General features: G+C 45.2%; 7 protein-coding genes across 7 annotated transcripts in view; 4 read left to right on the forward strand and 3 right to left on the reverse strand.

The window, feature by feature from the left end:
• Positions 1-39497: 39497 nt before the first annotated feature.
• On the forward strand, positions 39498-86965 carry notch3 (notch receptor 3; the record flags this gene model as incomplete). Its single annotated transcript, XM_080724886.1, has 33 exons — positions 39498-39558; positions 41002-41077; positions 60358-60500; positions 60677-61012; positions 62006-62128; positions 62218-62451; positions 62557-62712; positions 63289-63474; positions 65504-65617; positions 67796-67909; positions 69912-70145; positions 70437-70547; positions 70663-70855; positions 71231-71376; positions 71974-72207; positions 72913-73065; positions 73793-74021; positions 74558-74759; positions 75401-75557; positions 75710-75894; positions 76006-76138; positions 76803-77060; positions 77197-77309; positions 77428-77960; positions 78088-78420; positions 79887-80035; positions 80613-80838; positions 81322-81412; positions 81538-81706; positions 82232-82536; positions 83086-83233; positions 83348-83445; positions 83571-86965. 33 exons carry the CDS (start codon positions 39498-39500, stop codon positions 85044-85046), a joined length of 7419 nt encoding a protein of 2472 aa, XP_080581012.1. The 3' UTR covers positions 85047-86965.
• A 6679-nt stretch (positions 86966-93644) lies between these two features.
• LOC308282933 (sodium-dependent lysophosphatidylcholine symporter 1-B-like) lies at positions 93645-95285 on the reverse strand (the record flags this gene model as incomplete). Its single annotated transcript, XM_080723322.1, has 1 exon — positions 93645-95285. The coding sequence occupies one exon, from the start codon at positions 95283-95285 to the stop codon at positions 93645-93647; it is 1641 nt and encodes a 546-aa protein (XP_080579448.1).
• A 2205-nt stretch (positions 95286-97490) lies between these two features.
• LOC308282934 (long-chain-fatty-acid--CoA ligase ACSBG2-like) lies at positions 97491-99449 on the forward strand (the record flags this gene model as incomplete). Its single annotated transcript, XM_080723323.1, has 1 exon — positions 97491-99449. One exon carries the CDS (start codon positions 97491-97493, stop codon positions 99447-99449), a length of 1959 nt encoding a protein of 652 aa, XP_080579449.1.
• Positions 99450-114739: 15290 nt separating this feature from the next.
• Positions 114740-116281, reverse strand: LOC308282935 (retinol dehydrogenase 8-like; the record flags this gene model as incomplete). Its single annotated transcript, XM_080723324.1, has 6 exons — positions 114740-114943; positions 115057-115240; positions 115437-115530; positions 115657-115836; positions 115936-116097; positions 116185-116281. The coding sequence occupies 6 exons, from the start codon at positions 116279-116281 to the stop codon at positions 114740-114742; spliced, it is 921 nt and encodes a 306-aa protein (XP_080579450.1).
• Positions 116282-119388: 3107 nt separating this feature from the next.
• Positions 119389-121359, forward strand: LOC308282936 (long-chain-fatty-acid--CoA ligase ACSBG2-like; the record flags this gene model as incomplete). The annotated part of the gene is made up of 1 exon (XM_080723325.1): positions 119389-121359. One exon carries the CDS (start codon positions 119389-119391, stop codon positions 121357-121359), a length of 1971 nt encoding a protein of 656 aa, XP_080579451.1.
• Positions 121360-138082: 16723 nt separating this feature from the next.
• On the reverse strand, positions 138083-139626 carry LOC308282937 (retinol dehydrogenase 8-like; the record flags this gene model as incomplete). Its single annotated transcript, XM_080723326.1, has 6 exons — positions 138083-138286; positions 138400-138583; positions 138780-138873; positions 139000-139179; positions 139279-139440; positions 139530-139626. 6 exons carry the CDS (start codon positions 139624-139626, stop codon positions 138083-138085), a joined length of 921 nt encoding a protein of 306 aa, XP_080579452.1.
• Positions 139627-142679: 3053 nt separating this feature from the next.
• The window catches only part of LOC308282939 (long-chain-fatty-acid--CoA ligase ACSBG2-like), a gene marked incomplete at both ends in the record, with an annotated part of 1971 nt that continues 471 nt past the window's right edge, over positions 142680-144179 (forward strand). Inside the window, one exon of the mRNA XM_080723328.1 lies at positions 142680-144179. This exon is cut by the window's right edge and continues 471 nt beyond it. Within this exon, the coding sequence (XP_080579454.1) occupies positions 142680-144179 (1500 nt within the window).

A 144179-nucleotide genomic window follows, 5' to 3' on the forward strand; every position in this document is an offset into this window, starting at 1 on the left:
ACACACACAAACGCGCGCACACACACACACACACACACACACACACACACACACACACACACACACACACACACACACACACACACACACACACACACACACACACACCACACAAGACACGAAACAAGTGAACCTAGGAGTCCTCTACAGTGAAAAGGTGGTCTTTTAAGCATGTTTTTAAAAGGCCCTAAGGTGGGGGGCAGCTTTCATCCTCAAAGGCAACGTTGGTGGCAGGAGGACGGGCGACCGTGCCTTTGCCGTGTAACTGACTGTCAGATCTGAGTGACCTGGAAGATTGGTCTAAATGTCCCACAATATAGGGAGGTGCAAGACCGTTTCGGGCAGTGTATGTTATCGCAGCACTGCGTGTAGGCTAAGACTTTAGACGGAGACAGATGAATGGGTCACTATGGGCCATTCGGACTATGAGTTATGAGCCGTGACAGACTATATTAAATATTTCTGTTTGAGTAAGACCCTTAAAGCGCAGTGCGTTTCTTTAACAGTCAGCCAGGTGAAACGGGAGGGCTTTCAGCGGCAGTGGTGTGTGACGGGCGGGCACGGACGTCAGTGACAGCTTCACTGCAGCGACGTAAGCTCTGGCTTCATACATTCAACAGGACTGCAGTCCTGTGTAATGACTGTCTTGCTCTAGCACAAATGTATAGACAATGCTTAATGGAGTAGAGGCCCTATTAGAGGCCCAACAGTGTGGTTTGTATCAGCACATTTTAGGTGCTTGATTTTGTTTGAGGTTAGTTTAAGATAATAGAGCCACATGTTTCAGAAAGGGTGTTTGGTAAACAGTACTAAACACTCTGGGGATCTAAACGGGTTTCAGGTAAGGTGAGGGGATCATAATAGTGTTGTTGTGCAAAAAACTCTCAGACTCCCAGTTAGGGATGGGATGGGACGATATGAAAATGTCATATCACAATTATTGTGAGAAAAAAATCACGATTTACGATATTATCGCGATAATCAAAATCCATTATCCTGGGCGGAACATTTAAAAAAAAATTGCAGATCTACAAGCTCACAACGCGTCGCACCACGACGCGTTGTGAGCTTGTAGATCGGCTATTTTTTGGCAAAGACATTTGATAAAGAGTGAAAAAAAGACTGTATCGAGTATGTATATTATAAGTACCTTTTACCAATTCTAGAGGGTTTAAGTGGTACCGGAATATGCAGCTCGGCAAATAAAATATCCCAGTGCATGATGGAGGACGATATCACGATAAATTAAATCTCCACGATACGATTATTGGTGAGTGTTTTTTATCACGATACACGATAATATTACCAGTAAGGCTCCCTAATCGGGAGATAAGCGACCGTAGGTCACTTATCTCCACAAATAGGGCAAAAATGTGTTTTGCCAAAATCTTCCTGATCCATGTTGATGACATGAGTGTAGACATACTGTGTAGTGATTTTCGTGATTTTAGGGCAAAATCTGTAGGAGCAGTGTCCAAAAATGTGTTTTTAAAAATCGGCCTGGAGGTGGCGCTATATGGGACAGATTCATGTTGATGGGATGAGTGTAGACATACTGTGTACCGATTTGCGTGATTTTAGGGCGAAAATTGTAGGAGCAGTGTCCAAAAATGTGTTTTGCAAGAATCGGCCTCATGGTGGCGCTAGAAGAGGGCCATGTGAGAAATGAGGGGTGGGGTCTCCGCGCCGGCAAGGCGGACGAATAGGTACCGGCCCCGGCTGTCCCGGTCGCTCCTAGCCGGAGTTACGGCATTTTATGTGAGCTGCAGTGTAGGGGGTCCTCCACTGGGGGCGCCACCACTTTTGCATCCGTTCTGGAGCACCAGGAGTCGGTGGTCCCCGGGAATTCCCCGTGAGCAGCCCCGTTGGGGTGGTCATTTGGTCATGTTTGCGCATTTGGTCATTTTTTACATCTGGGGGTCCCCCAGGGACCTGGGGGTCCCTGGAGCTCGGGGGGTCCTTGGAGGTTGTAGTTTGGCAGCCAAGGAACGTGTGTGCAAAATTTGGCATGGATCGGGGCAACGGTTGCGGAGATATAAGCAGGGAAAAAGTGTGACGTGTGAGGTGTGACAGACAGACTGACAGACAGACGGAGGGACGGACGGACGGACGGACGGAGTTACTTACACTTTGTGGTGGTTTTGATAGTAAATCACGTATCGTCCCATCCCTACTCCCAGTCAACAACAAGTCAGCCAGCTGTACTGTCCTATAGCAGCAAAGCGGTCCTTTAAACCCTCCCCTGGCCTGCTCTGTGGTGTCTACAGGGAATACGCAGCCTGCTTCCTGGCCTGGAGCAGGCTTGGCCCGCTCTCCTCTCCGCCTGCACATGAAAGCTGCCCTCAGCCCCATCACACACTCTCCCTCAGCCCTTGATGTGGGTCTTCTGCATGGAAGCAGAGATAGGAGTGCGGTCTCAGCGCATTGCCTTACTGATCTCAACTTTTATCGGATGGGGCCCCGTTGAATGGGCCCGGCATATCTTTTCGAGGAGTGCAACAATAACACATCCATCACGCCTCATTCCCCCTCTCTCTCTCTCTCTCTCTGCAAGGATGAGTGTGAAGGAGAAACTGTCAGAATATCTCACAGAGATCAGGTTGCCTACACAAACCATCACATGGGGGAGAAAACCTGGAAAGAGCTACTCCGCGGGCAAGATAGGGCCTGCACTGTGGATCCGTGTATAAACAGTAACAAAAGTAAAACTGTAATATACTGTACATGACAAGCACTTGAGCGTGACTGCTCCCCCACCAAAACCTTCACATGGGGAGGTCGCATACTCTGCCAAGCAGCATACCTATAAAACAGTTTTAAATCTGTATTCCAAGACCAATGCATCGATCCCCAGTTCTGTCTCTCCCCTGCTGGGGTACGCCGTGGCTGCCCAAGTTCTCACTACCTTTGAAAGCCGTGGCAGGAAGTGATTTCACCAAGGCAGGAAGTGATTTCATACTTTAGCTATTGAAAAGTAGCAGATATACAAGCTCACAGCGCGGCACCGAGTGCCGCGCTGCGAGCTTGTAGATCTGCTATTTTTTAAAAGTCGTGACAATGTGTGCAAATTGTTGAATATATGTATTTTTTTAAGCGAATATTTGTAACTCAAATGTTGCTTCTGGGGGGTCCCTGGAACTAAATATTTTTGAGATGGGGGTCCGTGACCAAACACATATCACTTGAGCGTGACTGCTCCCCCACCGAAGCTTTCACAGGGAGGTCGCATACTCTGCCAAGCAGCATACCTATAAAAAAGTTTTAAATCTGTATTCCAAGACCAATGCATCGATCCCCAGTTCTATCTCTCCCCCGCTGGGGTACACCGTGGCTGCCCAAGTTCTCACCACCTTTGAAAGCCGTGGCAGGAAATGATTTCACCAAGAGGATCCATTTCATTCTGTGGCCGAGTGGAGCTCACACATCCTCAGGGAACAGGCCTCTAACCCCTTGGTGTTGTCAGCCTGGACTGGAGGCTGCTTCTCCGTGTCCCCTTTCTCTTTCCCTGTCTCTCTTTGCTTCTCTCTCTGTCTCTGTTTCTTTCTCTGCCTCCTTCCCCTTTCCATGTAGCCAAAATATTTGTTTTCTTAGACCCACGGAGCAACATTGCTGGGTACTCTAAGCATGACTTCATCGATGTCCGAGGTAATGATAGATGAAATGTAGAAAAGTAATAGTAGGTTGTAGCATTTAGGACCCCTATTAGGCGACTAAGGCGAATGAGTGTTGTGAGCGGTGTGTGTGTGTATGTGTGTGGGAGGGGAAGAGAGAGACAACTTCTGGTTGCAATTTGAAGATGCTTTTTTTAGTCACTCTTAAATGTGGGAAGTCAAAGTCGTTGAGCCCGGGGCGTCTTGTGGGAAGGCGAGCGGGGGATCTGGGAGCGAGGCGAGTTTAAGATCTCCCCTGGTGGAATTCTCTCACTTTCCGCCAAGTGTGTGGGGGCGGGGGGGAGAAGTTGATTTGAAGGGGCCACAGGTTTGTTGAAAGTCGGGAACGCTTATTTACATTAGATTGATTCATTCTGTCAGAGCAAAGAGGGAGGCGCACACAGGGTTAATCTCCAGGAAGCGGAACAAGGCAGCCCACACCACATGCAGCGCCCTGTAATGTGGGAATCCAGAACCGCATGACGCTCCGAGAGCTGGAGCGAGGCCTAGAACAGAACCACAGATTATAGTTTAACCAGGGGGTAAAGTTAAAAAAAAATTAAAAAAACGGTGAGAGATTCGGTGTGATTCCGACTTTGCATACTGTGTGTGTGTGCGTGCTGGGGTGTCGCACCAAATTCTGGGCCCTGGGCACTTTAACTATTGAAAAATGGCAGATATACAAGCTCACTGCGATGTGAGCTTGTAGATCTGCTATTTTTGAAAAATCATGAAAATTTGTCTTTGAATATTTCAAAGGTTTTGAAAAACGTATGTTTCTATTCTATGTCCTTGGTGCTCAAACATTTTCATGTGAAGGACCCCCAAAATGATATGCATTTGGCCACGGGCCTTTGCTTAAAAAATACATATATTCAAAGATTTGCACAAATGTTCACGACTTTTCAAAAATAGCAGATCTACAAGCTCGCAGCGCGGCACTCGGTGCCGCGCCGTGAGCTTGTATATCTGCTATTTTTCAATAGCTAAAGTATAAAATAATTCCAGACCCCTCCACCTTGGGCGGGCCCTGGTAACTCAGTCCTACTTTTCCCCCCCTTGTGACGCCCCTGTGTGCGTGTGTGCGTGCATGCGTGTGTGGAAGAACATGTGTGGGAGCGCCGGGGGAGGAGGTGGGGGCGATAGAGAGAGCACATGCGAGTGTGCGGCGTGCAACAGGCGGAGGTTTGCGATGGTGTAGTAAAGAGCATCTTAGAGCCTTATTCCTCCGTGGTTCCCAGAGTCTGGGCCAGCTGGATGGTAACTGTGGATGGAGACTTTGCTGCACAGCTGCTCTCCGAACTGATTAGAGAAGCCTGGCAAGCTTCACCAGCAGGCAGCCATTGCCCCAATCTATCTATCCCGCATGAAGAAATGTAAAAACACAGTAAAATATCGTCGTTGTCGGGTGAAAACCTTGTATGTCCAAAACTGTTCGTTTTGCATTATCATTTAAAAAATGACTTAAACTAGTGAAAACAGCCGATCTACAAGCACACAACGCCTCGCACCGCGAGGCGTTGTGTGCTTGTAGATCGGCTGTTTTCACTACTTTTGTGCGACGGCCTTGAATGATGAAGCAGGGCTTTACTTTGGGAAAGAACGTACAAATTTGAAACTTGGAGATACGAGGTTTCTGCCCGACAGTGACGATATACTGTACTGTATACTCTCTATCGCAGTGTTTCTCAACCTGTGTGCCGAGGACCTTTGGTGTGCCCTTTGAGATGCCTTGGTGTGCCCTTTGAAATTTGACTGTGAAGTCACAATTTAAGGACTTTTAAAACGTTTTTAATACCCCAAGAAAGAAAAGAAATAAAGACCATAACTGCATCAAAAGAAATCAACAAACTATATAAAAACTGGTAAAACATTGGCCAAATTGTAAAATAATATAAGAAAGAGGCAAACTTTTTGAAAATAGCCTCACACCGTATATCTACGGTGTGTCCTGGGATCTTTTGGCTATGAAAATGAAAAGTGTGCCGTGGCAGAGAAAAGGTTGGGAAACACTGCTCTATCGTACTCACGTTCCACCAGACAAGCAGCCCTTGACATATAAGAGCGAAGGCCATCGACATAATTCGGTACAGTTTAAAAAAACTAATTATACAGAGATTAAGTTTAGATCCTAACACATTCTTAAGAGCCAACTTCAAGCGGATATTGTTGGCAGATGCGACAGATGACCAATGACATTGATGAAACATATACCACAAGCGCATGGCTTTTTACCAAAAAAAAGGAAAAGTGACTGAAATGCAATCTGCCATCTGTACAGGGTCCATCAGGGTCGTCACAAGGAGGGGGGGGGGGGGGGGAGTGGGACTGAGTTACTATAGGGCCCAAGGTGGAGGGCCTTAATTATTTCATACTTTAGCTATTGAAAAGTAGCAGATATACAAGCTCACAGCGCGGCACCGAGTGCCGCGCTGCGAGCTTGTAGATCTGCTATTTTTGAAAATGTGTGCAAATTGTTGAATATATGTATTTTTTTAAAGAGAATATTTGTTACTCAAATTTTGCTTCTGGTGGGTCCCTGGAACTAAATATTTTGAGATGGGGGTCCGTGGCCAAATACATATCATTTTGGGTGTCCGACTCCTTCACATGGAAAAGTTTGAGCACCACTGACATAGAAACATAGGTTTTTCAAAAAACCTTAGAAGGATTTGAAATATTCAAAGACTTGTTCGCGATTTTTCAGAAATAGCAGATCTACAAGCTCGCAGCGCGGCACTCGGTGCCGTGCTGTGAGCTTGTATATCTGCTATTTTTTAATAGTTAAAGCACAAAATAATGTGTTCCCAGTCTGGGTTCCCAGTGTTCCCAGTCTGGGTTAAACCCTCTCCCCCTGTGAAGAACATTCATGGGGGGCCCGCAGGGAATCCTTGTACCCATGCAGGGCCCAGCATTTGGTGTGACACCCCTGGTGTCCATATAGCAGATTGCGCTTGCCGGCCACGATGCAGCCAGATGAAAAAGAGCATGGAATCGGCGTGCTAATTCACAGTAAATCCTCTTAAAGGACTCCGTTCCTTCCTGTCACTCACACACACACAGGGGTCGTGACCTCTGAAGTCCCTCCTACAGAAGTCCTAAAAAACCAGAACGAAAACGTCACAGTCCAGTCTCAAGTGTCAAGCTGCCACAGTGTATGTATGGGGTGGCCGCGGAATGGAACGACATATGGGAGAAAAAACACCAGAGAATGTTCCTATGCATCATGGGGATGCATAGTAAAATCCTCCAAATTTTACTCTGTAGAGTGTAAAAATGAACCCAAATCAGGGACGTGCTGGCCATTGGGAAAAGCGGGACAACTCCCGAACGGCCGGCTCATTCCCGGCCGGTCCAGGCTGGCCATTAGGAAAAAAAATTAAATTAAATGTCGGCCTTCGTTCCATTTTGGGGGCTGGGCGGCCAGCAAAGTAAATTGTCACTGTCGGGCAGAAACCTTATATCTCCAAGTTTCAAATTTGTAAATTTTTTCGCAAAGCAAAGCCCTGCTGTTTTCACTAGTTTAAATCATTTTCATTTTCATCATTTGTCACTTGATCTGAAATGGCAAATCTTTGAGTAGCATCACTCACTATAGCGCGCAATGAGGGCCTTTACAACTCTTTTTCCCGGGCTGAATCAGGTGCCCAGCATGTCCCTGACCCAAATGGACGCATCATGTTGAGTCATGTGCATGAGTCAGGCCGACGTGGAGGCCGAGCAGGCTTTGTTTTAGTGAGTGAACCTGCTATCATCGATCTTCACAACTGCGCCGCGGTGGCAGGTGGCTGGCAGCTTGGGTTACCTGTGGCATCAAGTGGGAGTGATTTCAAAGTGCACTTGGGCGAAACCGTCACTCGATCTCTGCCAAGCAACGATCGGGGATTTAATTAGGTGGGAAGTTCACATAGTGTGAACTTCCCACCTAATTAATTAATACATTATGCATTAACAACAGAGCTAATAGTGCCGCCTCAGCCTCACCCAAACATATCTTATCTAATCTCAATCCTTACCATAGTGTGATAAGTAAACGTCATGGTGTGGCAAGTTCAACCCTGACTCATTTGCTATGGTGAGAACCTTTCCGAGGTTCAAGTCGGCTGAGTCTGTCCAGCATCGCCGCCGCTATCAGCAGCACGCCTGGTTGATCCTGAGAGGCCTAATCAGATTCTAGCGGTGGTCAGGTTGGGTTATAGCAGTCTCTGGCATGGTTCAGCAGCCCTGCCCGTTCTGTGAATCCGTTAGTGGGAGTGGAGTTTTTCCATGCAGTCATGAGCCATGGGGAGCGGCCTCCCGCAGCACTGTGGGAAAGTGCAGGACCCGCTTCCTCGGCTTATTTGGACCAATCTGGATATAAATGGCCGTTCACAGGCAGGCTGGCCCTGCGAGGCCGCAGCCCAGGGCCCTGCAGTCACATCAGACTCTGTATCTCAAGAGGCCAGAGCACCAAGGGAGAGGTGCTGGGGGGGGCATGCATTTTTCCATTCAAGACAGGGGGGGGGGGGGGGGAGGGGGGGAGCAGGCATGTTTAGAGTGGATGTTTAACCCAGACGTTTACAATAGTAAATTAGACTGAGAGTTTTGTCTGAAACGTTTAGTTCCCCCGAGACCCTGTTTGACTTCTGTGTTTTTTTTTTGTGTTTTCTGCTATTCCACACAACACTCCCCGCCCCTCTCTGTTTCTCCATTCTCACTCCGTTTATGAGCATATGAGAGATTTATGGAGGACGAGAAAGAAAGATCATGCGATAAGGTGAAAGTGAACACAGCAATGAAACAATAAGCGTACAGCAAGAGAGCGTAGCAACACATGCACACAACACCACCCAGTCTCAAAGTTCACTTCCACCGACGCGTAGAGAAAACCGAAGAAACTGTGGGTTTCTTGCCCAAGCCGCATTCTTGGATCCACTACATCACCGTATCCATATTCCATATCATTAGATTACAAGCCGAGCTGAACTCGGAGCACCCAGAACGGCGCTTCCATTGTGCTGCTGCTGTGTCTGATCAGAGTCCAGTGGTGGAGAGCGCCGCAGGCCCTGGGCCTGCGTTGCTGGCAGGGGTTCAGACCGGACCCACAGCTGCACAGGCAGGGTACCACAGAACCCCAGGCCTGGGCTGAGCCCTGACAGGTGCTGCATTAAAAATGCCCTCAAAACCCTCTCCGAAGCTTAGCGCTGATCCCCTCATGCAGGCGCCTGCAGAACGGCACATTCCCCCCTCCTACCCTGCTGCTAACCGAAGGCCAATCTGTGGCCAAAGCCCGGGATATCACAACATCCAGAGAGTCGCGTAGCGGAGAGAGGAGAGGGACATTCCATCCAACATAAGTACAATTACAGGAAAAGAGAAAGAGATTGAAATTGACTCCGGAAAAACATTGACCTTGGCTTTGATCAAGAGTTATCTTTACTTTACCCCCCTGCATCCCGACGGTCCCAAAGACGTAAAAAAGTGCCTGTTCTCTCTCTCCCCTGCTCTCTTCTCTTGTCAAACATCTCCCGTGCGTGTTCCATGCTTCATCTGCTACAACTCTGACTTCAAACAGCGAAGGACCCAATAAATCCCAGGCATTTAAAAATGATGAAAGTACAATCCCCTATTCTTCCTTTGTGTGTGTTCCATGAATCCCTCCATTTGACACAGTATCGGCAGCTGTCACTGTCTCTGAGTGCCTCCAGTCTGGCCGTGAACAGCATTAAGCATTGCACTGTTAATGAGTGATTAGTGTCAGATATCGGGCCATTGCCACCCGGGCAGGGACATGCTGGGCCCCTGATTCAGCCCGGGGAAAAGAGTTGGAGAGGCCCTGATTTATTACTTTTTTTAGTTATATTTCGTCGTTGTCGGGTGGAAACCTTGTATGTCCAAAACCGTTTGTTTTGTATTTGTCATTTTAAAAAATGATTTAAACTAGAGAAAACAGCCGATCTACAAGCACACAACGCCTCGCACCGCGAGGCGTTGTGTGCTTGTAGATTTGCTGTTTTCACTACTTTTGTGCAACGGCCTTGTATGATGAAGCAGGTCTTTGCTTTGTGAAAAAATGTATACATTTGAAACTTGGAGATACGAGGTTTCTGCCCGACAGTGACGATTTACTTGGCCGCCCAGCCCCCAAAATGGAACGAAGGCCGACATTTTATTTTAATTTTTTTCCTTAATGGCCGGCCGGGAATGAACCGGCCATTCAGGAGTTGTCCCCCTTTTCCCAATGGCCAGCACGTCCCTGCACCCGGGCTCCCAACTGTGGGAAATAGAAAGTTGGTTTCACCTGATCCAGGGCTCAGTTTAGAGTTTCCTCCAGCCTGAACAGCCTAAACCTAGACTCGGAAAGAAAGGCTCAACAAGATGGCATTTCATTGTCTCCACCAGCCGAAGGCTGAGGGGAGAGTATGTTTTCCCCTCCGTCCGTCCGTGCGTCCGTGCGTCCGTCCGTGCGTGCGTCCGTCCGTGTGTCCTCGCAGTTTGTGTGCAGCTAATCTCAGTCGCCGTTGGCCCGGTCGCTGCCAAAGTGAGCACACACATTCCCTGGATGCCAATCTAGAACCTCTGCCCTAAATTTTTCAAATGGGCTTTTTCTAGCGCCACCTAGTGGCCGATGTGTGTCCGTCCGTGTGTCCTCGCAGTTTGTGTGCAGCTAATCTCAGTCGCCGTTGGCCCGGTCGCTGCCAAAGTGAGCACACACATTCCCTGGATGCCAATCTAGAACCTCTGCCCTAAATTTTTCAAATGGGCCTTTTCTAGCGCCACCTAGTGGCCGATGTTTGCAAAACACATTTCTGTGCACTATTCTTACAGGTTTTGTCCAAAAATCCTACAAATCGGTAGGCAGTATCTCGACAGTCATGTGATCGACACGGATCTGTCCGATTTTGCATATTCCATCCTGATTGGCTAAGATTGGCTTCCAAAGTTTGTAGGATTGCGTGCGTCCTCGCAGTTTGTGAGCAGCTAATCTCAGTCGCCGTTGGCCCGGTCGCTGCCAAAGTGAGCACACACATTCCCTGGATGCCAAACTAGAACCTCTGCCCTAAATTTTTTAAATGGGCCTTTTCTAGCGCCACCTAGTGGCCGATGTTTGCAAAACACATTTCTGTGCACTATTCTTACAGATTTTGTCCAAAAATCCTACAAATCGGTAGGCAGTATCTCGACAGTCATGTGATCGACACGGATCTTTCCGATTTGGCATATTCCATCCTGATTGGCTAAGATTGGCTTCCAAAGTTTGTAGGATTGAGCCGTTTTGAACAAAATGCCTCAAATCACAAACGCAAAGTGCAATTATCATGAAATCGCGCACACACGTTCCCACTAGGCCGAGGAAGAAATGCCACGTATTCTTTTTTAAATCAGCCTCATGGTGGCGCTATAACAGGCTGATTTGTGGTTTTACCTATAACTCCACCGATCAGTTCACAAGGACGCACGGTCTGGTGGAGACCTGTGCTCGGAAGAGCACTGCTTCTAGTTAAGATAAGCGACCGTTCATTGCCACTCGGCTGGAATCATCGGCATTGCGGGCCTTGGCAGAGCCTCTGGAGGCCCCTCCACCCTCCTACCTCACTCCAAATCTACTCTGGTCCAAAATGTCCATATCTGTTATAATCAGTATGACAGTTGGGTTGGACCTCAGTGTGAGACTGAGAGCCGTGCTGGCGTGCATTGTATGCGCGAGGGTCAGGTGAGGTCTTGGATGAACGTTGAATGAGCCAGGTTTTCTCTGGGCCAGATTCTGTTCTTTGGTCCTGTTGTTTTATTAATTTACTGCACATTCTCATGTATTGCAAAGGTTGTTGGAGCCCAACATCAGTTCCGTCGGAATACAGAGTTCTTTGTTTTTATGGGATGCCTTCAAACAATCATCACATCTTCTTTTGCCAAACGCCCAGTCTTGTCAGGCGTCGACGCATTGACCGGCACAATCTTCCACAAATTATTGTCCTTCAAAAGATTAAAAACCGTTCCAGATACAACTGCGGGATGATGCTGTAGGGAAACACGCTTCAAAGTTAAGAAGAGCTCATTGTCTACAGGCACAATGGCAGCGATAATCTGGTTCCACTTATCTACAATATCAAATGCACTGGATTTGGCTTCCCCTCTTTGCATATTTTAGGAGGATTTGTGAAGCGAATCTCCCAGTCTCTCCCCAGCAGTTGGCCCAGTCAGCCAGGGAATGATGAGGACCATGTGGGTGGACTCTTGACGGAGCCATCTTTAACCAATCACCTGCAGGGCCAATAATAGTGGACAGCTTCATTGTGAAAAAGAAGAGTGGAGACAAACAGAAAGCTTGTAAACACGAAGGTGTGGAGTGAACCTATGTATAAAAGAAAGACGTTACTCAGTAAAACCCTTAGTGTTTATTTATCAATAGATAAATGAACAGTTCTACAAACTCAATAGAGAGTGAAATGTAACCATGGATGGATGGGTGGTTACATTTGAATGCTTTCTGTGTTAAATTAAGTTACAGTATGTGGTTCTTCATCTCTCTCTCTCTTTCTATCTCACTCACACTCTCTTCCTCCATGTCTCTCTTCCTCCATCTCTCTCTCTCCCTCTCTCTCTCTCTCTCTCTCTCTCTCTCTCTCTCTCTCTCTCTCTCTCTCTCTCTGTGTCTCATCATCAGCCTGTCTACTGGCACCGCGGTGTGTGAGTGATGGCCCGCGCAGCAGCTAAGAGCAGTGGGTAGACATCCGTCTGTGCGACGGCCACGGAGCCCTCTCTAAGACAAAAGAGCAACTTGGCAGGCTGTTGGGGCTGCGGCTGGATCAAACGCAGGCCTTGTTTATTGCTCCCTCTCTGTGTCCCACTCTCATCGCAGGCTCTCTCTCTCTCTCTCTCTCTCACTCTCTTTCTGTGTGTGTGTGTGTGTGTGTGTGTGTGTGTGTGTGTGTGTGTGTGTGTGTGTGTGTGTGTGTGTGTGTGTGTGTGTGTGTGTGTGTGTGTGTGTGTGTGTGTGTGTGTGTGTGTGTGTGTGTGTGTGTGTGTGTGTGTGTGTGTGTGTGTGTGTGTGTGTGTGACTGCCGTCTGAAGTGTCTGCGAGATCTGCCCACGCCTCCGAGAAGGAGGACGACTCAGACCACACAAGGGGTGCCTCGACGCCATAATAGGAGGACCGCAGTACAGGGCTATAGGCGCACAGGCAGCACATATGTTCCCATTACACGTTGTCTGCCTGTGCCTGCCTTAACGGCTTTCTCGGCTCGTTTCTCTGTGTTACCGTAAAACGATGTTAGCTGGGAATGTTCTTATTTTCTTGCTCATAGCCGTTTCTTTATTTATTTTTCTTTCTTTTTTCTGTCTTTGTCGTACTCATTTCTCTCCCACTCCCCCCCCCCCTGCCAGCCCTTTCTCTCCGTTTCTCTCTCTTTGCACACTCTGAGAACAATGTCCATCTCACTCAGATGTCTGTTTTTCTTCCCATGGTGCCAGCCCAGGAATGCAGTCTTGTTAAAGGTGATATATATTTGCTATCGGACACAGAGAGAGAGGAAAAAGAGAGAGAAAGAGAGACAGAGGGAGAGAGAGAGAGAGACGGCCTTCATTACAGCCAGATAGCCAGGCAGAGACTCAGAGAAAAGCAGAGGTTGAACCTTTCGTTCCCAGAGGCATTATTCAAGTGTGTTCACTCCGGTCCCAGAGGGACATCTGAGATGCTTGCAATCTTTACTCTCTTACAGCGGTAAATCTTGGCAACAACAGGCAGGGGCGTCACACCAAATTCTGGGCCCTGGGTACAAGGATTCACTGTGGGCCCCCCATGAATGTTAACTATTGAAAAATAGCAGATATACAAGCTTGCGAGCTTGTAGATCTGCTATTTTTGAAAAATCGTGAAAATGTGTGCAAGAAACCTATGTCAAGGACCCCCAAGATGATATGTATTTGGCCACGGACCCCGATCTCAAAATATTTAGTTCAGGGACCCCCAGAAGCAAAATTTGAGTTTAAAAAATACATATATTCAAAGATTTTCACACATTTTCACAACTTTTCAACAATAGCAGATCTACAAGCTCGCAGCGCGGCACTCGGTGCCGCGCTGTGATATCTGTGTATATCTGCTATTTTTCAATAGCTAAAGTTACTAGGGCCCCTCCACCTTGGGCCCTGTAGCGGGGCAGTTAAGGAGAACAATACTTCAGTTCTGGAAAGAAGCACCAAAATTTTACAGAGTGTACCTCTTGGGTCATTCTTTAGAAAAATCACATTAGACACTTAATTTTCAAAATGGCCGCCAGTTTTAAAGATGGCCGCCTTTTCGGATATGTTTTACAGGACGCCAGCCAGTTAATATAGAATTTTCATAATATTAAAGTTGTTTTGTAGGTTTTAAAACATCCTGAGTTCATTTATTACACTTTTAAAGCAGCCAGAATAACCTTTCTGACTTTTGGTTGGGGTCTTTCCTCACCTGGGACCCCCCAGACAGACCCCTGAGCCTATTTCAGTAATCGCTCTGCTCTTGCTCCAGAACAATGTTAAATTAGATCTGAAATATGCTCTGAAATTAAAAAAAATGACTAGTAGCAAATAACAGAGGTCTTCCACGGGGGGTCCGGGACCCTGGGGGGATCCTCAGAGCTACTACAGGGGGCCTGCCAAATCTCTTTTTTCTTTTTTTTTTTTTTACTTCGTATGTTTTTATGTATCCTGGTTTTATGTATTGTACTTTGATGGTTTATTAGTATTCACAGTGTTATTTATAATGTTTTTTTGTGTTAAACAGTTATGGTTGACAGCTGTTACTGCAGGGATTGCAATAATGAAGGTATTGCAACTTTTCACTTTAGGCGCAGAACAACATTTCCATTTATTGCACTGCACTCACACTGACCACACACGCGCGCGCGCGCGCAGACAGACACACACACACACACACACACACACACACACACACACACACACACACACACACACACACACACACACACACACACACACACACACACACACACCTCTTTGTTATTGTCACCCCAAAACCCTCACCTTATTAGAGCCCATAGTCAATTACGCCCAAAGAGATTCACTACAATACAGTAATTTCAGACATGCAGGATATATTCGTCTTCATCATCATCATCATCTTCAATGTCCAACCTAATAGTGTTGACACAGTCTCCACCATAGCATAGAGTGAAAGGCAGGTTATTTGAGCAGCTGCACCGTCCCTTACAACCTGCTTTGCAGACACATTTGATGAGCTCAAGTACTGCCTTTGGAGCCCTGCCCTGCATTGTGACAGAGTTGGCGCGGAGGTAATGTGGTAGCAGTGCAGCACGAGTTGGAGGTAGCATCTCACCCTCCAAGTTCTTCGACAGAAATAGTTCCCATCTGAGTAATCCCAGGGTTGTTGGACCTTTTGAACTGTAAACATGGCATGCAAAATGTTCCGACTACAATGTTGATGGAAGCTCACCATTTATAAGCTCAGGAGGAATGGCCAATGACCTTGCCAAGGTCCTTGAAGCGGTTAATGGCTTGGTCATCATCATCATCATCATCATCAAGTAGTCATTGACCCATGTCTTTTTGGTGATTCCAACAAATGTTCTTCCCCAGTCAGCACCTGAAAAACTATGTACGCAAAGGAACCCTTGACATTTGTAACATCCAATAACTTAAACTCACTCGAATATATAAATTTCCTTTTTTTGTACCGGAGGCAAGGACTTGATAAGGAATCGGGGTATCAGCCTCTTCATGTGTTTGCACTTCCTCAAAATCATGTCCCTTGATGAAGGTATCCTATTATGATGCCTACTTTGTCATACCTGACAAATTGCCGTTAGCTTCCATCAATTGAAAAAAATAGATGGAATTCAGAGAGTGGAGGGTATGTCCAGTCAGGTTTCTTGCCCTCCCTGCTGCAAAGGCAGTACTTGAGCTCATCAAATGTGGCTGCAAAGCAGGTTACAAGGGACGGTGCAGCTGCTCAAACAATAACCTGCCTTGCACTCTCCTCCCTGCAAATGCTATAGTGGAAACTGTCAACACTATTAGGGAGGACATGTATAGTAGTGAATTTCTTTGGGTACAATTGACTGTGAGCTCTTTAAGAGGATAGGGTGCGGGTTTTGGGGTGACGATAACAAAGAGGTGTGTGTGTGTTGTGTTGTCAGTGTGAGTGCAGCGCAATAAATGGACATGTTAGACTGCGCGCCCAAAGTGAGAAGTTGCAATACCTTAATTCTTGCAATCCCTGCAGTAACACCTGTGAACCTGTCTGTCTGACACAAAAATGTAATAAATAATACTGAGAATACTAATAACAACAGTTAAAAAAAAGAAAAGAACTTCCCCATCAAGATTCGGCAGGCCCCCTGTAGTAACTCTGAGGACCCCCTAGGGGTCCCGGACCCCCTGTGGAAGACCCCTGGGTATTTGCTACTACTCATTTTTGCTTTCAGAGCCCAGTTACAACAACTTTAATGCTTCAGTTATGATCTAATTTAACATTGCTCTGGAGCAGGAGCAATGCGATTACTGAGATAGGCTCAGGGGTCTGTTTGGGGGGTCCCAGGTGAGGAAAGACCCCAACCAAAAGTCAGAAAGGTTATTCTGGCTGCTTTAAAAGTGTAATAAATGAACTCAGGATGTTTTAAAACCTACAAAACAACTCTAATATTATGAAAATCGGACATTTACTGGCTGGCGTACTGTTCAGAGGCAGCCATCTTGGAAACATGGCAGCCATTTTGATTTTTCAGTGTCTAATGTGTTTTATCATAGGAACAACCCCTAAGGAGTACTTATGAAAAGTTTTAGGTTTCTTTCCACTTCTGAAGTATTTTAGTGCAAAAATGCATTTATCTGCCCCGCTACTGGTAACTCAGTCCCACTTTCCTACCCCTTGTGACGCCCCTGACAACAGGACAGCAGCAGGCAGTTTGTAGCGTGTGTGTGTGTGTGCGTGTGTGTGTGTGCGTGTGCGTGTGTGTGTGTGTGTGTGTGTGTGTGTGTGTGTGTGTGTGTGTGTGTGTGTGTGTGTGTGTGTGTGTGTGCGTGTGCGCGTGCATGTGTGTGAGAGAGAGAGTAAGTAAGTAAGAAAGAAAGCGTGTTTAGAAAGTGAGAGTGAGATGTGGGAAAGATTACGATGGAGCTGATAGGTGTGCAGGATGGAAGGCTGTGGATCAGGTAGAGACAGGTTCGCTAGTCTTATCCTTCCATCTACTGTCGGTTCCCAGAGGCCTGGTATAGCTCTCAAGGCAGATACCTGTACAGTAGAGAGTACGGGAAGGTTTACGACCATAGGGGGTAAGGTTGGAGGTGTGGGCTGTCTGTCTCCCCCATTAGAGCCCCTTAACTTTTAAATGTTATGTGTACATGGCTGACAGAAAACTCGGATTCTCCCACAATCCTCCTATCTCTGCCCTTGGTTCCCACGCTAAAGCACCCGGGGGCCCATCATGGGAAAGTTCCAGAACACAGGGACTCTCTAATGTTCCCGAATTTTTTCCGCGGCGCATACAAAAACTTCTCTTCTATCACAGAGTTTTAAAAAAAGAAAGAGAGAGAGAGAGAGAGAAAGAGATAGTGTGCCATTCTCAGGGTGACCTTGCTGATGTTCATGTAATGCAAGCATCAGGCACACGCACACATAGACATCAAAGGGGGCTTGAGCCCCTGCCCTTTTATCCGTCTGTGAAAAGTGCCCTCTCCAGACCATGAATGCAGTTTTTACTGTGGTGAAAGAAATGGAAATACACTCTTTCCATTCCATATCATACCTGAAGGCAGCATTCAAGATTCTTCTCCAAACTCTCCTGAACCCTCTCTCTGTAGAAATCCATGGCGTTACGCTACATCTCCAGTAATGACTTGATTATGCTTAGTTCAGTGTGGTATCAAGCACCGAAAATAGCCGGTCTGCTATTTTCGATGTTTCCACCAAAAGGCCCTTTTAGAAATTTCAGTCCCTACCTCTCTAACATTCTCTGCACGTCCCTGGCAGGCATTACAACGTGGGGAGGAGGGTTTTCGCCCCCCAGAAAATGTCTATTATGCACGCCCCAACCAAGGCCACTCAGTGGTCTTATCTGCCCCTCATCGATCCCCGCTGTGGAGCACAGCGTTTCCCACACAGCCTCCCCACACTCAGCAGCATAAACAAACATGTAGGATTTGCCATCTGCATCTTGATGGGACACAGAGCTTTAGTTACTGAAAACCTCTGGGCTCCTGGAACTTCCACATCAGCGGTTTAGTGGCCTGTGTGTTTATCGGCTCTGATATTTGAGTGCCGAGATGTGTGGCAATAAGGAAGTAGACGGTTCATGAGGGCACTGGTTCTCAATCTTTTCAGGCCGCGACCCCCAAAATAATCATATTTTAAGTGGGGACTCCCCACCCTGACGAGCATTACATTTTGTATAACACGGTTCTATTGTGAAAATAGCCGATCTACCGAAGATGTAGATCGGCTATTTTCACATTTTCTGCCTCTAATATTTGACAATTTGGCCAGTCTTTAATTTGTCATTTCAGAAGTATTAAAAAGTCCTTCAATGGTCACGTAGGATATGTGCAGATACCCTCTATACACTTAAACTTTATGTTGGTTTGTTTACTGTTGAGTGAGAAAACAATGTTGCACATTAAGTTAATCATCTGGAGACCCCCCAAAATAATTTGGAGACCCCCCCCCTGGGGGTCCCAACCCACAGGTTGAGAACCACTGCATGAAGGTACCGTTGGTACTGACGATGGTTTCGGCGGAATTATGGGATGGGGATTGGGGAAGATGGCACCAGTAGCCCGGCTGAGGTAGTGAGGAGTCAAATAAAGACTGTCCTGGGTGCACACAGAGCATGTGTTTCCATCATCAAGGATATCATATACCCTGGCTGCCTGTTTGGACCGAAGTGGCCGGTCATTTTTAAGAGCTGCTGCTGCTTTTACACAAGCCAACCCTCAACAACCACCACGGCAAAGATGTGAGGAAGGTTTTGCTCTTGTTAAAGCGCCACATGTCTCCATAGAAGACCAAACATCCCAATGACTGAGAGAACCGTTTCCCTCACCTGTTCCAAAGTCTCACTCATGAAGGTCACACATTTCTCTATGAAGCCCATATCTTGAAATGTGTCTGACATTCCTCTAGCCCATTCCCCCTTCAACGTATTGATAAGGGGTTTTAATTCTAGTTCAGCAAAGAGTTTCCTAACCAGTATAATGAAATGTATATTTTACATTTAATCTGTGCTTGGCGTAATGTGTGGAGCATGTGCAGAGGTCCAAAGCGTGTTAGATGTGGTGCCATGATCATGATGCCATCGCTTTCCATCAACCTCTGAATCCAGCACTCCTTCATGCTACACATGATCTGACGGAAAATGGATTTCAAGGGTACTGTGCTGTGCTCAGCGCGATGTAAGGGAGACCCCAGCATTCCTCATTACTGTGTAAAGGGGACTTTCTGACTTCAAGTGAATGGGAAGATTATTTTAGACTTAGCTCTGTGATTTGCTTTACCTTTCATGTCCTTCCTTCCCAATCAGTCAGTGTCTGATCACAATGGACAGACTGCCTCACATCCATTTGCTTATAGCCTTGATTTTCAGCGACCGCTGGGTTGCCAGTGCATACTTGTGGTGTGTGAAATGTGGTTTCTGTTCTGAGGGAACCATAAAGGATCTGGTTATCCAGCGCCGTGATGCTACGCTCTCTCCTTTCTTCCTGCTGTGTGTGTGTGTGAGCAGTCTAGGCAGTCTCTGCTTTCTCCGCGCCACTCTTGAACAACTTTGGCTGGATCCATTCTACAGAGAGAGAGATGCTTTAAAGTTGATGGCAGTGGAACAAGCACGCTCTGAGGAACAGGATCCTAAACAGGGCCTCAGGTTTCAGCGGGACTTCAAACAGTCTCAGACTGGAATCTAGTTTGCGTAAAAAACCACCAAACCAATGGACCCCATGTGAAGAGGCGAAACTCTCCAATAATACGAGCGCGTCGGCAGCCCACTTCCGTTATCTGCCTTTCGACCCCCTCACTCCCATGCCCCGAGCCCCGCTGTGATTGCATTGACCCTCTTCCTGCTTATGCCCCCGAGGCCGCTCTTGTTGTAGGGTAGTGGGGCTTCGGTGCTTCCTCCCCTGTTTGTCCGACGGGAGCTGGGAGAGAGTGAGCAATTGGAACAAGCTGTTGAAACAGCACTTCCATGGGAGCGCGAGTCCGGGAGAACCCCAGGATCCTATGGCCTTTCTCATACTCGCGTTAGGAAATCCAGCTCTGCAGCCTGATGCGAGGCAGGAAGTCTCCCTAACTTCTTTGCCCTCAAGCCGCAAAGGCCACTCAGGCTATATATTATTGATGTGACCATTGTAAAAGTACCGTGTAAAGCAGTGGTTCCCAAACTTTTTATCTCAAGACCCAAAAGAGAATTTAGATGTTTGCCCAGGACCCAAACTATTTGGAACTATTGGAAATTATTGGATTTTTAGAGTTTATTTATGAAATACTTTAGAGTTTATTTATGAAATACTTTATTTTTTTAAGTGCCGCTGACCACCCTCTCTGTGAATTTTAGCGATTCTGCCATTTCAACAAATAAACAGACATATTCTCATGAACAATGGGAATGTAACAACCAGATTTGTGTAGAAAATAAATATAATTTTTATCTGCACAGATTTATATACATTTTCGTGTCGTTAGCTTTAGCTTTAGTGCTAGCCCAGTAGCCTTGTGCGAGCAGAGGAAGTTGCTTTCTGTGGGCTGCTAGTGTGATGGGAAGATAATGTACATTCTAGGTACAGTACATTATAACTCTATGGTACAGTACGGGCGCGCTGTGATGGCATCAAAAATGTTAGCCAAAAATTGCCAAAGATTTACTTTTTTTGTGACACGCCCACTTTAATGTAGGAAACAAAATATTACTTTTTGTTTCCTACAATCCCATAAATATGACCCATAGAAATTGGTCCACGACCCAAGCAGTGGTATAAAGGAGTCGATCGTGTGATCATTATGGCAAGTAGATTTCAGTCAGTTATTGCATGGCATTCAGAAGTGTTTGACAAGTATGAATCTAGATAGTAGGGACTCGGGAGTTGTATAGTAGTAGTAGTAGTAGTAGTAGTAGTAGTAGTAGTAGAAGTATCAGCAGCAGCAGAAGTGTGAGTGTACGATGGAGATTATGCATGTGTAAAGGAAGGTTGAGAGAAAGGAGATAAATCTCCAGAATCACAGCGCCATTCCCAGTAATTATGTCCCATAACGGAGCCAATAGTGTAATTAGGGGTTAGTTCAGAGCAAGAGCACGGACCACATCTGGGATCCTTCAGGGTCTCCTTGTCTCAACATGCTCACCAAGAGTGTGAGAAACTTCCATAAATACACCTAGACACAGGGGCACTAACAGCTGTATAGCATCCTATACCAAACAGTTGTCTATCTACGAAATGTCTGGCTTCAATGCATGGCTCTAGCTTTTCACCCAGGAGTTCATCAACAAGCGTTTCGTTAAAGCAACAGACAGGCATTTTCAGTCTTCTCGCCAGGAAGAAACCACAGACGCCCCTGGGATCTCATGACACGCTCTGCTGTCATCTCTCTCACTGCTTTGTTTGGGGCGATGGTGGTACAGTGCATGAATGGTATATGAATAAAGCAACAGGTGACGGTCGGTCTGTTTTCCTCCTCAAAGTGGCAGGTGCCTTCCCCTGTCCGTGTCCGGGCAGGGGCCCGCAGTTTCTACAGTGAAAACCACAATGAGATGGTGAATATCGTCACTGTCGGGCAGAAACCTCGTATCTCCAAGTTTCAAAATAGTATATTCTTTCGTAAATTAAAGCCCTAGCTGCTTCATCATACAAGAGTGTTGCACAAAAGTAGGGAAAATAGCCGATCTACAAGCACACAACACCTCGCACCGTGAGGCGTTGTATGCTTGTAGATCAGCCATTTCACTAGTTTAAATCATGTTTAAAATGATAAATACAAAACGAACAGTTTTGGACATACAAGGTTTCCACCCGACAGCGATGATATGGACTCATTATACCTACTACACACACACACATATCCTTATTCCTACATTCCATTTTTAGGAAATGTAGGAATAAGGAATATGCTCATAGAGAGAGAGAAAGAGAGAGAGACACTTCTACCATAAAGGACCATAAGCAGAATAAGGTTTCTTGGTTATAGTGCTGTGTTGTCCAGTGGCTATGTCCTGTCCTATCCTGTCATCTAACATCCCTCCTACCTGACACAGGTGTTCTAGTATGAGGATGGCTGACCAGAATCTAGAGGAATGCTGCATATAGACTGTGTATGTGTCCAACCCTTTCCCCCTCTCCCTCCTAGCCTGGCTTTGATGGTTGAGGGTTTGCAAGACGCGACAGCTGCTGTGAAATTAGAGAGTACAAGAGGACATGACAGAGCCCTGGAATGCCTGGATTGTCTTTCTCTTCCGCAAGGCTCTGGGAAGGCGACTGCGGCTGAGGAGAAGGGGTCGTCAGGATGCCAGATAATCACGTCGTCATCATATTAATATGTTGTAGGTTGCTGACCTTATATCCTAAACATTCCTTGAGAAATACCAGCAGGCACGCATGGGGCATGGGTGGGGGTTTGGGGGCTTACTGTGCAATCCAATTAAACGATACAAAGAGTTCCAGATACAAATGCTACCGGTAACGCAACGTTCAATATAGCTGTTATATTGTTGTCACTGTCGGGCAGAAACCTCGTATCTCCAAGTTTCAAATTTGTATGTTTTTTCGCAAAGTAAAGCCCTGCTTCATCACTAGAGACTGTTGCACAAAACTAGTGAAAATAGCAGATCTACAAGCACACAACGCCTCGCACCCGCGAGGCGTTGTGTGCTTGTAGATCGGCTATTTTCACTAGTTTAAATCATCAAGTGATAAATACAAAATGAACGGTTTTGGACACACAAAGTTTCCACCCAACAACGACGATATTTACAGTGTGGCTGTGCAAGAGGCTAGCTGTCTTTGAGAGAGTCTGTGTGTGGCTGTCCAGAGCTAATCTCGCAAATCACTGGAACAGTCAGTGCTGAACTATGTATGTTCACTGCCAGTAGGCCACCATGTGCATACAAAAACTCTCATGTATATGTCCTATATGTAGATGTAGATGCGGCCCTCACACCTATGTTGCACCGCCGATCGGACAAATATGCCCATATCTAGCACATATATAGTATCTCTCAGTCCATCCCACTAAACAATTTGAACTAGAAGTCTAAGTTTATACGTATAAAAAATGGTCTACCAGAGGTATAGATATGCAAGTTTTTTAGACGTCTAAACTTAGACTAGACGTCTAATAGACGTCTAAGTTTATACCTGGGTCTAAATTTAGACGTCTAATAGACGTCTATATTTAGACCTTAACGGCCGGACGTCTATTAGAAGTCTAAATTTAGACCCAGGTATAAACTTAGACGTCTATTAGACGTATATTAGACGTCTAGTCTAAGTTTAGACGTCTAAAAAACTTGCATATCTATACCTCTGGTAGACCATTTTTATACGTATAAACGTAGACGTCTAGTATAAGTTTAGACGTATATTAGACGTCTAATATACCTCAAAATGTTTGCTGGGATGTCCCTTTTATATCCATACCGGTATATGGAAATCCCTGATGTCATCAGTAAATGCCCATACTTGGGCATTACCCCATTTGTGCCCATATATGGAGCTGACTTATTTGTTTGTGCCTGATCCCACGAGGACACATTGAGGTTAGACAACACGCTCCATATTTGGGTGTAGCTGCATTGTGAAGTGACGGCTGAGTCGTAGTGACATGAGCGTGATGATGTGGTCCTATTAGCCATTCGCCAATTTTAATATCAAGTTAATGGGGCTGTTATTGCATTGAGACCTTGCCCAGATGTGTAGTCATACGTCATAGATACAGTACATCGTGATGATTGATGTCATAGATGACTTGACATACTGTAGAGATGTCACAGGCTGGTCGCGTGACGTCAGAGATCCACACTGGAGCCACGCATGCGGTTTCAAGTGGATCCACACACAATCCAATAACTTCCTAGTCTATGTTGTGGCAGGCTAATGGTATCTTGGAAAAGGTTGGGGCATCTGCCCCGGCTCAGCGGCCGCGGGCCATCCCGAGGTGAGACCTCCGCCGTCCTGCATTATCACACTTCCTTCATTAGTTGCTGGGGAGACAGTGACCTGGTCACCGGGGTCAAAGGGGCCCGAGGCATGGTTGTAAAATCAGCCTGACAATGAAGGCAGCCTCAATAACAGTGTAGCGGCTATTCAGCGGCAGATTAGCACGACACAGCCTCCGGGGATCCACCCAGAGGAACACACAACCTTTTACCTAAAGGCCACAGGACGCCGCCGCGCAAACAACACAGCCCAAGGCTACAGCGGGGGAGGGAGGCGCAATCAAAGCCTTCCGTAGACCCGGAATCTGTCTGTGTGATGAAGCATAGCGAGGGGCACACATGAGGAGAGCGCGGGTGCACCTGTGTGAGGCCGTGTGAGAGGAAGCTAAGTATGTACCGTCGGGCTTGATAAGGAAGAGGTGAGCGAGCAGGGATTGGTGGAGCGGAGGAAGACAGATATCGTCGTTGTCGTGTGGAAACCTTGTATCTCCAAGTTTCAAATGTGTACGTTCTTTCGCGAAGTAAAGCCCTGCTTCATCATACAAGGCCGTTGCCCAAAAGTAGTGAAAACAGCAGATCTACAAGCACACAACGCCTCGCGGTGCGAGGCGTTGTGTGCTTGTAGATCGGCTGTTTTCAATAGTTTGAATCATTTTTTAAATGATAATGCAAAACGAACGGTTTTGTACATACAAGGTTTTCACCCGACAACGACGATGTGAAGGACTGGGGCTGATGGCCGGACAGCTGCCGTGATGGAGGGGAGGTGGAGGGCAAGGGAGGAAAGAAAGGAAGGAAGGATAGGAGAGGAGAGGAGAGGAGGGTGCTGAGAGAAGAGGATGAAAGGTTCATGGCCAGCAGACACACACAAGCTTCCAGATAGAAGAGGGGGGATGGGGGGGTTGGTAAAGCCTTCATGCTGATTTTCTCCTCCTCCTGCCACAGTGCTGGTTGTTGTTTTTCTTCAATATATTTTAATAAAAGTGGTATTACCGCAGCATACACACCCCCCACCCCTCTCCCTCTCCCCCGTGGCCTTGGGTGGTGCAGAGTGGAATGTCTGCTGTCAGCCACCCCCCAACTTCGACCCCCTCCATTCCACTACCAAGCTCCGATAGTACACTTGAACCATGTGACCCAGTTAATGTGGAGTGAAATAATTCATCACAATTAGCGGGACTTAAACAATTCCCACGCCCCCTGTTCCGTGAGTTGCACGCTGGTGTGCAAAGACAACAGATCCGTAAGCTCACAACAATGTCGCAGTGCGACGTGTTGTGAGCTTGCAGATTGGTTATTTTCGTTGGGCGACACGATGCACAGCCAAGTATAAATCAGGTTTTTAACATTTGAACTGAGAAAGAGAAGGAATAGTAGTAGGAGTAACCCTAAAAGCACCAACATGGATCAAGTCACAAAAAAGCTGAAGCTTGCTGTCCATGAAACAGTTAACGCAGACAAACCAACAGAGCACAGAAGAATTGATTGATTGAAGACTTTTTTAGAAGTTTGCATAGGAAAAGGTACAGTTTCATGACAGTACAGTTCGCTGGTACAAGGTCAACTAAAAGGAGATCCTAGTAAGCTTTTCGGCTTATTTACACAGGAAACCTTTATGTATCTCATATAACATTGAATGACAGACGGATAGAACACAGTACAGTTCATACAAATACCACAAACTCGACAGAAGATAGGTAAAAAGATAAGATGGAAGTTAACACAAACGTTGGCTTTCCCATCTCTGATGATGCAGGTCCATCCACAGCAAACCTTATGCCTGGGTCTACAGAAATTGTTTGTTTGGTTTTTCACTCTAAGAATATTAAACTATATAAATTAAATGATTATTAAACCCTAGGGAATGAATTACCTATACTAGGACTACCCAGGGCCATGCATGTCGTGAACGATGAAGATGATAACGAAGATACCTTCCTTTTCCTCCATCCCAACATCGCTGCCAATCTTCTTCCTAATACCCATCGCGGCACAAGTATTATGTGAAGACCGGCCAATCAGTTAAGCCGACGGGTCTGGTTGGCCAATCAGGGATTAATATTAGCTTAGCAGCTCAAACGTGACGTGACTCTGCCAATTTGGGAGAGGAGCCAAGTGTGTCTTATATGAGACCAAAGGGTCGGACACTTTCTGAGTTAAGCCTGGGACAGAGTGACACATACGCTCGTGCGCGCGGGCGCACACACACACACACACACACACACACACACACACACACACACAGATTCTGTGTGAATTATATAGTATAGATAGAATATCCCATTACCTCCCAATGATAGTGTCATTCTGGGTCAGCCATAATCTGCAGCAGGATGCAGATTATGGCACATACAGTATTACATGCACATACAACATACCGGTACCAAAATTGCAGATTCACTAGCTCTCATGTTCAATGGAGAAGCATTGTGAACTTATAATTGAATTGGGGCTTAAGAAATGGTTAAAACTTGTACTCCCCCAATTCACCTCTTTTTTTTACGTTCATGTTTGAAGCCAGCCATGGCCCTTGTCATCGTCGGTTCTGTAATAAAGTGCAACAGCTGCTGTGCTGCGATGGTGGTGGTGCATGATTGCATCTTAAAGTTTGGCCCTGCTCCCGCCTCCGGAGCCCATCCTGATGATGAAGAGGAGGAAGAGAGGGTGGTAATAACTGCAGATGTAATCTGACCTTGCTTCAGTGGGCTCGGACAAAAGGAACAGGGGCCTCTGCGACGGATTTTGTGATCAGAGAGAGCTTGGCCGACAGAAAAAAAAGCAGGCCTGTTGATTTTGGCCAAGCGACAGCCTCAGCCCTCGGATCAGGCACAGCCTTGGTGAGATCCATACAGAGCTGCCCATCTACAGTAGAATGCTATAAGACCATAAAAGCACACATAAACATGACTAAAAGTGTGGACCTGTCATAAACTTGATATAGCGCGGCCCAATAAACGCACAAACCAGGGATCAAAGTCAATATCAAGATGAATAGCTGGAGTCTGGACTTCATAGCTTCTGTATGTGTGCGTGCATTCTTGCAATTGTGCACGAGTACGTGTGCGTGTGCGTGTGTGTGTGTGTGTGTGTGTGCGTGTGCGTGTGCGTGCCTGCCTGCCTGCCTGCCTGCCTGCGTGAGTTTGTGCGCATGCATGTGTGCATATGTGTGGAAGGCAGGTACGGGTAATTATCCCATTCTTGGTTGTGCTAGTTGTAATTATACCTTAGTGGTGCACAGGCATTGTTACTCACTGGGCTGTTGTTTTGATTGCACCCCAGCCAGATTTAGGGTATTTTTTTCCTTGTTCTTTTCTTAAGGAAGATCCTGGCTCAGGAGGGCTCTGCTGGGACAGGCAGAGGCACAGGTGGGGCTGTGGGTGCAGTCTCTCTCACCTCAGCGTGGAGGTGTGGGAACCAGTCAGCCGCCACTAGTGCACGAGTAACAAGACCCACGAGGCAGTGTGGCGTAATCTCTTCCAACACTCCAATTTTCTCCCTCACTCGGCACGGAACACACACGTTCATTCAGACAAACTAGGTGTGCTCATTAACACACTTTGCCTCAATCAGCATACATTTACAAACAGCAATCTTACAATGGAAGCGTTCTCTCTCAACCCACGCAGACCGATTGTATTGTAAATACAAAGCAGAATGGCAGTCCTAAGCTCAATAAACTGATATTTATGGACAGGTACGGTAAGTGATACCTTGGAGGGCCAGTTGTACCCAATCTTCATTCACCAAAACAGCTGGTATAACGAGTCACATCATTGGTGTTTACCATCTGGACAAACTAATACGGTTGGTTGGAATTTGAATACAGTTAGGATTCATTGTTCCAAATTATTGCGACCATAGGTCGCAGTTTACCGTCAGAACCGGCACAGCTTGTCCGTATCCGCCCGTACAGGTAACGCCTGACACTGTGGTTCCCCTGACATCACAGGTGACATCACAGTGATGTCAGATACTAAGAGCAGGGATAACGCCTGACACTGTGGTTCCCCTGACACATCACTGTGACATCACAGTGATGTCAGATACTCAAAGCAGGGATCTCCATATGGGCATAATCAGGTTACATCACAGTGATGTGGCTGGTTCAGACAGGGATCTCCTTGTATGGGCATAAAAGGGATTGTATGTGGTGATGTCATGGGAACCACTCTATGCCCATATATGGAGATCCCTGATGTCATCGATATTAAGCCCATATCTAACACCAGTAAGACTCCCTAATCGGTAGATAAGCGACCGTAGGTCACTTATCTCCACAAATAGGGCAAAAATGTGTTTTTCCAAAATCTTCCTGATCCATGTTGATGACATGTGTGTAGACATACTGTGTAGTGATTTTCGTGATTTTAGGGCAAAATCTGTAGGAGCAGTGTCCAAAAATGTGTTTTTAAAAAGTCGGCCTGAAGGTGGCGCTATATGGGACAGATTCATGTTGATGGGATGAGTGTAGACATACTGTGTAGCGATTTGCGTGATTTTAGGGCAAAAACTGTAGGAGCAGTGGCCAAAAATGTGTTTAAAAAATCGGCCTGAAGGTGGCGCTAGAAGAGGGCCATGTGAGAAATGAGGGGTGGGGTCTCCGCGTTGCCTTGGCGGACGAATAGGTACCGGCCCCGGCTCTCCCGGACGCTCCTAGCCCGAGTTACGGCATTTTATGTGAGCTGCAGTGGAGGGGGTCCTCCACTGGGGGCGCCACCACTTTTGCATCCATTCTGGAGCACCAGGAGTGGGTGGTCCCCAGGAATTCCCTGTGAGCAGCCCCGTTAGGGTGGTCATTTGGTCATTTTTGCACATTTGGTCATTTTTTACACCTGGGGGTCCCCCAGGGACCTGGGGGTCCCTGGAGCTCCGGGGGTCCTTGGAGGTTGTAGTTTGGCAGGTAAGGAGTGTGTGTGCAAAATTTGGCATGGATGGGGGCAAGGGTTGAGGAGATATGAGCAGGGCAAAAGTGTGACGTGTGACGTGTGACAGACGGACAGACGGACAGACGGACAGACGGACAGCCGGTGGAGGTTTTGATAGTAAATGCGACCTACGGTCGCAATAACTTCATATGGGAATGCCCATATATGGAGGAAGACAGCCCATCTGTGTGGCTGGTACAAACGGGGATCTCCATGTATGGGCATAAAAGGGATTGTATCTATGATGTCAGATGTGATAGACATCATAGGATTTTCACATAACGAATAACATGTTTGGGGATCTCCAGACATGGCGCGACCTCGTCACTTGTCGCCCTGAGGCGTCTTACTAGTTTATTTGGTTTAAATGCAATTGTCCTTGCTTTAAAAAAAAGCAAGGACACGTAAGGACACGTAACGTAAAGATTACTTCTGAACTGAAACTATTGAAACAAGTTTAATTTGACTCCAGAAATTTAACTGATTTCAAGTAAAAAAGGAGCCTATACATTTAACTACCGGTACTCTCTAGGTCCCCCCCTGTTTTCACTATACACTAAATATCTTAATATCAGCCAAAAATAGCATATCTACAAGCGTTGCAACATGCATGTTGTGAGCTTTTAGGTCTGCTATTTTTGTGGAATGTAATCCCCAGAATAGGGATGAGGGGTTCCTTGGAGAATAGTTAATATACTATATAGTAATATAGTAATTACATCAGAAGATCACATTTTCAACAGAAATCGAGTGTGAGACAAAATTAGTTATTGATCTCTATTACACTTCCCAACTCTTTCTCCTAAGTATAGCAAGGCCTTTTCGGGGTTGGGAGAATAAGTCTGAATAAGAATATTCCAGTCTATTTAAGTCAAAGAGGTCATTAAGCCTTGTTTTGATGCTATCCGATTACACAGTCAACTTCAACTGTGGGAAGGAATCCTGAAATATGGCATCAAAACAAAACTCAACCACCCACTGTGGGCAGAATTGCATAATTGCTAGTCGAGTGTCACGGCAAAAATGTAACGCTTCCCTAAATGAATAACATTTACAAAACCAAGTACCAACAAATTGCATGTACACAGATTTTCACACATATTCACCCAGCACATACTCTGCAGTCCACAAATGGCTAGAATTGTGTGCGCGATATATAATTCACATTTATGTGAAGGAATGCAAGGAAGCAACAATAGATGGCCGCTCTAATACAGATTTTATAGTGCTGTGTGTGTTGGTGGGGCCAGGGGCGTCACACCAAATTCTGGGCCCTGGGTACAAGGATTCACTGTGGGCCCCCCATGAATGTTAACTATTGAAAAATAGCAGATATACAAGCTCACAGCGCGGCACCGAGTGCCGCGCTGCGAGCTTGTAGATCTGCTATTTTTGAAAAATCGTGAAAATGTGTGCAAGAAACCTATGTCAAGGACAAGATGATATGTATTTGGCCACGGACCCCGATCTCAAAATATTTAGTTCCAGGGACCCCCAGAAGCAAAATTTGAGTTAAAAAATAGCAGATCTACAAGCTCGCAGCGCGGCACTCGGTGCCGCGCTGTGAGCTTGTATATCTGCTATTTTTCAATAGCTAAAGTTACTAGGGCCCCTCCACCTTGGGCCCTGGTAACTCAGTCCCACTTTCCTACCCCTTGTGACGCCCCTGGGTGGGGCTGCTGGGGGCAGTGGGGCTGGCAGCTGTTGCTGCTGTGCAGCCAGGGGCCCTCAGGTCCCGGCCTACCCCTAATGGCCAGACCAGCTGTCGGAGTTCTGTCTGTGGGGGCGCGGGGCTGCGGGAGGCGGGGAGGGCATGAGAACTTCCACCCCCCTGTCCTGGGGGGGCGGGTCCCCGCCTTGTCTGCCCTCCTCTGAAAGGGAGTGATTGATGGCGCAGGGTTGACACCATGCTTCCACTACAATTGACTCAGGAGGGACAGAGGATGAACAGAGAGAGCTCGGGGACCCCTCCACGTCTTTCTCCCCTTGGTTTTCAGAGGCAAACGTGGGATCAATTGGAGTTGTAAACTCAGTCATTTTTCTCAATATGTATTTTTTTTTCCTTTGAACATATGCCACCCAAAACACTTTCCAAAACCCCCCACTCAAAGTGACTCCAAATAGTTCACACACATCATGTTACTTATGTTATTGTTTGTGAGACTACTTGGATTTGGACATGATTTTGACGAGATGGCTTAAATGACCCCCCCGACATTCCTTCAGATAAGCCCCCTTGTTGCGGCATGCCTTCGGTGCCCTTTCCCCTCACAACAGTGCCAGTAATCCGGACAGCGTAGCAGAGAGGTGTCGGACGGTCGTTCATGATGCTGTGGAGGCCGGACAGCGCGTGTGTGCCGGGTCATCGGCGAGCATCAGCCCAGAGCGGCGGCACTGCGGCCGGCTCACACCACGCTGACCTCTTGCACTAAACACCCCAGGATCCCGCCCACGGTCCCTTTCAGCAAGTAGCCAGCACCTCCGTGCTCCGCCAGAATTTACAGCCCCTGGGCTGGGAGGGAGGAGGTGGGAAGGAGAAGAGTGGGGAAGGGGAGGGGTGGGTGGGCACTGTCCGGCAGCTGTTCACAGTGGTCTTAAGGAGCCATTTCACACGGAAACAGAGCCATGGCACTCTGAATTCCTCCAGCTGGCTTGTCTCCGGCTGCATCTGACAAACATTCCTGCACATGACTGTCCAATGCACTCGCTGCCCTCCCTTCTCGTTGCGCCGCTGATGCGAATGGTGGCATGGCAGCATCTGGGTGTCCAGCATCCAGCACCACCACCACCCTCATCCCAAGAGATTTACTGTAAATCATAGCAGAATGGACAATGATTCTTCCAGTTCCATGCATTACATGATACCTCTCCCACAGCTTGCTGCTTATTCCCACTAGTCCTACATAATTCATGGATTCACGCATATACTGCCTGCTCACCCACTATGGTGCCCGTGTCCATGGTCTACTGGTGTACACAATTATCGGAGGCCTGCTTAAGCCTGCATGCTGCTAATGCTTTTCACCACGATACACGATGTCCTCGCTCCCTTCGATGTAGGTTGACTGTACATATCGCTGATTCACTCCACCTTTTAATTATCTGTGCATTATATTCCTACCATTTGCACATATTGGTAGACGCTTTTACTGTGATAGATTGCACATTATTTGTGTCCAGTTAGGCTTAGTGCAGGCGGCCAGATCAGTCCTTAGGTCCTCAAGTCGATTTGGCTTTTTTGGTCTTCAAAGATTACAAATATTGCCTTTTCCTGTGTATGGGCCCATTCACAATGCACAATTGACGAGTCTGGGCGCAGAAGGCTATTTCGGATATTAAGTAATCTTTAAACTCTTTTAAATTATCTAGTTAGCCTTTGATACTCTCTGTACTTGTTCACTACTCTTACCTGTATCTTTGTCTCATCCTTTCTGCGGTGTGGCTTTGAGGACTGAATTTCCCTTGGGATTAGCATAAAGGTCTCTACTATGCTTTGTATGTCCCATGTACTGCTATTATCTCCCGGCCCCATGATTTAGTATGTGGGAGGGAACAGGAAGTTATCCAAAAGTAAATGATTCCCAAAGGTAAAGATTCAATTTCTCTTTTTTCTTTCTATCTCTGTCGGACTCAAACGTGCGAGTGCGCGGCTGCATGGCTGCACACGCACGCACACGCACACAGGCACGGCTGGCATGCACGCGCGCGCACACACACACACACACACACACACACACACACACACACGCACACACACAGGGTTTAACAGCCGTTTAGAGAGCTTGTGTGAAAGTCAAACACATTTTCCCACAATTTGAAGAAAGATCCATCATTCCATATGTTTACCTTTGGCAACAGGCCCTTAGTCTCCACACTGCTTGTCCACTGTGTGTGTGTGTGTGTGTGTGTGTGTGTGTGTGTGTGTGTGTGTGTGTGTGTGTGTGTGTGTGTGTGTGTGTGTGTGTGTGTGTGTGTGTGTGTGTGTGTGTGTGTGTGTGTGCGTACGTACGTGCATGCGCATAAGAGAGAGAGTGTGGTTGGGGAAATGCAGGGTGAAAAAGGCATGGTTGACATGGAAAAAAAGAAGTGAGTACAGAGGATTATAATGTCAACAATACAGACTGGGGGGAAAAAACACTCTCTTCATTTCAGCATACAGGAAAATAAATAAACTCCTTAGATCACTTGACTTTTATGAAAACAGCCTCATACACCATGATAAAGGCGCAACAAGAAAGAGAATGACCCTATATAAACATTATTGTGCGAATGCTAAAAACACGTCATCATAATAAAAAGGTGACAAGTAACAGATAAAAGAAATGGAATTAGCATATCTACAGTACATTCAGAATAATAATGATGAAATATAAATCAAATGAGGGCCTGTGAATCCCCAATACTCCCTGATGATCATCAATGTTGTACAGTTAAAAAGTGCAGTCATACGTATATATTTTGTAGTTTCTTTTTCCCTGATGATGCCTGAAGTATCTCCTCGGTGACCGAATCGTTGCTTCTCTGCCGTGCAGTTTTGCAGGCGTATTCTTTTATTATTGAGAGCTTGCTTTTCCCTAAAACGGTGAAACAGAATCACGCAGGATCTGAACGACCCACAGAGTGAAGAATCCTGGGAAGAGCAGAGGTACTGTAGGAAGACGACCCCTTATTCCCAGAACAGAACAGGAATACAACTGATGTGTTATCGTCCAGGGACACACGGTGCAGTGTGAGTGTGTTTGCATTAGGGCATTCACCAAATATTCGAATATTCGAACATTCGAATATCAAAGTCACTATTCGACGTTGTTCACCGAAGTAGAATATTTGCTTATTTTATGTTATTGTTTTCTCTTTGAAAAATCTATAGTTTATAAAGGCTAGATAGGAAGTCATAAGAATGAGTTGCCAATGTCCCTGGTAGATGAATTTGTTAATGCTCTATACCAGGGGTTCTCAAACCTTTTTAGGCTGTGACCCCCAAAATAAACATATTTGAACTGGGGACCCCCACCCTGACAAGCACTTGGAATTGTAGGTATTACATTTAATGTGACTCGGTTCCGCAGATAAATATTGTGAAAATAGCAGATCTACATGCTCACAACGCCTCTGACAGTTTGGCCAGTCCTGTCAAATATTCGACTATTCGAATACTTAGAGGTCGAATACTTCGAATACTAAAAATCCCTATTCGTGAATGCCCTAGTTTGCATTTGTGTGTGCATCTACGATCGCGCACGCGTGTGTGTGCGTATGTGCGCGCGCGCGTGTGTGTGTGTGTGTGTGTGTGTGTGTGTGTGAGTGTGAGAGAGAGCGAGAGCGAGAGAGAGAGAGAGAAAGCATGTGAGTCACTGGCGGAGATAAAATCAAAGAGTATGTGTCTGCTATCTCTTCACAGCTCAGTGGCCCTTGGTGCTTAACATTACCCAGAAACCCCCAATGATAAAGAGATCATACGACTAAGTATGAAAGCACTGATAAAGCAGGTATACAAAGACTGTACAAGCTCAACACTGTGCTCTGATTGGCCTCGACGTCCGTCTGTAGGGGGCCTCAGTTGCTGATTGGCCGTGACGGGTTTTGTAGACGGGGCTCTAATCCTCTCCACACTCTCCACGGGCGCTCTCTGGGCTTTTCCCACATAAATCAGTCTGGCCTGGGTGGTAAACTCATCACGTCCACAGTGTCCACACACACACACACACACACACACACACACACACACACACACACACACACACACACACACACACACACACACACACACACACACACACTCACACTGTCCGTTTTGCACCTCATCACAGGCTCGCTCTCAAGGAAGGCCACCGTGAATGAATGGAGAGCACTGGCTGACCACACTGCACTGTGTCATGGATGCATTGTACCTCCGTCCTATTGTTTGGAGGATGCTCCAAAGTAACACAGGTCAAATGTGAGCGATGGACCCGGCCACGTCACGCCACCTCAGGAGAGTGTAGCGGGCACCGATAGTCTCCAGCGAATCTTCAACAGACTCGGCTCATTAGAGATATCTTCAGCAGAAGCTCTGTTATGTTGACCCATGTGACCTCTGCAGTGTCTTAACACATCCCTGTAGTGTGTGAGTACGCAGAGGGGGGGTGGGGTTAAAAAAAGAACTGAGAGATAGTGCGTGTGTGTGTCGTTTTGCTTCTTCACCATGGGTGGTCTTCGCTAAGTGGGTTTAACTACCAGCTTTCACTCTTGAGTCTTGACTCTGCAAACATACAGGATCTTGCACATGTAGTGTGGATGATGGATACAAGCAAACCTGTTTCAGTAGCCATGTTATTTCACAATAGTACATGTTAGCGCAGGTTGTACTGAACGGAAAGGAGCAGAATAGTTAGTGCAGCCGGGCATACAATGGCAGGGAGTCGGCAAAATGAATGTGCACTCTAATGCACTAATGCATAACATGCACAACTGTAATTTAGTCATATCTACATGAAATAACTATGACGCTCTACCCTTTGACATAGAAGTTCAAAGGGGAATCTGAGGGAATGTTTTTTTTAAAGATTTGTTTTTGGGGCTTTTATGCCTTTATTGATAGGACAGTTAGACTGACAGGAAATGGGGAGATACACGCCGTAAATCTGGTCAGGATCGGGAGTCGAACCAGCGACAGGCTGTCAGGCTACACAGAGCATATGTGGTATGCGCCTGGACCGGTAGGCCAGTGGGCGCCCCAATCTGGGGGAGTGTTGCTCTCTTTCCAACAGTGAGCTGTGTTATAAATCCTGACTGCAGTCACCTTTTTTGTTTGTCTGATTTCAGTTTCCCCCTGAGTCCTGCGCGAGAACTCTGTCAGGAGGCCTTCCTCCCTCACACAGTCTTCTAAACATAAACAAAACATGGTCTGTGAGAGACAGACGACCCAGAGATCGAGAGACAGAGGCAGAGAAAAACAGAGTGAGACTACAAGAGAGAATCCATAACATTTAATGAACAGACATCTCTCACTGCCAAACCGAACAAACCAGTGTCTGTTGCAGACAATCACACACACAAAAGACAATGGTGTTCTCTTTCAGGTCTGAAACAATCAGAAGAGGTAATGTTTCCATAGGGAAGCCTTGGCTTTGCATTTCCACTAATGAGAAGAAATCGGAGAGAGAGAAAGGCTGAACTGGAATTTTCTGATTGTCTCTCAATTTCCTGGAACTAAACCCCTGATTTATACTTGGTTATGCACCAGTGTTGCACACCGAAAATAGCTGATCTACAAGCACACGTGTTGTACTGTGATGCATTGGGAGCTTGAGATCGGTTATTTTGGGTGAGAGACCCCGGTGCTCAACTAAATAAAAATCACCTTTTACATGCCTTTGCTCTCACTGTCTCAGTAAGTGCACCTCAGATGTAAAGAAAACAGGTCACCATGGTGATCTTTCACAATCACTCTTTCAAATGTTGCTGCGGCTAACTCTAGTTACTCAGAGGGATTCAAGATTTCAGAAACCGCAGGGTGTAGCATTGTTGCAATACTTATAATTCCTCACAAGGAAAAAAGAAGTGTAGAACTTCAAGAAGTAAAAAATGCAGGATACATTGAGTCTATACTCCCGTTTTTTGTAATTACAGGAATTGTTTTGCAATCACACTTTGGCCTGTGGTCATAAAAGAATTTTAAATTCTAATCAACCTAAGTATAGGCTACAGTACAATCCTTATAATAAAGACACAATGATATCATTAATAATACCCCTGCTGGGAAATGATTGGCAGGCATAAGCAAAAGGTACCAAAACGAAGCAGCCGCAACACAAGGAAAAGACATAAACATATCTCACAGTCATGTAACAAAAGGAACATTGCTTAGATTTGAATTTCCCCCTTGGGATAATAAAGGTATCTATCTATCTATCTATCTATCTATCTAACATATGCTAAGCCAGTAGATGTGATGCTTTCTTTAATATTCTTCCAGACTGGATGAGAGATGAGGTGTCATTTGTAGCTTCTATTAGCCAACTAAAGTTTGTTAGTTAGTATATTAATGTCATATGACATATTATGACCTCAGCAATAAACACTGCTGTGAGACCTCTTTGCCAGACAAGAGCAACAGCTACTGTAGAATGTTATGAAGCCGTGAAGAGACACAACTCTAGTTGCAAAACAATGTGAGATATCCTTCTCTGGGACTACCTCCAACTGGAAGACTCAGAACACCTCCAATACCTGCCAGAAATCAGCTTAGAGTAGAGGGATCTACCAACCACAACCTCTTGAGTTACTTAAGACCAGATGAAAACACAGCTTTTTATGTCTACTTGTTTCACACGAAACATATAGCATATGTTTTTCACATGCTGATGGACTATAAACACTGATATATAGGGTTGGATAATGGATGAAGTTCTGAATCACATTTACAGCTGAGACTTAAAGGAGGATCTTCCATCTGTTGCTTGTTATATCCAAGTGCGGAACTAGAAAACCATATTATGCCACTATATACACACAAGTTTTGGAAAACAGCCAATGAAACTGTTGCAGAACTTTTATTTCAGGGTGCCAAATTAGGCAGGTGTCTGGTGGGCCTAACAAGCTCTTTTCACCGGCCCCTATAGATGACGTCACAGGCCCTAACGAACTTCGCTCCCAACCAGCTTGCTACATTAATGGCCTTACCCATGCTTGTAATTTATTCAAGGCCAGGACCAAAAATTGTGGGGTGAAGGAGTTTGGGGGGGGTGGGAGTTTTGGGAAGGGGGGGTGTCCTTGAATATTAGAACGCTGCCCCCTCGATCTCTATTCCCTGCAGAGAGAAACTGTGTCATAATGCCGGTCTCCTTTTATTATTCAAATCAAGGCTATTGTCTCTTGTAAGCGACTGGCTCCGCTTGCTGCTGCAGAACAACCAAAGCTCTATATGCAGGCTGCAGAAAACCAGTCCACCGCCATAGGCTAAAAGGAAAAGAAAGACAGTGTGAGCAATGTGCGGTGCCAATAGCAGAATGTCGCACTCATTTCCATTATGCAAACAGCGTTCAGTCTCTTATCAGTGATGCATCAAATGTAAACACACAAACAAACACGTTTTGTTTGCACAGACACACTCCGGTCTAAATATATGGGTGACTCTGACTACCATAGCACAGAGGCTTGTTCCACCTATGTGTTAACATGAATTACTTTTTTTCTTTTTAAAAGTAACTTTTTAAGTGGATAATAAGAAAATCACCTATTCAAAACCAATATGGTGGTTTTATATTCAGATATATTTTGGTATATATCAGGGGTCTTCAACAGGGGGTCCGGGACCCCTAGGGGATCCTCAGAGTTACTACAGGGAGGGGGTCCTCCAAATCTTTGTGTGATAGGAACTTCTAAAATACACATTAAGCCAACAACCTAGACTGATGATAGTTCTGTCAAACAAGTCTAACCTGTCTAAGAAATCTATGAACATTTTTAATCTGCAACACAATTTTATATACGTAGTGGGGGTCCCTGCTTCATCTCTCTCTCAGCAAAGGGGTCCTTGGCCTGAAAATATTGAAGACCCCTGGTATATATAATGCAAAATCCAAATGTTTGATATTCATAATATAAGTTGGGACCTTGAGAGTTATATATATTTATTTATATTTTGTTTTCCATGAGAATGTTTGGTTTTGGGGACATTTCTTGCTTTTGTTGTTTCCCTCACACTAAGACAGCTAGTAGCCTGTATGCTATCTTTAATCATACAAAGCTGGCTGGCCTCTAAGATAGCATATATGCCGTAAATATCATACAATTTTACAAATATCTGACATTGCATCCTCATTTATTTTATGTAGAAAATAATCTATTAGAAATTTGGGGAACACTGTATATTTACACCTGCTATATTATTTGTCTGAATCTCAGCACTGTATACCTGTATATGCCTACTCTATTGATACATATAATACTTGAATGCACACGTTCTTAACACTTTTATTCTTATTCAACAATGTAACTGCTGTCATGGGGAGCTTGCACTAAATCATAACCACCCGATTCACCCACTCCCTTTGGTGTAAACATGCGACATGTCAATGAAGCTGAGTTTCAGTTTGAAATAATGATTTAATAACAGTGAGGCAGGTCTTGAATTGTGGCATCAGCAAGTTTCCCACCCTGTATTCAATTCCATTTGTTATTGAAATGACTCTTAATTCACACAATTAATGGGTGAATTGGAAATGAACCATACACATAAACTCAAGATGACAAAATGAAGAATTGTAACTTTAACAGGTCATGTTTTGTCATAGCCAGCTGTCATATCACTTGACTTAAAAAAAATATCGAGCTTCTATTTGTACTGCATTTTAGTTTGTCAGACCTACTATATCTGGTGTCAAATATGCGGACATTTATTTATTTTTCATAAACTAGCTTGAATTGACTGAGGACTATGTCTTGCGCGGAATGGGCCTAATAGCTGTCCCCTCAGAAGGGGTGGTGAGAATGGGAAAGGAGGCGGAGTAATACCACCTCGGAGCAGAGTGAGTGTGAGTGAAAGAAAGTTTTTCAAAAGTTTGAGGAGGTTTACCAAGACGCACAGCAGCCGTGCCCGTGCTGCGGACTGGATATATCACTACGGGACTTGGACATACACTTTCGGGGAGTTTTAATTTTTTTGCGCTTGGTTTTTTCGCTACAAAACAAACTTAATGAAGATTCCCTGTCCATCTCGGAACCTTCCTATCTTTTTGTGAACTTCCCAAAGGATGTATTACTGCTAATATCGCCACAGAAGCGCTGGAAACTTTTCCACCGAAATGGAAGGGAATATTCCATGGATAATCTTTGTATTTTTATTGTTTATTCATGATGGTGAAGGTAAGCCGCTACAACCTTTTTAAAGCTTCCTCTGTGTTTACAAGTGGCGTGTTTTTCCCACTTTAGCTAGACATGTCTGGACAGACAAGCGGAGCCCCATTGTCCGGTGATAACACTGTCCTTTTAATGATCGCCGCCGGTGCGCACTACTCCTCCAGCATGGCTCTCCACTGCCTTTCGCCAGCTTTACAGTTCAGATTGAGTTTATTTAAACAGCCTAACAGGCAATAATAAAGTGGTGATTCTGACGGGCAAAGTTCAAGTGGTTTGAGGTTCTGATTTCAAGAGATAACAGCATACGGCTAAGAAATTGGGATTTCGCCCCCCGTCAAGTTGCATTGTGGGGGCAGTTTCCCTTCTTCAACTCGGGAGACAGCCAACAAGTGTGATGATGGCCATGGGAGAAGAGTTTTAGTTTGCATGCATTCACATGTCAACTCCTCTCATGAACGCTAAATAAGAGTTTGTGACATGGTGAGGTTGAGTAGGAAATAGGTTTTGCCTTACAGATTGCATCTCTGACCATCTGCCAGTGTTTCTGGGGTTCTGCTGCCTGTGCCTCTGGCTTCTCTCACAGAGGCTGAGGATCACTGCACCGTGGGAGCGAACAAACACCAGCGCACTTCAGTTGAGCTGCACTGCAACAGCAGCGGCAATCACAGCTCCCCCATCCCCACGTTGGCCTATTCTAAACAAACCTCTGAAATGAGATGTAGTCTATATATATATATTTTTTTTTTATTCCCCCTCCCGTTTTTGGTTTATTTTAAATGTGTATGTTGCTTAGACTTAGCACTTTCAGGCCTAATAATTTGTTCGTGTCCTGAATGATTTGTGGGGGCAGGGTGAGAATTTGTTAATGAAGGGGCGATGAGCCAGAACTTACCCCCCTCCCTTTCTTTTTTTTTCCCAACAAAGAGCTCTAAACAATTTAAAAAAGTATCTTGTAATGACAGCCAGAACAAGATAGCCTACTAACTGCACTAAATACCACAAACACCAGTACTGTGCTGTTTGTAACAAATATATTGGATTGACTTTTAAAGTTCCATTAGAAAGGCATTTTAGTTAACTGACTCGACTGTAATAATGACACAGAAAAATAAAATACCATATTATAAATTGTGTTGGCAAATGGAGAAAAGTGTTTGTTGAGAAAGTAGTCAAGAAACAATAGTATCGTTTTGTGTCTACAAAATAGGCTAGATAAGACACATTCTACCAAACGCATTATAGATTAAAACAAATCTACAGGGGTTAACTATTAGGCACCAGAAGATTAAAAACAACTGTACACGTCTGTCTAGGCCCACCACACTCTTCTTAGGCCAGCTCTGAATGATCTATCTATGTAATCCATGTTGGATGACCTCAAGTAATTTGGCATCAACCTGTGGAGCGCCAGTCAATGTCCCCTTTAATTAATGTCTTGTGTCTCCACAGGGTTTCACTGCTTGGATACACACAGGCCCTGTGAAAATGGAGGGACATGCATAGACTCATCATCTCCTCGGTGCATGTAAGTGTAACACTTGGATATCGTCTGTAAGCTTGACCTCTGACGTTTCTTTTCAGGAATAGCCACTGCATTGAAAAATATGGCTTGATTCATTCAACATGAACCCAATATGTTGGGGCAGTGGTTCTCAAAGTGGATTCCAGGGACTCTGTGGGTTCCTTTAGGGGTGTCTAAATTGACCCTTACAAGTCTGTAACTCTGACAGTGTACAAATGGAACCAAATGAACCCTAACGGGTCCATTTGGTTCCATTTGTACACGGTCAGAGTTAAGGGGAGACCTTGGAATTTGAATGTTTGAGAAACTCTGTGTTGGGGCACCTCAAAGTCCCTAAAGTTATCGAAGTGTGTTCACTGTTTGTCTGACAACACTCAAACCCAGCCCATAGATTGTGTCAATTGGTTGGTATCGGTGATGATGAATCAGATCTTGTTAAACGTGATGTAAGATGGGTCTCTCTAATTGACTAGCTCTACTTGGCACATGTGAGTTTTAAGGCAGGTTGCACCAACCAGCCTCAACATGTCTGGCTGACACATTCATTTCTCTTGCACCTGTTGAAGAGCTTTGTTAAACATAAATTACGGTATTAAGCTATACTCACACAGCATGGCTACATTTTTTGTTCCTGGTACCATGAGCCATTTCCCTGACTTAGACATTACGTTGTTCAGGCAGGTTTAAGTTTAATGGCCAGTAGAATTAGCAGTTGTTTTCTTTTAGTTTCCCTCCATTTTTTGACATTTTGAGCTCCCATCATTTCACAGGGATGAGGTTCTTTGTTTTTGGGGGGTATGTCTGGGAGACTATTTCAATAGCTGAGCTGAATAGCCTACAGTTGCTTGCCTGGGGGTCATTTGAGCATTTAGCCAAGGAAATATTCATGAGTCCTTTAGAAGGGTAGACTGTAGCACTGTACTATTGGTGAAACAATAACCACTTGGCTGTCAGCTGCTTCCCTCCAGTACAGTAAATGTGTGTTTTTATTGGCTTGTCGACTCTCCAACCTTGACCCTACTACCTAGGTCAAAAGTAGACGTTGATGCAAAGCATCTTAATAAATGTATCACATGAAGGACCCATGTCTTATTATAACATTTCAATAGCTACAGCGGTGTGTGGATAGCCAATGAGTAACTCAAATACATTTAGAACTGGTGGCTACCGCCCACAAGTTTCTATTTTTCAATCATTAGCTAAAGCCAAGTGTGCTGAAGTAAATATATAATCATAGCTTATAAGCGGTGATTATGCTTTTATAAATACAGATGTTACAAGTCTCTGTTCATACAAATTTTGCTGAACAAATCATTTTATTTTCGTACCAGTGGCAGTGTACCCCCCAATTCTTATCGTTACTCTGGTGAAATACTACAGCAACTTCGATTAGGTGTATACATTGATCTCAAGACTTGATTTGATCATGGTATCTACCAAATACTCTGTACTGAGTTCATGCATTGCATTTTCTCATGTGCGTGTTGTGTACATGGATGCGTGCATATATGAGGGGTGTGGGAGCCTTTCATGTGTAATTACTGTGGCTGGCTCGGTGCCAACGACAAGAAGCACTAAAGTGCGAGGAAGGGATTTCCAATGGAAAGGGGACACCAAATGTCATACCACACAGCGTGGTGAGAGTACCATGGCAGGGCAGGGCAGTGGAGCGGAGCGGAGCGGAGCATGGGCCACAGGGGCGTCACAAGGGGTGGGACTGGGTTACTAGGGCCCAAGGTGGTGTGGAGGGGCCTTAATTATTTTATACTTTAGCTATTGAAAAATAGCAGATATACAAGCTCACAGCGCGGCACCGAGTGCCACGCTGCGAGCTTGTAGATCTGCTATTTTTTGAAAAGTCGTGAAAATGTGTGCAAATCTTTGAATATATGTATTTTTTAAGCGAACATTTGGAACTAAAATGTTGCTTCTGGGGGGGTCCCTGGAACTAAATATTTTGAGATGGAGGTCCGTGGCCAAAAACATATCATTTTTGGGGTCCTTCACATTTTGATCGTTTGAGCGCCACTGACATCGAAACATAGATTTAAAAAAAGAAAAAAACCTTAAAAGGATTTGAAATATTCAAAGATTTTCACGACTTTTCAAAAAAATAGCAGATCTACAAGCTCGCAGCGTGGCACTCGGTGCCGCGCTGTGAGCTTGTATATCTGCTATTTTTCAACAGTTAAAGCACAGGGGCCCCCACACAGTGGATCCTTGTACCCGGGGCCCCCGAATTTGGTGCGACACCCCTGATGGGCCACAAACATGAGAGCGGCCAGACCAGTCCTAGAGAGGTGAGTGGTGGAGCCACCCCACCCCTTCCCATGGGAGCCTGGCGTAACAGGAGATCCAAAAGCAGCAGAAAAGATCCTTTCTTCCACCAGATACCTGGATGTAACCTGGCACCATCCAGAGACGGGGGAGAGAAGAATGGCCACGGCAAAGTGAGGCAGATATAGAGCAGAAACAAAGCAAGAAAATGCAGATATAGATACCTTGGTAACTGGCATACGATTTGGAATTTTGGAGAGCCGGTGGTGGAATACTTGAGATGTGCTTTAAATTCGCGGGTGATTTTAGTTCAGTATAAAGATATTATAGAGGTGCTCTGAAGTTGCGCAACCAAGGGTGTTATTTTCTTTGACTCGCGGCAAGTAAATTCTCATGTGACGCTAATATTTAGTGTGTATGGCAAATGTCATTGTCCCTGCCCCAGATACCAATGTATCTTCTGTCATGTTGGCAAACAAGAAATTAATACTACACTTTGCCCGTAGCGTAGGAAAACCTCACAAACCTGTCTTTGTCTGAATCTTATTTTTCCCGACCAAGTCACTTGGTGTTTTGTTTTCCTGTCTGTGCTAGCGGTAGCAGCACACTCCTCACATAACTGAGTAAAGGTCTCTGGCCAGAGTTACTGATAGGAGATTACAGAGTAATCCTCTGTAAAGTAAGGGTTGTAGTGAACAAACAGTGTGATGATGTCGCCTCCATCCATGCAAGGTGAACAAGCAGGTGCATTTCATTGCATAGATGTGGTATCTGTATCTGTTATTCTCAATGTAGCTGTCAAAGCTATTGTCCTAGGCCAGGGTTGGGCAACTTTGATGATGGCGAGGGCCACTATATTTCCACCTTCACTCCGGAGGGCCACATTGCATATTGCTACTTCCTACTTTGTCTAGTATCTCATACAAAAGAAGCAAAAATAGCAGATATACAAGCTCAAAACGAGCTTCTAGATCGGCTATTTTTGCTTCTTTTGAATTGGAATCCTATTTTAGTTTTGTTACTTTTTAATTGGAATCCTGAAATGTAACATTTTGATTTAATTTCAAACACATTTAGTTATATATTCATGTTGACTCTATGAACCTAAATACAAATACCTACACTGGACATAAAAAAAATACATTTTAATACTACTATACTAGTCATTAAGCTACTAATATAGACTGACGGAATTAAAGCAGGTCATGTTTGGAATAGTAACAGCTGAAATAAATAATATATCAGTATTCCGGTATTAACCAGCGGGCCGCATTAAGTAAAGGTGAGGGCCGCATGTGGCCCACGGCCGCCAGTTGCCCATGTATGTCCTAGGCCAAGTACACTGAGAAAACCTGAGCCTTAATTTAATTTGGTGTTCAAACGTTAGAAAATGGTAAATTCTTTTCAGTTTGATCTTTTGATTGTGCATGGGAGTCATGAATGAGATATATTATGGTCGTCCTGTGATTCCAACAATATGTTTACACATTTCTATAGTGGTGTTAGCTGGACAACAGCACTGGTGCATAGGATTAGTCAAGAATCTTTATTTTGATTTAAAAAACAAACTGCAATAGCATAACTTAAAACTAATATCATGTAATGATCCTTTAATGGAATGTTAAAGGATTCACGCCCCAACTTTTCAAACATATCTATCACCACCTATGATGTACTACAGGGATTGTCCTCTTTTCTCCATATGTATCAGCCATTTCACTTCAGAGGAAATTTGACGAGGGAGGCCACTGTCTGTGAGTCAGTGACATCCAGGAAATGTTTTTGCAGCAATATTGAGCAATACTGTTAAATAAATATGAAAAATACACCTAGGGTTAGGGCGTGAGATAAGTTTGACAAAAATGGGCATGTATTACATTAATAATTCCATTAAAGGTGATATATCGGTTTTAGGTTATGCTACTTGCAGTTGTTTTTGAGTGGTGGTCACACTGTGTCCTATGCGTGACTGAGTGCGTATGTTTGTTTGTTTGTAACTTTGTCTGTAGCATGAGCTGCTATACCACTGAGTGACCAGTGGCAGGCCTGGGTGACAAAGTGGCCCCAACATGGGGAAAGTATGTAGAATATATTTGTCCCGTGCTCTTCTCATGTCACAGACTCCTGGAGTCCACAGGGCAAGTTTTTGCACTTGACAGTGAAGCAGCGAGCGTGTTACTGACAGTGAAGCTGGCTAGGTGAGCAGTCAGGAAGTCCAGTTGAAGAGCCAAGGGCCCCTTCAGCTCCGCCCTGTGTGTGGAATGTGCTGCCCTGGTGAGGGCCTTGGTGGCAAGCCTGGAGGGGAGATAATTAGGCAGATTGAGAGGGTGTCATTCAGAGAGGATCCAGCTGGAAGAATCGGGCGGAGGGTGGTGATGGGGTATAAGGGGGCTGAGCGGGGTGGGGGTTGCGTAGAGGACAGCTGGTGGATGTTGTGATGGTAATCCAGTGAAGTCAGATTTTGACAAAAGGGAAGCGTAAGGCCAGGTGCTGCCATTGAGTAGTCTGCTGCCCCCATGCTGCGAGAGACAAGCTCGTGGCGCAATGGAGCCTGTAGCCCACGGGTCTCCCCGGGCACATGGTCCCTCTCTCACAGTGCAACAGCAACACGGACCCCTCTTTGTCTCTGCGTGTTGTCTGACTCCAATGGCTCATCTCTCTGCCTCTGTCTCTCAAATCTCACACAAATCACAGATTATGAGCAACTCGTTCCCATCACTTCTTCTGCACTGAATGGAAATGACAGAGAATGTTTTTCACTGTGTGAGGCCCAGCGGATTGGATACAGTGGCCCTCTGTATGTTATTAATGTCCTGCCCTTGACCTCAGTAACTGAGTGAGCCTATAAATTGTGAGTGTTGTGTTTTAATGACCCCTATGGCAGCTCCCAGCCTCTTCGGACTAGATGGAGGAAGACGGCTTTGAGTTTGATAGGGAGCAGACACACAAGCCAGTGCAGTGCTGTTATCTCTCTGTGAAAGTATTATGTTTGTGTGTAATTTGCATCACTTCTGGGACTAGAGGCAACATCGACAATATTAAATATCATGATATATTTCACCAAATACCTCATATGGATGCTGTGGGGATGACTATACCTTTAGTGTACCGAAGTCTGGCGTCGAAAAACACGCCTCCTGGGTCATGAAGATTTATTCCCATTCAAAATAGACTTTTGAACTGTCTCACAAAAAACAAACAGATCTGGTGTTTTTACTCGTATGGTTACGAAGCATCAACTGACAGTGGAAAAAGTACTAATTTATCCAAAGTGTAAGAAAATAAAAGGTCCCCTACAAATCAACTATAATTCTCAGGCTTAGAAATGTCCAAACAACTACAATCTCCACTGCCCGGCGCCATTGGCGCACAATCCGCACATAATAAGCATTACATTGTGCTGCATATCAATTACCCCAACCCGAGTCACACTTACAAATTAATTCCGTCCTTAGCCCTTTTATGCCCATATATGGAGATCCCTGATGTCATCAATATTAAGCCCATATCTGGGAATGCCCTTCTATGGATGGACATATTGTGTCAATCTCATGTGGTCTATCACATCAAACATCTATGCCAGACAGACAGTCAGTCAGTCATCCCCATATTTGGGAAAATATGGCCACATTTTGTCCAATTTAAACAACAAACCAGGTCTGTGCATTTTTTGGTCAAAGTTGATCCCATGCCAAAGTGCCAGCGCTCGCCCAGCTGTCTGCACGCGCCCATGTGCACGACCTCGCCCTTCTCGCCCTTAGGGCGTCTTACTGGTATAAAATAAATATCTTGCTCATAAGTAACAACAAATGTCTGCAGAAGAGCAAACATTTGCTTGTTTCGGCTTAATATTGATTTTAGATTTAGCGAGCAGGACTCATTCTCGAGTTGACTTATTTGATCTAGGGCTGGTCGATAACGCTTCAAATCATGATTATTTCATTATTTGCCACGATTTTATGATTAATGAACAAATATTTTCATAAAATGACTAGTGAAAATAGCAGATCTACATGCTCACAACACATCGGCATACGAAGCATTGTGAGCTTATAGATCAGGTGTTATTGTACACCGCCATTGTACAAGTGCAACGTACAAGTGGTTTATCAGAATAATCAATTTAGTGTATAATAAAAAATACATTTCTTTTTTTCATGTAGGATTCGTTACTAGATAAATATATAAACAAAACTGTGCTTCTTGATAATTCAGTTATTAAGTCAGTTATTGGTTCTATATATTGGTTTTCATACCTTTCGGTTTCAATGCTCCAGCTCTAATTGATTCTACATTCACTTTATATCTCTAGTATATCTAGTCTAAATCTCTCTGATGCATTGCTCCTCCTGAGCTAGCTTAGTTTTCTCCTCCTTGAAGGGCTGATTTTGCACACATTCCGCGGGACATATTTACTGAGAGATGGCATCAAAGAGAGACACTGATTATATTGTTGCCTTGGTCTCGGAGCACCTCAGGGCTAGTGTTGTCTTTGGTGTCTTTATGGTGGCTTAGGCGAGGAATGCTTAGTAAGATTCCTCCTGCCCCCCTGTTGCTTTCAGGTTATTGTACCGTGCAGCCTCCCCATCAGTTCACCCTGGCAGCGCGCTCAGGAATGCCCCAGACAATGCCATCAACCTAGTCTCTCCGAGAATGGGACGTTTTGGAATGACTTGTTTGACTTGCAATTAGTTACCTCTGGCCATTTTGTGAGCCAACATATAGAGCATATCAGTCATGTTGTCCTGACAGGCAGATGGAGCCATCCATCATGGCTGTGTCCAGTTGGACAACTGATGGAGCGTGGAACTGGGTTTGGATCAGTAGGGCCCAGTGCTGGGCAATATATCGCCGTTGTCGGGCAGAAACCTCGTATCTCCGAGTTTCAAATTTGTACTTTTTTTCACAAAGCAAAGCCCTGCTTCATCACACAAGGCAGTCACAGAGAGGTAGTGAAGACAGCTGATCTACATCGTGTGCTTGTAGATCGGCTGTTTTTAGATCGTTTTTAAAATGATAAATACAAAACGAAAGGTTTTGGACATACAAGGTTTCCACCCGACAATGACGATATTATCAATATTGTGATATGAGATGTCATCTGGGATTTGGGATATAGAATATCGTGATATGGCATTTAGTGTTGTCTTTTCCTCCTTCTAAACACTAGATTGAAATGATTTATTTTCTATCAATTACACACCCCATGAAGCCTGGCTTGAGTTCATGGACATTTGGTTCGTTTTCGTCACATTCCTGAGCCAATAATTTGATGATCTGGTCATCAGTCAATAGGAGACTCCGCCTGTCATCAAATGATTGGCTTAGGAATGCGACAAAAACTAAAGAAATCTCCATGAATTCAAGGCTTCGTGGGTTGTTATTGATAGAACATAAATAACTACTTTAAGCCTCATTTGATACTTTCACAAAATCGTCAAAAATGTTCAGAAATAGCTGATCTACTTACAAATCTGCTTTTTTTCCCCCCTTTTTTAACATTTAGTCAAATATTGTGATGTTTCCATATCGCCCAGCCTTTGCAGGGCTGTCATCAGACGAGAGATGAGCAGTATGTGACTTTAGGTCAAACCATGATAGGGGGGTGAGGCGGATATTGTCGTCCCCACTTATCCTGGGTCATGACTGGCGACCAGGATTTGCGTTTCCCAGGCCCCATCACAGGAAGTGGTGCCTTCTGACCTCTCTTGCTACGTACATCCCATCTATTTCGGCAGCTTAAGCAGCTTATTCAACGCACCAGTCTCCATACTCTATCGACATTCTCATGCTTTTTCACATTTGATTCCGTGCGTGTTTCTAACCACACATGCTTGCATTTCTACTGTTCGACTGCTGTCCCCAAGATTTATGGCTTGAACTTGGAAAGGCCCAAGTGCAAATGTGTGAACACACACACACACACACACACACACACACACACACATGCACGCACGCACGCACGCATACACGCGCACACACCCACGCGCAGTCGCGCACACAGCTTTGCTAGATAATAATTGTCAGACTTTCCATTACCATGTAGCCGGCAGAGGAAGGAAACGCCATGATTTGTGTATTATTAGTTCTTTTGGTAGCCTGCGTATGTCTGAACCTCATGCTTAGATAGGGATAAGCCTCCGTCTGAAGTCTTATCCCTTGACTGTTTGTCCTCATCTGGGAGACAATGACTTCTAAAGACACATGTAGGCAGCATGGCTGATTGGAATAACTGAGGTCGGTCCTCACAACCCAGCCGGATTCCCCCCGTTTCTCCCACCCTGGCATGAAGAGGAAGGGATGGGCTCTTTTCTGGGAATGCTGCAGGAAGGGAATCACAGTTTTTTCCAGAAACGTGTTGATTTAGCCTGGCGGCTGGCGATATTTACCATCTCCCTAATGCAACACCCACATCAGGCAATGGATACACTTAGGGCCCTATCTTGCGTGCCGCCGTGCCTCTTATGCCTAAACCTATTAGCCATGTTTTTCTAGTTTGAAAAACATTTTGAAATGGTTCAATTAGCCAATCTACATCGACATGTTGTGAGCCTTTAAATTGGCTATTTGAACTGTTTTAAAATGTTTATCAAAATAGCAAAACATTTGTTTGGGGGTAAGTTGGCGCGCAAGAGAGGGCCCTTAGTCACAACTTGGGAAATGTAGTTAAATTACCACATTGGAAGTTATCTGTTTTGGGGTTAACTAAAGATGTTTGAGGAGATAAGAGACGACCACCACCTTCATCGTAAACTCTTCCAGTGGTTTATGGGTGACAGTGGTCAGAGATAATGGACATTCCTTGGCAGTTTTCCAAGCATTCTTCCCGTAGCTTATCGCTGTAGAAGTTTGCCAGTGCCCTATAAACAAACCCGGGTCTTTCAGGACCGCGGATATGTGTGAGACTTTGTGCAAACAGCTCTCGGTCAATTTGTATGACAGCTTCTGTCAACATTGGCAAACTGTCCGTGTGGGTTCTTTCAAGATACAGTTCCACGTTGACTTACTCCATATTAATATTGCGGGCAGATTATTCACTGTGAATTGATCAACCATATGGACACCGGCTGGAAAGCCCCAGACGCGTCATATCCTTTGTGATGGTAATGTCATTTTAGAAAGTATGTAATTGGACATGGGCCAAAATATTGGAGAAATGCCAAGGCGCTGGATCTTTTATGTTTGGGTGAAAAACCTTTCTTTAAAATTTCAAAGTTCTCCAGAAGTCTGGTTCAGTTTAGGTGGTGGGGTGGGGTTTTTTGTGGTCGAGTTCATTGAAGAATGCTCTGAGAGACCTCAACCCTGGGATTCATGCAATGTGGTTATAGGCAAAGGCTGTGCTATTTCAAATATGTCAGGGAGTATTTTTCCATAAATCTGTTGACATTTTAGGCACATTTGTGCAGATAGTGTATCAACAGAAATGTGGAGTACAAGTGTGCTCTTAATTTATTGTCGGATCAGTTGCAGCACAGCATAAGTAATTGTTTGTTTAGCAAGCAGACTTTTTTCTTGCATCAAGGTGCAAAATTTCACAGTGGCAAGCATTCCCCAAAGTCAGGGAAATACCTTTACTTAGGCCTGTATGCTTGTAGAGTGTGCAAGTAATACTCCTATGCATGTAGAGTGTACAAGTATATTGTCACTGTCGACGGGCAGAAACCTTGTATCTCCAAGTTTAAAATGTGTATGTTTTTTCATAAGTAAAGCCCTGCTTCATCATACAAGGCCGTCGCACAAAAGTAGTGAAAACAGCAGATCTACAAGCACTCAAGTTGTGTGCTTGTAGATCGTCTGTTTTCACTAGTTTAGTTCATTTTTGAAATGATAAATACAAAATGAACGGTTTTGGACATACAAGGTTTCCACCCGACAACGGCGATATAGTCTATCTATACAGTATTATGTAGAGTAATACGCTGAGTGCGTGAGTGCACACACATCTCTCTGAGGTGAAGAGTGAACCTGCCTTTTTAGTGCCTTACTTTTCTGCATAGATTCATATTTAGTTTCCTCTAAGGGAAGGTTAATTGTCTTGATGTTCACATGGTTAATATTCATGCAGTGGAGAGAGGGGGGGGGGGCACAAAACAGCCTCCCTCAGGAGGACATTTCAATACCTCCATTGTCTGTCTAAGCACCATTCTTCTATTAAATGTTGGACTTTAAACTGTGAAATGCTTAATACACACTGCTTTTTTTAGGAGTGATCGTACTCCATTATGGGTTTGAATTGGTCCCACACTGCGCTGAGTGCTACCTGCATATGCAAAGGGATCTGTCCTCTCAAGTGCCCCAACTGTCCTCATGGAACCCTGTCTGACAACCCCCCCCCCTTTCCCTCTGTCCTACCATGGGTTACTGTTGCCAGGTTACAGCCCAGGCCTGTTGGTCCGTGTAAGCCCAGGCCTGAAAGACTGGCTGTTTGGGTCACTGCCCCCCCAACGCCACCCCACCCCCACCTTCACACAAAGGGGTTCTGACTACTTTAGCTCTTTTATTTGGGCCACAACCCCCCCCCTCCACCGCCACCACCACCACACCACTACCACTACCAAACCCCAAACCTGGCTCTTTAGCTGAGAAAGGAGAGAGTTGAGTCGAGGAGAGCTGAGGGGTAGAAGAGACGCTGTTCAGGCCAGGGTGGGGGTGGATGGGCTGCTGTTGGCAATGTGATGGCAGTATGGATAGAGTCTGGCAGAATGGGGGACTGCCCATAAGTCCCAAATCTCATTAGTCCTACATCTCATTAGTTCGAATTTAGATAGGCTTAGGATTTAGGGTTTAGGCTTAGGCATAGTTTTACTGAGGTTAGGGTTTGGTTTAGGCATAGTTTTACTGAGGTTAGGTTTAGGCATAGTATTTTTCACCAGGTTAACGTCACCAGATTCTGACTAATGGGATGTAGGAACAATGAGATTTCGGACCAATGCCATGGCACCGTCAGAATTGGGGTTTGTTCCTGCATGTGGGGCTTTTAGGAAATGGGGGATATGATTTTTTTAAAATTAAAAGTTCCATTAGGTATTAACCCAGAGAGGTTGCATTTCCATTCTGAATGAGAAGATTACCGATGTAGGTCGGCGTCTCGTTCTGTTTTTTGTTTTGTTTTACTGTTCGTTTGTCGTAGGAATGTCGCTCAGTTCCTGGTGCGGGGGCTAGCTCTGTAGTTATTACTTTGTGGACCATGACTGTGTGTATGAACCGTGTCCGAGATTACAGCCTCCTCTTTCCACAGGTGAGCTGCCCTCTGACCCCTGGGCTGAGTAGCAGCTATTGTCTGAGAGGGGATGAGCTCGGGTTACCTGCCACACATGACCCAGAGCACAGGAAAAGTGGCATTGTGTTACGCCGCGGTACGAGTGGCAAGATTCACACACATAAATCAAAAGGTTTTTTTTATCGGCGGGGGAACCGCACAGTTGCAACAAGAACACAATAGAACTGACAGCAGACTGGCGGTATGTCTGAAGTCAAGTGTTACAAGGCAGCACTTCCTACGCGGGAGCTTTCACGAGGATCATTTTTATGAAGGTGTCAAACTGATGTCATTGTTGTGCTCTCATTCTCCCTTGTTTTGTAATTTCCCAGTGGATCCCCACACCCTCTTGCGGTGCTCACAATGCTACCCTTCTTCCACACAGAAGCTAAAGCTGGTTGTAAGTTTTTGCTTGTGTTTGGGCGTGTTGTGATTGGTGCATGTGTGAACAGTGTTGTTTGCTTTGCAGTGGTTGCCTTTTTTGCTTAATGCTGTGTGTAGAGTAACGCGCATTGCATGCAAATGTCTACGAAGTCCTCCGTATCTCTCGCGTGTGTGTGTGTGTGTGTGTGTGTGTGTGTGTGTGTGTGTGTGTGTGTGTGTGTGTGTGTGTGTGTGTGTGTGTGTGTGTGTGTGTGTGTGTGTGTGTGTGTGTGTGTGTGTGTGTGTGTGTGTGTGTGTGTGTGTGTGTGTGTGTGTGTGTGTGTGTGTGTGTGTGTGCACGAGCGCGCGCTGTGGTGGCCTCCAAGTGTGTTGTTGGTTGGTCTCTGTCTCTGCTCTTCTGAGCACAATGGCCGCGCTGTTCTAGCGTGAAAGCATGGCAAGAGAGCAGCCAAGATGCCAGACGCCCAGAGTCTCGCTGACAGATGTGGACAGATGCGTGGTGCCGGGCCTGCAGCTGGTGGAGGCCTTCATGTGTGTTGTGACGTGAGGAGATTACCCACCCTGGCCATCCCCTCTTGCAGCCTCCCTGCCTCCCCTCCCCTCCCCTCCCCTCCCCCCCCCCCTCCCCTCCTCTCCTCCCACCCTTCCCAGTCTGGTACACTCTAGGGATGGGACGATAAGCTATATTATCGTTTATCATGATAAAAAAACACTCACCGATAATCGTATTGTGGAGATTTAATTCATTGTGATATCGTCCTCCATCATGCTTTTTATTTGCCGAGCTGCTTATTCTGTACCACTTAAACCCTCTAGAATTGGTAATAGGTACTTATAATATACATACTTGATACAGTCTTTTTTTCACTCTATCAAATGTCTTTGGCAAAAAAATGCCGATCTACAAGCTCACAACACGATAAGCGATATTATCGTTTATCATGATAAAAAACACTCACCGATAATGGTATCGTGGAGATTTAATTCATCATGATATCGTCCTCCATCATGCACTGGGGTCAATTCACCTTTTTATTTGCCGAGCTGCTTATTCGGTACCACTTAAACCCTCTAGAATTGGTAATAGGTACTTATAATATACATACTTGATACAGTTTTTTTTTCACTCTCTATGTCTTTGGCAAAAAATTGCCGATCTACAAGCTCACAACACGTCGCAACACGTTGTGAGCTGCTATAGATCTGCTATTTTCTGGCAAATGTTCCGCCCCAGGATAATGGATGTTGTTGTTTTTTTATCGCGATAATATAGTAAATCGTGATTTCTTTGGTCACAATAATCGTGATATGAGATTTTCATATATCGTCCCATCCTATAGAGATTACCCACCCTGGCCATCCAACCTCTGGCTGCCTCCCCTCCCCTCCCCTCCCTTCCCTTCCCCTCCCCTCCCCTCCCCTCCCCCACCCTTCCCAGTCTAGTACACTCTCTTCCTCAAGAGGTCAGAAGTCGACGCTCTCAAACTGTGACTCAGGGGCCTAGTGTTGCACAAGAGGCGGCTCACACCTGCCTTCCACGTTCACCACAAACAGGGCAGCGGTGATTAAAAGTACTCGCGTTCTTTGCTTGAGTAAAAGTATCAATACCGCCATGTAGATGGAAATCAAAATGTACTTGAATAAAGGTATGAAAGTATTTGCGTCAAAAGAGTACCAAAAGTAAAAGTACAAAATGTTTGAAAGTGGCAGACCTACAAGCTCACAAAGCGTCGCGATGTGATGCGTTAGCCTAGGTATAAAATAGGGCTAAAGTGGTTAATGTATGTTTTCTAATGGTATCATTTATACCTGCAAGGTAACTAAAGTTTTCAAATAATTGTAGTTGAGTAAATGTACAATATTTGCCTCTTGAGATGTAGCGGATTAGAAGGAAAGGTACTGAAAACTGGAAATACCTCAGTCAAAATTGTACAGTATTTTCTGGACTATAAGGCGCACCTGACTATAAGGCGCACTGTCAATGAATGGTCTATTTTCAAACTGTTTTCATATGTAAGGCGCACCTGACTATAAGGCGCACATAATAGACGCTACCGTTGCGTTATGCATCCAACAGATGGAGCTGTGCTAAAGGGAATGTCAATGTCAATGAATGATCCATATATAAGGCGCACTGGACTATAAGGCGCACTGTAGTTTTTTGAGAAAATTAAAGGCTTTTAAGTGCGCCTTATAGTCCGGAAAATACGGGTAATTACGTACAGTACTTGAGTAAAGGTACTTTGTTACTTTACACCATTGAAACAGGGGCCTGGCCCCAACGTCGAAAGTACAGTTCCTGCCCCGCTGTTCCCAGAGCCAGTGGAATCCACAAGGTTGTAAAGAGTCTGATAAGGCTACTCTCAGGTGCAGCAGGACAAAGTAGCGTCTCTCCCACAGCCTCTGCGCTGATAGAGCTCTTTAGACTTATGCGTTATTATGGGAGTAGCATATTGGCAATGGTACAGGTCTAGACAAAAGAATGTGTTTTGGCTGCCCGAGCCAATGTGTGTTTGTAGGGAGGACAAATAACTTCTCCAGTGTTCCCTCTTATGGCCATTCTCACAGCTCATTATGCACGTTCACACAGTGTAAATCTGTCCACAGGAAAAACCAATGCGGGTCGATTTTGCACGTTCAGGGGTCAAGCTGCAATCCATAACTTTTGTTTTGGTGTTTTTTAACCAATTCTCTATGGTAGATTATAACTAGCACAACAACAATATAACTAGCACAACTGTGGTTGCTGGTAGTGGTGTCCCCGCTCTTCTGTTGGGAAATTTAAATAGGACCACTACTGGTCGACAAGAAGTATTGCATGACAAAGTGTAATATCTCCCCTGCCAAAATGGGTTTATGCCAAGGGTCTTGCCAGGGGGTCCTCAGAGTTACTACAGGGGTCCTCCAAATCTTTGTGTGATAGAAACCTTTTTCTCCTTTTTTATATTAACCACTTGAACCCTAGCGTTCAGAACTTTGGCCAAAAATAGCAGATCTACAAGCTCACAACGCCTCGCACTGCGAGGCGTTGTGACTTGTGAGCTTGTAGATCGGCTATTTCCGCCAAAGAGGTTTGGTGTAGAGGGGAACTAAGGGACTTAAGAACAGAGTGAAAGGTCAAGTGTATTAAGTATCAACGGTTCAGAGGGTTAAATATCTGAAAACACAAATTCACATGAATCCAAAATACACTGACGATTGTGCCTGTCTAAAACGATGAAACAATATGGAATCTATGAAAAGGTTGTGGGGGTCCCTGCTTCATCTCTCTCTTGACTAAGGGGTCCTTGGCCTGAAAACGTTGAAGACCCCTGGTTTTGTGCAGTAGCTACGGTGGGTTTGAATCCCGGGTAGGACGCAGGCATCTTACGGACCGCAGCTTTAAAACAAAACACTCTGGATTGTACTGTGGACAGACATACACATTACGCACACTGGCACATTTTCAAGTGTGTTTAGACACACTCAAGATTGTTTAGTCACACACTTTTTCTTCCAGACACCCGAATTCTTTGAAATCCTCCACCTCATAAATATCCATACTTTATCGTCTCGTCTTCACACTCGCGTTGACATATCCTTTGCCTGCTCCGGTTCCAAGATCCAAGTGCGACTAACCCGCTCTTATTCACTCGCGACGCTGACGCTAACACAGGCGTACATGCATGCATGCATGCACAGCACTTCCTAGAAGGAGCCGTAAGTTATTCTGCGCCCCAGTCAAACGGCCACAGCGTAGAATGGACCTCGGAGGGTTTGACTGTCGTCTGTGTTGTACTTTCTGAAGTAGTTTACATCCCCAGTTCCCTCCAAAGAGACCTCTTTGTGCCGCGACTGTTTCTTTTTTTTGTTTTGTTTTTTTGGTGACACCCTAGATTCCAGACATAGTTAATTTGCCTCTAAATAAACCCAGCCAAGCCATGACAAATAGCCAAGGGGACCAAGGCTGGAGGGGGGAGGAGGGGGGGGGGGGGAGGGGGGGTGATTGGTAGGGTGTCAGGCTTGCTCGTTCATCTGTGAGGTTGCCGGGGCAACGGGGATCTGGGATTCGGAGCGAGCGTGAGTGTTTTCAGAGCAGGAGACGAGGGATTACAGGAAATATGACATGACATTCTCTATGAACCAGACCCCTCCTCCTGCACTCCGACAACCCCACCCTCCAAAGACATTTTCTCCCCGCAGCAGCAGACACCCCCCAACCCTGGCCCCACCCCCACCCCCGCTCCGCTCCCCACTGCAGCCTGACTGACATTATCATCACAATCAGACTGGAGACCTTTGACATCTGACCTCTCTGTGTGTGTGTGTGTGTGTGTGTGTGTGTGTGTGTGTGTGTGTGTGTGTGTGTGTGTGTGTGTGTGTGTGTGTGTGTGTGTGTGTGTGTGTGTGTGTGTGTGTGTGTGTGTGTGTGTGTGTGTGTGTGTGTGTGTGTGTGTGTTGCATTGGGGGGGGGGGGGGGGGGGCTTTGGTAACTGGAAGAGTAGCTGTAGTAAGTGAGGCTAGTGTGTTTTACATGCACACTAATACCCCTGATTACTGGGAATAATCAGGTTATTGCAATTAACTCGATTGGCGTTCATAATTGAAGTGATTACAGCACTGACCCGGGTTTACCTGTTTCATTGAAAGTGGGGTTTCAACTTAGTGAGACTACTTCTGTATAACGACATGTTAAAGGTAGGGTAAGTGATTTCATTTGATTTCAAATAATAACAAATGGGTCTATGTTCTGATGGTACTAGTTACTAGAGTGTTTGGTCCATATTTGGACTTCAGCCTTATGTCCTGTGAGGAGACAAAAACTGTTTAAAAAAAAAACTGTTGTCACTGGGTGACAAGTTTTCCTCCAATCAGGATAGAGTGGGGCCTTCCTCCAATCATGGTCGAGTGGGGGCGGGCCTCGTGCGTACCAAGGCCTGCCCCCACTTGATCATGATTGCCCCTGCCTGTCACCTATGAAAACTGAGTGAAATCACTTGCGTCAGAAGGACAATAAGACCTTCATCAGAGCATACATGAATATGAATTTTCTCGTTTCAAGTCATGTGCATTCACATGAGATGAGTATTCAAAATGTAGGCTTGGAATGAACTCTTGTATTCTACACAGTGTGGCCTGCCCTGCTGTGAAGGCTGCCATGTACACAGAGTCTACCGACCATAATGACTGGAAGAATTGGTCACCGTAGAAAAGGCTAGGGTGCACCCGCACCAACTATATTGACACCTTAGTCGTCAGTACTACGTTCTAAAACGTCTGTTTTAGAACACATGGAGGAACCTTCACCGAAATTCTCTCGGTGCTACTTTAACAACGTAAACCCTCTAGTCTAACAGACCTGAGTTGCGACTGTTACTTGAACCGCTTTTGTCAGTCTACACCAAATCTCTTTTACAAGAAGAGCAGATCTACAAGCTCAGAGTTGTAGAGTAGATCTGCTATATTTGCTAGGAATAGGGATGATGGGGTTCAAGTAGTTAAGATTGGCATATTACTCTGCATGAAATCAACACAGGCATGTTCAACACGGGCATGTTCCAATGTAACTTTCTTAATAAAAGTCTGACCATGCTTCACTCCCGCAGTACTGACTTCTGACTGACTTTAACACCATACCTCTGCAGTGATGTTTTATTGCATCCAACATCTGTACTTGATCAATTGTTAGATAAAGACTTAGATAAAGACCTCTCTTTTTGCCATTTTCCTTTCTTTCTGCATGGGGGAACATTCTTGTGGGTATGCCTTTGTGGCCTGTCTGTTCAATGCTCGGCACTGTGGCTTCCCTGTCTCAAAAAAAAGAAAAGAAAGAAAACTGAGCACCCTTTTGTTTTTCTGAACCAGAGCAGAGAAGTCTGTAGGAACCAGTTAGCAGGCCACCTCAGCTCTTAGCCACACAGTAAAATCCCCCATTGTGAATTTATCCTTTTGTTAAAGTGTACAACTGTAACCAATACAGGTCCATTTGGTTCCTTTTTCTACGCCTGGCCTCTGAGCTAAATTGACATTGAGTATTTAACTGTGTAGGGCTGGATCACTGAATCCTGTCGAGCTACCTGGAGCAGCCTTGGGGCCAGCAGCCACGAGTTGAGAGCCATAAAAACAGGTTGAGGGAAGGGGAGGAGAGAGAGAGTGGCCACAAAGGAGCCAGGCACAATAAAAGATGAGCCACCACAGTGTGATGTTGGTGTTCCTATAACAGTGAAGAGGAAAAGCTATTGTTGGTTCTACCCAGGGGTTCCACTCCGGTGAAAGAGGAGAGAGGGCCCGAGGGAGGGCCAGAGTCCAGTCATCACTGCCCTGTCATCAGCATCAAACGGCCTGTTTGAAGTGGGAGCCCGTCCCCAGGCAGGGGCTCCCAGTGTGGGTGTAACGTTACCTGCACTGCGTTGGCCTCCTTAACAGCCCCCGATCCAAACCACGTCCGAGCTCCCCCCCAGAGAGAGCCATAGGAAACCCTGTTTATGTGTTCCTCCCATTGCTGCTGTACTTTTAGGTCAGGGCTCACTATTTCATCAAGATAATGTAGTGTTTTATCAGAATACAATAACTGGGGGAGGGACCCCCTTTTTATGTCCCTTCCCAGTCTTTGCTCTTTACACTAATTCCAAGGCCACCGCTGATGTCGTGCTTACGTGTGATGTTTGTCTCCCATACGCTCTCACAGTCTTAATAGTCTTGCTAATGTCAGATGTTCTTGGCAGTGTCGAGGGCTTTTAGGGCGGCTCTTTTCTGGGTGTGTTCTTTTTAATACACGAGGACAGCAATGAGAGCTAGAGTGCGGAAAAACGGTAATGGTGCAGGAATGTGAGCCGATCATGGAGAAAGTGAGGCTTTCCAGCTGGAAGTGACACGAGAAGAGGGAGATTTTCTCTGAATCGTCCTGTCTTTCTTCTGCAAAAATGGAAAGACGAAAGAGAAATGGCCACCATCTGTTTTTCAAACAAGGAACATGTTGTGTGTTGTTGGCAATGTTCGTGTGTGTGCGTGTATGTGTGTCTATTGACAGACCTATTGCATTGTTAATATTTATGAGGGAACTTTTTTTCCCCTTTTTCTTTTCTCGCAATCCCACCCAATCCAACCTCTGGGCCCAGAGGTCCTACTCGTGCCAGGCTGTGAGTCAGCTGCAGCAGGCTTTGCCAAGGTGTCATGGGGCCCCTGCTTGCCAAAGCCCAGAATATTAAGGAACATGGTGGGAAAGCAGCTACAGCACACAGGCTTTGGCTGCAGCATAGCCTGATGCAGTTTCACAGATCTGTCCCAAATGCCTCAGTCTGTCAGCCTGTTTTCTGTGTTTAAATGGAACGCCAAAGCCATTCTAACGTCTGTGTGTGTGTGTGTGTGTCCGTGCTCTCTCCAGGTGCCGGCCGGGTTACATCGGAACTCTCTGTCAGCACATGGACCCCTGTCACCGGTCACCTTGTCTAAACGGAGCAGCATGCAAGAGCCAGGTGGCCAAGGGGATCCCACAATACTCCTGTGTTTGTCAGAGAGGATACAGAGGTACGGCTGTGTAAACATATTTAATTTTGCTCAATTGTCTCATTGACCATTTGCATTCACACAGCGAGGAGATGTTTCACTCTAACGTCACGCTGGGTACATAAAATCTAAATGACCGCCAGCCGAGTTCCACGTTTCCCTTTCTAACCGAACACAATTCACCCACGATTCTCTAGGCCAAGACTGCTCCCTCATAGACGCCTGTGCCACGAGTCCCTGTGCCAACGGCGCCCGCTGTGCCAACTGGAATAACCAATACAACTGCTCCTGCCCACCTGGCTTCCAGGGAAAGAACTGCCGCAATGACATTGACGAGTGCCACAAGCCTGCCGTGTGCCTGAACAGGGGCCTCTGCTTAAATACCCAGGGGTCCTTCCGCTGCCAGTGCCCGCCCGGCTACAGCGGGCGCACTTGTGAGGTGTCCACGCTGCCCTGCGCCCCCTCCCAGTGCCTCAACGGGGGCACCTGCCGACAGACCAGTGACCACTCCTACGAGTGTGCATGCCTGCCAGGTACACAAGCTCTCCCAGCATGTTCACTTACACACACACACACAGAGAGACACACGCATGCACGCACGTCATTGCATTGGCCAGAGACCAGTATTTCCCAGATCCCCCAGCATAAGCAGTAGAGGCATTCGGGTTTTCCCAAGCGGATGACGTAGGTGTCAGCGACTCAGCGTTGCTGCTGGGATTTACTCCCCTGTCCCAGGTCAGCTTCCTGGCTGCTATTAATAGCCGCGCAGTGGGAGGGTGGGAGAGCTGAGGAGCCTTGCTCGCCCACGCTCTCCTTCGCTCCGCTCTCTTCGCTGCGCGAGGAATTTACTTTATGGGCCCTCTGGTTTCGCTCCGGGGAGTTGACAGGAAATGTCTCTTGCCAGAGAGGAAGTCATTGAAACTGTGAGAGATTATAAAACAAGCAAACACTGCGGGGAGTGCGGAGTGCGGACCTCTGGAGTGGAGTGGTGTCATGCCTGGTGCTGGCGTGGTGTGGGAACCCGCCATGAGAAGATGTAAACAGTCAAGACACCCACTGAATCTTTTTACCGACCCCTCTGGCCCAATACCTCCGCCACTGTGGGAAATATAAGTAAAGGTTATTGAGTCATGTTTAGTTGAGGGAAATGGGGCCCACGGATGTATAGTAAACACTGCTTTTATGTGTGTGCACTCCTGACACAAGAGATGGGGAGTAAGTCAAAGCAATGTCCCCAAAAGTTAGTAACTGACTGTCATTACTGTCTCACAACTTGTCACCACAAGTGCAGAACAAATACATCGTAAAGAACAAAATCAACATTTTGACCGCTGAAGAAGACCTCAGTGGTCGAATGCTGGTTCTATTCTTTACGATAGATTTGTTCTGCATCTTGGCTACGAGTCGTGCAACTTCAATATTATTCTCGCGTGGTCAACACCTCCACAATACTGATGGACGCCCCTTCCTTTTGTTTGTTTGTCACTACTGTCTGCCATAACTCCCTGAACTCTTGTCTTTCTCAGGATTTGAGGGACACAACTGCGAGAATAACGTGGATGACTGTCCAGGCCACAAGTGCATGAATGGAGGTATTTGCGTGGATGGAGTCAACACATACAACTGCCAGTGTTCTCCAGAATGGACAGGTACAGTAGCGCTTAATTATGCACCCGTTTTAACAGAAACGTAAAACGTGTAAAGTGGGTCTCAATGAATTTGGTTTCACTCCCGCCAGGCCAGTACTGTGCCGAGGACGTCAACGAGTGCCTCATGCAACCCAACGCTTGCCACAACGGCGGCACCTGCTTCAACACGATCGGCGGCCACACCTGCGTGTGCGTCAACGGCTGGACGGGCGACGACTGCAGCGAGAACATCGACGACTGCGCCATCGCCGTCTGCTTCAACGGCGCCACTTGCCACGACCGCGTGGCGTCGTTTTTCTGCGAGTGTCCTGTGGGAAAGACTGGTGAGTTCAGCCGATCCGGTCATCCGTTCCTTGGCTTCTCCTCGATCCGGTCGGGTTTGATTTGTGAACTTGCATATTGACATCTCTCCCCCCCAACCCAATCAGGTCTGCTGTGCCACCTCGATGACGCGTGCGTCAGTAACCCCTGCAACGAGGGCGCGGTATGTGATACCAACCCCCTGAACGGCCGCGCCATCTGCACCTGCCCTGCCGGCTTTGTCGGAGGTGCCTGCAATCAGGACATGGATGAGTGTTCAATCGGTGAGTCCTGGTGCATGGTAAAGTCCTCTGTACATTCTACCATGCCTGCCCTTTTGCAGCTCTCTTACTTTGGTGTAGGGACGGGACGATAAGCGATTTTATTGTTTATTGTGATAAAAAACACTCACGATAATCGTAACGTGGAGATTTCATTTAGCGTGATATCGCCCTCCGTCATGCACTGGGATCAATTCACTTTTTATTTGCCGAGCTGCATATTCGGTACCACTTAAACCCTCTATAATTGGTAAAAGGTACTTATAATATTATTATACATACTCGATACTCTTTTTTTTTTTCATTCTCTATCAAATGTCTTTGCCAAAAAATAGCCGATCTACAAGCTCACAACGCGTCACGTTGTGACGCGTTGTGAGCTTGGAGATCGGCAATTTTTGTGACGCGTTGTGAGCTTGTAGATCGGCAATTTTTTGGCAAATGTTCCGCCCCAGGATAATGGATTTTGATTATCGTGATAATATCTTAAATCGTGATATGAAATTGTCATATCGTCCCATCTCTACGTTGGTGTGTTTCTCACATTTAAAATGTTCATTCTCTCTCTCTACCCACAAGGTGCCAACCCATGTGAGCACTTTGGAAAGTGTGTGAACACGGAGGGCTCCTTCCAGTGTCAGTGCGGCCGAGGCTACGCCGGGCCGCGCTGCGAGATCGACATCAACGAGTGCTTGTCCATGCCGTGTCAGAACGACGCCACCTGTCTGGATCGCATCGGCGAGTTCACCTGCATCTGCATGCCAGGTACCCCAACCAGCTGCTCGCTGCTGACACCCAGTAGTTTTGCCGTTTAATTTGTAGTACTTTGGGGGCGCCCGCTGGCCTAGTCAAGGCGCATACCACATACTATGCTATGATGCCTGCTGGCGTCGCCGGTTCGATTCCCGATCTGGACGACCTTCGCCGCATGTCATTCCCCATCTCTCTCCCCATTTCCTGTCAGTCTACTGTCCTATCACATAAAGGCATAAAAAGCCCCCCAAAAAAACGAATCTTTAGTTTGTAGTACTTTATTTGGAACATTTTCTTGTATGCGTTTTTAGTTTTTCCATACAAACCTGAAGAATTTCACTGCCCTCAATGTTGCTCCCAGCTGTGCTGCGTTGTGTGCCTGCATGTGTCAGTGAAACACCTTGAACCCTATCTTCCTTCAAGCTGCTGACAGTTGACTAGCCCATCACTCAAACCTCGAAGGAAGCATGTACTGACTGCCGGCGGTAGTGTTATGTAACACAATCGGGCGTTCATATGGGAATGGAAGCCCTCCTTCGTTCTCGGATCCACTGTACGGCCAGACGGGGTATTATTGACTGAGTTATGGTCTGAGCACTGCGAGACAAAAAAAAAAGAAAACCTCAGTGAAACTCTCTCACGCGCACAGTCCTCCGTGCGTCCCGGGGTTTCGGGGGACTATACAAATTAGAGCTGCGAGTCGTCTCTATAGGGCTGAGATGGGAAGAGAGGGCGAGCGGCCAGGGGGAGGAGTGTGCTGTGAATACTAATGAGCTGGAGAGTGGTGGGAATGGACAGGAACAATAGGGCCCCTCTGTGCTCCACTTTGCACCCCTCGCACACACACACACACACACACACACACACACACACACACACACACACACACACACACACACACACACACACACACACACACACACACAGGGAGAGAGAGAGGTCTTTTCCCAGAGCCTCTCCCCCTGTCACCCCTCAAACCCACCAACACCCCCTCCCCCCCATGTTCACAGACAGGCCCTTCCTCACCACCCTCCTCCTCATCGTCTGGCTCACATAAGAGCCGCTGATTATTTTCTGATTCCACACCAGCCTCTCTCCGCGGGAGCGGGCCGTCTCTGCTCCACACTCTGTTTCACCTCAATAGAGGAGCCCTCTATAGCACGGTGCAGCTCAGTGTAGCGGTGGTGTTGCTAATGCTCCTCCATGGACGGTGAAGGGTGTGGTAGCCAGGGATGGGACGATACGTGATATTAACGTTTATCGTGATAAAAAACACGCATGATAATCATATCGTGGAGATTTAATTTATCGTGATATCGCCCTCCGTCATGCACTGGGATCAATTCACCTTTTATTTGCCGAGCTGCATATCTGGTACCACTTAAACCCTCTAGAATTGGTAAAAGGTACTTATAATATACTTGATAGTCTTTTTTCACTCTCTATCAAATGTCTTTGCCAAAAAATAGCCGATCTACAAGCTTGTAGATCGGCTATTTTTTGGCAAATGTTCCGCCCCAGGATAATGGATTTTGATTATCGCGATGATATCGTAAATCAAGATTTCTTTTGTCACAATAATCGTGATATGAAATCTTCATATGGTCCCATCCCTAGTGGTAGCTCTGGTCAGAGCAGAAGGAGCCCCGGTAGTTTTGGAGATCATTTCCCATCCGGGGGTGGTGGTGGTGGTGGTGTGGTGGTGGTGGAGGGGGTTAAAGCACCATTTTCTTCCCCCTGTGGTTCAGTAGAGACCATTGATTGAGAACCCTCCCCGAGGCCTCCTGTGACAGAGAGGAAATTTTCCCACAGCCCGTCTGCATCCTCCTCCACCACCCCCCACCACCCACTCACACTCTTAACGTGTGCACACGCACGCACTAATACACCCATATACACCCATGCATTATGCAGGAATGCGCGGAGGACGAGCAAGTCCCGAGTATTGATCCTAATAACGTCTTCCGAATGGCCCTGCTTTCCCCACACTGTCATCCTCTTGTGTTAAAGTGTTGATGTATGATGAATCTTTGTCTTCCAGGCTACATGGGGACGTACTGTGAGGTGGACGTGGACGACTGTGAGAGCAACCCGTGCGTGAACGATGGCATCTGCAGAGACATGGTGAACGGCTTCACGTGCACCTGCCAGCCAGGTAAGCCAGCCCTACGTGTACATCTAAAGCAGTGCTTCTCAAACTGTCAAATCTCAAAAAAGGTCTCCCCTTAACTCTGACTGTGTACAAATGGAACCTATTTGGTTCCATTTGTACACAGTTACAGAGTTGTATGGGTCAATTTAGACCTCCCTAAAGGAACCCACAGAGTCCCTGGAATCCACTTTGAGAACCACAGATCTAAAGGGTGATGCATACTTAGTTCTTCATCGTATTGTGCACAGAAAATGGCACAACATGGGGCGCCCGCTGGCCTAGCGGTCCAGGCACATACCACATACACGTAGACTCTAATGCCTGACAGCATGTCGCGAGTTCGAGTCCCGATCCCGACGACCTTTGCTGCGTGTCACTCCCTGTCTCTCTCTCCCTGTGTCCTGTCTACTTACTGTACTATCAATAAAGCCCCAAAAATATCTTAAAAAATTAAAATATGCGCTTGACAATAGATCGACAAAAGATCAACAATAGATTGACGATGGATCAATCGATAGAGTAGATCTGCATCTATTGTTGGTGCGTGACGACCGGCACGCAACCAAGCACAAATCTCCCATAACGGGGTTGATGTGCGCAGTGAGAACAGGTGCGAGAGGAGAGCCAGAGTTTAAATGTCACCCTGAGCCATCAGAGGGAGGGAGGGAGGACCGGCCTGGATGGTTTGGCCTGCTGGCGTTTAGAAGCCACCACTCATAATAAAAATAAAAAAAGGCCCCAAAGGCTGCCTATCCTCTTGCCTGAACAAAGACACTATTGTGACCCCCAGCTCCCCTCCTCTCTGGTGGAATGTGGAAAGGACAGCAGCCAGACCCCCCCCCCCCCCCCCAACCCCCCCTCCCCCTCCCACCGTCACTCCCCGCAATGGTGGGGGCAACAGCAGTCCTGCTAATGAGATTCTTTTCCAGGTCCGCAATTTACATCTGGGGTAGACATCCCCCTTCACCCCCCATCTAGCTATTGAGCCTGTAGGAGCTGATGCAGGCAAGGGAGGGGAGGGGAGGGGGGTTCCCCGAAAGCGAACACAATCCCACCGTCCCGTCCGTCCTGTCCTGTCTCCCCCTCTTTCGCCCCTCTCGTCCAAGCACCAGCTCACAGGCTATCCTCACACTGTTAACCCATTTAGGCCTAGAATTATTGAATGCTTTAACCAGTGAAAAATAGCAGATATACAAGCTCACAGCAGTAACTGACTAACTGAGCTCCAGTTAAGTGAAAAGGACCTTTTCTTTGACGATGGCTGGCCAGATTGCTGACATAGAAACATAGGTTAGAAGGATTCAAAAGACACTTATAGAATCGGGTCAAAATTCTAATTTTCACGATTTTTCAAAAATAGCAGATCTACAAGCTCGCAGCGCAGCACTCGGTGCCGCGCTGTGAGCTTGTATATCTGCTATTTTTCAATAGTTAAAGCATAAAATAATGATACACGATAATGTGTACCCGTTCTGACTGGGTTTTAATCAACAGATCAGATTCTAGCAGCACACCGTTCACCCCTCTCTGGGCGCTGTGCCCACCGATTTCAAGACCTCTCGAAAATAGGTTTACACAAGGAAATTACAAAACAATATTATTATTTTTTGTGCATACATACAGTACTTGTACCAAGACTGTATCCAGTAACATAGAGAGCCTTAGAATGAAATTTGCCACATTCCTCTGCACTTCACGGTATATCACATTATCCTGGCGTTCCACGATTCAGCCTGGTCCAGACACTCACTCATAACCATAACCTGAAATGAGTCATGGCCCTGACATTGCTATGCATCAGATGCGTTTTTCAGCATCCAGACGGTATAGATGAGCAGATAGCCCGTGCATTCTCCTTGCTCACATGCTCTTCAGTCACACCACCTCAGAACCTCCCCGCGGAACTCGGATTGAAGCGCAGGGTTCGTGACCTCTGTAAGGGCCTTCTGCACCCACCGAACCATCATCTCACCACTGGTCCCCCAAGTGCACAGATAACACATGCATACACCCATAACCAGTCGAGACGTTCTTGGACCCCGACTCCTGGCCAGACGTCCCTAAACGTAGCCGGAGACCTTTGCCCTCTTAAGAAGAGACAGTGCTGCCCTCTGACCTGAATGTGGACCCTTCCACTGGAGCTTTTCTCTGACCCCTCACCCCTGTGTTTGCCTGTCCCAGGGTTTACTGGCACCATGTGTCAGATCGACATAGACGAGTGCGCCAGCACGCCCTGCCAGAACGGAGCCAAGTGCTACGACCGGCCCAACGGATACGAGTGCCGCTGTGCTGAAGGTAAGGCTCTCCTTTGCTCTAACCACCAAAGCCCTATCGACCTCGTCATGTCAAGAATAGCAAAACAGTCTAGAAGCTAACAACGCGTCGCACGGCGACATTGTTGTGAGTTTGTAGATCAGTGGTTTTCAACCCTTTTCATATCAAGGTCCATTATTTATTCAGCATTTGATTCACCTGAAGAGATTTAGCCTCTCAGACCCAAAATGTGTTTCCATGCTCTGTTGATGTGGTACCAGAGGAGAGATGACAGGCTAACGTTGATCAAAATAACAATTCCTCTACATTCTCTAATTGTGTAAACTTGTATACAATTAGTAATGTGGATGCTTGACAATAATTCAAATCTTGAGTGTGAAAAATGAAACCAAATGAACCCGTAAGAGCCCATTTGGTTTCATTTTACGCTCTCAGGAGTTCAAGATCAGTAAGGGTCGATTTGGTTACCAACTCTCCATCATTTAGCCGTGGACCACCTGGAACCCCCTCAGGGACCACAGGTGGTCCCCGGACCACTGGTTTGAAAACCACTGTTGTAGATAATGGCAACACCAGGTTGAAGGTGGTTAATACCTGACCGCGATGTGTTAACCGGACAGATAAGGAGTGGTCGATAGAACCTAGTGTTTTAACACGAGCCAGAGCCACCTGTAGGAGTGTGTCTCGTCTCAGTGGATCCTCAAGTTGATCCGGGGTCAGCTGGTTCTCTTTGGGCGTCTGCTGGGTCCTGGCAGACTGACTTGAGGCCATAATCCCCCTCTTTTCCCTTTGGGCCCTCAGGATCACGGGGGTCACTCGGGGCCAGCAGCTGCCGATGACGGGGAGGCATGGTCATCACCCCGACATCTGTTCATGTGTACCCCACAATGCATAGCCCCACACAGGCACACACCGCCACTTTATGGCGTATACCCAGTAATATCCTCAGTGTTAATGCGAACCAAAGGGACGTAACATTTGTGCGTTCTCGGAGTTATGAATTGGTTAAATTAACAGTTCTCATTCATTCATTCATTCATGCATGCATGCAGTCATTCATTCATTTCCACAAGGACGGAGATATCAGGAGATACCTAGAAGCCAGTAAGCTACAGGGAAGCTTTTATTTGCAGAGAGAATCAAAGTTGCATTGAGTTCCCTGCATGTGTGTGTGTGTGTGTGTGTGTGCGCGCGCACAGTGTGCTGCTGGTTTGTGAGTTTGTTTGGGCCTATGCCTGCAGGGGAGCCTGGCTCATTGTTTCAGTGGCCAGCTGCTTGGTATTCCCTGTGTTTGTGGGACCCCTCCGTTGAGTGAAGTGGCCCTGTTTGACGTGGCGCGGCCTATTGTCCCCCACCCACCACCCCCGCGCTCCCCCCGCCGCCGAGAACAAAGGCGGGACTGGGAGGCCCGTGTGTAGAGGGCCCTTCTTCCACTGCTTTGCCCAGCTCAGCACTGCTACTCCAACACACACACACACACACACACACACACACACACACACACACACACACACACACACACACACACACACACACACACACCAGCAGTGGCTTGTCTCGCACACGCACAGCGTCGGCATGGGAACCACAGGGCCCAGACTCTGCACTGTAGAAGCTTTCATAAAGAAAGAGTGGGGAAATAGAAAGAGGAAGTTGAAAGAGATACAAAAAAAAGGGAAATGGGGAAGGGAGAGTAAAATGAAAGGAAATTGATAGATTGAAGGAAAGAATGGAAATAAAGAGGATTACGATGTAAACAAAAAGGGTTTTGGGGGGTTAAAGGGAATTTGATTTGTGACGAGACTGTAATGGAGCAGGGGAAAGACAAACACAGTGGGTTCTCAAGGTGCACACACAGTAAAATCCTGAGTTATTTAACACTTGAGAAGGTAAAAACAGACCTGTAAGGGTAAGTCAGCACTCAGGATTGTGCCGTGTTTAAAAAGCTTGCAGTGTATTAACAGAACATCAGATGAGTGTTTTATCTTGGAGCCCTTCCTTATCTCTCTTCCTCCCTCCCCAGGTTATGAGGGTACTCTATGCGAGAGCAACATCAACAACTGCCACCCTGACCCGTGCCACCACGGCACGTGTGTGGACGGTATCGCCAGCTACACCTGTAACTGTGATGCCGGTTACACGGGCTACCGCTGTGAGAACCAGCTCAACGAATGCCACAGCAATCCCTGCCAGAACGGAGGCAAGTGTGTGGATCTGGTCAACAAATACATCTGCCAGTGTCTGCATGGAACCTCCGGTAAGATCTCCCCCAATGCACACGCAATTACACCGCCGCAAACACTTGCACTGTAACATCCTGGATGTTAATTTAAGTCTTGAAAATAATTCTCGGAATTACAAATGGATAAATTAAACAGGATTGTACTTTGTAGAGTACCTGTTCATTCAAACCTTTGAATGAGAGATGGCTTTGAAATTACACACCAAAGGCTACTATAAGATACATCAGTGTAAAGGTCATCTTTTCTGATGGTGTCCTAATTGTTGTTAAAAAGATATGCCCCAATTTGTCTTCTCGTCCTTACAGGCACAAACTGTGAGATCAACTTTGACGATTGTGCCAGTAACCCATGTGACTACGGTATCTGCAAGGACGGAATCAACCGCTACGACTGTGTCTGCAAACCCGGCTTCACTGGTAACGTCCTCTTAAAAGAAAGCACATTTTGACAAGAACAAATCCATTCGGTGTAGATAGGGCTGATAAGCCATGGCTGACCATGACTGACCGTGGCTGATTTCTTGTCTCCTAGGTTCCAAATGTAACGTAGAGATAGACGAGTGTTCATCCAGCCCCTGCCGGAATGGAGGCACATGCGTTGACGAGGAGAATGGATTTCACTGCCAGTGTCCCGAGGGCTTCAAGCCCCCATACTGTTACTCCCAGGTGGATGAGTGTGGCAGCAGCCCCTGTGTTCATGGAGCCTGCAGGGATGATATTAATGGGTAAGAGCAATGTCATCCTCCTTTTGTTACTGTTTATCATTTTAATGTGATGAAGTTTCCAATAGGAAAACATGACAAACTAGAAAGATGCAATTCTGGGAAATTGCGAGTGTGGTTGCCTATTTATTGTCTGGATAGCCAAATTGTCATGTGAAGCTTGACATATTCTCAAGCTAGCACCTCTCCCCCATTGAACGCAATGGACTTACTCTATAATGGCTTCCTGATTGCCCATAAGTTCATCTAGAAAGAAAGAAGGAGATACATAAATAAAGTAGCAATAGTACTATAGTGTGTTGCGCCTGACGCCTGTTGGGCACACTAACTGGTTGATCACCCTCCTGTATTGACCGGGTCCTTACCTGTCCTTCCCAGGTACCGCTGTGACTGCGAGCCTGGCTGGGTGGGCAAGAACTGTGACCTGGACCGGAATGACTGTTTGCCAAGCCCTTGCCAGAATGCCGGCACTTGCATTGACCAGCTCAATGGCTTCAACTGCAAGTGTCGCCAGGGCTTCAGAGGTGAGAGGCACCACAAGGAATGCAACATACCTTGGATCAATCCATTTGATGCATGCATACGTGTGATTGTTTTATTTATTTTTCTCTCAAATAGACTAGGATACCTTTGTAATAAACTTGAGTTTTCCCTTGGTTTTTGGTGGCAACATTGCCACCAGCCTATGTGTTGTACAGTCTTGTGGTGTTGAACTGCACACACAATACATATATTTATGGCAAATTTCAAGACAATTTCAACTCTTAAAGGAGTCAAGACTCTATACATACGTAATTTACTAGCATATATTTAATTACAATATTGGTAAAACATTTAGAAGGGAAAATATTTGACAGTTGTTATGCCTCAATTAAAATCTCTGTGATAGAATTGAGTGGTTCCCATTTCCCAGGTCATTAATGTGAATAGGCCCCTCTAATTCCATGCTGTTGTACTGATTGACATTCTCATACCCCCCTCTAGTGGATATCTGGAGAACTACAGAACCCATCAATAATAGTTTGATAGAATCCAACAGGTTTGACAGTGACACACACACAGCCGCTGGGTACTACAGTACATTTCACATCTAAAAATGTAACTATCCTCCTGTTTTCTAGGTAACCTGTGCCAGGTGAACATCAACGAGTGTGCGTCCAGCCCCTGTCTGAACAAAGGCAGCTGTGTGGACGGCGTGGCCAGTTTCACCTGCATGTGTGAGCTGCCCTACAGCGGACCCACCTGTGCCGAGGTCCTCACTCCCTGCACCCCGAACCCCTGCGCCAACCACGCCCTCTGCACACACACCCCCGACTACCTGGGCTACCAGTGTAATTGCCAACCAGGATGGCAAGGTGAGCAGGTTTTTCCTCCCATTAACCCATTTAGAACGGGGTACACGTTTTGTGTATCATTATTTTATGCTTTAACTGTTGAAAAATAGCAGATATACAAGCTCACAGCGCGGCACCGAGTGCCGCGCTGCGAGCTTGTAGATCTGCTATTTTTGAAAAATCGTAAAAGTTTGAATTTTGACCCGATGCTATAAGTGTCTTTTGAATCCTTCTAAGGTTTTTTGAAAAAAAACTATGTTTCTGTGTCAGCAATCTTGCTAGCCGTCGTCAAAGAAAAGGTCCTTTTTGCTTAAATGGAGCTCAGTTAGTCTGTTCTTGAGAGACTACTGTGTCAGTGGTTCTCAAACCTTTTCATGTGAAGGACTTTATGTATTTGGCCACGGACCCGCATCTCAAAATATCTAGTTCCAGGGACCCCCCCAGAAGCAAAATTTGAGTTACAAACGTTTGCTTTGAAAATACATATATTAAAATATTTGCACACATTTCCACGACTTTTTCAAAAATAGCAGATCTACAAGCTCGCAGCGCGGCACTCGGTGCTTGTATATCTGCTATTTTTCACTGGTTAAAGCATTCAATAATGGGTTGACTCGGGAAGACACACCTTTATGAGAGAGATAAAAAGCGAGATAAGATGAAAGATTAGATCAAACCATCAGTGCTAGGACTGCACTTTAACGTGTCTTGTTTTGTGCTCTCCAGGTCAGTTGTGCAACATTGATGTGAACGAGTGCATCTCCAACCCCTGTAAGAACCGTGGAACTTGCACCAACACGCCAGGAGCCTTCGTGTGCGCCTGCAGAGTTGGATACACGGGGCCCACCTGCGAGGTCAACATCAACGACTGTTCTCCTAGTGAGTGGCCACTGAGCTCAACACACCAGATTAACACCACTGCTGATACATTTAAGATGTCATAGAGAGTAAAATCCTTAATTCATACCTTTTGTAACTCCAAAGCCCCTTTTCCACAGGCCCAACTCCACACCACACCACATCGCCCACTTGTGCCAGGTTTTCCACTACAAGGACCTGGGTAGAGTGGTGTGAAAGTGGTACTAAACGTGGTATTAAAAAGTATCCAATCTAGAGTAGGTCTGAGCTAGGCCAAACAGGGCCAAACATTCATAATGACTGATAACTCACTGACTTTTCATTTAGACCACCAGGATATAGTTGTAATACATGATAATAGATTCTATTGTGTTATAACCACTATTATAATCTATTATAGTTTATTATAATTATCATAGTAATACATTAACACTTTATAATGTATTATAATCACAGTTATAATCCATTATAGTGTATTATAATTTAGGATAGTTGTAATACAAATGTATATTGCATTATAATCACAGTTAAAAGGGTCAATTTGTTTCTTACCGATAGGGGTACTTTTGTGTAATGGAAACATGTAGATATTTTGTGGTGTGTGGTGGGGTGCTAAAGCTGCAGTCGAAAAGGGGCTCAAGAGTGTCAAATATAAACAAGTGGACCCGTAACGCAGCTGCTTTGTATGCAATGCATTTCCTGCATCCATATTTAACAAGACGACTCTTTTCTCTCTTTTCTTTTTCAGATCCGTGTCTGAATGGCGGCTCCTGTACTGACGAGGTGAACTCGTTCCACTGTAGCTGCCTGCCAGGCTTCACAGGACCTCGCTGTGCTTCTGAGATCAACGAGTGCCAGAGCTCGCCCTGTAAGAACGGTGGCACGTGCACGGACTACGTCAACTCCTACACATGCACCTGCAGGCCTGGCTTCACTGGCATCTACTGTGAGACCAACATCCCCGACTGCACTGAAAGGTGACTAGATATAACTTTTGAGTGTGTGTGCATATGCGTACATAATGGTTTGTGAATAGCGTTCTGTGATTCGTGTCGTGGACGTAGGGCTGTCACAATTATTACATAATCGTCTAATCGCAATTATTTGACATAATCGCAATTATTTGACATAATCGCAATTATTTGACATAATCGCAATTATTTTGTCATAATCGTTTACATGTTGAAATGTTCATATTTTCAAACATTTTCAAAAATTCTGGAATTAGCCGATCTTGTGAGCTTGCAGATCTGCTATTTCCACTATCAGTGTTCTTTTTCAAGTATAAAGTTCTCAAATATGCAAGTCTTTTTTTTTGTATACTTAGGTTATGTGTCATATCTGCCATGTGCAATTTCAAAGCCTACAAGCCAAACAGTAATGTAATTGTCAACGACCCAAACACAATCAAATCGCCAATCGCAAACGTTAACATGACAATCAATCGTCATGTAAAAGGTCATAATCGTGTAACAGCCCTATTCAAACGATCATTTTCTGTATGTCCACACAGTTCCTGTTTCAACGGCGGGACCTGCACAGACAAGATCAACGGCTACGACTGCAAGTGTCGCTCCGGGTTCACCGGCTCCCACTGCCAGTACGAGGTCAACGAATGCGACTCCCAGCCCTGCCTGAACGGTGGGATCTGCCAAGATGCACTGGAGTCCTTCCGCTGCTCTTGCCCCAAGGGCTACACCGGAAACCGCTGCCAGGTACACACCCATTATTTTATGCTTTAACTATTGAAAAATAGCCGATATACAAGCTCACAGCGCGGCACCGAGTGCCGCGCTGCGAGCTTGTAGATCTGCTATTTTTGAAAAATCGTGAAAATTAGAATTTTGACCCCCGATTCTATAAGTGTCTTTTGAATCCTTCTAAGGTTTTTTTTGAAAAACCCTATGTTTCTATGTCAGCAATCTGGCTAGCCGTCGTCAAAGAAAAGGTCCTTTTCACATATCTGGAGCTCAGTTAGTCTGTTCTTGAGACTACTATGTCAGTGGTTCTCAAACTTTTTCATGTGAAGGACCCCCAAAATTATATGTATTTGGCCACGGACACCCATCTCAAAATACTTAGTTCCAGGGACCCCCCAGAAGCAAAATTTAAGTATAGTCAAAAATACATATAGTCAAAGATTTGCACACATTTTCACGACGTTTAAAAAAATAGCAGATCTACAAGCTCGCAGCGCGGCACTCGGTACCGCGCTGTGAGCTTGTATATCTGCTATTTTTCACTGGTTAAAGCATTCAATAATTCTAGGCCTAAATGGGTTAAAAGCTCATTCATCGTGCATTAACGTGCTGAATGTTGAACTCAACACGTCTCTCATCTCGTTCCTTCCACCCAGTCATCGGTGGATTGGTGCAGACGCTCCTCTCCCTGCCAAAATGGAGGCCGATGTCGCCAGAAGGACGCCTCTTTCACTTGTGAATGCACTGGCGGCTGGTCGGGACGCTACTGCGACATCTCTAGGGTTTCCTGTGAGACGGCAGCTCGCCAGAGAGGTAAAGTCTGCCCCTCATCATATTCTTTTTCCTGCTGCTGACTGTGTGTGTGGGTACGCTCTACCATGTTTTACTATCTGTGTGGGGACATTTCTCTGGTACTTTTGGTCTCACGTCTTAATTCATTCTTCCATCCAATTCTTCCCCACCAGGCCTTCAAACAGATGATCTGTGTCACCGTGGCGGCCACTGTGTTAACACCGGGAACACTCACTACTGCAAATGTCCTGCTGACTACACTGGGAGCTACTGCGAAAGCCAGGTGGACCACTGCGAAGACAAACCCTGCCACAACGGTGCCACTTGCAGGGGCTACGTTGGAGGATACCAGTGTGACGTGAGTCCAGTATATCATCTTCTTCAGCAGCCTGGTTCAGCGTCAAGACGTTTCAAAGGATTCCTCGCCGTCACAGCAGTCGTCTAAATGTCCCTGTTCTTGTCATTCCAGTGCATGCCAGGCTACACCGGAGAGAACTGTGAGATGGAGATCAACGAGTGCCAGTCTCATCCTTGCCAGAACGGAGGCACCTGCATCGACCTGGTGGGCCATTACATCTGCTCGTGCCCTCCTGGCACATTGGGTAAGGACAGACTCACTCCAAAATAGAAACACAACTTTAAGTAAAAGCAAAGTGGCAGGGAGGGATTGCTTTAACTATGCTTTAACTATTGAAAAATAGCAGATATACAAGCTCACAGCGCGGCACCGAGTGCCGCGCTGCGAGCTTGTAGATCTGCTATTTTTTTTTAAATCGTGAAAGTTTGAACTTTGACCCGATTCTATAAGTGTCTTTTGAATCTTCTAAGGTTTTTTGAAAAAACCTATGTTTCTGTGTCAGCAATCTGGCCAGCCATCGTCAAAGAAAAGGTCCTTTTCACTTAACTGGAGCTCAGTTAGTCTGTTCTTGAGAGACTACTGTGTCAGTGGTTCTCAAACCTTTTCATGTGAAGGACCCCCAAAATTATATGTATTTGGCCACGGACCCGCATCTCAAAATATCTAGTTCCAGGGACCCCCCAGAAGCAAAATTTGAGTTACAAACGTTCGCTTTGAAAATACATATAGTCAAAGATTTGCACACATTTTCACAACTTTTTCAAAAATAGCAGATCTACAAGCTCGCAGCGCGGCACTCGGTGCCGCGCTGTGAGCTTGTATATCTGCTATTTTCACTGGTTAAAGTGGCAGGGAGGGATTGCTTTTTTTCCCCGTTATTCATTGAGATATTTCTCTTTCTCCTCAAGGTGTACTGTGTGAGATCAACGAGGATGACTGTGCGTCACCGATGAGGCTTCGCGGAGCTCCTCCTAAGTGCCTGAACAACGGAACCTGTGTGGACAGAGTGGGCGGCTACCGCTGCAACTGTCCCCCCGGCTTCACCGGAGAGCGATGTGAGGGAGACATCAACGAGTGTCTCTCTAGCCCCTGCAGTCCCACCAACAGCCTGGACTGTATCCAGTTGCCCAATGACTACCAGTGTGTCTGTAAGCCTGGCTTCACAGGTCAGAACCTATTTTTTTTTTGGATTTCCTAACCTCTGCACATAATGTGTGTATGTGATTTGTGCAATGCACGTGCATCCAAGTTGTATTTTGTGTTGGTGGCAGCGCTGTAACACCAGTTAAATGTTCTCCTCAGGTCGGAGGTGCCAGAGCCGGTACAGCGTGTGTGAGTCTCAGCCTTGCCAGAACGGAGGGGCCTGTTCTGTGTCTAGCAGCTCAGCGTTGGGATACATCTGCACCTGTCAGCTTGTAAGTGCACGTAGACATTCAGGGTCATGACAATGAGTTTAAAAACGTTTGGAATTCTGTGCTTGCATCATTCTCAGCACCCAGTACCGAGTATGAATTATGTTCCGTGCGTTCTCAGGGCTATGCTGGGCCCAACTGTGACCGGAGCATGTCCTGCCGAGAGCTGTCCTGCTACAACGGAGGCAACTGTGCGCTCACCTCGCGGGGAGCGCGCTGCACCTGCCAGCCGGGCTACGCCGGGCCCCAGTGTCAGCACCGCAGCAACGAGGGATGTTCCTCCCAACCCTGCCGCAACGGAGGCCTGTGCACGGAGGAGACCAACTTCCCCTTCTTCCACTGCCAGTGTGCTGGCGGCTGGACGGGCAAACGCTGCGAGCAGAGCAGCAGACAACTCGCAGAGTTGCCGCCGCCCTCCTGCCCTCTGGCCGACTGCCACGGCAAAGCCAACGACGGCGTGTGCGACAAGGAGTGCAACACGCCGTCGTGCCGCTGGGACGGTGGCGACTGCTCGCTGGCGGTGAACCCCTGGGCTCGCTGCACGGACCCCCGCTGCTGGCGCGTCTTCAACAACAGCCAGTGCGACGAGTCCTGCAACAACGCGGAATGTCTCTATGACAACTTTGACTGCAAGAACAAGGAGAGAGTTTGCAAGTGAGCCATTCAGCCATGTTTTGTAAACCAAACATCCTCAAATTCCCTCCCTCCCCTCTAGTTCTCTAAGTAGACGGTAGAGAATCTTTGAATTAACGTTGCATCCACCTCTGTGTTTCCCTTCCAGTCCCATCTATGAAATCTACTGTATCGACCATTATGCTGACGGGCGCTGTGACCAGGGCTGCAACACAGAGGAGTGCGGCTGGGACGGCTTGGACTGTGCAGGGAAGGTTCCGGAGCACTTGGCCGACGGGGTCCTGGTCCTGGTGGTCTTGCTGCCCCCAGAGGAGCTCCTCCGCACCAGCACGGCCTTCCTGCAGAAGCTGAGCGCCATCCTGCGCACCACGCTGCGCTTCCGCCTGGACGACAACGGCAAGGCCATGATCCTGCCCTACACACGCAACGAGGCACGCCTCAAGCGAGAGCTCAAGCGAGAGCCGAATCAGGAGATTATTGGGTGAGTTAGACATAAGGATATTTAAACAGTGGAAGTCTAGTCCTGTTTGTGGGGTGGGTATGTGTTGTTGCGACCGTTAGGGAGCAGTTTACTACCAAAACCTCCACCGGCCGTCCGTCCGTCCGTCGGTCACACGTCACACGTCACACCTTTGTTTGTGTACGGTGTGATGTCATATATCTTCAGTATGACATCACACCACATGTGTACACAAACCTTTGTGTACGTTGCTGTGGCAACAGTCTGTTGTTGCTGGTCTGTTAGTGTACGTTAGCAACCACCTTAGCAACCATGGTTTTACCCTAGCAACCAACTGTTTACCCTAGCAACCAACTGTTTACCATAGCAACCATGTGTTTTTACCCTAGCAACCAACTGGGCATAAAAGGGATTCTGTTAGGGATCTCCATATATGGGCATAAAAGGGATTCTGTTAGGGATCTCCATATATGGGCATAAAAGGGATTCTGTTAGGGATCTCCATATATGGGCATAAAAGGGATTCTGTTAGGGATCTCCATATATGGGCATAAAAGGGATTCTGTTAGCTGTTAGTGATCTCCATATATGGGCATAAAAGGGATGCTGTTAGGGATCTCCATATATGGGCATAAAAGGGATTCTGTTAGGGATCTCCATATATGGGCATGAAAGAGATTATGTTAGGGATCTCCATATATGGGCATAAAAGGGATTGTATCCCAGATGATGCCCTGTTAGGAGATCCACACTAACAGAATCCATATATGGTCCTACCGACAGCTGCTATAAGCCAACCCTGGCGATAAGGTCTGAGTCGAAGAAATGCTTCTTTCCTGGCAAGAATTGCCCCTTTATACTGTAGGGCTCGTTTGTGTATTGTATGACATCACGCCACATCATCGGCTGAGGACTGTGTGATGTCATCATATCTCCATATATGGAGACATAAGTTGCTCATGCCCAAATATGGGCTGGTGAGGTCAGACTTAGTGTGATGCGTAGGTTATCTCCATATATGGAGATTCAACTTCAATGAGTAACCATGGCAAACTGTCAACTGCCCGTATGTCTTGATAATTGGTAAAACAAACTTTTGGCCTATTTGTGGAGATAAGCGACCAACGGTCGCTTATCCCCCGATTAGGGAGTCTTACTGGTAGATATGTGTTGTGATTTTTCTATGTGTTTGAGTGGACAACTGAAGTGGTTACAGTATGGGAAAATGAAGATGGACGGATAAGAGGAAGGATGATGATAGTATGAATGTATAATCAGAAATGTTATGTGAACAGTTGTCAGGGGTTTCTTTTGTTTTTGTTGGGGTTAGTGGGGGGGAGTGTTTGTCTATGTTGGTTTTTTGTTTATGTATTTTCTGTACTGTGTGTGCACTTGAATAAAATTTAAGTGATAAAAAAAAGTGGAAGTGTTGCCCTGTGGGTCTTATGATGATTAACGGTAAATGTATCGCTCTGTTACTCCTGCAGATCCATAGTCTACTTGGAGATAGACAACCGTCTGTGCTCTCAGGGCTCAGAGGACTGTTTCCCCACCGCTGACAGTGCTGCGGACTACCTGGGCGCCCTTTCAGCGGTGGAAATGCTCCGCTTCCCCTACCCCCTCAAGGAAGTCAGAGGTGAGTGGAGAAACACCAGTAGTACATCTCTTTGCAATAACCCTCTCCTCTCCCTCATATGATCATCATATTGCAGGGGTCTTCAGCGTTTTCAGGCCAAGGACCCCTTAGTTGAGAGAGACCCCCCACAACCTGTTCATAGATTCCGTATAGTTTCATTGTTTGACAGCACAATCGTCAGTGTATTTTGGATTCATGTCAATTTGTGTTTTCAGATATTTAACCACTTAAACCGTCAATACTTAATAAACTTGACCTTTCACTCTGTACTTAGTCCGCTCTTTTCCCCCTCTACACCAAAGCTCTTTGCCAAAAATAGCCGATCTACAAGCTCACAACGCCTCGCGCTGCGAGGCGTTGTGAGCTTGTAGATCGGCTATTTTTGGCTAAAGTTCTCAGTGCCTGTTGAAGACCCCAGGCTTAAAGTTGGCTCAAAGACTTTCTGAGCACCAGTTCACTTTGCAGTTTACCTTCTCAAATCATGAGCACCTGGTATCATTTGTTCGGAGTACATCAGTAGTGTTGGTCAGCTTTTTAAAGGCAGTTGTGTGATGTTTCTTCCCTCTCCTTCCTCAAGGCGAGAAGATCGTCATCCCAACGGATAGTTTCGAGTGGAGCAAGCTGATGCTGGTGGGCATCGCCTCTCTGTTCCTGCTGGTGATCCTGATGATAGGCATGTTGATCGCACGTCGGAAGAGAGAGCACAGCACCCTGTGGTTCCCCGAGGGCTTCTTCCTCAAGAAAGAACCCAGCAGTAACAAGAACCGCAGGGAACCCGTCGGCCAGGATGCCCTGGGCATGAAGTGAGTGATTCTTGTGCAAATACACACATGTATAATGATATCTTCGTTGTGGGGTGGAAACCTTGTATCTCCAAAACTGTTTAGTTTTGTATTTATCATTTTAAAAACGATTTAAACCAGTGAAAACAGATGATCTACAAGCACACAACGCCTCGCACCTCACTAGTCTTGTGCGACAGTCTTGTATGATGAAGCAGGGCTTTACTTTATGAAAAGACATACACATTTGAAACTTGGAGATACAAGGTTTCTGCCTGACAGTGACGATATCCTGCTCTCTTTTTGTCTGTGGTGAATTGCTATGGAAATATTGTGTTAAGACTTATGAGTCAGTGTTTGTCTGTCACTGTCAGCAAATATGCGGGTGTAATAGGGGGTGATGAAAACACCAACACAAACTGAAAAGCTCAACTATGTAAACATCTAGGTTGCATTGTGTTGTGTTTTTTAATATTGATTTCATGTCTGCTGCTGATCATACAGACACATGCCAAAAACAGCGGAGGAGTCTCTGCTTGGAGACCATAGTGAGCAGTGGATAGACGCCGACTGCCCAGAAGCAAAACGACTCAAGGTACGGTTATTATATTTATAGTCATCATTGTCCCAAAACATGAAGCAGGTGTGGCCTGCCTTATTCCTACTTGGCAGCGGTTCAGCATGTTTTACTCATGTTTTGTCACATGTTCACGGGCTCAGGTCGAGGAACCGAGTATGATGTCGGACAGCGAAGATGCAGTGGACAGCAGACAGTGGACGCAGCATCACCTGGCAGCCGCAGATATCCGTGTTCCACCGTCCATGGCCCTCACCCCACCCCAGGGAGAATATGACAGTGATTGCATGGACGTCAATGTCCGAGGCCCAGGTCAGCATTATCCATACATAACTTTTTTTTTTTTTTCATTTAAAAGTAATCTCCTGCGTCGATCATTTCCAGTCATTAGATCGGTATATTATTCGGATTCAGATCTACGGTGCAGCGCTGCGAGCTTGTAGATCTGCTATTTTTGAAAAATCGTGAACGTTTGAATTTTGACCCGATTTTTGTGTCTTCTAAATCCTTCTAAGGTTTTTTGAAAAACACATGTTTCTACGTCAAGTGGTGCTCAAACTCTTTCATGTCAAGGACCCCTAGAATTATATGTATTTGGCCGCCGACCCCCGTCTCAAAATATTTTGTATCGGGGACCCCCCAGAAGCAAATATTTGAGTTACAAATGTTCTCTTTAAAAATGAGATATTCACACAGATTTGCACCCATTTTCATGATAAAAAAAATAGCAGATCTACAACTGTGAGCTTGTATATCTGCTATTTTTCAATAGTTAAAGCATCAAATAATTCTAGGCCTAAATGGATTAACTTGTGTTTTGCTTCTTTCTGGAAGCAGATGGCTTTACTCCCCTGATGCTGGCGTCATTCTGTGGAGGCGGACTCGAACCGGAGGTGGCCGAAGAGGACGAGTCGGAGGAGTGCTCGGCCAACATCATCTCTGACCTCATCTACCAGGGCGCGTCCCTGGCCGCTCAGACGGACCGCACCGGCGAGACGGCGTTACACTTGGCCGCCCGCTACGCTCGCGCCGACGCCGCCAAGAGGCTGCTGGACGCCGGGGCAGACGCCAACGCCCAGGACAACACAGGACGCAGTCCACTACACGCGGCCGTGGCCGCCGATGCCCAGGGAGTCTTCCAGGTAGACAAACACACCTACAGGACATGCATGCACGTGTATTATACCAGTGTTTCTGGACCTGTGGGTCGGGACCCCCAGAGGGGGTCCTCAAATTATTTTGGGGGGTCCCCAGATGATTACCTTAATGTGCAATATTGTTTTCTCACTCTTCAGTAAACAACCCAGAATACAGTTTAAGTGTATAGATGGTAGATGGTATCTGCACATTTCTAAAGTGACAATTTGAGGACTTTTTAAGTCCTCAAATTGATCTACATGCTCACAAATTGATCTACATGCTCACAACGCCTCGCGTTGCGAGGCGTTGTGAGCATGTGGATCTGCTATTTTCACAATAGAACCATGTTCCAAAATGTAATTCCTCAACTCTTCGCGCTCGTCAGGGTGGGGGGGGTCCCCAGTTAAAATATCATTATGTTGGGGGTCGTGGCCTGAAAAGGTTGAGAACCACTGCATTATACGACAGTGAGACTTTTGTAACATCCTTCAACACGTACCAATGCGTGTCATCTTGTTAACGCTGCCTTTACATCTTTTCTACCACCAAAGATTCTGATACGAACCCGGGCCACGGATCTGGACTCTCGTATGTACGATGGCTCCACGGCGCTCATCCTGGCCGCGCGATTGGCTGTAGAGGGCATGGTGGAGGAGCTCATCACTTGCCATGCTGACGTCAATGCCGTCGATGAACTAGGTAAGTCATGCGTGCCATGTTGGGGAACCCGCTGCTGTTTTGTGGTTTCATTCACTCCTGAGAAGAACATTGGTTAGACGTTTTTTTTCATTGGGGTTTTCTTGTCTCCTCCAGGTAAATCTGCCCTGCACTGGGCAGCTGCTGTCAACAATGTGGATGCCACCATTGCCCTGTTGAAGAATGGAGCGAATAAAGATATGCAAGACCTCAAGGTATTGCAGCTTCGTATCAATTATCTTCATCTTTCCACACCAATGACAGTATATTTTATCTTTGGAATGATTATACATCTAACACACTTATTTATCTCTCTTCCTTCTATTGTTTTTGTTTTCAGGAGGAGACCCCTCTCTTCCTTGCAGCCCGTGAGGGCAGCTGTGAGGCTGTGAAGGTGTTGCTGGCCCACTTTGCCAACCGAGAGATCACGGACCACATGGACAGGTTGCCCAGGGACATCGCTCAGGACCGCATGCACCACGACATCGTCCAGCTGCTGGACGAGTACAACACGGTGAGGAGCCCCCAGGGCCACGGAGGGGCCGGACACCACCTCGCCGGGGGACACACCCTGTCTCCCCTCATGTGCCCGCCCAGTGCCTTCCTGCCCAGCCTAAAGCAAACCCCGCAGGGCAAGAAGAACCGCCGGCCCGGCGCCAAGGGCTCTGGCCTCGGAAGCCAACACGCCGCCAGCCTTAAGGATTCGGTCAAGGCCCGCAATAAGAAGCTCACCCTGGACATGCAGAGTGCCTTGCTGGAGAGCTCGGTCACCCTGTCCCCTGTTGACTCACTGGACTCTCCCCGCGGCGGGACTAACAACGCTGGCTACATGACTAACCCCACCTCCCCCGTGGCCATGCCTTCGCCAGGGCTCTTCCACTCCATGTCTGTGCCCAGCACGCCCATGGTTCACAACAGCATGATGGAGGGAGGAGGCCAGTTTGCGGTGTCTCTGGCCCAGCTCAACGACCTCGGAGATGGAGGGATGTCCATGCAGGGCCGCGTATCCATGGCGTCGGCCCTCAACCACGGCGGCTATGTGCTCAATTCAGGTCAGATGGGGATCAACATGGGCATGGTGAGTCCGGTCAGCGTGCCCTTCGACTGGCACAGCCGGATGACGCCCACCACCCAGTGTGGCCAGCAGGTGGTGAACCTGGTGCATAGCAGCCAGGCGGGCATGCACCCCCAGAGCCCCGCCATGCAGCAGCAGAGCATGATGCAGCTGCACCAGCACTTGTACCGTGCCGCCATGCTGCAGCCCACGCCCATCACCTCCACGCCCACCATCAGCCCCGTCAAGCTGCCCTCCATCGCCGAGCAGCAGCAGCAGCTTCACAGTCACGCCATGGCCGCCCAGCAAAGTATGGCCCGCATGAGCGCCTCCACCCCGCCCACCCCCCAGACCTCACAGCCCCCGCAAGGGTTCTTCCAGCAGCAGCAGCAGCAGCAGCCTCCCCAGCCCCAGAGCGCGGCCCAGCCCCCGCAGGCAGCCACCCCGGCAGCCCAGCCACCTCAAGCTCCAGCCCCCCAGGCCAGCGGCAGCACGGCAGGCCTGGAGGATTACCCCACCCCTCCCTCTCAACATAGCTACTCCTCCGCCTTAGATGCCACCCCCAAGCATTACCACCACCTGACCAACGAGCACCCGTACCTGACGCCCTCCCCGGAGTCTCCGGAGCCCTGGTCTAGCCCCTCCCCTCACTGCGTGTCTGATTGGTCAGACTCCACCCCCAGCCCGGCGGTAGCCGGCCCAGCCCAGACCCAAATCCCCCACGCCCCGGAGACCAACGGCAAGAGGCAGGTGTTTGCATGAAGGTCCCATGGCTCCTGCGTGGGAAAAAAAGGAACTGGGGTGAAAAGAATAAGTTGGACTGGCTTGTGAGCCTGTCTGTGTTTTTTCTTTTCTTTTTTTTTTAAATGTGTCAGCCTGTTTCCAAGATTTTCATTGGATGTGGATTGACTGTTTTATCAAGAGGACCGTCTGCTAGTGATGTTTGCAGAGAAAAGAGTAAAGGGAAATGTGTGTTGTCTGGGGAAAAAAAGCAGACAATTTAATGAAGTAAGACTTATTCTGTCACAGATGGACTTGTTTTTTATTATAAAAAAGTATATGAAGAAACCAAGTCTTTTATTTCAAAGACTTAGGGACGCTCTCCTGAAAAACTAACAAACTTTAAAAAAAAAAAGTAGATAAGTAAAAAAAAAAAAAAAAGCAAAATGTTGAAGGGAATTCCTTTTATTTTTTATTTATTGTTTGTTTTATGTTTCTCCAAACTGCCTTTTCAGGTGTTTTTCCCCCCTCTTTCTGTCCTGGCCTCTCACGATGATGCTGCCCCCCCCCACCCCCCACCTGTTACACAGAACACCAAGTACATTCCTATTAGGCCAGTGTGATGGTACAAGGAAAAGAGCATTATCCTCTGCTACACTTCCTTACCTAGCGGGTTTACACAACTCCTTTTACACTCTGCGTTAACCGACAGAAAGCGGAGGTCTCGCCTCTTTTGACTGATATTTATTTAGGCCAAACAACTGGTTAAACAAAATGTAAAACGAAAAAAGAATTACATTCCATAGAAGTATTATGAATAAGAATGTGAGGGTCTGTTGAAGCACTTCTTGTGACAAGCCCCGGGTGGCGTTGTGGGTCTGGATCAGACATATTTTTAAGGTCTTTATAGCAATAAAGTATCTGCGGGAAGTCTAAATTGATTTTGATTTTGGTCAGTACATTTTCAAATAATTGTCTCACATTACACCCGATGTCAGGTGTCATTGTCCGCTCCCTCCACTTGCACACTGGTGCGACTCCACTGGAGTTTACCCTCCGATTCTAGACCCACCTCAGATCACTCCACGTCTGGAGCATGTTTAATTCACTTTAAGGAACTTTATAGAACTGTTATTATGCCCTGTTATTTTGCCTATAAAATCAGCATGCCACTGCCCTTTAAATCTTCAACAAATTTAATTTTTTTGGGGGTCTATTTTTTTACATCTGTATATTTGTTGAGTTCATGTATAACTTTTTTTTTATTACATTTATTGGCTGCTATTCTTTCTCATCCCCAAACCTTCCAGCATGTTTGCTTTGTGTCGGCGAGCCTGACAGCTGAAACCCTTTCATACTCTCTTCAGCTCCGTCAGCCATTTATGTGTTTTTCAGTAAAGCATTTGGAAGTGTGCAAGCCTGTATGTATGTCCAACTAGTGTTCATTAATTGAACCATCTTGCGCCCGATTTATACCTGGCTGTACACCGTTTCATGCACGGAAAATACCCAAACTACAAGCTCACAAGCTTGATGTGAGCCTGAGCTTGTAGATCTAGTATTTTCGGTGCACTTGGCAACTAACTAAGTATAAATCGGGCTTTAGAGTTTGGCCAGAAAACACTTGATTCATTCAGCCCTGGTTAAAATAAAATGGCCTTGCATGAGCTAAAGGGGAACAGAGGGAGTGCGTAATGGTCATGGTGTGAAGGAGTGGCTGCTGGGCTACAACTGCTGATGGCGTGTTACTCCTCAGGGAGGTTTTTATATAACATGCAGGGGAACGGTTCCTCTGCATCTACAGCAGCTTCGAGCCCAGCAGCCACGGAGTAGCGTCTTCAGACGACTTGTTGGAAGACACGGAAGGAGAGAGCGCTACTATGTAGCGCTGTACTCTCCGGCTTTTTGCAATACTCTGGGGACGGCGCTCCCGGCGATCCAGCAAACCTTCGCGTGTTGCCTGACTAGCTGTGTCTGTCTTCGTGTGATCCAAGACTCTAAAATAGGGACCATTTTCTTATAGACATACCATGGGCATATACAGTAGAATAGTATATATTAAAAAGGATCATTTGACAAACATTGTGAAAACCTGAGCACATAATTATTGTTTGTTGCCGTATGCATGTGACAACATGAACAGATACTTATTGGACGCCAGTCATTGTGGTGGCCTAACATTCCTCTGCCTAACATTCCTCTGCCCTTAGTTGTGTCATATTATATCCAACCAATGGAATCGGTTACTGTTTCCTCAGATCTGGGAGGATAAATTGCCAGAGTATTCATATTCCAGTCCAGAGGTTATTTACAAGGCAATGTGGTTCTGGTCATGTGATTATTCTACTTGGTCCATTAATTTCCTTTCAAGGTCGCACTATTACATTTTCTTCTTCTTCTTTTTTTTGTACATTTCAAGCTCCCAACTTATGCCTGTAAATATGTTCGTCCTGGGTTAGATTTATTTGTTTGAGAAGTCTTATGTTTCTAAAATGATTATTTACTAAAAAGGACAAAAATAAATGTACTTCCTTTTAGCATTGTTGTGAAGCTGAGGATGTGACTGATATTTTATTGGTCTTGTATTATTAGAACAGTCATAGATATTTTCTATCATTAATTTCTATACTTGTTTAAAAGTAGTTTTAAAAATCATTGTACATAAAGCCTTTTCACAATTTTCTTTCTACAGACAAAAAGTTGTAAAATAAGTTACTTCTAATAAAAACTGTAGGGAACTACATTTTGTGTCCTGTTTTTAATCTAGCATTTTTCCATTTATTGACGTTAGTCTATAAAGATATCAATATTTTTGACAGTGTCACTCACTGTCACTTTGTCACTTTGTCAGTGTCCTTGTGTGTGTTTATTTGTGTCTTTCTGTGTCTTTGTGAGTGGGCGTAGGCATGGCTCCAGCTTCATCAAATATATTGACCTACTGCAACACAGGACATCTCAATACTGCAATCTGCTGTGAAGTCTTGAGGAACCATGCCAACTCACTTCCTCCAGACAACTTGTAGCTGTGTGCAGTGTTCTGTCATGTCCCGGAGGTGATTTGACACTATCTTCTGGCTGAATGTCTCCTTGACGTTGCCAGTGGCGTCACAAGGAGGAGAAATGTGGGACTGAGTTACTAGGGCCCAAGGTGGAGGGACCTTAATTATTTTATGCTTTTAGCTATTGAAAAATAGCAGATATACTGTACAAGCTCTGGTGCCACGCTTCAAGCTTGTAGATCTGCTTCTGGGGGGTCCCTGATACTAAGTTTTTTGAGATGGGGGTCCGTGGCCAAATACATATCATTTTGGGGGTCCTTCATATGAAAAGGTTTGAGCACCACTGACATAGAAACATAGGTTTAAAAAAAAAATAGAAAGATTTGAAATATTCAAAGACTTGCACAAATTTGCACGATTTAAAAAATATATCAGAAAATATTTCAAAAATATCAAGCTTGCAGCGCTGTGAGCTTTTTTATCTGCTATTTTTCAATTGTTAAAGCACAAAATAATGCGTTCCTAGTCTAAATGGGTTAAACCCCCACCCCCCTATGAAGAATATTCATGGGGGGCCCGCAGTGAATCCTTGTACCCAGGGCCCCAAATTTGGTGCGACACCCCTGGATGCTGCCCCCCATCCTCACCACCTCCCATCTTTCTGGATAGAGGTGGTGAGCATCAGACACACCACCTCTGGATGGAGGCAGACAGCTTTTCTCTCTTGTCTTTTTCAGACCGGTGTCTGAATGGAGGCTCCTGTACTGACACAGTGAATTTGTTCCACTGTAGCTGCCTGCCAGGCACCACAGGACCTCGCTGTGATCAACGAGTGCCAGAGCTCATGATGCACAGACCATGTCAGCTCCTACACATGATGCACCTGCAGGCCTGGCTTCACTAGCATCCACTGTGAGACCAACATTCCTGACTGCACTGTAAGGTACTGTGACTTTTTGAGTGTGTGTGCATGGTGGTGAAAACATTTCTATTGTCAACTTCCCCAATTTAGTCGTTATGCCAATTAATAACTCCCCACACACATTACTGTGTTGGCCGTAGCTGAGAGGTTAGGTAGCCTGCCAGAGCGAGGAGCCAGAGCTCCTGGTTGTCGCAGGTACGATTCCCGGTCAGGCACCTATGTGTCCCTAAGCAAGACTCTCAACCCCCAATTGCTCCCTGAGTGCCACATTATGGCTGCTCACTGCTCCTAGTTGTTATAGGATGGGTAAAATGCAGAGAATAAATTGTACTGTGACAAACAACTCCCCAAGGCGAAGGTTGTATCCTACTGACTCGCCTGCCAGTGAGGGCCCCCACTGGGAGGATATAAAGCCTTTGTCCTACTCCCCCCGCCCAACACTGGACAGTCATCTGCACTCGGAGAGTGTACAAATGGAACCCATTCCACTCCATCCTGTTCCATTCGTATGCTCTCGGAGGTACTGAGCCATGAGGGTCCATTTGGTGGTCCCTGGCTGGACCCCAGGTTGATAGCAGGGGGTGGTCCCGGTCTGGCAGTCCTAGATGTGGCAGACATTACCTGGCCCTCCTGTGATAACTTCTTGGCACAGCTGGCAGGAGTGACACATGTGAGAGAGAGACACACTGTTCTCTGCTGCTCTGATAACAACGCAGGAGCTTGAAAACTGACACGGTCAAGGTTGTCCACATTCATCTGTGTGTGTGTGTGTGTGTGTGTGTGTGTGTGTGTGTGTGTGTGTGTGTGTGTGTGTGTGTGTGTGTGTGTGTGTGTGTGTGTGTGTGTGTGTGTGTGTGTGTGTGTGTGTGTGTGTGTGTGTGTGTGTGTGTGTGTGCGCGCGCGCGTGCGAGCTGCAAGGGGAGTTAGCATACCTTAATTGGTTAAAAAAGAGCAGATCCTCTGCTCTCTTGTAAAAAATAAAAAATAGCAACTGAAAGGGGAGGTGAGCACTCATCGACTCCATGGTGACAAGTGGCAGGGTGAGGACAGTTGTTTTCATTACGTTTCTGTTCCATGGCCCTTGCTATATCTCTGTTATGATGTGAAGAGTCTTTTGTATGTGTAACACAAAACGTGAAAAAGGACATTTTGGATTTCATCTTGCAATTCACCCACTTGGGACTTAAGAAAACGTTTTGTGTCCAGGGAGTCACTTTATGCCTACTTGCAGGCCTTCCGATAGTGGTGGGAGTCAGCTGACTGAACCATCGTCCGCAGAGCTGCTGTTGGTTAGCTACAGCTTCCACCAGCCTCACCAATACTCTGCCTACAGAAACACACGCATCTGGCAGCAGTACCAGGTAACCAAACAAAAGATGTTTTTTACTTTGACTTGTTCCAGAAGATGATAGCTCTGTGGGGGGTGGAGAATGGCATGTAACTTGTTTTAAATTGTTAAATGATGTAATACATCTAACTGGAGCAGCAGTTATGTCTCTGCCACACATGTCCAAGCAGCTTAATTAGTTGGCATTCTGACACACAGTGGCACAATCTGTATTTTAATCTGGTCATTCCAGTATGCCTTCGGAAGCTGTATAACTTTGTTTAAAGTCACTTGTTGATAGAAGTATTTCTGAAAGCAATAATATCCTTGGGCAGTGGGCACCACATAGTTCAATAGTTGACTACACAGTATCTATGTTCCATGGAGAGATGATCTCCACTCCAGCTGTTTGTTGGTAGACAGTTTGTCACTCCTTTGATGAGGAGATGGGGGACCAAACCCCGCCCTGACACCTCTTTTGTGTTTACTTCCTCTGAGTTAATCAACCGTTTTGATTAACTGTGCCATTTACATTGTTTCTTGGTCATGGCACCCCCTGGGCTTGGCTTGGGGAGAGAGAGAGAGAGAGAGAGAGAGAGAGAGAGAGAGAGAGAGAGAGAGAGAGAGAGAGACGATGAAGGGAGATGGGCTGATGGGAGATGGGCTGACGGATGAGGACATGCAAGGCTTAAGCCCTGTATATGGGATATGCTGTCTATTTTCTTGTTGCTCCTCTAAATAAACGTGCAATCATTTCCCAAATGGACTATATTTTATTCCCATAACAATTTGGCACCCGATGTAGGGCTGAATTACTCCATTATTTAGCTGGGGACCACCTGGAACCCCCTGAAGTACCCCACCCCTTTAAAATAGAGTTAAAGTGGTTAAACTGATTTTGTTCATGCTATTTTAACCAACTTTGCAGGGGACCAGACCACACTTTGAGAAATATTATATATATTAAAACAAATTAAAAAGTTATGTGTTGTTGAAAACAGAATGTACAACCAGGGAAAGTCTTCAGTTTTCAGAATGAATCACCACACTCACTCCTTCTGCAAAACAGCTACAGTGCTACATGCTGCTTATTAATAGTCACAATTCAGCAGTGGTTCTCAAATTGTGGTCCAGGGAAAATTTTGAAATTAGGAAAACAGAGTAGTTATCCTACTACAAATGCACAAATCTTGTGTGTCTGTAGTCTAGCAAACCACCGTTGAGTTAGCCGGATAGGCGGTTGTCCGGGCCACAGATCCAAGTGATATGCCCATATATGGGTATGTCCATATTTGGACATAAATTTATGACATCAGGGATCTCCATATATGGTCATAAAAGGGACATAACAGGTACTCTAACAACGGGTACAATGGGCATTGCATAACAGAATGGGGGCATGCATTCCCAACTTGCATTGTTCCTGACTTTCATTGTTTCCGAGCCTAGTTTTTGAAAAGTAAAACTAATCTTGAACTAGAAATGCACACTGTTGAGGTGCCAACTTGCATCTTGCCCACAAGCAGGCCATGTACAGCCTACTTGTGCGCAAGCAGAGCACGCCATGAGGTGCGCTCACCACTGGCATAACCGCTGCCAAAATATAAATTAAAAGAATGATAAAAAAATGATTCCCTTATCACTATATCCCATAAAACACCCTATTTCATTTGGGATGTTTCAGAACAGTATTGAAATGTATAAATACACAACGATGGGTTTAGTGTTTAAAGAGAGATTGAGATACAAAAAGGAAATGCGTTCACTGAATCCATTGGGTCTGTTTTATAACAAGGCACCAGCAGTCAGAGTGTATCAATAGTTTTTACTGCTACATAATCACTCATATTTTTTCAGCCCATTACATCATTCCTCCGAGAGTTATCGTCAGCCTGGAACAACTTCCTTTCTGCAAGGCCGGGCAGCCAAGCTGGGGCAGAAAGTAGCTGAATCCCTGCACGAACGACAAAGGTATGGCGCTTCTAACATCCACCCCCCACCCCACCCCACCCACAAGGCAGTTACAGTACATTTTCACAGGCCCAGCAGCAAGTGAATAGCAGCAAGTGCAAGACTACTTAATTCGCTGATTGTTCAACTTGAATTATTTTACACTTTTCCCACACATTAGGATAATAATGAGTGAGGGGAAGCTAAGAGAACTTAACTTCCCCAGACTCATTATTATCCTAATATTACACTATTGGGCCTTTTCCACTGCACCATAACAGTTCTATACTTGGCCAAAATGGCAAGAGAAGCACTTCCTCATTGGGCGTGGCCTCTGCTCAGCTCTGGTTGGAAAAACGTCCTTGCATCAAAGACCTCCTGCATGGCTGCTATAGTTTGGCACTCCAGGGGTCCAATCATGCCAACACCAGCATTGTTCACTATGAGAAAATGGAAGATACTCTAGTCTAAATGAGTAATTCTGGGCGCTACACTTCCTCCACCAACCTGGGGAGAGCAAAGGACTGACCTCATGCTTCCTTTTAAAAATGAGGAGTCCAAGATGCTTCTTTTCACCTGATAGTGGGGAGATTCCCTGGTTAGATGTGGCGAGTGGAAGGAACACGTTATTCCAAACAGTTCCTTTCCCCTCCATCAGGCTGGCCAGGGGGGGGGGGGCAGTATATAGACCAGGATTATTGCATGTTATTTGCAAGGGTACCTATAGGAGACATGGGGAGAACATGCAAACTCCACACCGAAAGTCCCTTTCGCCTACCCCACCTAGGGTATGGGCGCTGATGAGGCGGAGGAGAGAACACGCCCCCAGCGCCCACAGTGTCCCCAGCGACAATCGCACGAGGACCTTCTATCTGTGAAGTGACAGTGACTGTGCCACTGTTCACACAATTTTATTTTCAAATAGCCTATAAGGGATACATTGATTTTGATTATGTATTAATTTAGCTAAGGACCCTGGAACCCCCTCAATGACCCCACTTTGAGAACCATTGTTCTAGACCAGTGTTTCCCAAACTTGTTTTCATGGGACCCATTTTTTTAAGATGAAAAATCAGGGGACCCATTTTTTTAAGGTGAAAAACCAGGTGGTCCGCAAACCCCTGGTGGTCTGGGGACCACGGTGGTTGAAACCATGTGAATACTGTATGTATGCCCTAAAAAAAATCTAGAAACAGAGCCTTGTATTCAGAGAGAGTTTGTGTCACTCACTTCATGGGGCCAGGTCTTCTGCATACACATCTACTGGCGCATAGAGACAAAGGGAGAATGCATTGGTATCTATGGGGGAAAAGTGACTTTTCCGACGTACATGAACCACGTGACCGGTGCTGTTTCTGACACCACATTGGCGGAACTCGCTAAGTCTCTAAGGCTCTGGTCAGTTGGACAGAGCAGAGAGTGCAAGCAGCATGGTCTAGAATCTAGACCATGTTGGTGAGCTCTGCCTCTGTCGAGGCCTCTTGAATCTCTTGAGGCCATTTCTGAATTGGTTTGCCGTCCCGCAGTTCCTGGAGTAGTTTGCGGTTCACTTTCCTGTTTTCCTCATTGACTGGATAAAAGTAGAATATAGCCAAGCCAGCCAGAAGGAAAGCGATGGGCAGAGCAGAGATCAGCAGTTGCAGGGTTAAATGAACCGCTGGGGGTTGTTCGCAGCCTCGAGTAATGAAGCCTGCAAAATGTAAGCTCAGTGTGGAAATGCCCATGGAAATTCCGGAGCAAAACTTCCATAGGAAGACGTACATTGAGTAGAAGACGGCCTCGTGTCCGATGGAGTCAGGGTTGTGCACCTTGAAGTCATCGATCACATCAGGAATCATCGACCACGGCAACAGCATGCTTGCGCCAAATCCCACTCCGGAACCACAGGCGATGATGTAGGTGAGGGTCAGGTTGTCCCTCACGCACACCATCAGAATCATGAAGGGAACAGCACACAGGTTTCCAGTAAAAAAGGCTGTCTTCTTACCAAACCTAGTCAGGAACCATTGCCAGAAGGGGATGCTCAAGGCAGCGGAGACCATGGTGGACAGTAGAATCTGCGCGAAGTCATCTTTGAACCCCAGTGTGTAAGAGCAGTACAAGGCAAAGTTCCCCTCTATGAGATAGCAAGCCACTGCTGTGAGGAGGACCCCCATGTTCAGTAAGGCAAAGGGTCCATACCCCATAACCCTCCTTATTGTTTGGAAGAAAGACATGGGCTGATTGGGCTCTGACTGGGCACAACGCGATTCTTTTCTCTCTTTCGTGCCAAAGAAGAGAACTACGGCACAGAAAATGTAGATGGCGCTCATGGCAAACGAGGCCATCATGTAGGCAGTCTTTGTGCCCTCAAGGGAGACGGGAGAATCGGTAGCATTGGCGACAAGCATGGAGGTAGAGTTGGTAGAATCCATTATGCACGGTGCGCTGGCCATACCCACTATCTGCCCCTGGACAGCTATACCGACCAACATGGCCAGAAGCTCCATAGTCATCCTGTAAGCGTTGCACGAGTCCCTCTCCTTCTGCTCTGTGCTGATGAACATGGTCAGGGCAGAGTAAGGCACATGGAAGCAGGTCTGTAGTGTCTCAAAGAGGCAGTAGAACAGCAGGTACCAGACGACCTTGCCGTGATCTGCAAAAGGGGGAACGTACCATAGCAGGGAATACGCCAGCACAGAGAATGGCGTAGACAGCATGATCCAGGGCAGCATGCGCCCAAACCGCGTCCATGGGCTGCGGGACACAACAAAGCCCACAGCGGGGTCTGTTATTGCGTCCCACACTCTGCCCATGAACACGATTAGGGAAGCATAGAGGGGGCTCAGCTCAGCCACGTCCAGTAGATAGATCTGCAGGAAGAAGCCCAGGGCAGTGTCTGTGATCTTGAAGGGCACTGAACCAATGGCAAAGCACAGTTTATTGCATATTGACAAATTGTTATTTGGCTCATTCTTCTGGAAAACTTCAATGGCATCTGAGTCGATGCCATCAGGGCTGATGCCATCAGGGCTGAAGCCATCTAAGCTGACTGCCTGAGTATCCAATAAACCTGCCTCGGTCACCTCTTCTTCTTGAGTCATAATAGCTGTTATTCCAGAGAAGTCGGGGGATGCAATAATTCTGAAGCTTTAACCTTTTAGCTTGGTTTACCAGTTTCTCCTAGAAACACTTGTACTCGACATCTACGGGAATTCCGTAGAATTCCACTTTATATAGGTTGAACTGAGCATTGGTCTGACGTCACCGACAACACAAACCACAGCCACAATGGGAAAATGATAAGTGTCATCATAGATGTCTGACGTCATAGACCACATGAGACATGAGTACATTTCTATGGGCATTCTAAGATATGGACTTAATATTGATGGCATCAGTGATCTCCATATATGGGCATAAAAGGGACATGGCACCACTCAAACAGGGACAAGGACTGACAGATACAGAGATATCCATTAGGGATGGGACGATATGAAAGTGTCATATCACGATGATTGTGACAAAAGAAATCGTGCTACATGCTACATCGTTTAAACTATGCCTATTTTTAACCTTAACCCGAGGGGCAAGGCCTATGGGCAAGGCCCCATAGCGCTAGGCCCCATCCCCATGTCAGCTATGATATAGGCTATCATTTAGCTAAAGATCAGCCTTAACTCATCCTCTCTCCATCCTGCATCCTTTTTGGAAGTTGTTGATGCTGGACCCGCTTGTTCACTGCAAGGAGTCATTCCAAGCCACTGGATAAACTAACCAGGGTGGAGAATGGCATTTAACTGCTTTAAACTGGGTTACAATTTAATACATTGTTTTAAATTATTAAATAATGTAATACATCAAACTGGAGCAGCAGTTATGTCTCTACCACACATGTCCAAACAGCTGATTTAGTTGGCATTTTGACACACTGTATTTTAATCTGGTCATTCCAGTATGCCTTCGGAAGCTGTATAACTTGTTTTGTTGTTTAAAGTCACTTGTTGATTTCTGAAAGCAATAATCTCCCTGGGCACCACACAGTTCAATAGTTGACTAGTGTGTGTGTGTGTGTGTGTGTGTGTGTGTGTGTGTGTGTGTGTGTGTGTGTGTGTGTGTGTGTGTGTGTGTGTGTGTGTGTGTGTGTGTGTGTGTGTGTGTGTGTGTGTGTGTGTGTGTGTGTGTGTGTGTGTGTGCTCGCTCTCCTACAGCATTTGACAAGCAGGTGTGTGAGCAGCAGTTCTGGACAGTTCACAGAGCAGGAGGATACTCTGCCAGGTGAGTTCTATAGACATCAATCTGGCTAGCCATTGTCAAGAAAAGGGACCGCCCACTTGTCCCTTTTCTGTGTCAGTAGCCCAGCTACTACTCTGTCTTGAGAGAATGTATAGACATTGACTCAACAGATCTCTAATCCAACACATTTTTAACAGGCTTTTTATATTTTTTTTCACTCACTCTTTCACTCTCTCTCGTTCTAGCTCTCACTGAAAGTCTTACAGTGTGAGATAGAAGTGTTTGCTGTTCAAAACTGTTTTTGCCAGACCCATGAAATGGGTAGGCCTACATAAGCAAATGTCGGTCTGTCTGTCTGTCCGGGTTTTCTATATAAAGAGTATATATGATGATGACATGATGATGACATGCCTACAAAAGGCATGATGTCATAAATGATGATGACAGACAGGGGGTCTGGCACAACCAGGTTGACCTGGTCTAGTTATTACTAGTAAGACACCTCAGGGTGCCATGAGACAGAGGTCGCGCCAATTCTTGGCCATCTGGCCAGTGATGTACCGGTATATCGGACCAGCAGTTACTCATATATGGAGACCCCTGCATGATAGTCAGCAATGTTATGTCAAAACATGCCCACATACCAAATATGGGCATTCCCAGATATGTCCTTAATATTGATAACATTGGGACAGGGATCTCCATATATGGGCATAAAACGTATGTTAATTAGTAAAGCCCAGCCGGAGTGACTCATATATGGGCATAAACAGGATTCTAGGAAATACCCAAGTGGAACAGGAAGTGATGTCACAGTGACAGTATGGATATCCAGGGTTTGATGACATCACTTCTGTTAGGGAACGACAAGCTACTATTATCCAATATTATTCATATAAAACCTGCACAAATCGGTGTTGTTTGTTACGCATTGTTTTGTTATGTGTTACATCAGACCAGTGCTATATAAGGATTGAGTTTGATGGCTTTCACATTCTTCTCACAATAGGAAGAAACACATAAGACGAATGAGTTCTACCAAAGTATTGCGTAGGGCAATACAAGAAGACGCCATGTCATCAATCCCTCGTCTGTGGACATCCAAAGGCAATGAGGGAGTAACACTGAGGATGGCGGAGTCTGGCCTGGCTGCAGAACCCCCACTAACGGTCCACCAGATGTTCACCTCAGCTGTGCAGCGGTTTGGCAGCTTCACCGCTCTGGGCTGGAAGGAAGGCAAGCAGCAGAAAGTTCTCAGCTACACTGAATACTACCAGGAGTGTCGGACGGCAGCCAAGAGCTTCCTCAAGCTTGGCCTGGAGCGGTACCATGGTGTGGGTATCCTGGGCTTCAACTCCCCAGAGTGGGTCATTTCAGATATTGCTGCCATATTAGCAGGAGGGTTCCCTGCAGGTATCTACACCACCAACTCTCCTGAGGCGTGTCAGTACGTAGCAGATAACTGCAAGGCCAATATCATTGTTGTGGAGAACCACAAACAGCTTCAGAAGATCCTCCAGATCCAAGACCAGCTGCCCTGCTTGAAAGCAATCATTCAGTATAAAGGCATTCTAAAGGAGGAGAGACCAAATCTTTACACGTGGGAAAAGTTTATGGAGCTGGGCAGAGCCGAGCCAGATACTCTCCTTGATGACATCATTTCCAGCCAGAAGCCCAACCAGTGCTGCACACTCATTTACACCTCAGGAACCACAGGTACTCCCAAAGGAGTCATGTTAAGCCATGACAACCTAACATGGTCAGCTTTGGCCCAGAAATTCCACGTGAATCTGCCAGATGCCACAGAAGCCCAGGAGACAATAGTGAGTTACCTACCCCTCAGCCACATCGCCGCTCAGATGGTTGACATCTGGGTTCCCATGAAGGTTGGAGGGGCAGCACACTTTGCCCAGCCAGATGCCCTACATGGCTCTCTGGGCATCACTCTAAAGGAGGTGCGTCCGACATTCTTTATGGGCGTTCCCCGTGTGTGGGAGAAGATGCAGGAAAAGATGAAGTCTACCGGTGCCCAGGCGTCCACCGTTCGCAGGAAGGTGGCCATCTGGGCCAAGGATGTGGGGCTACAAACTAACCTCAACAAGATGAACCAAGACGGAGCAGTTGGTCGCGAGTCGCTCAAATACAGCATTGCCAAGATGCTGGTGTTCAAGAAAGTGTGCAAGGCACTGGGCCTTGACCGCTGTTTCAAGTGCTACACGGGTGCTGCCCCCATCACCAAAGACACTCAGCAGTTCTTCCTCAGCCTGGACATACCCTTGTACGACGTGTACGGCATGAGCGAGGTCACAGGACCTCACTCCATCTCCAAGCCTGATGCCTTCAGACTCACCAGCTCTGGGAAGGTGCTGCCAGGGTGCGAGACGAAGATTCACAACCCAGATGAGGAGGGTAACGGCGAGCTGTGCTTCTGGGGTCGACACGTCTTCATGGGCTACCTCAACATGCCTGACATGACGAAGGAGGCCATTGATGCAGATGGCTGGCTGCACTCTGGTGACCTTGGCAAGCACGATGAGGACGGATACCTTTTCATAACCGGACGCAAAAAAGAGCTGATCATCACAGCAGGTGGAGAGAACATTCCTCCTGTTCCCATCGAGGACGCTGTGAAGAAGGCCATACCGCTCATCAGTAACGCCATGTTGATTGGAGACCACAGGAAGTTCCTGTCCATGCTGCTCACTATCAAGAGCCAGGTTAACGGTGAGACGGGCAACCCAGAGGATGAACTGACGCCTGAGGCCGTAGAGCAGTGCAAGAAGCTGGGCAGCAAATCCATGCGTGTCTCTGAGATTGCTGGTGGCAGGGACGGCACTGTTCATGCTGCCATCCAGGAGGGAATCAACCAGGTCAACGAGAATGCCACCTCCAACGCCCAGCGCATTCAGAAGTGGATCGTGCTGGACCATGACTTCTCCATCATCGGGGGAGAGCTTGGTCCTACCATGAAGTTGAAGAGATCGGTGGTCGTGAAAATGTATAAGGAGCAGATTGAGAACTTTTATAAATAGGTGGCCAGGGATATAACAATTGATTAATTGATTGCCTGAATATTTAATGTAACATCACAAGTGCAGTCAAAACACTTAGGGCCCTATATTTTGAAAAACATCAAATAGCTGATCTACAAGCTCGATGTAGATTGGCTATTTGAAATATTTTTAAATGTTTTTCCAAATAATACAAAAATCAAACCTCGGTTCGAAGTGAAGCGGTGAATCTTAGTATAGAATTGTCTGGAGAGCCGGTATGACAGCCGGTATAATAGGTTTTAAGAAAATATATAAAAAGTCCTGCTTGCTGGTCTCTTAGTTGTTTGTCAACTGCATCCCTCTATAATTATTTCAGTTTCTGTTATCTTTGTGGCCTACTAAATTTTTCAACTTCTGCTAGATTTTCAATGTATTTACTCTTGTCTGCCTTAATGCTCCTTTTTACCATTCTGTTAGCATCTGTATATTCTTATTGTGCCTTTGCTTTTGCTCTTATGCAGCTATTTGTCATTGCTGCAATAGGTGAGACCTATTGCATGTACAAGACAGATAAAACCTGAAGGCCAAATTATCATGTGAAGCTTGACCAATCCTCAAAGTATCCATTCATCTGACCGGGAGGGACACCGCACACATATTCTGGACGTACAGGACAGATAAAGCCTATTCATTCTGAACTGAAATGACCATATATGGACATGGGACACACATTTTGCTTTTTGAAAAAGCCTATTCATTCTGGACTGATATTTTGCACGTACGGGACAGGAAAAACCTGTTCATTCTGGCCTGGAGTGACCATATATGGACATGAGGTGACATACATTGTGTTTTTGAAAAACCCTGTTCATTCTGGACTGAGATCACCATATATGGTAATTAAACGGACATTCTGTTTTTGAAAAAGCCTGTTCATTCTGGACTAAAATGACCATTCTGGACTAAAATGAGCAATTAAAAATAATAAAAGTAATAAAACATAAGACGTGAAAACAAGATAAAATTAAGTAAATGCCATATGTTTTCATCTTTTAAAAACACTGACAGAGCTCGCCTTTTTTGTATAGCACCTTTCATACATAAAATGCATCCCAAAGTGCTTGACATTAAAATAAAGAGAAATAATGGGATGCCAGTAAAAACAAAATTGATAAACAGAAACATAGCTAAGCTGTGTAGTTAACGGTAAACTAAAATAACAAGTCAGTGAGTGAACAATTACCGTATACAAATGATACAAACTTTTAAAAACACTGAGAGAGCTCGCCTTTTTAATTGCTAGTGGTAGTGTAGTCCACAGCATAAGGCCATAGACCCAAAAAGAGGCTTCAGGTGGGTTTTTATGAGAAGCTTAGGGACCCTCATATGACATTGATATTGATTCATATGACATTGAAATTAAATAAATAAAAATGTCCTCCTTTTTTGCATCTTACGCTGTTGCCTTATGTAAGACAATCGTGGAAGGTCGGTTCCCAGAGTTTATCAGGACGTTCATGGAGAGAACGTACCCTTCCCTTGACCAGTACCCTGGGTAGTGGATGCCCCGGCCTCGGTCAATATTTCACTGGACTGAAGACTCAGACTGGTATACGTAGTGACTGGGACCTTAGAGGCTACCTTTTATTGTCTCCACCAGCCGAAGGCATGGGGGAGAGTATGTTTTCGCCCCTGTCCGTCCGTCCGTCCGTCCGCCCGTGTGTGTGTGCGTGCGTGCGTGTGCGTCCTTACAGTTTGTTACCAGCTAATCTCCGGCGCCGTTGGCTTGGTCATGGTGAAACTTTGCACACACACTCCCTGGATGCCTATTCAGAACCTCTGCCCCACATTTTTCAAATGGCCCTGTTCTAGCGCCACCATGAGGCCGATGTTTGCGAAACATTTCTGTACACTACTCTTAGAGATTTTGTCCACAAATCCTACAAATCGGTAGACAGTATATCTACAGTCATGTGATCAACATGGATCTGTCCGATTTTCCATATTTCATCCTGATTGGCTTCAATTGGCTTCCAAAGTGTGCAGGATTGCTCCGTTTTGAACAAAATGCCTCAAATCATGAACACAGCGTGCAATCTTGGTGAAATTGGGTGCGCACGTTCCCACTCGGCCGAGGAAGAAATGAGATTTCAAATTTCTCAAATCAGCCTCATGGTGACGCTATAACAGGGCAATTTGTGTTTTTACCTTTAACTCCACCGATAAGTGGGAAACTTTGTATGCGCACTCCCTAGTGGCTAAGGATAAACCTTTGCCCTGCATTTTTCACATTTGCCTTTTATAGCGCCACCAGGAGGACAACTTATGCAAAACACATTCTTTGCTTTTACTCCATCAGTAAGTTTGCAGGATTACTCAAATGCTACCCTTTTCACATTGGCCTGTTATAGCACCACCAGGACGCCTGGCCTGGTGGAGACCTGTGCTCGGGGTAGCCAGATAAGTCGCCCTCTTTCAAAGTCGCCCCCCAAACTCGTTTCCCAACGGGTCTGTGGCCTTAAGCTAGATGCAGAATAGACTAAAATCAAATATTTGCTTCTGGGGGTCCCTGGAACAAAATATTTTGTGATGGGGGTCCGTAGCCAAATACATATCATTCTGGGGGTCCTTCACATGACAAAGTTTGAGAAACACTGATGGCAACATAAGTTTTTTTCAGAAAATTGTTATGATTTAGAAGACATTTGTAGAATGTGCCTATCAGTGGTTAAGGACCCCCAAAATGTGTTTTTGGCCGTGGACCCCCATCTCAAAATATTTTGTTCCACGGATGGACCCCTATGGCAAACTTTTTTGTTCCAGGGACCCCCAGAAGCACAGATTTGATTTTAGTCTAATCTGCATCTAGCTTAAGGCCACAGACCCGTTGGGAAACGAGTCTGGGGCGACTTTGAAAGAGGGCGACTTTTCTGGCATTCGTGCTCGGAAGAGCACTTCTTCTAGTTGTATTGTCATTTTATTTTTGAAGCGGTGACTAGCCGCTTCCAATGTATGCTCATGTCTGTCCCCTTGTCCTCACTCACTCACTCACTCACCACCAGTATGAACAGGATCTGCGCATGTGCGCGCGCGCGAGAGAGAGAGAGAGAGAGAGAGAGAGAGAGAGCCGAGAGAGCCAGACAGAGCAAGCGATGCTGATTTCTAAACCGAAAGTGAAACTTACAAACCGCACGGTGAAAACAGAGAGAGAGAGAGAGAGAGAGAGAGAGAGAGAGAGAGAGAGAGAGAGAGAGAGAGAGAGAGAGAGCACGTTGCGGTAAAAAAAAAAAAAAAAAAAAAACACACACACACACACACACACACACACACACACACACACACACACACACACACACACACACACACCAGTAAAAACGGGACTTATAAAATGTCCCTGGGACCCATCTGAATCAAAAACATAGATCTGGAACTGCTCTAATTCACCGCTTCAGTTCGAACCGAGGTTTGATTTTTATTCTTCATATTGGTCTTTTCTTTTTAACTGTAATACCCTTTCATTCCAATTGTTTCAAACTGAAACCACCTCTCTAAATCCCTTTTAATTTCCTGATTATATAGTCTCATTCTTTTTTTATCTTTTGAACTCTGTTTTAATTTGCAATGACAGTTGTCTTTGTGGTGTTGACATATTTTTATATACTGTTGAATGGTCTGTCCTCTGAAGAACTGCTCTTCAAATGTTCATGATCAGAATGTGTAACTGGATGAGGACTGAAACATATATCCCACTCTGGTTAGACACTTTTTCTCGTTACTATTACTAAGGCTTTCTTTCACTTCATTTATTCTTTTGATTTACAACAAACAATAAAGAGACATAGGCCTACAGTATGCATTTGTACCTCAAGTCTTTTTGGATTTCAATACTGATACAGTGGTTCTCAAAGTGGAGTGTGGGGATCCTTGGGGGTGGGCGGTTCTGAGGAGTTCCAGGGGTCCCCAGCAATATTAGTTTACTGTGGCATGAAAATATTTCAAACCATTTGTATACATCATTGAAAATAGCAGATCTACAAGCTTACAACATGTAAAAACAAGGGTGTGGGGAACATTTTAACAAAAACAAATGTTGTATGGGGGTCCCTGGCACAAATATTTACAGATTGGGCCGGGTCCACTGCAAATACATGTCAATTTGGGGGTCCTTTTCACAGAATGTTCATGTAATTCATCACACTAGCTTTGAGGAAGTCCCACTGCAGGCTTACAACTTACATTGTGTCCACATCCAACCAATAACAAACAATCTGAAGAAATGTTACTGTTATGTATTCGCAATATTATGCATTACTGTGGGTAATGCATATATCACAAATACATAACAGTCCTACTTTACTTACTTGCATGGTTAAACTGTACTGAAACAGTAGAAAAGGAACCGAGTTGTATTGAGAGACAAGACAGCTACAGTATGTTGTATGGTTTAGAGCAGTGGTTCCCAAATCTTAGCCAGACATTCGCCCGGGACACAAACTAGTGAAAATATAGCAGATCTACAAGCTCAAAACGCATCACTTCACCTCATGTTGAGAGCTTGCAGCTTTTTCCCTACTTCTTAATTATTATTATTAGACTATATTTTATTTAGAGCATTTATAATATGTTTTTGTTAATTTGTTTGAACATTTATACAATTATTGTTTTCTTCTAAAAAATATAATGATATATTTCATTTATTATTTTTTGTAGGAAAATAAAATGGGATTTTTACTTCATTCGTGACCCATAAAAGTTGGTCAATGACCCACAAATGTAGCAGAGTTAGTTGGTGTGAAAGAAGAGGAGGCAGAGGACAGGGTGAGATGGAGGCAGATTATTGGCTGTGGTGACTCCTGAAGGGAACAGCCAAAATGAAAAGAAGCAGACTGTATAATTACAGTTACAAGCACTCATAACTAAGTACTCAATCATAACACATTTTAGCCTATGTATGTGTTACTTCAAGAGATATAGGCCTACTTGTAATACTTAACCTTATAAGTCATTATGAAATGCTTTATAATGTGGTATGAATGTTTTAATATAGTGCATTATTATGTTTATTTGTGACTGTGAGAGATAGAGAGATGGGTTCGCCAACTTCGTCAAGACCCGCCTATTTATTCACGCGTCTCTGATAGTGCACTAGAATTTTCATATCCGGTCTAGAGGAGCGGTTACGGAAGCTATTTGTGTGAGTACCATGTATGTGTGCGTGGAAATGACCGGATACAGTTAGGCGGTCTGTTATGAGCACATTAAAGGTGTGATCAGGCTATGTGGGTGGACCGGTGGATTAGGCTACCTGCATGCAGAAGCCATTCACACTACAAGGCACAGAGAACCGATGTCCGACTCCGAAGCAAGACAAGAGGTATACCTACTGAACAGACTTCAACTGCCTGCAAGAAAGAGGTAGGCTAATAATACTGCAAATATATTATTATAAGTTTTGTTTAGGCTATTTATTTTTATGTTGCTCTATTATCGACTATATGCCTAGGCTACTAAATAATCTAAAAACCTGCCTAGCTGCCACTTATTTCTGTCCTAAAGCCAAAGTGCAGTAATTATGTTTATTTTCATTATTATTGTTTTATTTGTATTATTATTATTTTAAGCTGATAAGTGGGGTTAAAAGTGTTTCAACTGGTCAGACAAATGAGACATGGCAAATTTGGCATAGCTTTATTCTCAAATCACAAATAAGTCGGTGTACAAAACCATGTAGGATACTGCACTTTGGCTAATGGTAGACCTGTGACATGATAACTCCAAATATTGGCGTCAATGGCGTGACAGCAGATAGGATATTCCAAAACTTCTCCCTTTAATTGGCTGAACAATTACATTTCGCGATCATGAAACAGATCTCAAAGTCACTTTTAAATTTGTGGGTCTAAATACTGGGTCTTTCTTTGTGACGTTGTTAACAGAATGTGCATTCGTTTATGTTCTGCTGCATATAGTGATATGATGAAGTGTCATTGATTGAGTGAAGTGAAGTGTATTATTTCGGTCTGTTTAAAGCTCTAAGAACTTCTGGTGTTAGTTAATAGGTCTAATGATTGATACCCTGCCATGTGGCAGGCCTATATGTCATGATATGATGTTTCAGGCTTAAAGACCCAGTTAAAACGCATACTGTCCTAAATAGATGAGAGAGATAAAATATATAAAGACCATTAGGTCTATTTTAACACCCACTTGGTCAGTTGCACTATATAGCCTGTAGGGGGTGTCAGTCGCCAACCAACCAAATAGTGCTATTTGATTTGAGTGGTTCTAATGAACCCCCAAATAAATATGTATTTGGCCAGGGACCCCCATATAAGAGGTTAAAGTGATAGTTCACCTATTTTTGACATGAAGCTGTGTGAAATACTTGCCATTAAAATAGTGGTTACAAATATATTAATTGATTACCAGAGTCCCATGGTCAGAGTTCTGGTCAGTTTTAGATGAATATAAAGTAGTTCCGGTGATTTGGCAGGGGCTCATGGCCCAATCATTAAAAATAGATGAATCCACAAAACTAGCTTCATCTGTATTGTTGACCTATTTCTACCAAATAGACCAACTTTCGTTCAATTTTGACCCCTCTGTCACATGGTACTATTTTTGGAGCTGTGTGGAGCTCCCTATACGTGGCCGTGTGTGTAGGTATGTTTGTATGTGGGTCTGTCTGTATGTAGCCTCAAGAATGTGGTGTAGTACCTTTTATGACCACACATGTTAAGGGAGGGGCGCTGTTTTCAACTGCAATACACACACACACACACACACACACACACACACACACACACACACACACACACACACACACACACACACACAGCTCCACTTCGAACAGAGGTTCGATTTTTTGTGTCTAGTATCACTACGCCGCTACAACGTATTTCCCCAAAACAAGGTGCTTTGCAGGCAGCTGATCAGAACGAAACCTCGCTCTATATGGTAGAAATAGGCCAACAATACAAATGACGCTAGTTTTGTGGATTAATCTATTTTCAATGATTGGGCCACGCCAAATGGCCCCCGCCCCATTGGAACTACTTAATATTAATTAGAAACTGACCAGAACTCTGACCATGGGACTCTGGTAATCAATTAATACATTTTTAACCACTGTTTTAATGGCAAGTATTTCACACAGCTTTATGTCAAAAATAGGTGAACTATCACTTTAAATTGATTTTAATGCTACATTAAGTCTTGATGGGGGGACCCCCTGGAACGCCCCTAGTGGGGGCCTGGGACCCCAATCCAACCCAACAGCTAACATAGATGGTGTGGCTTACCTTACCTTACCTTTGTTTCTGAAAGGGTTGAGTTGTGCCAAGTTCTTCTCACGATACTAAACAGACACATTTCTGAACATTACATTCCCATGGGTTACAATGTTGGAGTTTACTGAGAACAGATAAAAAAAACAGATTTTGATTCTTTTATCTGCAGTGTACGTGCATGTGTTCTTGCCCTGCCACTGACAAAAACGAATGAGTGAATTGGTGGGCAAATTGCTTCAGAAAAATAATGATTGTTAACTGTTATTGTAAATAACTAACATTGCAACTTATACCATTTATAATCCAGACATTTAGCAGATGCTCTCATAAAGGGCCATTCATGCCAAGCACTCTAACTCTAACTATATTGTTCACCGTTGTCGTAGAAAAGATCATACTGGACAGTCCCTCGATCCCCCTGGCCTGTCCCCATGATTGGCCCCACCCTCTCACCTGCTCTCACTCATGCATCACACCTGAACTCATTAGTGGCCAGGTGTATATGTTACAGTATGTTTAGGTAACTCAGGACGGTAAGAGTAAGAGCGCTTGTTTTGTCGTTCACCACACACTAATCACCACCAGATGGCGACGACAGCCCATAGACAGCCATTCACTAGTGCAGGCGCTGACGTCACTCGTTTGTGACTCTCTTTCTTTATTTACTAGCCTAGCTGGGCGGTGTTTAGCCATTAGCTTAGCCATTAGCTTAGCCATTAGCTTACTATGAGCGTTTATCGTGGGCTTGCCCAGGCCTTACGGCCTGGGCATAAATATAACGATTGCATTCACCACGGCTTCGTAACTCGCGCGGCGCTCCGCCGGCCGCGCGGCCCTGGCCCGCTCTTCGCGGCCACTCGCGCCTGCGGCGCTCGGGGGCGAAGAGCAGGACCAAGGTCCGCTGGCCTTCGCGCCGCTTGCAATGTCGTGGACAATCGAGCGGCTCCGCCTGGAGGACGTTGTTGTGGGCGACCGCTTGTTCCGCCCCGTGCTGCACGGCGAGTGCTCCGTTTCTCGACCGTACTGTTTCTCTAACAAACCGTGACATATATAGACCAATTTTTTTAGACCTCTGTTCTGATGACGGTGAATGGAGGTGGGGTTTGAAGGGCAAGTTTTGAATCACTATTATTGTTTACAATCAACAGAAACCAAGGGTTACATATTTCAAGAGTGAGAAATCACAGTAAAAATCCTAAACATTCTTCCTCCACACTGGGAGAAAAACAGCATCTGAAAGTTTGATGGAATGCTTTTTTAAACGTGACCGCTATCCATTGTATCCTATGGGCAGCAAGGTTCATTTGGTGCTGACCTGCACGCGCATCTAGGTTCTTATCAGTGTGACATGGACCAGAAATGCTTATATACTGCCTGTGCCCTCACTCCTGTTGTCAGCAGCAGCAGAAGAACACCTCGAGAGCCCTGTCTGTCCTGAACCTGGTTATGCGTCACCGGAGGGCGGCTCCTCCCCCCCATCCAGGCCTCTTAAATCCTCCCTGCCCAAGAACTTGCCGCCCAAGAACTTGGCTCCGCCTTCTCCTCCGCCTCCAGTGCCCAGGGCTCCGCCTTCTCCTCGGGCTCCGCCTTCTCCTCAGCCTCCAGTGCCCAGGGCTCCGCCTTCTCCTCGGGCTCCGCCTTCTCCTCAGCCTCCAGTGCTCAGGGCTCCGCCTTCTTCTCAGCCTCCAGTGCCCAGGGCTCTGCCTCCCGCTTCGCCTCCAATGCCCAGGGCTCCGCCTCCTGCTACGCCTCCAGTGGCCAGGGCTCCGCCTCCTGCTTCGCCTCCAGTGCCCAGGGCTCCGCCTCCTGCTCAGCCTCCAGTGCCCAGGGCTCCGCCTCCTGTTCAGCCTCCAGTGCCCAGGGCTCCGCCTCAGACTCCTCCTCCTCTGGTGCCCAGGGCTCTGCCTCAGACTCCTCATCCTCTGGTGCCCAGGGCTCTGCCTCAGACTCCTCCTCCTCTTCAAAACACATTCTGACCGGATGTAACCATGGCAGTGTTGAACACACCTAACCAACCCTAAACTAGCCACAAACCCTATCCTTTTATTCAATTGTCTTACCACTAATACTTGAGTTATGGATTCTGCCATCCACAAATGATTTTTAAAAGTAGCTATTTACATTCTTGACCCTATATTTATTCATGTGGTGCTTCTCCGCTGCGTTTCTTCCTCGGTGCCAGCCACTGCGGGACCACCACCAACCGGGGACCACCAAGAAGGTCAGTTTGAAGTAAATACTGTACATTCTGTAGTTCCCCTTTACCAGAGCAGTGGGCGGCATACGCATTTCCTGTTCCGAGTAAGGGTCGATTCACACTCTTATAAAGAGCCTAATTTATTTAGAGTGTGAATCGACCCTAATAGATTCATTAGTAGTCCGTACCCGGGGATGTGCACCAGGGACGTGCTGGGCCCCTGATTCAGCCCGGGAAAAAGAGTTGGAGAGGCCCTCATTGCGCGCTATAGAGAGAGATCTCTCTCTATAGCGCTGCTGCAACTCAAAGATTTGCCATTTCAGATCATGACAAGTGACAAGCCAGTGGGCCAATTACATGATTTTCATTTTAAAAACGATTTAAACTAGTGAAAACAACTGATCTACAAGCACACAACGCTTGTGTGCTTGTAGATCGCGAGGCGTTGTGTGCTTGTAGATCTGCTGTTTTCACTACTTTTGTGCAACGGCCTTGTATGATGAAGCAGGGCTTTACTTTGCGAAAACATTTGTACATTTGAAACTTAGAGATACAAGGTTTCTGCCCGACAGTGACGATTTACTTTGTTGGCCGCACAGCCCCCAAAATGGAATGAAGGCCGACATTTTATTTGAATTTTTTCCTAATGGCCGGCCTGGACCGGCTGGGAATGAACCGGCCGTTCGGGAGTTGTCCCGCTTTTCCCAATGGCCAGCACGTCCCTGATGTGCACACCCAAAGTCTGTGCAGACTTGAGAACTGTCACCACAGATCCCCCCCAAAATATCTCTATCAATTCCTCGCCCCATGGAGACTTGAATTCATGGATGTTGTTTTTGGTTTTGTTGCATTCCCAAGCCAATCATTTGAGGAGCCTTCCTAGAGCAGTGGTTCTCAAACTTTTCAGGCCGCGACCCCCAACTGGGGACCCAACCCCACCCTGACGAGCACTAAGAGTTGAGGCATTACATTTTGTATAACACGGTTCTATTGTGAAAATAGCAGATCTACATGCTCACAACGTCTCGCGTTGCTGTATTCCAAGGGACCCAGTGTTGTTATTATTTAGTTAAAAGCATTGGTTCTCAGTAAAACTATACCTAATCCTAACCCTAACCTCAGTAAAACTATGCCTAAACCTAACCCTAACCGTGGTCAAACCAACAGGATGTCGAACCAATGCTCAGTCCCCACAAGCTCTTATTAATACTTTTCATTGGTTAAGAATGTATAAACCCCAGACTTAACCACTTTCACCTTCACTATTAATTTCAACAACATTGAATTGCCTTGTTGAAAGATGCTATAAAAAAATGAAATTGACTTGCCATGCCTTAACCCTTAAGTTCTGTTCAGATTCACTACACCTTCGTTCTGTTCGGGTCATTTTGACCCGGTGGATATTTGGTTTAAAAAAAACAACACTAATATAAATTTTAACTTAACAAATCATCATGATACATTGACTTTGACTCATTACCAAACAATTCATATGATATATTTGGTAAATGTTTGCATTTCTGCTTTGCTATATCACATTAAACACTGAAAGAGCTAGGCGTTTTTACTGATTTAGCTGAAATCCATGTAAAAAAAACTACTTCATTTAATACTGGGCAATATTGCTCATGCTTATAGGAAGGGGGGGAGGGTTCGGAATGGGGCTTCGGAAGGGGGGTGTTAGAAGTGGGGGTGACTGTGTGTCTGTGTTTTGGCATAATACTGTGTATTTCTGTGCTTCCGGGTCAAAATGACCCGAACAGCACTTAAGGTTCAAAAAATATGAGGGGGGTGTAGCATGGGTGTAGTGCAAAAAAAATTGTTTTACATGTTCATCTCAGAAGAATCTTTAAGGCCAGTGAGTTTCAGGTGGAAACATTTTTAACTTCTACCTTTTTTTTCCAAATGAAAATGTAAAACGGGTCAAAATGACCCGAACAGCACTTAAGGGTTAAAAGAAATCACCAAAAACAGACAATCTACATGTTCACAGTGCGTCGCATCGCAACACATTGGGAGCCGAAATAACAGAAACCTGCTTTACACTCACATGCTGTTACTTTATCAGTAACATCTTCCCTTTCTGTCTGCCTCTGCCTGTGTATAGATCACAACAAACAGCTCGACTGCTGCAAATCGACTTCCGGTCAGAATCCCCCCTCCTTCCATCCTACGAAACTGCCCTCGAAACCCACCATTATAATTTACAATGTATATTAGCCATTGTAAAAGATAAAATGAGTCTAGTGTCCACATGAATAAACTGAAGATATACCGGGTTGCACAGCTGTGTTTTTCTGTACTGCTATCTTGCTTTTTTCTGACTTGGGTCATTTGTAACAGAGCATTTGAATGTACTTTCAAGATATGAATGAGGCTACTTCCTCATTGAATCTGTTCTCAGTTTTAGCTGAGACCCATGACCAGTGAAACCCAACATTCTTAGTAAAACGGTCGATCTACCAGCTCATATCTACAGTAAGTCGCGTTGTGACACATTGTGAGCTTGTAGATCTGCAATTTCTTTGGCGAATGTTCCCCCCAGAATAGCAATGCTGGGGTTCTAGTGATTAACTCCACCCAACACAGGTACAAACTAACAAACCCCACTCTACACAGAAGACCAGACAGCATTTCCCAGACTTCTCTTGTGACGACATCCACTGCCCAGTGTCAACAACCACAGAACGGACAGAAAGATACTAGTCGCACTCTGTGTCTGATATCTTTACAAGGCTTGCTTTTTAATTTCCTGTGTTCTGGTGAATTTTGTGAGTTTGATACTTTTATCAGGCTTGCTTTGCAAGCGTTGGAAAACAACGGGTACACTACATTTTTAAATGTCCTCCATTAAAACTCTAAAAGTAGGCCTACAGAAATTGATTTGATGACTGAAGCAATGTAAGACCCATCTTTAATAATAACCATTCATTTCTCAAAACACTATGATTCCATGCACTGACCACAACCCCCGTGCAGGGGATTTTTAATTTCAAGGAGACAGAGGTCCCCTCCCATAACTCTCAGAGTAACAGACATGCAGGTCCATCTGTAAAGGTCACTTTCCCACTCAAGGAACCCCGAGGGTCACTGGACCCCACTTCATATTCTTTACAGGAAGTATGTTTTTTTTTTACTTTTTCCTGTATGTTTGTAGAGTAAACATGGGACAAGAGGAGGTAAATCGGCTGAGGTTTTGGACAAGGTTGACACCCCCCCCCCACCCCCCTGTCACTGCGTTGGTATTTCCCCCCTTTTCTCGAGCATAGTAGGCTACTGCGTGTAAATAAAAATAAATAAATAAACACTTCTTTGGTATTTTATGAAAATGTTGCTACACTCAAAACCTTTTTTTTTTTTGGCTGCGTTTTATTTGTCTGTCATTCTATGTTAAATGAGTTACAAATGGCCCCAATTTAAACAAAACAAGCTCAAAAGCTTTTTGATGTATCCTTTTAGTTGACCGTGTACCTTGTGAAGTGTACTGTCATAAAACTGTTTACCCATTCAAACCAACGTTGTAAAGTCTTGAAAATGTTGCTACACTTAAACATCTCTGAACTAAAGTAGCTCCCAAGTCACGAGGGGGCGTCAACCTTGTCCAAAACCTCAGTCGTGACTGCACTGCTTAAGTACATAATAGGTTTTCATTATTGTGTTTTATTATTTGAATTCACTCAAGCATTGCTATAGAAATTGCTGACCACTATAACTGAATCTCACTCTGGAGAAAGAGTTACTACTGTACCATACAGTAGTCCTCATACCACTCTACCAAGTCCCCCAGCCTCCATGGGCCCTACAGTGTGATCCCATGCAGTACAGTCTGTCTGCTGTTTGTTGACCTTGGTTTCATGTCAGGGAGTGGAGACTGGAGAGATTAAATTCATAAAGGTACCGTACATGTTCTCTCAACCAACCTATTGCTTATTCTCTTGTCTGCAATCACTGCCCACATGCCCAGAGATACACTGCCCTATAAGCTGCCCTTAGGTCCCGAAATAATGAGTGGGGCCCTTTTACAAGCCAGAGAGCAGTCAATAATACTTTTGAAGCAGTAATAGTCTTATTTGTTTATCATCTGGGGACTGGGGGTCCTTGAAATTAAAACAGTTTGATAATGACTGCCCTCTAGGTTACTAAGCTGGGCCACAGTCACCGGTACCAAGGTAACTCTGTGAGATGTTGAATCAACACAATGTAACTTCCCTCTTCTTCCACGGATTGAATCTGGTTTCCTGCATGAGGTATTAAATGTTTACCATTGAGCAGCTAATTAGAGCCGGTCTGCTCTGCTCAGGGGAGTCATTGAGTGATGTCAGATGATCCTGTGTTCTTCTAGGTGAGAGCAACCTTTTGGCTTTGACACGATCTAAATGTCTCAATAGGAGAGCAGGGAGACAAAATACAACCACCCCAATTATATAAGTTTATATTGTATTAACATACTCTACCATACAGAATGTTTAAGTTATATTGTATTAACATGCTCTACCATGCAGATTGTATAAGTTATATTGTATTAACATGCTCTACCATGCAGATTGAACAAAATTACATTCTATTCATAAGGAAAAAGTTACATAGTGAGGCATTGAGGTGTTTTGGTATTATTGTTAGAGTAGACAATGTGTGCATGTGTAGGCCTACTACAGTAGGCTATATTCATAACAAAAGAAAAAAGAATAAAACAGAAAGCAAACACAAACAAAAAAGAACACAAAGAAACATTACATGGCAGTATAAAGCCAGATGCCTAATATCTAATTACCCAAATGTGCGTTCAATGTTTTTATTTTATTTATCTAAACTAGGCTAGCCCTTACCCATTCAAAGATATGAGCTCCGAAATGATGTGCAGTGTGTGGGTTATGGGATGTGTGCACTGTGCACACAGTATATGAGGGATGGAAAGTAACTTTAACTGGTGTTTGCATGATAATATGTAGGCGCATCAATGTAAGAAATACCCGTTTCGTTTAATGGCTACAGAGATACTGTGTTCCACTGAAAATCAAAATATGTCAAAATGTTGATGGGGTGTCATTAAAACTTATGTTGACATGGCACACTTGTGGCACTTCATTTCAAAAAGGTTGCTGACACCTGCTCTAGGTGATTCGCCTGTCTTGTGGGGTAATATTGAAGATTGTTTTAGGATGTTTATAGTTATATTGTACTATATTATACTTGTATTTCACCAAATATTCATCAATTGTCACAAATGTTTTCCTGACATGCCCAACCCAGTGTGTTGTTTATTGACTACAGTTCATGCTTACTGCTTATTCCCTTCTCACACTCTGAATAAGAGCGTCTGTTAAATGGCTAAATTGTTATTGTAAATTGCCAGACAAAGAAAGAAGATACAGGTAAAATGTAATCAATTGTAACACTACATACCCTTATGTTATGTATCGCCTCAACTGCTCATGTGGATGTGTTTTACATAGGGTGTACCAAGAGATGTTTGAAAGATAGAAGAGTGCTCTAGCTCTAGTCCAGTCACACAGAAATTGTTCACAGTACACAAAGGATGTTTTATAATCAATATATTTCCTATATTTTATTGAAAAATAATTCTATTATCTTACTACCAGTAATTACTTCAGTAAGATTCTTAATCATGGTATGTGACTATATCCACGTACAATACAGAGCCTCTTTCATCTCAGAGCTGAATCAGCTGATATATATTAGGGATATGAATACATTATTTGCTCTTGCAAATCCTTCATCAGTAAAGTTGAATCTACCAGTCAATCAGTGACAGTTCCTTGTCCTCTTTCTAAGCCTAAATGTATTAGTTGTACAGTCTGCATAACTTGTAGACATTTAAATATTCAAGTCTTTCTCTTCTGCAGCATTCGCAGTAGCCGTAGAGTGGCATTTAACACAGAGTCGTGTTTGAAGACCATCTTATAGAAGGTGTCCAGTGGCAGGCGGCCCGTGGGGTCTGCATGTTTCAGGGCAGTCATAGGTGTGTACAGTCGATTGGTCTGGTGGCGGAAAGGAGGCTCCTTGGCAATAATCACTTTCAGTGTTTGCTGCAAAGCAACAACAGGACAAACACAGGACATTATTTCCATATTACCGGTACTCAGTATTCATTTTTGATATTTCAAGGTTATTCAAACACAAAATGAATGTCTGTTCGTGCCTCTGCCACTTCCTCTGGCGTCTGTCCTATTGAGGTGAAGACCTTCTTAGAGTACGGCAGGTAAATCTCACGGAAGACTCTAGCCGTCTCTTCATCGGTTCCCAACAGGTCCATCTTCTGAGCATCCTCATATACCTTCCTTTCAAACTCTGTCACCACAGGGCCAGGCTCAACTAGAGTCATCCTCAAGAGGGAGTTATCAAACAAAGACATAGAAGCTCTGTTCAAATACAAACAACATCGCATTGCATTTATTTAAAATCATAGGCTTACTGATGTGTCAGGCCTGAGTTGACAGGCCTCCATTTAGTGTGGTCACTGTGGTGGCTGCCTTCAGGTGAAATGATTCATGTTAAAGCTTGAAGATGTATTTTATTCACTTGATGTTAAACTTCATTGCCTGCACTGCCAGACTTTCGCAAAATCCCTCCACGGCGAATTTGGAAGCAGAGTAGACGTCATTGAACAGAAGGCCTGTATGAAAATTTGAGACACCATGTTAGGGTGCAAACTAAAGTCTAAATCAATTTAACATTACACTGTAAACTCATGAGTGTTAATTTAACTGGATTTTACTGTGTAGCATTCTACCGCACCAACCTTGTATGCCCATGACACTGCTCATCACCACAATATGGCCACTCTGCTGTCGCTTCATGTCTGGGAGCACTTCTCTCACCAGTCGTGCCAGGCCAAAGAAGTTGGTGTCAAAGACCTCCTGCATGGCTGCTATAGTTTGGCACTCCAGGGGTCCAATCATGCCAACACCAGCATTGTTCACTATAGGAGAGAATGGAAGATCTAAATGAGCTCTAGCATCATTTTGTATATTCTCTTCTATGTGGTTTAAGTACAACATGTGACAAAGCGCTGCCTAACCAAGAACATCCACCCGTCTGTCCGGCAGGCTGTTGACACACTCTCTGATGGAGTCTTCACTGCAAGCATCCAACTGTTTGATCTCCAGGGTTCTGTTCAGAGCATCTCCAGCTGCTCTCTCCAAGGCCTCCCGTTTCCCCAGGTCCCGCATGGTGGCCACCACTGTCCCAAGCAATTACAACACCATTAATTACATTATTATACCTTCATGTGTGAACTGTTCATAGCAAAAAAAAAAAAAAAAAATACCTTGGAACCTTCGCAGCTCATCCCTGGCCAGTCGCACTGCCACAGCCAGGCCGATGCCAGATGAGCAGCCTGTCACCAGCACCCTCCGGGTCCCCATGCCACTTACAACTTGATGACATCACACATTGTAATTTACAATACAAACCCCAAATTCAATCCTCCAGTTCTAGGAAACACAGAAGGGGGGGAACTTTTTTTCTATTTCCACACAACTCCTCTAAGGTATATTAATGACATATTTCAATATTGAAAATGGGTGGTCTTCCCCTTTAGGGCTGCACAGGTAGATAACCCAAACTGGTCTGTCGACCAAAGGTTGTCTTGTCTTGTCTTGTCTTGTCTTGTCTTGTCTTGTCTTGTCTTGTCTTGTCTTGTCTTGTCTTGTCCTATACTACCATCTAGTGGAGGAAATCAATTATGTTCACCACAGAGTGAGATATTGTTCAAAGATTGTAGCTATGCACTGGATTAATGGGGGCTCTAATCCTATTTGTGTCCTAGGAATGCTTGGCTGTTTTAGCTTGAATCAAAGGACACTCGTAGTCAATTATGATCTGTATGATTGTGTCAAAAACAAAACAAAACAAAAAATAATTGCATTATTTGCCTATATGAAAGAAGATATTTCTTTAAAAAAAAGTAGAAAAATGTAAAAAGAGCACATCGAGTGAAGCTTTAATGAAATTATTGTATTGCACAATGAAAAAAGCAGGCTAGCAGCCTAGCCTACACCTGATATAGCATTATTATTTAAAACTTAGGCTACTGCTGCTAATAATTGCACATCAGTCCCTCCCGTGTCCGACTGCTGAATGAAGTGAAGAGAAAGTTGGCATAGCACGCTGCGGTCCTATTTGTGGTGACGCAATGATGACAATTGACAATATAATTAGGCTATCTGTTCTACCAATCTGTAGCAGCCTACATAAAACGGTGCATCTGCGTCTGTTTGCCGAGCGACGTGTGTCTCGTATATCAAATAGGCTACATCTATTCGAGGTTAGGCACTGTACGTCGCAACACAACATGGTACATAACATAAGCGGTTAAAAGGTCACGTTGTCACTTGTCAATGCAGCCAGGACATGGGAGTTGTAGTTCTTAAAGTAAGAACACAGTCAAGTCAAATAGTCATATTTTAATGTATTCACCTACATTCTACAGTGTTTAGAATTTAAACTATGCCCATTTTAAACCGCCCCCCAGGGGCAAGGAAGGCACCGAAGAGCTCTGCTCCAGCCATGTCAGTTTGTTAATTACGTGTTTAATACACTGTCAGAGGAGAGCGCTCTCACTCTGTGTGCGTGCTGTGGTGCATGCGTGCGTGCGTGCGTGCGTGCGTGTGTGTGTGTGTGTGTGTGTGTGTGTGTGTGTGTGTGTGTGTGTGTGTGTGCGCGTGTGCGTGTGTGTGTGTGTGTGTGTGTGAGAGAGAGAGAGAGAGAGAGAGAGAGAGAGAGAGAGAGATTCAGAGATGAATATGGGAAATATGGGGAAATAAACTGATTTTAGTGCGGTCACGGTGTGAGAGTGTTTTCATTGTAAAGTCTGAAGATGCGAGCTGGTTACAGTGTGATTTTTCCCCCCCCCCAAGATTCTAACACATTTCTTTCACCCTGTGTCAAACTGTCAATTATCTAGACTAATGTAATCCTGGGCGCAACACCTCTGCCATTATAGAGCCTACCTACATCCTGGGGAGAGCAAGAGACTGACCTCATATGCTCCCTTCTGCATGAGGAATAGCCGATCTACAAGCTCACAGGCCTTTGTGATGTGATAGTTTGTTACCTTGTAGATTGGCTATTATTTTCCATTTTTGAAAATTAATTTGTCCTGAGACAACTTATGTATAAATAGTTTACAGAAGTTCTTCTTTTTTTCACCACTAGGGGGGACGGTAACCCCATATATTACCTCTATGATGGATGTCACACCAAAGGTAGTGACCAATTGAATACTAGTAGAATTATTACAGCATTGACTTTCGTGTAATAACACCCAGTGGGATCTGACACTGACAGAGACGAGCGCATTCATTCAGGAAACAATACATCATATGGATTATTTTTCCTTTGTGGCAACAGAAAGAACAGGTAGGCCTAAATATAGTTATTATATGTAACTCCAAGTAACACCATTATTTTGGAAAAAGTAACTAAACTAAATTGCAAAACTAACAATTTAGGTTACTCTGTGTAGGCTACTCAAAAAAGTAATCTACAGCAGGGTCTACAACCTTTTTGATATGAAGTGCCATGCTTTTAATTCTCTTGATAATCAGTGTTGTTGACACCACATCACATTGTTATATTTCCAACCGATTGATTTCCCATAAACATGAACCTTTTTTCTCTTAGTTTTTTTCTCTCACATCAGGAGGATGTAGGCCTAATGATCATGTAGACTCAGATAAATAACTCCTCCTCCTATAGACGACCTCCCAGTCAGAGTTCAGAGTTTGACTGAATGTAGAATTAGGCCTCAGTGTGCAAGCGTTTATTTATATTTTTCTTATTCTTGTAGGCCTACTGATTGTTGCTCAGCACTTTGGTTTCAGATGTGCATGTCATTTTTTTTCATAGTTATCTTTTATTGGAATAAGTCACTCTATAAGACCTTGCACTTTGACATATTGTAATATCATTTTATATACTCTTCTATAGGCCTACTATTATGGAAGTTGCAAAATTGAAAATTGAAAAGCTCAACTGCTGAAAAGAAAGATATGTCTAATGGATGCTATCTATTTAATCATATATTACTGTCTAAATGTTATGAATATGCTTACAGGTTAATAACGTTCTAGGCTGAATGTTTTAATACCCTTTCTTTACTCTGCTCCGCTGTCTTTGCTCTATATAGGCTACACAACGGCTGCCCCTACCTCTGCCTTTCCCACCAGAGCACAACCTTCATGCACTCAGGAAGTCACATGGTCAGCTTGATTTAAAACATTGTTTTGTTTTATGTGTGACTGTGACATCAGACCAGGGCTGTTCAAGGATTGACTTTGATGACTTTCACATTCTGCTCACAATAGCAACAAAATAGAAAAGCACAATAGGAGAAATCGTTGAGGCTGTGTGATAATAGACCCGGAGCAAAGGAAGAGTATTGCTTTGAAGAATGCTTGGGTGCAAATATAGAGAAATGCTAGACAGAGAGATACGACGTAGTATCTTTGCAGTAAGACACATATCTGCCATGTCAATACCATTAGCAGAGAAACCTCGTCTGTGGACATCCAAGGGCTATGAGGAAGTAACACTGAGGATGGCGGAGTCTGGCCTGGCCGCAGAACCCCCACTAACGGTCCACCAGATGTTCACCTCAGCTGTGGAGCACTTCGGCAGCTTCACAGCTCTGGGTTGGAAGGACGGCGAGCAACAGAAGGTTCTCAGCTACACTGAATACTACCAGGAGTGTCGGACGGCAGCCAAGAGCTTCCTCAAGCTTGGCCTGGAGCGGTACCATGGTGTGGGTATCCTGGGCTTCAACTCCCCCGAGTGGGTCATTTCAGACATTGCTGCCATATTGGCAGGAGGGTTCTCCACAGGTATCTACACCACCAACTCTCCTGAGGCGTGTCAGTACGTAGCAGATAACTGCAAGGCCAATATGATGGTTGTGGAGAACCACAAACAGCTTCAGAAGATCCTCCAGATCCAAGACCAGCTGCCCTGCTTGAAAGCAATTATACAGTATAAAGGCACTGTTAAGGAGGAGAGACCAAATCTTTACACATGGGCAGACTTTATGGAGCTGGGCCGAGCTGAGCCAGATGCTCCCCTTGATGACATCATTTCCAGCCAGAAGCCCAACCAGTGCTGCACGCTCATCTACACCTCAGGGACCACAGGTCCTCCCAAAGGAGTCATGTTAAGCCATGACAACCTAACATGGTCAGCTTTGGCCCAGAAATTCCACGTGAACCTGCCAGATGCCACTGAAGCCCAGGAGACAGTAGTGAGTTACCTACCCCTCAGCCACATCGCCGCTCAGATGGTTGACATCTGGGTTCCCATGAAGGTTGGAGGGGCAGCACACTTTGCCCAGCCAGATGCCCTACAGGGCTCTCTGGGCATCACTCTAAAGGAGGTGCGTCCGACATTCTTTATGGGCGTTCCCCGTGTGTGGGAAAAGATGCAGGAAAAGATGAAGTCTACCGGTGCCCAGGCGTCCACCGTTCGCAGGAAGGTGGCCATCTGGGCCAAGGATGTGGGGCTACAAACTAACCTCAACAAGATGAACCAAGACGGAGCAGTTGGTCGCGAGTCGCTCAAATACAGCATTGCCAAGATGCTGGTGTTCAAGAAAGTGTGCAAGGCACTGGGCCTTGACCGCTGTTTCAAGTGCTACACGGGTGCTGCCCCCATCACCAAAGACACTCAGCAGTTCTTCCTCAGCCTGGACATACCCTTGTACGACGTGTACGGCATGAGCGAGGTCACAGGACCTCACTCCATCTCCAAGCCTGATGCCTTCAGACTCACCAGCTCTGGGAAGGTGCTGCCAGGGTGCGAGACGAAGATTCACAACCCAGATGAGGAGGGTAACGGCGAGCTGTGCTTCTGGGGTCGACACGTCTTCATGGGCTACCTCAACATGCCTGACATGACGAAGGAGGCCATTGATGCAGATGGCTGGCTGCACTCTGGTGACCTTGGCAAGCACGATGAGGACGGATACCTTTTCATAACCGGACGCAAAAAAGAGCTGATCATCACAGCAGGTGGAGAGAACATTCCTCCTGTTCCCATCGAGGACGCTGTGAAGAAGGCCATACCGCTCATCAGTAACGCCATGTTGATTGGAGACCACAGGAAGTTCCTGTCCATGCTGCTCACTATCAAGAGCCAGGTTAACGGTGAGACGGGCAACACAGAGGATGAGCTGACGCCTGAGGCCGTAGAGCTGTGCAAGAAGCTGTGCAGCAAATCCATGCGTGTCTCTGAGATTGCTGGTGGCAGGGACGGTGCTGTTCATGCTGCCATCCAGAAGGGAATCAAACAGGTCAACGAGAATGCCACCTCCAACACCCAGCGCATTCAGAAGTGGATCGTGCTGGACCATGACTTCTCCATCATCGGGGGAGAGCTTGGTCCTACCATGAAGTTGAAGAGATCGGTGGTCGTTAAAATGTATAAGGAGCAGATTGAGAACTTTTATAAATAGGTGGCCAGGGATATAACAATTGATTAATTGATTGCCTGAATATTTAATGTAACATCACAAGTGCAGTCAAAACACTTAGGGCCCTATATTTTGAAAAACATCAAATAGCTGATCTACAAGCTCGATGTAGATTGGCTATTTGAAATATTTTTAAATGTTTTTCCAAATAATAAAAAAATCAAACCTCGGTTCGAAGTGAAGCGGTGAATCTTAGTATAGAATTGTCTGGAGAGCCGGTATGACAGCCGGTATAATAGGTTTTAAGAAAATATATAAAAAGTCCTGCTTGCTGGTCTCTTAGTTGTTTGTCAACTGCATCCCTCTATAATTATTTCAGTTTCTGTTATCTTTGTGGCCTACTAAATTTTTCAACTTCTGCTAGATTTTCAATGTATTTACTCTTGTCTGCCTTAATGCTCCTTTTTACCATTCTGTTAGCATCTGTATATTCTTATTGTCTCCACCAGCCGAAGGCTGAGGGAGAGTATGTTTTCCCCTCCGTCCGTCCGTCCGTCCGTGCGTCCGTGCGTCCGTCCGTGCGTCCGTGCGTCCGTGCGTCCTCGCAGTTTGTGAACAGCTAATCTCAGTCACCGTTGGCCTGATCGCTGCCAAACTGAGCACACACACTCCCTGGATGCCAATCTAGAACCTCTGCCCTAAATTTTTCAAATGGGCCTTTTCTAGCGCCAACTAGTGGCCGATCTTTGCTAAACACATTTCTGTGCACTACTCTTACAGATTTTGTCCAAAAATCCTACAAATCGGTAGGCAATATCTCGACAGTCATGTGATCGACACGGATCTGTCCGATTTTGCATATTCCATCCTGATTGGCTAAGATTGGCTTCCAAAGTTTGTGGGATTGAGCCGTTTTGAACAAAATGCCTCCAATCACAAACGCAAAGTGCAATTATCATGAAATCGCGCACACACGTTCCCACTAGTCCGAGGAAGAAATGCCACTTAATTTTTTTTAATCAGCCTCATGGTGGCGCTATAACAGCCCGATTTGTGGTTTTACCTATAACTCCACCGATCAGTTTCAAACTTTGTAAGTGCACTCCCTAGAGGCTAAGGATAAACCTTTGCCCTGCATTTTTCACATCAGCCTTTTATAGCGCCACCTTTGGGCCAACTTATGTAAGCGGCTATTTGTCATTGCTGCAATAGGTGAGACCTATTGCATGTACAAGACGGATAAAACCTGAAGGCCAAATTATCATGTGAAGCTTGACCAATCCTCAAAGTATCCATTCATCTGACCGGGAGGGACACCGCACACATATTCTGGACGTACAGGACAGATAAAGCCTATTCATTCTGAACTGAAATGACCATATATGGACATGGGACACACATTTTGCTTTTTGAAAAAGCCTATTCATTCTGGACTGATATTTTGCACGTACGGGACAGGAAAAACCTGTTCATTCTGGCCTGGAGTGACCATATATGGACATGAGGTGACATACATTGTGTTTTTGAAAAACCCTGTTAATTCTGGACTGAGATCACCATATATGGTAATTAAACGGACATTCTGTTTTTGAAAAAGCCTGTTCATTCTGGACTAAAATGACCATATATGGGCGTGATACACACAAAGCCACTCATAGGAAGCGGTTTTCACCGCTTCAAAAACGGCAAAGAAGTTAGGGGTTGCATGGACGAAAATATAGCTGTCGCAGCTATACTTTTTAAAAGCCACACTACACAGTCATATGAAGTGGTTAATAATAGCCTTATTTGTATAGCACCTTTCATACATAAAATGCAACCCAAAGTGCTTGACATTAAAATAAAGATAAACAATATGTCAGTAAAAACAAAATTGGCAAACAGAAACATAGCTAAGCAGTGTAGTTAAACTAAAATAACAAGTCAGTGAGTGAACATTTATACAAATGAATCGGGGGGGGGGGGGGGGGGGGGAATAGCAATTAAAAATAATAAAAGTAATAAAACATAAGACGTGAAAACAAGATAAAATTAAGTAAATGCCATATGTTTTCATCTTTTAAAAACACTGACAGAGCTCGCCTTTTTTGTATGGCACCTTTCATACATAAAATGCATCCCAAAGTGCTTGACATTAAAATAAAGAGAAATAATGGGATGCCAGTAAAAACAAAATTGACAAACAGAAACATAGCGCGTTGGCTTGGTCATGGTGAAACTTTGCACACACACTCCCTGGATGCCTATTCAGAACCTCTGCCCCACATTTTTCAAATGGCCCTGTTCTAGCGCCACCATGAGGCCGATGTTTGCGAAACATTTCTGTACACTACTCTTAGAGATTTTGTCCACAAATCCTGCAAATCGGCAGACAGTATATCTACAGTCATGTGATCAACATGGATCTGTCCGATTTTCCATATTTCATCCTGATTGGCTTCAATTGGCTTCCAAAGTGTGCAGGATTGCTCCGTTTTGAACAAAATGCCTCAAATCATGAACACAGCGTGCAATCTTGGTGAAATTGGGTGCGCACGTTCCCACTCGACCGAGGAAGAAATGAGATTTCAAATTTCTCAAATCAGCCTCATGGTGACGCTATAACAGGGCAATTTGTGTTTTTACCTTTAACTCCACCGATAAGTGGGAAACTTTGTATGCGCACTCCCTAGTGGCTAAGGATAAACCTTTGCCCTGCATTTTTCACATTTGCCTTTTATAGCGCCACCAGGAGGACAACTTATGCAAAACACATTCTTTGCTTTTACTCCATCAGTAAGTTTGCAGGATTGCTCAAATGCTACCCTTTTCACATTGGCCTGTTATAGCACCACCAGGACGCCTGGCCTGGTGGAGACCTGTGCTCGGGGTAGCCAGATAAGTCGCCCTCTTTCAAAGTCGCCCCCAAACTCGTTTCCCAACGGGTCTGTGGCCTTAAGCTAGATGCAGAATAGACTAAAATCTAATATTTGCTTCTGGGGGTCCCTGGAACAAAATATTTTGTGATGGGGGTCCGTAGCCAAATACATATCATTCTGGGGGTCCTTCACATGACAAAGTTTGAGAAACACTGATGGCAACATAAGTTTTTTTCAGAAAATTGTTATGATTTAGAAGACATTTGTAGAATGTGCCTATCAGTGGTTAAGGACCCCCAAAATGTGTTTTTGGCCGTGGACCCCCATCTCAAAATATTTTGTTCCACGGATGGACCCCTATGGCAAACTTTTTTGTTCCAGGGACCCCCAGAAGCACAGATTTGATTTTAGTCTAATCTGCATCTAGCTTAAGGCCACAGACCCGTTGGGAAACGAGTCTGGGGCGACTTTGAAAGAGGGCGACTTTTCTGGCATTCGTGCTCGGAAGAGCACTTCTTCTAGTTGTATTGTCATTTTATTTTTGAAGCGGTGACTAGCCGCTTCCAATGTATGCTCATGTCTGTCCCCTTGTCCTCACTCACTCACTCACTCACCAGTATGAACAGGATCTGCGCATGCGCGCGCGAGAGAGAGAGAGAGAGAGAGAGAGAGAGAGAGAGCCGAGAGAGCCAGACAGAGCAAGACACACACACACACACACACACACACACACACACACACACACACACACACACACACACACACACACACACACACACACACACACACACACACACCAGTAAAAACGGGACTTATAAAATGTCCCTGGGACCCATCTGAATCAAAAACATAGATCTGGAACTGCTCTAATTCACCGCTTCAGTTCGAACCGAGGTTTGATTTTTATTCTTCATATTGGTCTTTTCTTTTTAACTGTAATACCCTTTCATTCCAATTGTTTCAAACTGAAACCACCTCTCTAAATCCCTTTTAATTTCCTGATTATATAGTCTCATTCTTTTTTTATCTTTTGAACTCTGTTTTAATTTGCAATGACAGTTGTCTTTGTGGTGTTGACATATTTTTATATACTGTTGAATGGTCTGTCCTCTGAAGAACTGCTCTTCAAATGTTCATGATCAGAATGTGTAACTGGATGAGGACTGAAACATATATCCCACTCTGGTTAGACACTTTTTCTCGTTACTATTACAGAGCAAGGCTTTCTTTCACTTCATTTATTCTTTTGATTTACAACAAACAATAAAGAGACATACAGTATGCATTTGTACCTCAAGTCTTTTTGGATTTCAATACTGATACAGTGGTTCTCAAAGTGGAGTGTGGGGATCCTTGGGGGTGGGCGGTTCTGAGGAGTTCCAGGGGTCCCCAGCAATATTAGTTTACTGTGGCATGAAAATATTTCAAACCATTTGTATACATCATTGAAAATAGCAGATCTACAAGCTTACAACATGTAAAAACAAGGGTGTGGGGAACATTTTAACAAAAACAAATGTTGTATGGGGGTCCCTGGCACAAATATTTACAGATTGGGCCGGGTCCACTGCAAATACATGTCAATTTGGGGGTCCTTTTCACAGAATGTTCATGTAATTCATCACACTAGCTTTGAGGAAGTCCCACTGCAGGCTTACAACTTACATTGTGTCCACATCCAAGCAATAACAAACAATCTGAAGAAATGTTACTGTTATGTATTCGCAATATTATGCATTACTGTGGGTAATGCATATATCACAAATACATAACAGTCCTACTTTACTTACTTGCATGGTTAAACTGTACTGAAACAGTAGAAAAGGAACCGAGTTGTATTGAGAGACAAGACAGCTACAGTATGTTGTATGGTTTAGAGCAGTGGTTCCCAAATCTTAGCCAGACATTTGTGGGACACAAACTAGTGAAAATATAGCAGATCTACAAGCTCAAAACGCATCACTTCACCTCATGTTGAGAGCTTGCAGCTTTTTCCCTACTTCTTAATTATTATTATTAGACTATATTTTATTTAGAGCATTTATAATATGTTTTTGTTAATTTGTTTGAACATTTATACAATTATTGTTTTCTTCTAAAAAATATAATGATATATTTCATTTATTATTTTTTGTAGGAAAATAAAATGGGATTTTTACTTCATTCGTGACCCATAAAAGTTGGTCAATGACCCACAAATGTAGCAGAGTTAGTTGGTGTGAAAGAAGAGGAGGCAGAGGACAGGGTGAGATGGAGGCAGATTATTGGCTGTGGTGACTCCTGAAGGGAACAGCCAAAATGAAAAGAAGCAGACTGTATAATTACAGTTACAAGCACTCATAACTAAGTACTCAATCATAACACATTTTAGCCTATGTATGTGTTACTTCAAGAGATTGTATACTTGTAATACTTAACCTTATAAGTCATTATGAAATGCTTTATAATGTGTTATGAATGTTTTAATATAGTGCATTATTATGTTTATTTGTGACTGTGAGAGATAGAGAGATGGGTTCGCCAACTTCGTCAAGACCCGCCTATTTATTCACGCGTCTCTGATGCGTCCAGCAGATTACCAAGCGTGTCTATGAAGGGAGCGCTCGTTTTATGGTTAGATGTCACAGTTATTGTCCACGACATTAAGTTATTGTCCACGACATTGCAAGCGGCGCGAAGGCCAGCGGACCTTGGTCCTGCTCTTCGCCCCCGAGCGCCGCAGGCGCGAGTGGCCGCGAAGAGCGGGCCAGGGCCGCGCGGCCGGCGGAGCGCCGCGCGAGTTACGAAGCCGTGGTGAATGCAATCGTTATATTTATGCCCAGGCCGTAAGGCCTGGGCAAGCGCACGATAAACGCAATGATAATTGGGTTTTGGTGCACCTCGCGCGGTCCAAGTGACTACAACCGAGCGCTCCCTACGTCCGGTTCAGCCAATCACAGGGGGCTTGGGGGAGACCGGAACCAGACCGGAACAGGGACAGCCTTGGGCATACGCCAGACGCGTCTCTGATAGTGCACTAGAATTTTCATATCCGGTCTAGAGGAGCGGTTACGGAAGCTATTTGTGTGAGTACCATGTATGTGTGCGTGGAAATGACCGGATACAGTTAGGCGGTCTGTTATGAGCACATTAAAGGTGTGATCAGGCTATGTGGGTGGACCGGTGGATTAGGCTACCTGCATGCAGAAGCCATTCACACTACAAGGCACAGAGAACCGACGTCCGACTCCGAAGCAAGACAAGAGGTATACCTACTGAACAGACTTCAACTGCCTGCAAGAAAGAGGTAGGCTAATAATACTGCAAATATATTATTATAAGTTTTGTTTAGGCTATTTATTTTTATGTTGCTCTATTATCGACTATATGCCTAGGCTACTAAATAATCTAAAAACCTGCCTAGCTGCCACTTATTTCTGTCCTAAAGCCAAAGTGCAGTAATTATGTTTATTTTCATTATTATTGTTTTATTTGTATTATTATTATTTTAAGCTGATAAGTGGGGTTAAAAGTGTTTCAACTGGTCAGACAAATGAGACATGGAAAATTTGGCATAGCTTTATTCTCAAATCACAAATAAGTCGGTGTACAAAACCATGTAGGATACTGCACTTTGGCTAATGGTAGACCTGTGACATGATAACTCCAAATATTGGCGTCAATGGCGTGACAGCAGATAGGATATTCCAAAACTTCTCCCTTTAATTGGCTGAACAATTACATTTCCCGATCATGAAACAGATCTCAAAGTCACTTTTAAATTTGTGGGTCTAAATACTGGGTCTTTCTTTGTGACGTTGTTAACAGAATGTGCATTCGTTTATGTTCTGCTGCATATAGTGATATGATGAAGTGTCATTGATTGAGTGAAGTGTATTATTTCGGTCTGTTTAAAGCTCTAAGAACTTCTGGTGTTAGTTTTAATAGGTCTAATGATTGATACCCTGCCATGTGGCAGGCCTATATGTCATGATATGATGTTTCAGGCTTAAAGACCCAGTTAAAACGCATACTGTCCTAAATAGATGAGAGAGATAAAATATATAAAGACCATTAGGTCTATTTTAACACCCACTTGGTCAGTTGCACTATATAGCCTGTAGGGGGTGTCAGTCGCCAACCAACCAAATAGTGCTATTTGATTTGAGTGGTTCTAATGAACCCCCAAATAAATATGTATTTGGCCAGGGACCCCCATATAAGAGGTTAAAGTGATAGTTCACCTATTTTTGACATGAAGCTGTGTGAAATACTTGCCATTAAAATAATGGTTACAAATATATTAATTGATTACCAGAGTCCCATGGTCAGAGTTCTGGTCAGTTTTAGATGAATATAAAGTAGTTCCGGTGATTTGGCAGGGGCTCATGGCCCAATCATTAAAAATAGATGAATCCACAAAACTAGCTTCATCATATTGTTGACCTATTTCTACCAAATAGACCAACTTTCGTTCAATTTTGACCCCTCTGTCACATGGTACTATTTTTGGAGCTGTGTGGAGCTCCCTATACGTGGCTGTGTGTGTAGGTATGTTTGTATGTGGGTCTGTCTGTATGTAGCCTCAAGAATGTGGTGTAGTACCTTTTATGACCACACATGTTAAGGGAGGGGCGCTGTTTTCAACTGCAATACACACACACACACACACACACACACACACACACACACACACACACACACACACACACACACACACAGCTCCACTTCGAACAGAGGTTCGATTTTTTGTGTCTAGTATCACTACGCCGCTACAACGTATTTCCCCAAAACAAGGTGCTTTGCAGGCAGCTGATCAGAACGAAACCTCGCTCTATATGGTAGAAATAGGCCAACAATACAAATGACGCTAGTTTTGTGGATTAATCTATTTTCAATGATTGGGCCACGCCAAATGGCCCCCGCCCCATTGGAACTACTTAATATTAATTAGAAACTGACCAGAACTCTGACCATGGGACTCTGGTAATCAATTAATACATTTTTAACCACTGTTTTAATGGCAAGTATTTCACACAGCTTTATGTCAAAAATAGGTGAACTATCACTTTAAATTGATTTTAATGCTACATTAAGTCTTGATGGGGGGACCCCCTGGAACGCCCCTAGTGGGGGCCTGGGACCCCAATCCAACCCAACAGCTAACATAGATGGTGTGGCTTACCTTACCTTTGTTTCTGAAAGGGTTGAGTTGTGCCAAGTTCTTCTCACGATACTAAACAGACACATTTCTGAACATTACATTCCCATGGGTTACAATGTTGGAGTTTACTGAGAACAGATAAAAAAAACAGATTTTGATTCTTTTATCTGCAGTGTACGTGCATGTGTTCTTGCCCTGCCACTGACAAAAACGAATGAGTGAATTGGTGGGCAAATTGCTTCAGAAAAATAATGATTGTTAACTGTTATTGTAAATAACTAACATTGCAACTTATACCATTTATAATCCAGACATTTAGCAGATGCTCTCATAAAGGGCCATTCATGCCAAGCACTCTAACTCTAACTATATTGTTCACCGTTGTCGTAGAAAAGATCATACTGGACAGGACAGTCCCTCGATCCCCCTGGCCTGTCCCCATGATTGGCCCCACCCTCTCACCTGCTCTCACTCATGCATCACACCTGAACTCATTAGTGGCCAGGTGTATATGTTACAGTATGTTTAGGTAACTCAGGACGGTAAGAGTAAGAGCGCTTGTTTTGTCGTTCACCACACACTAATCACCACCAGATGGCGACGACAGCCCATAGACAGCCATTCACTAGTGCAGGCGCTGACGTCACTCGTTTGCGACTCTCTTTCTTTATTTACTAGCCTAGCTGGGCGGTGTTTAGCCATTAGCTTAGCCATTAGCTTAGCCATTAGCTTACTATGAGCGTTTATCGTAAATATAACGATTGCATTCACCACGGCTTCGTAACTCGCGCGGCGCTCCGCCGGCCGCGCGGCCCTGGCCCGCTCTTCACGGCCACTCGCGCCTGCGGCGCTCGGGGGCGAAGAGCAGGACCAAGGTCCGCTGGCCTTCGCGCCGCTTGCAATGTCGTGGACAATCGAGCGGCTCCGCCTGGAGGACGTTGTTGTGGGCTAGGTTCTTATCAGTGTGACATGGACCAGAAATGCTTATATACTGCCTGTGCCCTCACTCCTGTTGTCAGCAGCAGCAGAAGAACACCTCGAGAGCCCTGTCTGTCCTGAACCTGGTTATGCGTCACCGGAGGGCGGCTCCTCCCCCCCATCCAGGCCTCTTAAATCCTCCCTGCCCAAGAACTTGCCGCCCAAGAACTTGGCTCCGCCTTCTCCTCCGCCTCCAGTGCCCAGGGCTCCGCCTTCTCCTCGGGCTCCGCCTTCTCCTCAGCCTCCAGTGCCCAGGGCTCCGCCTTCTCCTCGGGCTCCGCCTTCTCCTCAGCCTCCAGTGCTCAGGGCTCCGCCTTCTTCTCAGCCTCCAGTGCCCAGGGCTCTGCCTCCCGCTTCGCCTCCAATGCCCAGGGCTCCGCCTCCTGCTACGCCTCCAGTGGCCAGGGCTCCGCCTCCTGCTTCGCCTCCAGTGCCCAGGGCTCCGCCTCCTGCTCAGCCTCCAGTGCCCAGGGCTCCGCCTCCTGCTCAGCCTCCAGTGCCCAGGGCTCCGCCTCAGACTCCTCCTCCTCTGGTGCCCAGGGCTCTGCCTCAGACTCCTCATCCTCTGGTGCCCAGGGCTCTGCCTCAGACTCCTCCTCCTCTTCAAAACACATTCTGACCGGATGTAACCATGGCAGTGTTGAACACACCTAACCAACCCTAAACTAGCCACAAACCCTATCCTTTTATTCAATTGTCTTACCACTAATACTTGAGTTATGGATTCTGCCATCCACAAATGATTTTTAAAAGTAGCTATTTACATTCTTGACCCTATATTTATTCATGTGGTGCTTCTCCGCTGCGTTTCTTCCTCGGTGCCAGCCACTGCGGGACCACCACCAACCGGGGACCACCAAGAAGGTCAGTTTGAAGTAAATACTGTACATTCTGTAGTTCCCCTTTACCAGAGCAGTGGGCGGCATACGCATTTCCTGTTCCGAGTAAGGGTCGATTCACACTCTTATAAAGAGCCTAATTTATTTAGAGTGTGAATCGACCCTAATAGATTCATTAGTAGTCCGTACCCGGGGATGTGCACCAGGGACGTGCTGGGCCCCTGATTCAGCCCGGGAAAAAGAGTTGGAGAGGCCCTCATTGCGCGCTATAGAGAGAGATCTCTCTCTATAGCGCTGCTGCAACTCAAAGATGTGCCATTTCAGATCATGACAAGTGACAAGCCAGTGGGCCAATTACATGATTTTCATTTTAAAAACGATTTAAACTAGTGAAAACAACCGATCTACAAGCACACAACGCTTGTGTGCTTGTAGATCGCGAGGCGTTGTGTGCTTGTAGATCTGCTGTTTTCACTACTTTTGTGCAACGGCCTTGTATGATGAAGCAGGGCTTTACTTTGCGAAAAAATTTGTACATTTGAAACTTAGAGATACAAGGTTTCTGCCCGACAGTGACGATTTACTTTGTTGGCCGCACAGCCCCCAAAATGGAATGAAGGCCGACATTTTATTTGAATTTTTTCCTAATGGCCGGCCTGGACCGGCTGGGAATGAACCGGCCGTTCGGGAGTTGTCCCGCTTTTCCAATGGCCAGCACGTCCCTGATGTGCACACCCAAAGTCTGTGCAGACTTGAGAACTGTCACCACAGATCCCCCCCAAAATATCTCTATCAATTCCTCGCCCCATGGAGACTTGAATTCATGGATGTTGTTTTTGGTTTTGTTGCATTCCCAAGCCAATCATTTGAGGAGCCTTCCTAGAGCAGTGGTTCTCAAACTTTTCAGGCCGCGACCCCCAACTGGGGACCCAACCCCACCCTGACGAGCACTAAGAGTTGAGGCATTACATTTTGTATAACACGGTTCTATTGTGAAAATAGCAGATCTACATGCTCACAACGTCTCGCGTTGCTGTATTCCAAGGGACCCAGTGTTGTTATTATTTAGTTAAAAGCATTGGTTCTCAGTAAAACTATACCTAATCCTAACCCTAACCTCAGTAAAACTATGCCTAAACCTAACCCTAACCGTGGTCAAACCAACAGGATGTCGAACCAATGCTCAGTCCCCACAAGCTCTTATTAATACTTTTCATTGGTTAAGAATGTATAAACCCCAGACTTAACCACTTTCACCTTCACTATTAATTTCAACAACATTGAATTGCCTTGTTGAAAGATGCTATAAAAAAATGAAATTGACTTGCCATGCCTATTAAAAGAAATCACCAAAAACAGACAATCTACATGTTCACAGTGCGTCGCATCGCAACACATTGGGAGCCGAAATAACAGAAACCTGCTTTACACTCACATGCTGTTACTTTATCAGTAACATCTTCCCTTTCTGTCTGCCTCTGCCTGTGTATAGGGAGACCATGGTGGCCCTCTGAACTGTGAGGTGAATGGCACCTTATTATGGTCCATGGTGTTTTCAGCCAGGGGCCCAGGGAGTGCAATGTCCTCAAGAAGCCCACTGTCTTCACACATGTCTCTGACTACATCGAGTGGGTCAACATCAACACGGTCAGTATGAGACATAACTGATTCATAGAAGAGTGATCTCATAAAGCACTGGTTCTAGATAGATACATTTATTATCCCAAGGGGGAAAATCAGTCGCCCAGAGGCAGCACAGCAGTTTAAGGTTATTTACAAAGTTACAGAGAAGTATGAAAAGAAAAAAAGAAATTGTACAGTGTACAGAGCAAGGTATGCCAAAAAAGAGAAAGAAGAATATATAAGTGTCAAAACAGTCAATGCTCATAAATGTAATAGCAATACTTAAAAAGCAAATCAAACATATAATTGTCGAGATGTCTGAGTGAGTGAGTGAGTGAGTGAGTGAGTGAGTGTCTGTCTGTCTGAAACAGCGTTTCTCCTCAGTGGCTGGAGCAATTGATCTGAAATCGCATCACCATTAGCATATGAACACACCTGACATAACTGTGAAGCCGTTTGTCACTTTCACAAATCATATGCCGTATATTAGCATTTTATGGTGTATCTACTATCTATTCTGCATCTAGCATGAGGCATATCTATTCTGCATCTAGCATGAGGCAACATGTTTAACCAGCTCTGTGTGTGTGTGTGTGTGCAGGCGGGCAGGCGGGTGTGTGTGCAGGCGGGTGGGCGGGCGGGCGGGCGGGCGGGGGGGGGGGGGGGGGGAACCACAGTATCTCTGTAGCCATTAACGTAATGGGTATTTCTTACATTGATGCTCCTACATATTATCATGCAAGCACCAGTTAAAGTTACTTTCCATCCCTCATCCCTCATCCCACATCCCATAACCCAGACACTGCACATCATTTCGGAGCTCATATCTTTGAACGGGTAAGGGCCTGGGCTAGTAGCAATAATTAAAGCACAACTTATCAATACAGTGCCAAACAAAAGTGTCCATAACAGTCAAAACGTTTGCATGTATCAAACGTTTGCAAATGTTTGCATTTATTATGTATTTGGTCGCAGAGCCCCACATCTGAAAATAATTGTATGAAGGCCTATTGTTAAACTGATTTTGATGCTATACTATCACATTTTGCTGGGGGGCCCATCAAGAACCCCTGGGGGTCCCCTGACCCCACTTTGTTGAACCACTGCCATACTGTATGCACTAAAACCTACATGATGGTTTGTGGACTCAAAGCTTTGGCGCCATATATCAATCTCTTAAATCTCAAACATCTTTCATGGTCTCAACATTTTCCAATGTGTTCAGATTACATTCTTATGGAATAAGTTATGGTCTATTGGATTATTACATACTAGCCCTTACCCGTTCAAAGATATGAGCTCCGAAATGATGTGCAGTGTCTGGGTTATGGGATGTGGGATGAGGGATGAGGGATGGAAAGTAACTTTAACTGGTGCTTGCATGATAATATGTAGGAGCATCAATGTAAGAAATACCCGTTTTGTTTAATGGCTACAGAGATACTGTGGTTCCCGTGGATTCTACTGTGGAGTAGAATCAGATCACAACAAACAGCTCGACTGCTGCAAATCGACTTCCGGTCAGAATCCCCCCTCCTTCCATCCTACGAAACTGCCCTCGAAACCCACCATTATAATTTACAATGTATATTAGCCATTGTAAAAGATAAAATGAGTCTAGTGTCCACATGAATAAACTGAAGATATACCGGGTTGCACAGCTGTGTTTTTCTGTACTGCTATCTTGCTTTTTTCTGACTTGGGTCATTTGTAACAGAGCATTTGAATGTACTTTCAAGATATGAATGAGGCTACTTCCTCATTGAATCTGTTCTCAGTTTTAGCTGAGACCCATGACCAGTGAAACCCAACATTCTTAGTAAAACGGTCGATCTACCAGCTCATATCTACAGTAAGTCGCGTTGTGACACATTGTGAGCTTGTAGATCTGCAATTTCTTTGGCGAATGTTCCCCCCAGAATAGCAATGCTGGGGTTCTAGTGGTTAACTCCACCCAACACAGGTACAAACTAACAAACCCCACTCTACACAGAAGACCAGACAGCATTTCCCAGACTTCTCTTGTGACGACATCCACTGCCCAGTGTCAACAACCACAGAACAGACAGAAAGATACTAGTCGCACTCTGTGTCTGATATCTTTACAAGGCTTGCTTTTTAATTTCCTGTGTTCTGGTGAATTTTGTGAGTTTGATACTTTTATCAGGCTTGCTTTGCAAGCGTTGGAAAACAACGGGTACACTACATTTTTAAATGTCCTCCATTAAAACTCTAAAAGTAGGCCTACAGAAATTGATTTGATGACTGAAGCAATGTAAGACCCATCTTTAATAATAACCATTCATTTCTCAAAACACTATGATTCCATGCACTGACCACAACCCCCGTGCAGGGGATTTTTAATTTCAAGGAGACAGAGGTCCCCTCCCATAACTCTCAGAGTAACAGACATGCAGGTCCATCTGTAAAGGTCACTTTCCCACTCAAGGAACCCCGAGGGTCACTGGACCCCACTTCATATTCTTTACAGGAAGTATGTTTTTTTTTTACTTTTTGTGTTTTTATGTTTGTAGAGTAAACATGGGACAAGAGGAGGTAAATCGGCTGAGGTTTTGGACAAGGTTGACACCCCCCCCCCCCCCCCCCCCCCCCCTGTCACTGCGTTGGTATTTCCCCCCTTTTCTCGAGCATAGTAGGCTACTGCGTGTAAATAAAAATAAATAAATAAACACTTCTTTGGTATTTTATGAAAATGTTGCTACACTCAAAACCTTTTTTTTTTTTGGCTGCGTTTTATTTGTCTGTCATTCTATGTTAAATGAGTTACAAATGGCCCCAATTTAAACAAAACAAGCTCAAAAGCTTTTTGATGTATCCTTTTAGTTGACCGTGTACCTTGTGAAGTGTACTGTCATAAAACTGTTTACCCATTCAAACCAACGTTGTAAAGTCTTGAAAATGTTGCTACACTTAAACATCTCTGAACTAAAGTAGCTCCCAAGTCACGAGGGGGCGTCAACCTTGTCCAAAACCTCAGTCGTGACTGCACTGCTTAAGTACATAATAGGTTTTCATTATTGTGTTTTATTATTTGAATTCACTCAAGCATTGCTATAGAAATTGCTGACCACTATAACTGAATCTCACTCTGGAGAAAGAGTTACTACTGTACCATACAGTAGTCCTCATACCACTCTACCAAGTCCCCCAGCCTCCATGGGCCCTACAGTGTGATCCCATGCAGTACAGTCTGTCTGCTGTTTGTTGACCTTGGTTTCATGTCAGGGAGTGGAGACTGGAGAGATTAAATTCATAAAGGTACCGTACATGTTCTCTCAACCAACCTATTGCTTATTCTCTTGTCTGCAATCACTGCCCACATGCCCAGAGATACACTGCCCTATAAGCTGCCCTTAGGTCCCGAAATAATGAGTGGGGCCCTTTTACAAGCCAGAGAGCAGTCAATAATACTTTTGAAGCAGTAATAGTCTTATTTGTTTTATAATTCTTTGCAGTATTAAAAATATCTTCCATTTTCCCTTTAGAAATGTGAAGATACCCCAGCTATGTGAGAGAGAAAACAATGTTGCACATTATGCAAATCATCTGGGGACTGGGGGTCCTTGAAATTAAAACAGTTTGATAATGACTGCCCTCTAGGTTACTAAGCTGGGCCACAGTCACCGGTACCAAGGTAACTCTGTGAGATGTTGAATCAACACAATGTAACTTCCCTCTTCTTCCACGGATTGAATCTGGTTTCCTGCATGAGGTATTAAATGTTTACCATTGAGCAGCTAATTAGAGCCGGTCTGCTCTGCTCAGGGGAGTCATTGAGTGATGTCAGATGATCCTGTGTTCTTCTAGGTGAGAGCAACCTTTTGGCTTTGACACGATCTAAATGTCTCAATAGGAGAGCAGGGAGACAAAATACAACCACCCCAATTATATAAGTTTATATTGTATTAACATACTCTACCATACAGAATGTTTAAGTTATATTGTATTAACATGCTCTACCATGCAGATTGTATAAGTTATATTGTATTAACATGCTCTACCATGCAGATTGAACAAAATTACATTCTATTCATAAGGAAAAAGTTACATAGTGAGGCATTGAGGTGTTTTGGTATTATTGTTAGAGTAGACAATGTGTGCATGTGTAGGCCTACTACAGTAGGCTATATTCATAACAAAAGAAAAAAGAATAAAACAGAAAGCAAACACAAACAAAAAAGAACACAAAGAAACATTACATGGCAGTATAAAGCCAGATGCCTAATATCTAATTACCCAAATGTGCGTTCAATGTTTTTATTTTATTTATCTAAACTAGCCCTTACCCGTTCAAAGATATGAGCTCCGAAATGATGTGCAGTGTGTGGGTTATGGGATGTGTGCACTGTGCACACAGTATATGAGGGATGGAAAGTAACTTTAACTGGTGTTTGCATGATAATATGTAGGCGCATCAATGTAAGAAATACCCGTTTCGTTTAATGGCTACAGAGATACTGTGTTCCACTGAAAATCAAAATATGTCAAAATGTTGATGGGGTGTCATTAAAACTTATGTTGACATGGCACACTTGTGGCACTTCATTTCAAAAAGGTTGCTGACACCTGCTCTAGGTGATTCGCCTGTCTTGTGGGGTAATATTGAAGATTGTTTTAGGATGTTTATAGTTATATTGTACTATATTATACTTGTATTTCACCAAATATTCATCAATTGTCACAAATGTTTTCCTGACATGCCCAACCCAGTGTGTTGTTTATTGACTACAGTTCATGCTTACTGCTTATTCCCTTCTCACACTCTGAATAAGAGCGTCTGTTAAATGGCTAAATTGTTATTGTAAATTGCCAGACAAAGAAAGAAGATACATGTAAAATGTAATCAATTGTAACACTACATACCCTTATGTTATGTATCGCCTCAACTGCTCATGTGGATGTGTTTTACATAGGGTGTACCAAGAGATGTTTGAAAGATAGAAGTGTGCTCTAGCTCTAGTCCAGTCACACAGAAATTGTTCACAGTACACAAAGGATGTTTTATAATCAATATATTTCCTATATTTTATTGAAAAATAATTCTATTATCTTACTACCAGAAATTACTTCAGTAAGATTCTTAATCATGGTATGTGACTATATCCACGTACAATACAGAGCCTCTTTCATCTCAGAGCTGAATCAGCTGATATATATTAGGGATATGAATACATTATTTGCTCTTGCAAATCCTTCATCAGTAAAGTTGAATCTACCAGTCAATCAGTGACAGTTCCTTGTCCTCTTTCTAAGCCTAAATGTATTAGTTGTACAGTCTGCATAACTTGTAGACATTTAAATATTCAAGTCTTTCTCTTCTGCAGCATTCGCAGTAGCCGTAGAGTGGCATTTAACACAGAGTCGTGTTTGAAGACCATCTTATAGAAGGTGTCCAGTGGCAGGCGGCCCGTGGGGTCTGCATGTTTCAGGGCAGTCATAGGTGTGTACAGTCGATTGGTCTGGTGGCGGAAAGGAGGCTCCTTGGCAATAATCACTTTCAGTGTTTGCTGCAAAGCAACAACAGGACAAACACAGGACATTATTTCCATATTACCGGTACTCAGTATTCATTTTTGATATTTCAAGGTTATTCAAACACAAAATGAATGTCTGTTCGTGCCTCTGCCACTTCCTCTGGCGTCTGTCCTATTGAGGTGAAGACCTTCTTAGAGTACGGCAGGTAAATCTCACGGAAGACTCTAGCCGTCTCTTCATCGGTTCCCAACAGGTCCATCTTCTGAGCATCCTCATATACCTTCCTTTCAAACTCTGTCACCACAGGGCCAGGCTCAACTAGAGTCATCCTCAAGAGGGAGTTATCAAACAAAGACATAGAAGCTCTGTTCAAATACAAACAACATCGCATTGCATTTATTTAAAATCATAGGCTTACTGATGTGTCAGGCCTGAGTTGACAGGCCTCCATTTAGTGTGGTCACTGTGGTGGCTGCCTTCAGGTGAAATGATTCATGTTAAAGCTTGAAGATGTATTTTATTCACTTGATGTTAAACTTCATTGCCTGCACTGCCAGACTTTCGCAAAATCCCTCCACGGCGAATTTGGAAGCAGAGTAGACGTCATTGAACAGAAGGCCTGTATGAAAATTTGAGACACCATGTTAGGGTGCAAACTAAAGTCTAAATCAATTTAACATTACACTGTAAACTCATGAGTGTTAATTTAACTGGATTTTACTGTGTAGCATTCTACCGCACCAACCTTGTATGCCCATGACACTGCTCATCACCACAATATGGCCACTCTGCTGTCGCTTCATGTCTGGGAGCACTTCTCTCACCAGTCGTGCCAGGCCAAAGAAGTTGGTGTCAAAGACCTCCTGCATGGCTGCTATAGTTTGGCACTCCAGGGGTCCAATCATGCCAACACCAGCATTGTTCACTATAGGAGAGAATGGAAGATCTAAATGAGCTCTAGCATCATTTTGTATATTCTCTTCTATGTGGTTTAAGTACAACATGTGACAAAGCGCAGCCTAACCAAGTACATCCACCCGTCTGTCCGGCAGGCTGTTGACACACTCTCTGGTGGAGTCTTCACTGCAAGCATCCAACTGTTTGATCTCCAGGGTTCTGTTCAGAGCATCTCCAGCTGCTCTCTCCAAGGCCTCCCGTTTCCCCAGGTCCCGCATGGTGGCCACCACTGTCCCAAGCAATTACAACACCATTAATTACATTATTATACCTTCATGTGTGAACTGTTCATAGCAAAAAAAATAAAATAAAAAATACCTTGGAACCTTCGCAGCTCATCCCTGGCCAGTCGTACTGCCACAGCCAGGCCGATGCCAGATGAGCAGCCTGTCACCAGCACCCTCCGGGTCCCCATGCCACTTACAACTTGATGACATCACACATTGTAATTTACAATACAAACCCCAAATTCAATCCTCCAGTTCTAGGAAACACAGAAGGGGGGGAACTTTTTTTCTATTTCCACACAACTCCTCTAAGGTATATTAATGACATATTTCAATATTGAAAATGGGTGGTCTTCCCCTTTAGGGCTGCACAGGTAGATAACCCAAACTGGTCTGTCGACCAAAGGTTGTCTTGTCTTGTCTTGTCTTGTCTTGTCTTGTCTTGTCTTGTCTTGTCCTATACTACCATCTAGTGGAGGAAATCAATTATGTTCACCACAGAGTGAGATATTGTTCAAAGATTGTAGCTATGCACTGGATTAATGGGGGCTCTAATCCTATTTGTGTCCTAGGAATGCTTGGCTGTTTTAGCTTGAATCAAAGGACACTCGTAGTCAATTATGATCTGTATGATTGTGTCAAAAACAAAACAAAACAAAAAATAATTGCATTATTTGCCTATATGAAAGAAGATATTTCTAAAAAAAAAAGTAGAAAAATGTAAAAAGAGCACATCGAGTGAAGCTTTAATGAAATTATTGTATTGCACAATGAAAAAAGCAGGCTAGCAGCCTAGCCTACCCCTGATATAGCATAATTATTTAAAACTTAGGCTACTGCTGCTAATAATTGCACATCAGTCCCTCCCGTGTCCGACTGCTGAATGAAGTGAAGAGAAAGTTGGCATAGCACGCTGCGGTCCTATTTGTGGTGACGCAATGATGACAATTGACAATATAATTAGGCTATCTGTTCTACCAACCTGTAGCAGCCTACAGAAAACGGTGCATCTGCGTCTGTTTGCCGAGCGACGTGTGTCTCGTATATCAAATAGGCTACATCTATTCGAGGTTAGGCACTGTACGTCGCAACACAACATGGTACATAACATAAGCGGTTAAAAGGTCACGTTGTCACTTGTCAATGCAGCCAGGACATGGGAGTTGTAGTTCTTAAAGTAAGAACACAGTCAAGTCAAATAGTCATATTTTAATGTATTCACCTACATTCTACAGTGTTTAGAATTTAAACTATGCCCATTTTAAACCGCCCCCCAGGGGCAAGGAAGGCACCGAAGAGCTCTGCTCCAGCCATGTCAGTTTGTTAATTACGTGTTTAATACACTGTCAGAGGAGAGCGCTCTCACTCTGTGTGCGTGCGTGCGTGCGTGCGTGCGTGCGTGTGTGTGTGTGTGTGTGCGCGTGTGTGCGTGTGCGTGTGCGTGTGTGTGTGTGTGAGAGAGAGAGAGAGAGAGAGAGAGAGAGAGAGAGAGAGAGAGAGATTCAGAGATGAATATGGGAAATATGGGGAAATAAACTGATTTTAGTGCGGTCACGGTGTGAGAGTGTTTTCATTGTAAAGTCTGAAGATGCGAGCTGGTTACAGTGTGATTTTTCCCCCCCCAAGATTCTAACACATTTCTTTCACCCTGTGTCAAACTGTCAATTATCTAGACTAATGTAATCCTGGGCGCAACACCTCTGCCATTATAGAGCCTACATCCTGGGGAGAGCAAGAGACTGACCTCATATGCTTCCTTCTGCATGAGGAATAGCCGATCTACAAGCTCACAGGCCTTTGTGATGTGATAGTTTGTTACCTTGTAGATTGGCTATTATTTTCCATTTTTGAAAATTAATTTGTCCTGAGACATCTTAATGTATAAATAGTTTACAGAAGTTCTTCTTTTTTTCACCACTAGGGGGGACGGTAACCCCATATATTACCTCTATGATGGATGTCAAACCAAAGGTAGTGACAAATTGAATAGCCTACTAGTAGAATTATTACAGCATTGACTTTCGTGTAATAACACCCAGTGGGATCTGACACTGACAGAGACGAGCGCATTCATTCAGGAAACAGTACATCATATGGATTATTTTTCCTTTGTGGCAACAGAAAGAACAGGTAGGCCTAAATATAGTTATTATATGTAACTCCAAGTAACACCATTATTTTGGAAAAAGTAACTAAACTAAATTGCAAAACTAACAATTTAGGTTACTCTGTGTAGGCTACTCAAAAAAGTAATCTACAGCAGGGTCTACAACCTTTTTGATATGAAGTGCCATGCTTTTAATTCTCTTGATAATCAGTGTTGTTGACACCACATCACATTGTTATATTTCCAACCGATTGATTTCCCATAAACATGAACCTTTTTTCTCTTAGTTTTTTTCTCTCACATCAGGAGGATGTAGGCCTAATGATCATGTAGACTCAGATAAATAACTCCTCCTCCTATAGACGACCTCCCAGTCAGAGTTCAGAGTTTGACTGAATGTAGAATTAGGCCTCAGTGTGCAAGCGTTTATTTATATTTTTCTTATTCTTGTAGGCCTACTGATTGTTGCTCAGCACTTTGGTTTCAGATGTGCATGTCATTTTTTTTCATAGTTATCTTTTATTGGAATAAGTCACTCTATAAGACCTTGCACTTTGACATATTGTAATATCATTTTATATACTCTTCTATAGGCATACTATTATGGAAGTTGCAAAATTGAAAATTGAAAAGCTCAACTGCTGAAAAGAAAGATATGTCTAATGGATGCTATCTATTTAATCATATATTACTGTCTAAATGTTATGAATATGCTTACAGGTTAATAACGTTCTAGGCTGAATGTTTTAATACCCTTTCTTTACTCTGCTCCGCTGTCTTTGCTCTATATAGGCTACACAACGGCTGCCCCTACCTCTGCCTTTCCCACCAGAGCACAACCTTCATGCACTCAGGAAGTCACATGGTCAGCTTGATTTAAAACATTGTTTTGTTTTATGTGTGACTGTGACATCAGACCAGGGCTGTTCAAGGATTGACTTTGATGACTTTCACATTCTGCTCACAATAGCAACAAAATAGAAAAGCACGATAGGAGAAATCGTTGAGGCTGTGTGATAATAGACCCGGAGCAAAGGAAGAGTATTGCTTTGAAGAATGCTTGGGTGCAAATATAGAGAAATGCTAGACAGAGAGATACGACGTAGTATCTTTGCAGTAAGACACATATCTGCCATGTCAATACCATTAGCAGAGAAACCTCGTCTGTGGACATCCAAGGGCTATGAGGAAGTAACACTGAGGATGGCGGAGTCTGGCCTGGCCGCAGAACCCCCACTAACGGTCCACCAGATGTTCACCTCAGCTGTGGAGCACTTCGGCAGCTTCACAGCTCTGGGTTGGAAGGACGGCGAGCAACAGAAGGTTCTCAGCTACACTGAATACTACCAGGAGTGTCGGACGGCAGCCAAGAGCTTCCTCAAGCTTGGCCTGGAGCGGTACCATGGTGTGGGTATCCTGGGCTTCAACTCCCCCGAGTGGGTCATTTCAGACATCGCTGCCATATTGGCAGGAGGGTTCTCCACAGGTATCTACACCACCAACTCTCCTGAGGCGTGTCAGTACGTAGCAGATAACTGCAAGGCCAACATGATTGTTGTGGATAACCGCAAACAGCTTCAGAAGATCCTCCAGATCCAAGACCAGCTGCCCTGCTTGAAAGCAATCATACAGTATAAAGGCACTCTTAAGGAGGAGAGACCAAATCTTTACACATGGGCAGAATTTATGGAGCTGGGCAGAGCCGAGCCAGATACTCCCCTTGATGACATCATTTCCAGCCAGAAGCCCAACCAGTGCTGCACACTCATCTACACCTCAGGGACCACAGGTACTCCAAAAGGAGTCATGTTAAGCCATGACAACCTAACATGGGCAGCTTTGGCCCAGAAATACCACCTGCATCTGCCAGATGCCACAGAAGCCCAGGAGACAATAGTGAGTTACCTACCCCTCAGCCACATCGCCGCTCAGATGGTTGACATCTGGGTTCCCATGAAGGTTGGAGGGGCCACACACTTTGCACAGCCAGATGCCCTCCAGGGCTCTCTGGGCATCACTCTAAAGGAGGTGCGTCCAACAGTCTTTTTTAGTGTTCCCCGTGTGTGGGAGAAGATGCAGGAAAAGATTGAGTCTGCCGGTGCCCAGGCGTCCACCGTCCGCAGCATGGTGGCCACCTGGGCCAAGGACGTGGGGCTACAAACTAACCTCAACAAGATTAACCAAGACGGAGCAGTAGGGGGCGAGTCGCTCAAATACCGCATTGCCAATGTGCTGGTGTTCAAGGAGGTCCGCAAGGCACTGGGCCTGGACCAATGTTACAAGTGCTACGTGGGTGCTGCCCCCATCACCAAAGACACTCAGCAGTTCTTCCTCAGCCTGGACATACCCTTATACGACGTGTACGGCATGAGCGAGGTCACAGGACCTCACTCCATCTCCAAGCCCAATGTCTACAGACTCACCAGCTGTGGGAAGGAGCTGCCAGGGTGCGAGACGAAGATTCACAACCGAGATGAGCAGCGTTACGGCGAGCTGTGCTTCTGGGGTCGACACGTCTTCATGGGCTACCTCAACATGCCTGACATGACGAAGGAGGCATTTGATGCAGATGGCTGGCTGCACTCTGGTGACCTTGGCAAGCACGATGAGGACGGATACCTTTTCATAACCGGC

The sequence above is a fragment of the Nannobrachium achirus genome (assembly GCF_963921795.1).
Source record: "Nannobrachium achirus genome assembly, chromosome: 4".
NCBI lineage: Eukaryota > Metazoa > Chordata > Actinopteri > Myctophiformes > Myctophidae > Nannobrachium > Nannobrachium achirus.